Source organism: Lampetra planeri, chromosome 10 (assembly GCF_965212315.1).
Source record: "Lampetra planeri chromosome 10, kcLamPlan1.2.h2, whole genome shotgun sequence".
Taxonomy (NCBI): domain Eukaryota; kingdom Metazoa; phylum Chordata; class Hyperoartia; order Petromyzontiformes; family Petromyzontidae; genus Lampetra; species Lampetra planeri.
In genome coordinates this window covers 15,316,260-15,431,154 of record NC_136116.1, presented here as the reverse complement: position 1 = coordinate 15,431,154, position 114,895 = coordinate 15,316,260, and the positions used below count along the sequence as shown (strand labels likewise).

At 49.5% G+C, this 114,895-nt stretch overlaps 7 protein-coding genes and 1 long non-coding RNA gene across 12 annotated transcripts in view; 4 read left to right on the top strand and 4 right to left on the bottom strand.

Moving 5' to 3' along the window:
* The first annotated feature begins 1,121 nt into the window (after positions 1 to 1,121).
* Positions 1,122 to 6,096, top strand: GATAD1 (GATA zinc finger domain containing 1). 2 transcript variants are annotated; one of them, XM_078598451.1, is made up of 5 exons: positions 1,122 to 1,409; positions 2,711 to 2,788; positions 3,532 to 3,591; positions 4,053 to 4,233; positions 4,455 to 6,096. In XM_078598451.1, the coding sequence occupies exons 1-5, from the start codon at positions 1,206 to 1,208 to the stop codon at positions 4,631 to 4,633; spliced, it is 702 nt and encodes a 233-aa protein (XP_078454577.1). In that variant the 5' UTR covers positions 1,122 to 1,205; the 3' UTR covers positions 4,634 to 6,096. The 2 variants fall into 2 exon arrangements, with proteins under 2 accessions (XP_078454577.1, XP_078454576.1); XM_078598450.1 differs by having other exon boundaries at positions 1,124 to 1,409; positions 2,711 to 2,836.
* Positions 6,097 to 6,661: 565 nt separating this feature from the next.
* LOC144721092 (protein lifeguard 2-like) lies at positions 6,662 to 19,887 on the bottom strand. 3 transcript variants are annotated; one of them, XM_078598447.1, is made up of 11 exons: positions 19,620 to 19,887; positions 18,945 to 19,019; positions 16,027 to 16,738; positions 15,214 to 15,292; positions 14,910 to 14,963; positions 14,187 to 14,277; positions 12,046 to 12,083; positions 9,215 to 9,302; positions 8,427 to 8,516; positions 8,225 to 8,272; positions 6,662 to 7,476 (listed from the first exon to the last, which is right to left on the bottom strand). In XM_078598447.1, exons 1-11 carry the CDS (start codon positions 19,641 to 19,643, stop codon positions 7,333 to 7,335), a joined length of 1,443 nt encoding a protein of 480 aa, XP_078454573.1. In that variant the 5' UTR covers positions 19,644 to 19,887; the 3' UTR covers positions 6,662 to 7,332. The 3 variants fall into 3 exon arrangements, with proteins under 3 accessions (XP_078454573.1, XP_078454574.1, XP_078454575.1); XM_078598448.1 differs by lacking the exons at positions 18,945 to 19,019; positions 19,620 to 19,887 and adding an exon at positions 17,740 to 18,892; XM_078598449.1 differs by lacking the exons at positions 18,945 to 19,019; positions 19,620 to 19,887 and adding an exon at positions 17,584 to 17,662.
* An 11,416-nt stretch (positions 19,888 to 31,303) lies between these two features.
* LOC144721091 (vasoactive intestinal polypeptide receptor 2-like) lies at positions 31,304 to 55,737 on the top strand. Its single transcript, XM_078598446.1, has 13 exons — positions 31,304 to 31,608; positions 33,578 to 33,683; positions 35,785 to 35,892; positions 37,424 to 37,527; positions 38,644 to 38,741; positions 41,048 to 41,180; positions 43,524 to 43,677; positions 43,815 to 43,875; positions 44,914 to 44,983; positions 45,561 to 45,655; positions 50,542 to 50,680; positions 52,285 to 52,326; positions 52,680 to 55,737. The coding sequence occupies exons 2-13, from the start codon at positions 33,578 to 33,580 to the stop codon at positions 52,893 to 52,895; spliced, it is 1,326 nt and encodes a 441-aa protein (XP_078454572.1). The 5' UTR covers positions 31,304 to 31,608; the 3' UTR covers positions 52,896 to 55,737.
* Positions 55,738 to 57,492: 1,755 nt separating this feature from the next.
* LOC144721090 (zinc transporter ZIP12-like) lies at positions 57,493 to 77,946 on the top strand. Of its 2 annotated transcripts, XM_078598445.1 has the most exons (11): positions 57,493 to 57,790; positions 59,530 to 59,802; positions 65,184 to 65,373; positions 66,943 to 67,245; positions 68,963 to 69,135; positions 70,862 to 71,023; positions 72,867 to 72,995; positions 73,299 to 73,368; positions 73,951 to 74,103; positions 74,535 to 74,722; positions 76,589 to 77,946. In XM_078598445.1, exons 1-11 carry the CDS (start codon positions 57,578 to 57,580, stop codon positions 76,715 to 76,717), a joined length of 1,983 nt encoding a protein of 660 aa, XP_078454571.1. In that variant the 5' UTR covers positions 57,493 to 57,577; the 3' UTR covers positions 76,718 to 77,946. The 2 variants fall into 2 exon arrangements, with proteins under 2 accessions (XP_078454571.1, XP_078454570.1); XM_078598444.1 differs by lacking the exon at positions 57,493 to 57,790 and having other exon boundaries at positions 59,668 to 59,802; positions 72,870 to 72,995.
* Positions 77,947 to 78,705: 759 nt separating this feature from the next.
* On the bottom strand, positions 78,706 to 81,127 carry LOC144721089 (uncharacterized). The gene is made up of 3 exons (XR_013585835.1): positions 80,903 to 81,127; positions 80,684 to 80,773; positions 78,706 to 79,913 (listed from the first exon to the last, which is right to left on the bottom strand). It is a non-coding gene; the product is annotated as an uncharacterized LOC144721089 (long non-coding RNA).
* Positions 81,128 to 84,062: 2,935 nt separating this feature from the next.
* LOC144721081 (uncharacterized) lies at positions 84,063 to 102,505 on the bottom strand. The gene is made up of 17 exons (XM_078598426.1): positions 102,129 to 102,505; positions 99,968 to 100,021; positions 93,958 to 94,026; positions 92,736 to 92,875; positions 92,111 to 92,233; positions 91,224 to 91,305; positions 90,681 to 90,728; positions 90,050 to 90,189; positions 88,935 to 89,057; positions 87,832 to 87,922; positions 86,837 to 86,917; positions 86,590 to 86,695; positions 86,133 to 86,196; positions 85,933 to 86,001; positions 85,504 to 85,611; positions 85,070 to 85,115; positions 84,063 to 84,910 (listed from the first exon to the last, which is right to left on the bottom strand). The coding sequence occupies exons 1-17, from the start codon at positions 102,427 to 102,429 to the stop codon at positions 84,732 to 84,734; spliced, it is 1,824 nt and encodes a 607-aa protein (XP_078454552.1). The 5' UTR covers positions 102,430 to 102,505; the 3' UTR covers positions 84,063 to 84,731.
* A 1,517-nt stretch (positions 102,506 to 104,022) lies between these two features.
* On the top strand, positions 104,023 to 108,151 carry TMED6 (transmembrane p24 trafficking protein 6). Its single transcript, XM_078598441.1, has 4 exons — positions 104,023 to 104,301; positions 105,143 to 105,272; positions 106,011 to 106,156; positions 107,617 to 108,151. Exons 1-4 carry the CDS (start codon positions 104,083 to 104,085, stop codon positions 107,836 to 107,838), a joined length of 717 nt encoding a protein of 238 aa, XP_078454567.1. The 5' UTR covers positions 104,023 to 104,082; the 3' UTR covers positions 107,839 to 108,151.
* A 2,616-nt stretch (positions 108,152 to 110,767) lies between these two features.
* The window catches only part of LOC144721085 (uncharacterized), a 13,028-nt gene continuing 8,900 nt past the window's right edge, over positions 110,768 to 114,895 (bottom strand). Inside the window, exon 2 of the mRNA XM_078598436.1 lies at positions 110,768 to 112,378. Coding sequence (XP_078454562.1) covers positions 111,040 to 112,378 — 1,339 coding nt within the window. The 3' untranslated portion in view covers positions 110,768 to 111,039. The remainder of the gene's footprint in view (positions 112,379 to 114,895) is intronic.

The following is a 114,895-nucleotide window of genomic DNA, read 5'->3' as shown; positions in this document are numbered from 1 at the left end:
GCTTCGCGGGTCTGACTGGAGGATATTTCTCACAGCTGTGGCCGTGCCTGGCTACAGAATCCGAACTCTTTAAGTTTTTTTCGGTAAAGTCACGTAGGTAAAAAATAAAAGAATAATATAAATAACATAATTATAATAATAAATACATTAAATCACCTTTTTATTTAAAATTTTTAACCTACGTGACTTTACCGAAAAAACCTAAGAGTATGAATCCTTGCAGTCACGAAAGCTTCAAATCTAGAATGACAGAATCCGTGTCGGATTCACCCTCTCCACGATTCAATGAGTAACGATTCCTCGTCACGATTTAAAAAATAAACTCCAATCTGTTTGGCTCCATGTGCGTGCTGTGGTGGGAATGATTGACTCAGATTAAATAGATTTCGACCGTTATGGTTCTATTCTATTGACAAGGAGGCATAATCCACGCTGGTGGCCACAAACAGGAGGCTTATTAACCGATGAAACAACACCGCATGTACACGCGGAATCGCCATAAGGTTCAATTATCGATTCGGAAATGTGCGATCCCAATCTACTCTCTGACGGTAATAAAATTGGTTACGCAGACTCTGCACGCTTCTTTCGCATAGATCTGTCCCTCCACATAAATGCAGTTATGCTTTACACATCCCATCAGCAACAAGGCCTTCTTAAGAGCATTATTTCACCAGCTTTGGATCCGGGTCGAGGATGGATGGGATCGATCTGTTCGATGGCTTTGAGCACGGGATTGAGCTGGGGGTTGATCACGGAATCGAAATCGCTCTTTCTAAAACAGATTCCTGTTCCGCCGCTCCGCGTGGGGGGGGGGCGCACGCAGCGTGTCGGGGTCGGAGACGCCAGTCGATTTCTATAAACACGCACACAGCGACACAGCAACAATAACAATCACAACAGCAGCAGCGCCAAGACAGCAACACGACAGAGATACAGGCGGTAGCAGCAGCAGCGTCAGGCGAGTCCGAGGCGGTGCAGGGAGAGAGGCGGAGAGCGCGCGTCTCGCGGGACCGGCGGGACGCGGCGAGTCGCGCCCGGGACCCTTCAGTGGAGGGCCTCTGGCTCAGTGGGGGGAGGAGCCTCTGGCTCAGTGAGGGGAGGGGCCTCTGGCTCAGTGGGTGGAGGGGGCTCAGTGAGGGGAGGGGCTCTGGCTCAGTGGGTTGGTGGAGGGCCTCTGGCACCAGTGAGTGAGTGTAGGGGCCATGCCGCTGGGCCTGAAGCCGAGCTGCAGTGCGTGCGGGGTGTGCGCCTCCCCGATGTGGCGCCGCGGCCTCCAGGGCGAGGTTCTGTGCCAGGGCTGCACCAGCCGCCCCGCGCCGGGGCCCCCCGCGTCTCCAGGGCCCCCCAGAACCAACGGGGGCGGTGGTGGAGGAGGCGGCGGCGGCGGCGGTGGAGGAGGGCGCCAGGTGAGTCGCAGCGCAGCGGCGTGCAGGACGTGCCCCCCCCCCGTGCCCGCCCCCCCTGCCCCCCCCCTGCCCCCCCCCTGCCCCCCCCGTGCCCGCCCCCCCTGCCCCCCCCCCCCCGTGCCCGCCCCCCGTGCCCGCCCCCTTCTGCCCCCCCCCCGTGCCCGCCCCCTTCTGCCCCCCCCCGTGCCCGCCCCCCTCTGCCCCCCCCCGTGCCCGCCCCCCTCTGCCCCCCCCCGTGCCCGCCCCCCTCTGCCCCCCCCGTGCCCGCCCCCCTCTGCCCCCCCCGTGCCCGCCCCCCTCTGCCCCCCCCCCCGTGCCCGCCCCCCTCTGCCCCCCCCCGTGCCCGCCCCCCTCTGCCCCCCCCCGTGCCCGCCCCCCTCTGCCCCCCCCCCGTGCCCGCCCCCCTCTGCCCCCCCCCCGTGCCCGCCCCCCGTGCCCGCCCCCCTCTGCCCCCCACGGTCTCTCTTCGTAGCCCGAAGCCCAAACCCCCTCCCCCCCAGTTGCCTCGCCTCGACTGCAGGGTGTCTGTACAGTGCCTTGTCTGTACAGTGTCTGTACAGTGTCTCGTCTCGTCTGTACAGTGTCACGTCTGTACAGTGTACAGTGCCTCGTCTCGTCTGTACAGTGTCTGTACAGTCCCTGTGCAGTGTCTCGTCTCGACTGCATGGTGTCTGTACAGTGTTTGTACAGTGTCTGTACAGTGCCTTGTCTTGACTGCTTTCACCAGGACCCCTCTCGTGCATTGCGTCTCCCGTCATTTACGTTGCCTCAAAACATCAACATACACAGTATACACAATGTACATACACAAGAGATACACGATATACACGATATACACACTATACACGATATACACTATACACAAGGTCAACGTTGCAGGCAATGGCACGGCCTCTGGAAGTCCCTTTGATTATATCTGACTCAGCCACAGAGATGGCAGATGCAAAAGACAAAGATGCCCCGTGTAGCCTGTAACGGACTGTAGGGGCAAGTGCTGTTAGCGAGCACCTATGAAGGCCGGCACGACACACGAGGGGGTGGGTGGCCAACACCACGCCCGGCCGCCTTTGTCTCCCTAGTGGTGATGTTTACACACCGCACCAGGTACTCATTTGAGGCTGAGTCGACCTAGGGCAGGCCCATAACCGGTTCAGATAATCGTTACTGGTGTTGGCCGTGAGCGGGAATCGAACTGGGGTTGCCGGGTTCATAGCGCAGAGCGCTAACTGCTGCACCACTGCTCCCCACTAATGGCAGATGCACACACACTGTGTTGTTGTTGTTGGTTGATGTGTCTGCAGGGAAGAGCGGAGACTCATCGGCGCTCGGCCCGTCTCAGGAACACGAAGGCCAAGTCGCAGCCAGTGGCCGAGAAAAAGGTGTTTGCCAAGGGCAAGGGCAGACGCCACATCTTCAAACTCAAGCATGTACGCGCCCTTGCCGTGTCTGCTCCATCCCCCGTGCTCTGGAGACAACGCCGTGCATCCATGCGGTGTTGTGTACAGACTCCATCATCCTGAGTAAAATAGATACTTGAGTTTGTCATTTTGAAAACTGGCGCAAATGTGTTTAACGGGTTGCGATTAAAGCCCATCGTCCGGAAAGCAGTCGCATTTTAAAATCAAACACGGATGGTCTGACTACCACGTTCTTTCACCTATCCTTGCACATCATTGTAACATAACGTTTGTGATATTTACGTCACTGGTAATGCACTTTTATTAAACACAGGTGAGGTGGCATTGAGAAAGAATCTGGTATGACAATTGTTCTGCTCTGACCTTGTGAAATCATATGATCAACTGTGTGATCAACCAATGACACCTTTACATTTTTCACTAGGAACTCTCATTGATATTCTATGCAGAATGATCTTACTTCTCAAGTCATTGTACATCAAGCTAAAGTTTTGAGAAATGTATATTCATATGTTTTTAGTGTATTTTTATAATCAAGTTTTCCCTTGAAAATACTAAGCTCAATGGACCGCGTTTCCCGAACTGCCGTGGAGTGGAGGAGTGATTACTCCTCCGCCACGTGTTCACTGCAGAGAGCGCGAGCAACAACTTGAAAAGATGAGAGTGATGCAGAGTATTTGACATGTGACTTCACTTTGTTTCAGCCTCTGCGTGCATCGGAAGCCGTGTCCACCGTTGTCACAAGTGATTCTATTTTCCATGAGGTGAGATTAAACACCGAGAGATTGTGGTTGAATATTTTCATGCTCTTGGGTTTTCCAGGCGCTTGGGGATGTACAATCAAACACTTAAAGATCCTCTTGTATTGATTGGTGGGTGCGGGGAGTGGTTTTCAAACCAACGTTTAACATTTTCTCTGAGTGAGAAACTTATCCAACATGAAAGTGAGTAAGTGCTGGAATCAAGAGTACTAATAAATACACGTAAATGGCGATTTCTAGACATTAAAAGGTGCCATCTTTTGCTGTTTAGAATAATAACATGGCCCCAATATTTACGATATTGAGTAATTGGTCTAAAACATGACCATGTGCGTTATCTAGCATAGCCTAAGGCCTTGAACAGTAGTTGGTCGCAACCTGCCCAGAGGAGATTTGTAGCAGACAAGTGACTTGAACCGCCGTGGCAGAGCAATCCCTTCCTCGCCCTCCGTGCCGTGCCGCAGGGAGTTTACTACCAAGTTGGAGACGTGGTCTCTGTGCTGGATGAAGACGGAAGCCTCTACTACGCTCAACTTCGCGGCTTCCTGCAGGACCAGTACTGCGAGAAGAGCGCCGTCATCACGTGGTTGCTGCCCACGCAGGAAAGCCCGCGGGGCTGCTTCGACCCTGCAACCTACATCCTGGGTGAGGGCGCCACACGTGCGTACTTGCACCTGTCAAGTACGCACGGTGGCCACCCATCCTTGCACTATCCAGGCTCAATTCTGCTTCAGAGATCCGTGGGGACTGGTGGTCTTCCATATGATTTGATCACAGGGTATCGCAGCATAGTCGTACACAATTTGTGCATTTTTTAAATGATCGTCGTGTGAATTACAACTCGTGCACTCGCCATCTCCCATCAGGACCGGAGGAGGAGCTGCCGAGGAAGATGGAGTACTTTGAGTTTGTGTGCCACGCGCCCTCCGAGTACTTCAAGTGCATGTCGTCTCCATTCCCCACGGTGCCCATCCGCCCGGAGAGGGGCTTCGTGTGGACCAACCTGGGTGTGGTGCCCAGCAACGCTGCCGGCTCGGCCAAGTGACTGCCTGCCTGCAGAGTCAACGTGAACTCTCCTCCAGCCTGGCCACTGGACATTTTCGCTGATTTCGAATGATTGGCAGGACTGTATTGGCAGTGGTGCACACACCTTTGTAAAAAAGAAAAACCTCCGTTATTCACACTGGTTTTATGAGAGAAATGTATGTTTGTATGTATGTATGTATGTTTCACTTCTTTTACACCGTACATAGCCAACCGTGCTAATCGGAGGTGCGAAATGTATACCGTGCTACTGCCTGGATTTTCGCAGTTGTGCCATGTGGGTCTCCAATGCGTTTTTGGGTTGTACCGCATGCCGTTGGGAACGATATCTGATGGTTCGCTGCACATGCTGGGAGCTCCTTCAGGAACTGAAGAAACGAACATTCTGCAAACTTGGTACAACCAAAAAACACGTCAAAGAGCTGTACTTATTGTGGGCTACGATATTGGGAAGTGACTGCTTCAAATACTTGTGCCCTCTGCTCTGGAAAAGGGCCTTTGTTTGGAGTGACAGCACTGATTCATGTTCTTATTTTGTACAGTAGTGTTATTGATGAGTTACATATATATGATGCACATATACTGGTCATTGGATTATTAATATTGTACAGGTAATGAGAATAGTAATTTGTTTAATAGAGTGCCCTTTCCCTCGGGCATCTCGGAGCGTTTAATACGTGATGAGTGTATTTACATCACGTTTCATCTCAAGCATTTGAAAGGGCATCCCCAGTAGCAGCTGTCCCAGTCGGTTCAAGGTGACTCAGCACCTGGCCTAAATTAATATATACTCTGAAGATTGTTGTAATCCCAATTAAGTAATTCGCAGGTAATATTCCGAATTTTGTAAATTTCCGCCATGATGTCAATGACCTGCTCATATCGAATAACGTCCACTGTGAATAAGACGGCACGCATTGTATGCTTGATAAACCATAGTAATAACTAGGGCTGCTGCTGGGTTCTTATTGCGAACCTCTGGAACAAGTGGCAAAATGCACAAACTCTGGGCCACCATACTCCACCCTGCATACCTTGATCAAAACAGATGTGCTCTTGTAATCTGAAAACTTTTTACGTACATCAGCCTCTTGGCTTTCCAGCCCAATATTATGAAGCAGAATTTGTTGAAGCAAGAAACCTCTGGGCCGGCTTCAACTTGGGTGTCATCAGCAGGGTCGATCTTGTTGTAAACGCATGCTGCTGGATTACCAGATGTTATGGGTGAGAGCACTCTGGCTTGAGCAAGGGAGTGGTGCAGATGACTCGCTGAGTGCACCGCAGTGTTTATAGAGAATATGGGGTGAAGATAAGGCACAGCTGTGGTTTGTTCTGTGTTTATAAAGAATTGCATAATAAAGTGATATTTGCGGAAACGAATCATGTTTAACCGATGTACAATGCAGTGCAACTGATATATTTTACACTGCAATAGTATTATGGATTAAAACAAGTTTTGGTATGCCTTGTGTGCTTGCAGTGAAGTGATACTTGAGGTTTTATTTGGTGCTCGTATTGCAGAGTCATCTTAGCAGCGGTGCTGTGTATCCGGCAACGAGAGCTCTGACAATGAGAGCTGCCCTCCGCTCGCTTTGACTGAACTGGGCAGCACGTGCAGTGCTGGTGGCGAGCGGCGGAGTGGACTAAAGGACGGAGGTTGTGGAGGTGGTGGTTTATGCAATGCGGCAGTTTGGTTCCATCCCAGCTGACTGGAGAAGGCCCTTGTGGTCTTATAATAACATGGAGAATGGGAACGAGCGTGACTGAGACACGGGGCCAAGCGCGGCAACACTTAAAAGCCAGGCGGTCGAGGTTGGGGCTTTAAGTGTCTCTTTAAAGTTGGTGTATATTGAATGCTGCTGTGAATGTATGGCGGGATGACATTCCAGACGGAGGGGGCCTGCCACAGAGGATCGACGCCTGGCGATGAGGGGCCTCGTCTGTGGCACAGCGAGGTGTTCTGCCGTGTGCTGTCGTGCAAGGGGGTGGGAGCGGTGATCTCACACAAAATAAAGTTCGCAATACAATGTTGGTAGTGAAAGCATACGTATTAACCCAGACAATATTTCATAATCTCGTGACAGTTGAAATCAATATTTGCAGTTCATTCGTAAATATATTGGTAGAATTGCTTCAGCACGAGGTTAAGAAACCCTGATTAGTACTGCCCACAGTAAACAATGTTCCATAATAATGTTCGACACAAGTATCAATGTCAAACGCCTAAATAGATCATTATGAGACTATAACCACTCGTTGCAGTAGCGCATCACGACAACTTATTTACATTACCACAGATAATGTGTAAAAGTAGGTTTTATGTCTTGACTTAAAGCTTTCGTGACTGCAGGAATGCATATTATTTGGGTCTTTCGGTAAAGTCACGTAGATAGGTTCAAAGAAAATTACAAAAATAAAAAAACTACGACTTTTCGATCGCGACACAAGCGGTCGTCATCAGGCTGGAACGTAGTTTTTGCATTTTCTTTGAACCTATATACGTGGCTTTACCGAAATACCCCAAAAATATAGGTTTTATGCTCTAAACTTGCAATTATGGAATGTCTAAACATAATTTTTGTAACAATGGAAATAAGACAAATTTAGAGATATTGACAGATTTGTTGATTTCCTTCGAGGACAATCGCGAACGGTGGACGTCGTCAGGGCGCCGCGCCTCTCGTTCGGGCTGTGCCGACTTCACCGCTGGAAGATGGAGAGGATGAAGAGGAAGATGCTGACGATGTCGATGTAGAGGTTGAGTGCCGCGAAGATGTACTCCTCGGGACTCAGGCTGTAGCGGTGATTCCCTCCCATCATGAGCTGCGTGTCGATCACGAGGTACTGCGACACACGCAGAAGAGCGTCACTCACCACGGTCGTCTTGCTAGTGAGTAGCAGCACACGAGGGGGTGGGTGGCCAGCCCCACGCCTGGCCGCCTTTGTCTCACGAGTGGTGATGTTTACACATCGCACTGGGTACTCATTTGAGGACAAGGGAAGGCCCAGGACAGCAGCTTCAGACAATCGTCACTGGTGATGGCCGTGAACGGGAATCGGATTCTCGTGGCTGGGCTGCCGTGCCATCCACGTCGCATGGACACAGACAGAGGCTGTACACGTTTGGTACAGAGGGATGCCTCTTAGCGATATCAGGAACATGGCTCGTCTTGTCTTTGGCTTATTAACCACGAGAAGCGCAGACAATGCGAAGTGTTTGTGACCGTGAATATTCTCGTCGAATAGAAAATAGATTCCTTCACCAAAACCGCACGGCGCGTTTGCGTAATGCGATGGAACTCCGCAGTTGCGTAATGAAGAAAAACCAACGTGGGTTGATAATTGTTTGTTTACCCTTCTATCTGGCAACAAAACTGACACCTTTTTTTACAAGGAGTCATGTTTGCATTGACCACAATACCTGCGGTCGGAATGCAAACAAAAAACACAACTCTGATAATGTATGCACCGTCCTTGAAATTGATTGGGTTGCACAATTGCGTGGTTTCTTTTGCTCACAACTGTTGGATTTTATGAAAATGTATTCTTTAAAAAAACCTACTTTGCAAATACTCTCAACTACTGTACTTACGACTGCAAAGATGAGAGCGCCAAGTGTGGCATAAGCGATGTTGGCCCACTGAAAGAAAGCACACGAACCATACGGTAATCACTGCGGGAATGTGGAATAGTTAAAGAATGACAACACCGATATCATACGATGGACGTTGCAGCATTGGATACAATTTTATTCAAATCAGCAGCGTGTGAAGTAGTGTAAGGTGACGACTCACGTCGCTGCGTAGAATGGCGCACATCAATCCAAACGACAGCAGCGCCATGAGAAACACGAACATTATCCCGGACTTCATCGTGAAATCAATCTACAAATGACAGCCGCAAAACAGTGACAGAGGTTACATCCTGGGCGCAGAAGTCTGTGGCAGGAGATGTCGGTCGTGGATATCTCTCTTGAGAAAATTGGGGTTCGGTGATTGCGCAAAATCGTGTGTGATAACCAGCAATACGTGGATCAACAGTCCACCAGGACCTGATCCGGGTATCTATCACGTCCATGGAATGTGGACCTCATCGGATAAAGATCTCGATGAGATTACGAGAGAAATCAGTTTGAGCATTTTCACATCCCTGATGATCCTGCAACCACCTTTTAGCAGGTTTTTATAGCAGGTTTAATATAGCAGGTTTAATTTAGCAGGTTTAATTTAGCAGGTTTAATATAGCTGGTTTTAGTAAAAGGGTTTTACCCTTTCAACTGGTACAAAAACGGACACCTTTATACAAGGCATCATGTTTGCAATAACCACAACACAAGCAGCTGGTTTTATTTTGCACGTTTAATTAAGCTGGTTTAATTTAGCATGTTTTATTTAAGAACAAATCCAAGTGAGGTAATGTATTAATATTTACTTTTACTATAATCTGATGGGGGTAATAGATCATTTCTACGAATATGTTTATCCATGCCTATTCTGCATATGCTTACTATGGAGCTTTAATATGACATTGCTAATGTGGTGGTCACACAGAGGGGTGAGTGGTGGTCAGTGTCAGCTCGTGCCTTGGTCTGGAAGCTGAAGATGGTGAGGCCCAGGGAGATGAAAGCGGTGATGCCCGCTGCCCACATCACCGAGGCGGCCGAGTAGTAGCTGCCCCAGGGAGAAACACAGAACCCACCGTGGCGGTCCTTCACCGAGCACAGCAACACCGCTCTCAGGGAGCAGAGCGAGATGAGTCGAAGATCGACATTTGCCCCGTTTGGTATCGCCTTGGAGTAACGCGCCTGACTACTGCGTGGAGTCGCTAGGAAGGGGTGCCGCATGCGTTGTGGTGGGGCAGCAGCTGAGGCCCAACCGAGGCAGTAGAAGATGACGCTCAGTAGCAGTTTCATGATCGAAAGCAGCGTGGTGTCTTGGGGACGATATCCCAATATTATATGATGCTGCTGCTCCTTTAGCAAACCTGTCAACCCCCTTCTCAGTGCCTACCTTATTAGTCCCACTCAGACCCTATTGGTTACCCCGTGCCCTTATAAATCCCCTCACCACAAGGGAGAAACACAAAAAAAAGACGAAAACTCAATTTCCCTGCACAAGAATACGGGTAAACCGTATGGGTTGACAGGTTTGCTGTAGTGACAAGGTCAAGCTCGAGACGTGATCGCGGCCACAGCCGTCGATGCCCCCACAGCTGCTTGCCACGTGGCCCTGGCAGCATCAGCCCCCGGCTGCTCTTCGGTCGGCAGTGCACAACGTGAGCACCAAATGTGGTGAGCGGTAGGCCAAACAGTGCCGGATTAAGCTATTGCGAGGCCTGTAGTATGTTATTAAGAGGCCATAAATAAAACAAATATATTAAAACACATTTTTAACTTGCATAGTAAAGTAATTATATTTTTTCATTTGCTATACAGGCAGATAATACGACAAATCGCTAACCTTAAACACCGAGTCGTTCATAAAAGTTGAAGGCGGTAAAGTACTATAGTAATAGAGCAAGGGGCCGTCCATAAATGACGTCACGCGATTCTGGACGATTTTTGACCCCCCCCCCCCTCAAATATGACGTCACAAAGCTCTACTACACGTGTTGTAGCTACTACACGTGTAGCTACTGCACGTGTAGCTACTGCACGTGCATGTGTGGCTACTGCATGTGTAGCTCCTTGTACTAGTAGGATAATCCGGCACGGAGACCAGCACGGGTTGAGATCACCGTCGTGAGGACGGCGAGCCTCCTTGAGGAAGCCGCCTCTCTGCAACACAGAGTGGCGACGGAGCAGCGCGTGGATGAGGTGGAGACGTGGGGAGACGTTGTTTGTGACTGGGCGAGCGGCTATCCAGGGGGGCAGGGGATACCAAGAGGAGAATGAAGAGTCGTGATGGGGGGCCGGGGTTGGCAGGGTGAAGCTGATGCTCGTTGTTTAATCACCCGCTGTGTGGGTGTTGTATAGTTTCTGTGTCATGACCGAAAACGACCCCAAGTCGATGTGCAACCTCACGGCTATTCAATAGAATAAACCAACGTCTCCGCAGGGACTGCTCAGGGGGCGGGGATGCTGGAGTGATTGGCGGTAAAGTTTTGATGGAGAATTGGCGGGAAAGTGTTGAGGGGGAATTGGTGGAATAGTTTCGAGGGAGATTTGGCGGGAAAGTTTCGAGTGAGAATTTGACGGAAAAGTTTAAATGGAGAAGTGGTGGGAAAGTATTAAGGGAGATTTGGCGGGAATTTTTTTGGGAGAATTGGTGTGCAAGTTTTAATGTGGATTTGGCGGGAAAGTTTAGAGGGAGCATTAGCGGGAAAGTTTTGAGGGGGGGAATTGTTGGGATAGTTTTGAGGGAGAATTGTCGGGATAGTTTTGAGGGATAATTGTCGGGAAAGTTGTGAGGGAGAATTGACGGGAAAGTTTTGAGGAAGAATTGACAGGAATGGTTTGAGGGAGCATTAGCGGGAACTTTTGAGGGAGAATTGGCGGGAAAGAACGGCGGTGGAACCCAGAGGCGACGATTTGGGACGGTTCGATTTAAAGGACAGGGGGAGGTTGGCTGAGGGAAGTCGGGCGAGGGGACATTCTAGAGAGGGGGGCTGAGGGGTATAGAAGGGGGAGAGTATGAGGAGTGGAGAGGAAGATACAAGCTGGAAGACGGTCACCAAGCCAAGGGTCCCGTATTGTGTAATCCATAGAAGTGTTCCTTATGGTGTAACTAATTCAAAGTGGCTCTTCTTATATTCTTGTCCGGCTGTCGGTTTGATTTTCCTCTTACGACCTCGGCCTCAAAATCGCGAATCTGTGAGGCTCCTCAGATCCCAAAATTAACGCCGCTGGCGTCTCCACAGCCACGCGGATCTGACGAGGCGCTCCTTCTCTTCACATTGAACATGCGATTATGTGTTTGAGTAATGGTTATAGAATTAAAATAATCAAATTATTTGGTTGTACCGCGTTGGCAGTGGTGCACAAGCACAAATAACAAAAAGCACTGAACACGTTCGTCAATAACACTGTGGCCTTAGAAGGAAAGTGATTAATTGGTGACGTTTCAGGCAATGGCGCTTCTTCATAGCACGTCGAGAGACGGTGGACAGCAGTTGGAGACTGCACCCGTTCACACCATGCGCCTGATGGGAATTGTATTGAAAAAGTTTCCAGATGACCAGTGTTTTAAATTGGCATATGAATAGTTACCTAATAGGAGCTCGTGAGTAACAGCCACATACCCTTCAATATTGCAAGAGGATGGCATGAACTAATGTATATACAAATGGTGAGATGTTGCTGGAACATTGCATTCTGGGATTTTCTTTACTGAGGTAAATGCGTAATCCACTTGGTGATGCAAGAATCCAAACGACGACTGATTCCAGTCAAGGAGGGTAGGAACGGACACTTACCAAGACACAGATCCCAGCAATACCCCTTCCAGCAGGGTCTGCGGATACACGGAATGTGGAGTTGGTCGACAGACGTTTGAAATGTCCACAAGTGGCAATCACATCGCGGTTGACAGAGCCGCCCGTGGGTTCCCTCCAGACAACCAAATATTGGGGCCCCACCTGACCGATTACCGCACCCCCTGAGCTTATAATTTAGTCACTACTAATGTCGTTACTACACCACTGATAATGTAGTTACTACACCACTAATAATGTAGTTACTACGCCACTGATAATGTTGTTACTACGCCACTGATAATGTAGTTACTACACCACTGATAATGTAGTCACTACACCACTGATTATGTAGTCACTACGCCACTGATAATGTAGTTACTACGCCACTGATAATGTAGTTATTATACCACTGATAATGTAGTTACTACGCCACTGATAATGTAGTTACTACGCCACTGATTATGTAGTTACTACGCCACTGATAATGTCGTTACTATGCCACTGATAATTTAGTTACTACGCCACTGATAATGTAGTTACTACGCCACTGATTATGTAGTTACTACGCCACTGATAATGTCGTTACTACACCACTGATAATGTAGTTACTACGCCACTGATAATGTAGTTACTACGCCACTGATAATGTAGTTACTACGCCACTGATTATGTAGTTACTACACTACTGATAATGTAGTTACTACGCCACTGATAATGTAGTCACTACGCCACTGATAATGTAGTTACTACACCACTGATACTGTAGCTACTACGCCACTGATAATGTAGTTACTACACCACTGATAATGTAGTTACTACGCCACTGATAATGTCGTTACTACACCACTGATAATGTAGTTACTCCACTACTGATAATGTCGTTACTACACTACTGATAATGTAGTCACTACGCCACTGATAATGTAGTCACTACGCCACTGATAATGTAGTTACTACACTACTGATAATGTAGTCACTACGCCACTGATAATGTAGTCACTACGCCACTGATAATGTAGTTACTACGCCACTGATAATGTAGTTACTACGCCACTAATAATGTAGTTACTACGCCACTGATAATGTAGTTACTACGCCACTGATAATGTTGTTACTATGTCACTGCCCTGCAGGCTTCCTGCTTCTCAAGACTCCGTTCTCTATGGCTGCGTTTTGCAGGATGGGGTGACGCTGCTGCTGCTGTGTAATCCCAACCGAGTAATTGGTCATTTGATCCTCATGGCGGTACCTCGGGGTATCAAACAATACAAAATGGCCGAGGCAATTCAATGTTTTTTCTGGGACACTATTTTTTCCAGGGGTGTATTTAACTCCGCGACTGGGTACCAACCAATCCGATATCAGTGCCACTCCGCGATGTCGAAATGCAGCGAGGACTATTGCGCTGAAACCCTGAACGCTCGCGGTACGCACCGAAGTGGTGCATCATAGTGTACAGCTCGTCGAGATGAGTCGATTGCCGCATCGCCGACCATCAACAGGCTAAAAATTACTGCATGACGGACATTGTGCGAGAGCCGGGGTACTGTGGTACTTTGGTACCCCGGGGTACCGCCATGAGGTTCATTTGATGCGTAACCTCCTGCACCGCCTCCCCAATCCCAGTCACCTCCTGTCACGCGAGACCACGACGGCGACTTCGCTCCCTACAGGGTACCGACCAACGTGCACGAGCACTGCCCAATTGGTCACGGGGCAGTTATCTATCCTCTGCTGGATAAGGGCCGCACCATGTGGATCGTCGTGGTTATTTAATTTTACTTTAACAAGTCGGTCAGTGCGGGTTGTTCAAGGTGGGTTTTTTTTGTTCATAATTTATTTTTGTGTGAGGCCAACGCCATGATCTGGCCAAATGTGTGTCAGGAAGAACCCTTCACCACCCGACGTGGCCACACAAGTAAACTTGTCACGTGGCGCACGAGCGTCTGATGTACCAATTGTCGTTGTGACCCGAAGAACAATTCTCACAACCGAGTTTAGCAACTAGACCTGACGTTTCGTTTGAAACTGCGTCAAGCATCTTCAAGTCATGATGCAGGAAGTGAAAACGACAATTCATGGGGTTCGACCCACGGGACAAGTTTTGGACCGGGTTATAGGACCCATCGTAAATGTCTTACGAAGAGCAGCAGGAAGATGAAGTTACAGGGAGCTTTACGGCGAATCCCGCTGCAGCAGGACAAGCACATGAGCAGGATGAACGTAGCCGGTCTGGGGAAACAGTCACACCAGAAGAGACCCTATTAATATCAATGCAATAACAATAATAACAACGTGTTGAATTCATATATAAGCATCATTAAAGTAAATTACATCTCAAATCTCTGGAGAATTGCAATGCGCACAGTTCTGACACGGACGCACAGGAACCCACACTCGAGTGTGAAGGCGGCCAGAACAGGTGGCAATAATTTCCCAACCTCTGCGATGATATGTTGGGGTGTTTGGGCAACTCGGTGAGTGAGTCTTTATACCGCAGTAGCCGGAGAGAAACCCTTGCTGGGCTGGAGCTGGGGTGGCTGTAACTCCGAATCCCCGTACAGATGGAAATTAATCCGCTTGCTGTACTGCCGTAGCCTGACAGGCCATGGGTAGGAAGTTTCATGCATCTTTGTGATCCATCAACCCTCCTCCATTAAACCGAGATAACTACCGCTTTTGCGACAAAATCCACACTTTGTGTTGCATAATAATGTTGTGAAGTTTAATTGGGGAATTACTTAACAATAATGCATCTACGGACATAACAAGCAATTAATTCATAAATATATATAAAAATGCTCGTGTAGAAATTATTGTAAAGGTTTACGGTTTATAGAAATGCTACGCAATATGAAACTTACATTGAAGCATAAACGAGCCACGGAACGTCCTGGGACCAGTTCCTGAGCGTTTCCCTGGAAATTGTCAACGGGAAAGTGAAGAAAGAGAGCATCTGATGAACAAGAGATCAGTGTCCTTCTGAAGTCTCTAGAAAAGTCTGTTTCGCGGCAATATTGGGTGATTGTAATCAAATGAAAACGAGAATACTGCGGAACACAATTATAGTGTGTTGCATGTGAATGTCATCACTTGAGCATACACTTTAACAGAATGTACAAACATTTACAAAGTTAAAGGTTTATGCATGAAATATAGATTCCTTACCAATAAATAAACGCGCAGATGATACCAATTGTGACAATCAGTTGTGCCATAAGGATGGCGTAAACCTTCCTGATGAATGCTGCCACAGAGACGAAACACACACACATCACAGGCTCTATACGTTTGTAAACAATGCAGATATAGACACATCACACGACTCACAAAGCGGCAACGGTTCGTATCGTAGACAACTTCCCGCGCACGTGATTCCTCTCCCCCAACTCTCCGCATCTCCGATTAGCACGGTTGGCTCCGTACGGTGCGAAAGAAGTTCAACACAGAAGCAAGCAGACGCCACTGCGGCGACGGCGCCATGAGCAGAGCATTGCTGCCACCCCTTCGTGTCGGAGAACGGCACACGGAAGAGGCTGTCACAGAGCTACATCTCGCAAGTGCCCTCTGGTGAACACAGTTCCCACCCGCCCTGCTACACGACTGTCAAAACACTAAAAAAAATATTCTCAGAGTTGGAATGTAGCCCAATTAAATGCACAACCAAAAAACGTAATTGGATGAATGATTTTTTGCGTGTGCCGTCATTGGTGACCGGTTTAATCACAGGCGTCTGAAACGTAGAGTCGAACCCAGCCTCTCAGTAGTGGTGGCTCAGCTCACCAGCTAAGTTTCACATTCCAAGTTTGTCCACATCACCACGCACGTGAAATTCGTGCCTGCAGCGTGCGTGCATGCTACATATACACAGACGTCACAGGGACGCTGCAACCGCTGAAGTCGCAGTACGAACCACTTAACATTGCAATAATTTGCTCTGTCAAAATAGATGAGCGTATATTTTAAATGTTCAAGGCTTACCGTGGCGGATAGACTTCTCCGAGAAATGCATCGCCGTCTCGTTCCCTGCGCTCCCCGACTCACTCACGCGGTCATCCACCACCGACAAATTCTCGTAATTCTGTACGGGGGGTGGTGGTGGTGAGTCGTTGGAGCCGAGTCCACTCGCAGAGCGCTCGTACGGAGGGGGGTAGGCGATTGCGCTTGCCATGGGGTATGGCTGTTGGTTGAAGTTGTATTGAGGATAGTCAGGCTCGACATTTGCATTGGGGTTGTATTGGGCATAGCCAGAGGAGGCATTTGCATTGCGGTTGTGTTTGGGATAGCCAGAGTAGGCATTTGCATTGCGGTTGTTTTCGGGATAGCCAGAGTAGGCACTTGAATTGGGGTTGTGTTCGGGATAGCCAGAGTAGGCACTTGAATTGGAGTTGTGTTCGGGATAGCCAGAGTAGGCACTTGAATTGGAGTTGTGTTCGGGATAGCCAGAGTAGGCACTTGAATTGGGGTTGTATTGGGGATAGCCAGAGTAGGCATTTGAATTGGAGTTGTGTTCGGGATAGCCAGAGTAGGCATTTGAATTGGAGTTGTGTTCGGGATAGCCAGAGTAGGCATTTGAATTGGAGTTGTGTTCGGGATAGCCAGAGTAGGCATTTGAATTGTGGTTGTGCTGGACACTTTGGTGGTATTCCATTGAAGAACCTCCGGTGGCTATGACTCTATTCATCTTGCGTGCCTACAGAACAAGTCAGGCACAACACAACACCAGACTCAGCTGTCGGTTGATAAAGAGAATGTGAAATGTAGCCGCACACAGCTCTCTGCAATCAATTATTATATATTTATTGTTTCCGTAAAATAAAGTTCGATATTGAGTTGTATTTGTCTTGAATGGTATTCATACTCTTTGGTTTTTTCGTTAAAGTCCCGTAGGTAAAAAATAAAATGAATGAAAACAACTAAATTAAATCACGACGTTTCAGGTGCAACACAAGCGTCCTTCTTCAGGTGGGGACAACGTAGCGAAAGCACAACCGCTTAAGTGTGTCTAAGAGATGGCTGTGACGATTAATTATATAGTCGCGGGGGATTGAGGGAGGGGAGGGGCCATGGTGAGTGTGTGGGCGGGCTGTGGACTGGGAGGCAACGTTGTGAAGCAACGGACGCTGTGAGGCAACGCGTGGAGTTCAAACTGAAGCTTTGTGATGCAGGGGGCGGAAGTAGATAAGAAAGCTAAGATTAAGCAGCCTTTTGTTATGCTGCCGGGGGGGTAAATTAGAAATGCGCAAGATGAAAAACGACGTGTGGTAATGGTGATGGTAGTGTGTGAAGCTGGGGGTAACAGACTGGGAATATGGATATGATTATGAAAATAAATCTAAACTGGCTGTCGAACAGTAAACTGCACGGCAGCTAAAGTTTAACTTGTTTAATTACATCCTTCCAATGATTTCTCAATTTGAATCCATCATCTCGGTTGAAGTTATGTCTAGAAAAAATACCATTCAATTCAAATCTAGAATTGAATGGTATTTTTAAAGATAAAATATTTTTTTTAAATGACATGTTTAAAGAACATACTGTCAATAATTATTTCATGAAGTCCACAAGAAATATTCCACTTGACATTCTACTGTGCTTTCCTGAAATCACATAGAGATTCATGAAGTAAATACACACGTTTATAAATAATAACTACTTACAAACTTTAAGAGCGACTGAAATTGCATGAAGTACCACAAACAGACGTGAGCAGGGAAGTCGTGCAGGTAGCCAGGCTTTCGCTAACCTTATTCCCATCAACACGGGAAGATATTTTCAGAAAATTATATTGAGAAACATTCACCATCTCAGATTTTCTGAAGATATATATACGTCGTTACAATCATCATGGGTAAAGAAAAACAGGTGACGTTTGAATAAGCTCGTCACACTAGTGAAATATGAGCAAAACAAAAAACATTTATAACACATCGGGCGTGCCACACCGAGGGCAGTTGTTGCAGGTGGACTGAGATCAAGACGATGAAATAGAGGAAGTTGGGAGCGGCTTTCAGTCCTTTTGTAAAAACACTCAATAATGTTGATGATGATGATGAAAATCAACGTGACAACGTTCCTAAACATGAAAGTGGTGCTCAGCGTGAGCGTTCCCTGCTGCTCAGTGTGTCACGTGGATAACAAAACACGGACAACGACAAAGAAAATGTAACAAACAAAAAAAAAGCATTTCTCTACATCAAGACATCGGCCATGCGGAGCAGGAGAAGATGACTCAAAAGCAGAACATGTTGGAAAGTGAGAAGAGACGCTGGAAGTTGGTGGGAAACGAAAACTAGGAAGAGGTGGATCGGAGTGGCCGCGCAGAGGAGAGCCCCCGCGAGGTCTCTGGGCGCTGGGCGCCGGTGGTGGCGCCTCGCGCCAGAGCGGCAGCCACGGGCGGGGAGCTCCACGCGCAGAGGACGACCACCACGTGGGGCGAGATGGATTGTTGCATAGAGAGACCCTGAGAGATGGTATCATCCAGCAGTGGATGATGAATAGTTTATTTGATTATACATACAGCTTTTTTTAAAATGTCATATTGGATTATACACCTTCGATATTAGGAAGCCACTGGAGCTATGCACTTTTAAATCTAGATTGAAAACTAATTTATCGTTTTTGTTATCCTTCTCCCGCACCTCCGATTAGCACGGTTGGCTACGTACGGTGCGAAAGAAGTTCAACCCGCGTACATATGTTACTCCCCAACCAATATCGTTTGTTGGACAAGCGTTATCGATTAACATACATGAACAAGAACGCGTGACCCATAGCGACGTAACAAAGTCTGGGTAACATCCAACAATCTACCATCAATGTGACATATTCAAGTTACTACTCTTCATCATCATTATTATCATTATTACGATTCGAATGCCGTTGCATGAGACACAAACCTGCTGCTGCTGCTGCTGCGAGGGAGCGCGCCGGGACGGATTGGTACAGCTCCACGCGCAGTTGAACTTTACCTGCTGCCAATGAACGCAGCTGGACTTTACCACCAGCCAATGGACGCGTTCCACTTCGCGGTGTTTACTCGGCAGGCAGGGGCGACCTCAGCTCCGGCGCGTGCAGCTCACCAACGACGACGAGCCCCCCCATATACAGAATCATAACTCACAAGTTGATTTCCCTTTGGGTGAAGCCCCATTGAGATCGGAAGCTCTTTTGTAAAGGGCTACTCCGCCCGGCAGACAACATCAAATAATTCCACAATTACAGATTTAAAAACACAAACTTGAAAAAAAAGAATGTATCTTATAAAATTTCATTCACATTTTAAACGTTGGCGATTTTATGAAATTAAGTTTAAATGAGCACAGAGATGTCAAGAGGCGAAACTGGGTGGTGGTTCCAAAAAGGTTGTGGCAGCAGCTCGGCTAAATGCGTTGTGAGCCAAATTGTGTGCAAAATCTGGGGAACTGTTCATAGACAATGAGATGCGCGTCGCTGATTTCTGGGGGGATTGTCCAACGGTAACAACAACAACAAGAGGTCAGACAAATAAAAGCAGAGCAACGGACAATATCATTGGGATGGAGAATAGCCCTGCAATCAAAATATCTTCTCACCTCCAAGGACACTTGGCCAGCCATGGCATAGACGACACGGTGATGCCTCCTTCACGCAGCACCTCTGTACAGATTGTGTGAGTGTACAGATTGTGTGAGTGTACAGATTGTGTGAGTGTACAGATTGTGTGAGTGTACAGATTGTGTGAGTGTACAGATTGTGTGAGTGTACAGATTGTGTGAGTGTACATATTGTGTGAGTGTAAGTTCAACCGAAGAAACAACCCGATAGGATACATCACAGTCGTCAAATAACGGAATGACTGTAGATTCGATGATGTATCTGCAGGGGTTGCAATTGGAAGACGACGCCTGTTTCTGTACAAGATGCCAGGCTCACGCTTGGCTGTGGCCCGGTGAGCCATGGCTCAAAGCCACGCGCTGAGGAGCCCGAGTCGCCTCTCAACGTGGCCTCCTTCGTCGTCTTTGGAAGCAGCTGAGTGGCCCAGCTTGGGCTGAGCTGCGTGAGCCGCATCTATCGGTCTGCTCGACAGTGGCGATGATCGGAAACAAAACGCCGCAGCATATTTCGAAAGTAAAATGTGCCACCTTTTAAAAACAATCTCTATATTTTTAGTCTTACAAGGAATACATTCCGCGTTGCATCGGGGTGTTTGCGTCTATAAAAATGTAACAAGGCCACTGACATCAGTATTAATTTAACTCGGTCAAATGAAAACGTGGCGTCAAACACCGTTAACATTCAACAATCGCTGCGAGTTCGGCTCCATTAATTTCATTTAGCGATCCTCTACTCCGGGATTGTATTCGCAGCACGTGTTGTCCCTCATCCAGGTTTAGCACCTCCGATTAGCACGGTGGGATACGTACGGTGCGAAAGAAGTTAAACATACACACATTAGATAAAATGTCCGTCAGTGTTAGTTGCGTACTGTTGCATACAAGATGAGGATAATGAGGGGTCGGAGAGCAGGCGGTCACTGAGGGCCTTTGTGGACTCAAGGAAGAGAGCATGCGAATGTTTGACGGTGTCTCCGTTTACTAGCGACATGCGTGCTGATCGTGTCCACGTGGATTCGGTGGTAGCGACATGGTGCTGGCACAGTTATCACACAGACCACAGATGGAGCGTGCCATCGCCACGGTGCATAGCGATACGTAAGGAGAAGTCACACGTCCCTTGTACGTGGACTAAATATCTAGCAGTGGAGAGGCCCCTGGTACGTTGACCTGAACGAATTTGACTACATCAAGATGCCAGGACGGACGTTGTCCATGTGCAGAGTTTATTACCCGACAGCGAAGACACCGCGGTGGACTTGGATCAGAGGTCGAGGAGATAACAGCAATAAAACAACAACAACCTCATCACTCCCCGTCCTGCCCTTTTAAGGGCGTGCAATGCCAACTAGGGCCAGCATTGCCACATTTAGCGTCACGGTGCAGAGTTTATATAATTTATGACTTAACCCTGCCGTTTGTGTACATTTATGTGTATGAGACATGCACAACTACTTTATTGTACCACACAGGAAACTGTGGTGTATGAAAACATTGTATCGTAGCCAATAATATTGACAATTGGGGTCAGGGTGGCGCAGTGCTGACACTCGCACTGCGTCTGTGTGTGTGTAGTGTGTATGTGTCTGTGTGTAGTGTGTATGTGTCTGTGTGTATGTAGTGTATGTGTCTGTGTGTATGTAGTGTATGTGTCTGTGTGTATGTGTGTATGTAGTGTGTATGTGTCTGTGTGTATGTAGTGTAGTGTGTATGTGTCTGTGTGTATGTGTATGTGTGTATGTAGTGTAGTGTGCATGTGTCTGTGTGTAGTGTGTATGTGTCTGTGTGTATGTAGTGTATGTCTCCCCTATCCTGCATGGGTCTCCTTCGAGTTCACACACACAATGTAACTTGTCTAGTGAGTCCAACTGAGTCACAGACGTTGTCTTGGGAGCAACACTATTTATTACACCAACTCAACACAACTCAACACAACACAACCTACACTTGGATGTTGAATGCTCATCTAGCCACGCTACGGCAGAACTAGACACGGTTCGCTATCCCGGCCCGGACCACAATCTGGGTCCCGGGTCGCGTGGCTCGAGGCTTCTTGAACCCGACGTGGATCTTCATCACCAGCAACACGAAGAACCCCTCACCCCTCACGGCCCCCCCCCCCCCCCCGTTATATCGGCCTGGGCTGGGGCTGGCTCCGCCCCTCGCCCCGCCCACCTTCTCGATCTCTCGAACTCTTTCCCGAAGGCTCCCGAGAGCTCTTCTATACCACGTGACCGCCCAGCGGCCCCCGTCCACCGATGGCCCCCCTCCAATATCATCCGGTCACGTGTCGGCAGGTCAACCAGCGTATCATGCCCCAAGGTAACCCTGGCTGGCTGACGCTCCCTCACCGGGAGCCGCACCGCACACTGCACATGGTGCCTCCGCGCTGACCAGCGCTCACCCAAGCCCCGCTTAGGGCTGGTGGTACTACGCCCAGTAAGCGGGCTGCACATAATGCCAACGCTTGTATTGGCCAAACATCACAACGCTGAAAAATGACCCATAACTTCCTTACACACACAGCAACAGCATCGCCCCGACTCGGAAAACCCGACAGGACCCTCCTGGAGAACAGCTTTGAGACTCAGAGAGGCTTCGTGGGTCAACGAGCATAATCTGTCCGATACCCTCCTCTGTTCACAGTTCCTCCATTACAATACCCCGACCATAACCATCGACTGCTCAGCCAGGTGACAATCCCAGTCGTCAAGAGGGGAATACTACGAATTAATACTACGAATGAAAACTACAAATCAATACTACGAATTAATACTACGAATTCTCTCCACAACACGACCATGAGCCCTACTCAGTAGCCACTCACCATGAACCACCACACTGAACTTATTGAGGACGCTTACCAGCACTCACCCTCCCTCACCCTCCCTCACGAGCACTCATCCATTGTCACCTCAGAATCAGATCAGAATGTGTATTCACACTGCAGGAGGAATCCGACGAGCTATACAGCTCTTGTTCACAGATGTCCAGTAGGGGCGGGTAAGAACGTTACAACAACAATACAACAACAACAATACAACAACAATACAACAACAACAATACAACAACAACAACAATACAACAACAATACAACAACAATACAACAACAACAATACAACAACAACAATACAACAACAACAATACAACAACAACAATACAACAACAATACAACAACAATACAACAACAACAATACAACAACAATACAACAACAATACAACAACAACAATACAACAACAATACAACAACAACAATACAACAACAATACAACAACAATACAACAACAATACAACAACAACAATACAACAACAATACAACAACAACAATACAACAACAATACGGTAGTCGTGTCAAGTACAAGAGAGGTAAACAAATCACCCAAACACACAAATTAAACTAAATCATCCCCATCCTACCAGGCAAAGCCCACTGAGGTATTAACTCATTTTTCAGAAGCGCTCTGTGCACAAATGATGGCTCAACAAAGTGGCCCATCATTAGGATACCGACAAACAGCAGCAGCAGTCAAGGGGTCACACCCTTACTCACGAGTAGACAAACACACACTAACGAGCAATCACTCAAACTCAAAAACACGGACACTCGCATCAATCACACAGCTGCCTGGCACTCACCTACAACACTCTGAAATTAACATCACGTGCCGTCATCTCTGGTGTTCACTCTTCGGTACGATCCTGCTCACCAAAACTCGCAAAACACTAAGTATCACTCACACACACGATCACTCACACACACGATCACTCACGCACACGCACACATTATCACCCACACACACTATCACTCACATACACTATCACCCACACCCACTATCACCCACATACACTATCACCCACACCCACTATCACCCACATACACTATCACTCACACACATTCCCACACTAAGGATGACTCACACACGCCAAGTACAGGACATGTGTGTTTAACTCCTTTCGGGCCGTGCGTAGCCACTCGGAGGTGCAGCAGTCAATGCCTTTGATGAAGTGGAAGAGAAGTCCAGTCAAAGTAAGGGCAGATCGGAGTTGTGGGAATGGCAGAGTTGAGATAAGCCTGGAGAGGAAGACGGCTCGGCTGGTTAGTGAGAGTTCTTTGTGGACAGAGTGACGAGTCGTAGACACGCTCCCCATTGATAATTTGATAATTGGTTTTTCACCCTTTTATCTGGCAACAAAAATGACACCTTTTTTTACAAGGAGTCATGTTTGCATAGACCACAATACCTGCAGTCATAATGCAAACAAAAAACACAACTCTAGTAATGTATGCACTGTCCTTGAAAGTGCGCCTTTTGGCGTCATCTGGTCCAACACCATGTGAGACTAGGCTCTAAGGAAAGCTGTCTCGGGTGTGGACCAATCAACTTCAAGGACTTCAAGGACAGTGCATATATTATCAGAGTTATGTTTTTTGTTTGCATTATGACTGCAGGTATTGTGGTCTATGCAAACATGACTCCTTGTAAAAAATAGGTGTCAGTTTTGTTGCCAGATAAAAGGGTAAAAAAACCAATTATCATATTTCTTCTTCTGGCAAATGAGGTTCCAATGACGCTCCCCATTGTTACAATTGTGGAGCACTATATTTGATTAAATCGCCGTTCGCACGTGGGTTAAAACGAACACGGTTGTCGGAGTTCTTCTCTTACCCTCTATAGTAAACTAAAGGCGACGTGACAAATGTAAATGTCGTGGCATAGTTAGCCACGATCGCCACTCCTCGTAGCCGGCAGTCCTAGCTCAGGCCAGTAGAGAGCAGAAGGGAGGCCGGACCTGCTCGAGGGTGATGATGATGAGGGGCAGTTGGCCCTCGGCAATCCCTGGAGGAGCATCGGGACCAGCGGTTGGGACCTCAGGCCCTCGGGAGGGAGCTGGGGGATGAGGTCATTCCCCAGGGCCTTCGAGAAGGTTCTGGAAGGGAGGCGTGGGCAGGGGCGCAGTGAGCCGGGACCAGGTATATAAGGCAGGGCCATGAACGGCTCGGCTCAGTGTCGTCCGGCTGAAGACTGAAGATCGACCTGGAGCCCTGACGAGAGAAGAGCTCTGTGGGCAAAGCCGAACCCCTGGCTCGGCTCGGGTGTGGCTTGAGCTGTACCATTGAAGCTCCGAGCTGATAGCCTGAGAAGACTCCAGAGAAGACTCAAGCCCCTGGCAGTGTAGGCGTCGTGATAGCCGGAGAGGCGAGCTAGCCGGCTACGTAGGACATCGGGTGGAAGGGGCCGTTACCCCTTTGTATTGTAGTTTCATAAGTTGTAATAAACGTGTGGCTTCAAAGAAAGTTTCCTCTAGTTTATTACCCACTACATGTACGTAACAATCGCACTACTAAACATTCGTCAACATCTCCGTGCAGCCTTAAAATAAACGACGCTTGGACCAATGCCCGTTTTTATAGCACACAGCTGGAGATGCTGCTCAGATGGTGGCAATAAGAGTTGGAGACCGCACTTTACACCGCGGGACGCGGATACTAACTACAACTTGACTTGCAGCTTTCGTGACTGCAGGAATTCATATTCTTTAGGTCTTTCGGTAAAGTCACGTAGGTAGGTTAATAAAATAAAATAAACTACGACGTTTCGATCGCAACGCAAGCGGTCGTCATCAGGCTGGAACGTAGTTTTTGTCATTTTCTTCAAACCTATCTACGTGACTTTACCGAAAGACCCAAAGAATATACTAACTACAGTTTACACATGTTTCCGGATAAACTGTTTTTAAATCGGCACCTACCTATTGAGGAACGAACAAACCGTTAAAAAACCACAATGATTTGCTGCGGAATAAACTAATTTATAGTAAAAGTTAAATCTTAAATGTTGCAGGCGTATTTGCACGCTGGGTATCACCGTTGGGGTCAAGGCGCCATCCACGTAGTGATGTATTCCGAGGCGGACCCCTCGCCAGAGGTGTGGGGAACATTGTCAACACAACCGCGTTTTGTAATTGACCAGATGACGCCAATTGAGTTGTGTCGCTCTTTGTGAGAAGCGACCTGGCCACGAATGATAGCTCACCGAAGTGGCTTATCAGAATGTGGAAATGTATAGCAGACAAATACTCTAAGCGCGTGTTGATTCTAAATGTGGAGTGGGGGGGGGGGACCGGAGGACCCGGAGAAAAATCCACGCGACCAAGGGGAGAGAGACACGCAAACTCCAAATATACAGCAGCAGCAGACGTCAGGGTCGGGATCGAACCCACGACCTCCCGTCTACTGGGTGATGTAGTCAACATCTCCTAGCCACCGTGGCGCCTATTCCTGAGCCCTGTGAGAGGGGCAGGTGAATGTACTTCGGAAATTTCAAACAATGAGCTTTGTTTGAGGGTGTTTGTTGCCTTTACTATCGAACTTGACTGAGAAATGGAACGTGTCTTGTAAACAAACAGTAGGAGGTGCACCACAGACGCTGCACCTGAACATGGTACGTATGTTGGACTTCTTTCGCACCGTACGTAGCCCACCGTGCTGATCGGAGGTGCCAGGTGGTTATCCAACGCAGCGTGGTCTAGGACGCACTCGGGCCTTGATCGCCAGCTCGTACGGGACACCGACTCATCATTGATTTAGGGTGAGGCCACGTGACGATCTTACCGAGTGTGTGTCGCTCAGAGCTTACACGACCCGGCACAGAGAAATCACTTGAATGGCCACGCGGTGCACACCGACTGCGACCCCCGGCGAGGAGTGCGGCGCCACCTGCTGCACTGTGCAGGACGCCGCTGGGCAGTGACCGCGGCCAGAGGTTTGCGGTCCCACTGGTATCGCGATGTTCTGTTTCAGAAGCGACATTGGCCATCACTAATGACGGCTCAACGAGGTTGGTTGTCATCATGTGGAAATACATTGCAGGCAAATACTCTGAACGCGGCGATGTCGAGTCCAAATGTGGAGGGGAATCAAAACAAAAAACGGAGGACGCGGAGACAAATCCACGCGACCACGGGGAGAGAGACACGCAAACTGCAAATATGCAGCCGGCGTCAGGGTCAGGACCGAAGAAGCCACGAGACCTCCTGCATACCGGGCGAGGGAGCGAGCGTCTCGCCACCGCGGTGGCCACGTGTTGTGGGTTAGAACACGTGGGTGTCGCGCCAGTCGGAGGTGGGCACCCTCCACCACGCCACGCAACCCAACACGTAGAGTCACCACGCGTGAACAACACGTGCCACTTGAGTTTGTTTGTGCAGAGGTGACGACTCAATGTGGTTGGCTGTGCTGGGTGGTGGAGGGCACACAGCTGTAATTGGCGTGTTCCCACCCAAAACACGAACTATGAATCGTACCATTGGTCTTTAAAGCCTTCCTATGGAAATATCTATCGTGTTGTTTGCTGTGGCTGTGCTGCGTAGGACCGATAGGGCTGTGACCTTCAGGAAATGACCTTTACCTTGTACATACCAAACATCCATCATTTCTTACCTCCCACGAACCCCACATACTTGCTCTGTCACGGTGTTCTTTTCGTTAAAATCTAAACGCACTGTAAAAGATCGTCTTCTATATTTCTAAATACATTTGTTTTAATACACGCCTCAGTTTTTGAGACCTTGTGTGACCACTAAATGACTATAATGGTCGGACACGGCTTGTATTTTAATTGCGCGTGTTGGTGTTTGTTTCCCTTTCATTGCCGTCATCACGACAGCCATAAATGACAAGGTGCCACTGGGAGCTGCCTCCTATGGCGGATCGCCAATTAGTCTCGTGCCATTGTAACTGGCGCGTCCCGACTGCACGTGCACACACAAAGACAAAGGTCGCCCCATCGTAGTCACAGACTGTGGGGGCAAGTGCTGTTAGCGAGCACCTATGAAGGCCGGCAAGGAACACGAGGGGGTGGGTGGCCAGCACCACGCCCGACCGCTTTTGTCTCCCTCGTGGCGATGTGTACACACCGCACCAGATACTACTCATTGTGAGGCTGAGTCGACCTAAGGGCGGCCTAGGACCGGTTCAAGTAATCGTCACTGGTGTTGGCTGTGAGCGGGAATCGAATCGCGCTAACCCGGCACACACTCACACACTCATGCACACAAACTTGCTGGCACACGTTCCTCCGCTATGCACACCGATCAACAAACACTCCAAGGGTATCAAAGCTGCATGCCGTGGCTATCATTCCGTGTGTATCATTCCGTGTGTATCATTCCGTGGGTCTCATTCCGTGTGTATCATTCCGTGTGTATAATTCCGTGTGTATCATTCCGTGGGTATCATTCCGTGGGTCTCATTCCGTGTGTATCATTCCGTGTGTATAATTCCGTGTGTATCATTCCGTGGGTATCATTCCGTGTGTATCATTCCGTGTGTATCATTCCGTGGGTCTCATTCCGTGTGTATCATTCCGTGTGTATAATTCCGTGTGTATCATTCCGTGTGTATAATTCCGTGTGTATCATTCCGTGGGTCTCATTCCGTGTGTATCATTCCGTGTGTATAATTCCGTGTGTATCATTCCGTGTGTATCATTCCGTGTGTATCATTCCGTGGGTCTCATTCCCTGTGTATCATTCCGTGTGTATCATTCCGTGTGTATCATTCCGTGGGTCTCATTCCGTGTGTATCATTCCGTGTGTATAATTCCGTGTGTATCATTCCGTGGGTCTCATTCCCTGTGTATCATTCCGTGTGTATCATTCCGTGTGTATCATTCCGTGGGTCTCATTCCGTGTGTATCATTCCGTGTGTATCATTCCGTGTGTATCATTCCGTGGGTCTCATTCCGTGTGTATCATTCCGTGTGTATCATTCCGTGTGTATCATTCCGTGGGTCTCATTCCGTGTGTATCATTCCGTGTGTATCATTCCGTGTGTATCATTCCGTGTGTATCATTCCGTGGGTCTCTCCGCCACGCTTCACTCATGGAGGCGCCATGGCGACGCGTCTCGCACGATCCCGTGTTCGAGTCGACTCTGGAATGCCGTGGCCCTCACCTCCCATCCTCTGCCTGGGTCGACATTGCCAGTCCAGGCATGAGCGCTTAATCTGGGGCAGCGATAACGAGCTGAGTGAAATGGTGATAACAAAAATAAATTCAATAAATTACTGTTCCGACCAGCATTGCAGCGGTGTCATGAAATGTCACTGCGAGATATTGCATTGGATTCGCATTTGGCGATTGATTTTTTTAAATAATTTCAGATGTTTATTTTGCATTCCAAATGCACCGCGATACCATGTGGAAAATGCCATAATTGCACGGTTAACTTAATAACAGAGCACAAATTGTACACAGCCTGCTGTTTGCACATGACATAACCCGTAAAAATATGAGCAAAACAGACGATCCGTTATAGTTTAACAAAACAAAGCTTGTCCGTGTATCAATAACATCGTATTCGCGTGCTTTGAGATATACAATTACACAGAAACAAATCAATGAGCATATGAAATTCTTGAAAACGTAAAAAAAAACTGCTTTTATCTTTTTTTGTATGATAATTACGAAAGTACATGTCACGTTTAAACAACAATACAACATCGGAAGTAGAAATACCTCGGCTACAATCACGACAGCGCTGCCACGCCTCGTGCTCACCGCCTCCAGGTCGGCCCGGGAACGGCTCGGGAACGGCTCGGGAACGGCTCGGGAACGGCTCGGGAACGGATTGGGAACGGATTGGGAACGGCGCGGGAACGGATTGGGAACGGATTGGGAACGGCGCGGGAACGGTTCGAGAACGGCCCCACACCGAATGCACAAGTGAGGCCAGGGGTTGATGGTCAGATAGTGATGAAAAACAACAACAACACATCAACTCCGTGTCCGATCATGTTTAGCATAGGTGACGTACGGATAATTTGTCACCACCAAGAACCTAACGTGACATTGTCAAAGCAGTGCAGCAGTTGTGAACTGCCATCGTGAATCTGAATCGATTCTCACCGGCAGATCGCGCTCGTGCAGCTTCAGATATCAATCGCCACTGATGACAGCAGGGAATGGAACTCGATGAGACTCGGGCAGCTGGGTTCGTAGCTAGCGCAGTGCGATAGCCACTTCACCACCACTCCACATCTCGCTGCGTTACTGCATTACTGCCCAACGCAATAATGCGAGTTCATATTTGCAAAGTCACACAGCTAAACACGCATGACACCTGGTGTTAGAATGTCGTTCAATTTTGCTCATACATGGAAATCAACGCGATTCCGACGCAGGCTCGATCATCTCGCAAAAATCTGAAACATTTTAAGAGCATATTGTACAAAAAACACGTGTCCACATCGCAACGACGACACGGGAGACAGAACACACACGGCAGCCCGAGTGGTGTAGAGGTGTCCACGTTGTCCAGGCATGTTTCACATCAGTTAAGAGCGTTCGAATACCACTCTGAACATGTCATTGTGGTACCTTCACTCACAGGTAAAATGAGCGGTTGTGCAGCGATTCGTGGCGAGTGGTACCAGTGGCGAGTGTGACCAGTGACGAGTGGTATCCCAACCAGCCCTGTCCCCGCCCCAGTTAGGGTGACCGACAAGATATGGGGAGGTTTTCATCCAGCAGTAGATTATAAAAGGGCACCTGACCGAAACTTTAAAATAAACATGAATTAGTTAACTTAAAAATTGTTGAGTTAACACGTCGTATTAATTTTACAAAAACTTGTTTTCGAATAAACGGAAATTAATCGTCGGCGTTGTGGTGCAGTGGTTGTGCGTGTGCCTAACAGCAACACTGTCCTGGGGTCGATTTCCGACTCACGTGTCTTTCTGTGTGGAGTTTGTTTCTGCTTTGCCGTGTTCTGCAGAGTGTGAGAGGTGGTATGTGACCCCGTGTGGAAGCTACCTGTCCTACCGCTCCATACGAAGCTCCAGGTCTTCTCGGCCACAGATATTCCCTCCCTTCTCTGTGCTTGTGAAACGTGGACCCCATTAAAGGAACACCCGCGCCTTTTTTAAACATTCAGACTGGCCTGCCTACGATCCATCCTGGCTTTAACCAGACTGGATTGTGTGAGGAGCTCGCAGATCCTTGAAAGATCTGGACACAGTCTCATCAGTGAGCTCCTCTGGCAGGCGAGGCTGCGTTGGTTGTGTGAAAAGCCCTGATGCCCAGCCACCACATGCCCAGCCACCGCATGCACAGCCACCGCATGCCCAGCCACCGCATGCCCAGCCACCGCATGCCCAGCCACCGCATGCCCAGCCACCGCATGCCCAGCCACCGCATGCCCAAGCAGCTTCTGTTTGGCCGGATAAAGGGGGCTAAACAGGCATGGAATGAATAATAATAATAATTAGAGTGAGATAGCCAGGTGAAGTGGAAGCCCGGTAGCTGACCCCTTCCCCCAGCGCCTGGTGCTGCTCAGGTTATTTTTGTCCTGCATGACCCCGCTACCCGCTCAGTCAGAGTGCACACACACAAGACAAAGATCCCCCGTATAGCTTTCACAGACCCTCGGGGCAAGTGCTGTTAGCGAGTACCACCTATGAAGGCCATCACGGCACACACATACGCGCTCATACACACGCGTGTTCATACACATGCTCATACACACACACAAGTGCCCCTACATACAAACGTGCCCTTACACACACACACACGTGCCCTTACACACACACACGTGCCCTTACACACACACACACACACGGCATAATTGCGCTCTCCGCTGCACGCGCACTCAGCACCGCGTGCGCGACTCGAGCGGCCACGCGCAGCGCTGCCGCCGCTATCGCCGCTGCTGCTGCTGCCGATGACGGCTCCGCGGGGTGTGCAGGCAGCACCCGAGTCCCTGGACTCCAGACGGGAGTGGTGACTGCAGACTGTGGAGTGAGTGACAGGGGACCTCTTCCGAGGGGGTGGTGGAAAACCGCTGGGGTCTTCACTGTGGCGCACGCGAGCTCCGTTGCTTCGAGATTTCCCACGAACCTTGTCGCCTCTCAGGGCTGACCCAATCTCAGCACCGGGGCATCGCCACCATCGTCATCATCTCAGCCAGGTGGGTGCATCACCGGGATGCCGTGCTCGTGTAGATTCTACGACTCACGCGCTCAGGGTAGAGGCGCTGGTGTGGGCTCTCTCAATGCACGTGTCGAAGAAGAGAAATGGCGAGATGCGGGGCCATCAACGACTTTGTCCACGGTGACCTCTTGAGCTTGAATCTCGCGTGTCCGCCCAGCCACCCCGATTGGGGGGCACACGGCGGCAGGGAGCACTGCTGCTTAATGGCGGACCCCCCCCCTCCACCCGAGACGCTCGACCGGCGCGCGGCGGCCACCGCGGCGCCGCACGTGGCACGTGGCACGGCCCCGTCGCGCCATCACGGGGTCGGTCACTTCACTTTCACTACCAATGGATTTACTTTTTTTTTTATCCCAGCCAACTTATATCATTGGAAACGTATTATGTTTGATGTTGATTATGTTTTGTTGGACAGTTTTTGTTGGGCTGTTTCATCTGTAACTCGGCTGATTTTTGTGCACATTTCTATGGGCGCTCATTGTTGTACGGTACTTGCTCTATGTTCTTACTTTTGCATTTTGTTGACCGCGGGGTCAACTCTTGAGAATGAGACTCCTCCGATCGTGGCCTCGCTACACGAAGCACGACTGTAGACACTTGATGCCGATGCCCACGATCGTCTCCACTCGACTCACGCTGCTGCATCTCGCCTCGGGGGGCTCCTCGCGGACTCCGTGTCTGCCTCCCGTGTCTGTCTCCCGTGTCTGTCTCCCCGTCTCTGCCTCCCGTGTCTGTCTCCCCGTCTCTGCCTCCCGTGTTTGCCTCCCCGTGTCTGTCTCCCCGTCTCTGCCTCCCGTGTCTGTCTCCTCGTGTCTGTCTCCCCGTCTCTGCCTCCCGTGTCTGTCTCCCCGTCTCTGCCTCCCCGTGTCTGTCTCCCCGTCTCTGCCTCCCCGTGTCTGTCTCCCCGTCTCTGCCTCCCGTGTCTGTCTCCCCGTCTCTGCCTCCCCGTGTCTGTCTCCCCGTCTCTGCCTCCCGTCTCTGCCTTCCCGTATCTGCCTCCCCGTGTCTGTCTCCCCGTCTCTGCCTCCCCGTGTCTGTCTCCCCGTCTCTGCCTCCCGTGTCTGCCTCCCCGTCTCTGCCTCCCCGTGTCTGTCTCCCCGTCTCTGCCTCCCCGTGTCTGTCTCCCCGTCTCTGCCTCCCCGTGTCTGTCTCCCCGTCTCTGCCTCCCCGTGTCTGTCTCCCCGTCTCTGCCTCCCCGTGTCTGTCTCCCCGTCTCTGCCTCCCGTCTCTGCCTTCCCGTGTCTGCCTCTTCGTGTCTTGTTGACCGCCCACGTAGAGGGGCGGCAGAGGTCAGCGCAGCAACACACATTGTTGTACCGTACTTCTATTATCCCCGCCTTTAACCCACACTGTCCAGCGAGGTGAAGTATAGTCATATAATCCCCAGGTGGGCAGGCCAGCACCGAGTTGTGGATTGCCACATGGGGCGAGCATCGTGCGCGTGGTCGCTTTTGGACGATTCAGCGATGTGCCGGTTCAGCCTGGGGCGGAGCGTGGTGCCCGCGTCCTCGGGGCTGGCGAGACGGGGACACGGGGCGAGAGACGGGGACACGGGGATAGAGACGGGGACACGGGGCGAGAGACGGGGACACGGGGATAGAGACGGAGACACGGGGCGAGAGACGGGGACACGGGGTTCGAGAGCGAGACGGGGACATGGGGCTAGGGACGGGGACACGGGGATAGAGACGGTGATGTGCAGCTGCACCCGCGTCCCAGGCTGCACGTGAGCTGCACATACAGAGCGCCGGGATGTGCTTCACGGATATCTGTGGGCTGCACAGGGGTGGTGTCGATTTGGTTGCGCGTGTGATCACGGCGCGGCGCGGCCACGCGTGTGCGAATTAAACGCGCTTTTAAAATGCTGCGATGATATATTCCGATGCAGAGGTGGCTTCATCAGTAGGCGCGCGTGTGTCTGTGTCTGTGACCGTGCATTGTGGCAGATGGACGTCATGCACCGCGAGTGCAGGTTCATGCTGGCGTTGAGACACGCAGAGGAGCGCTGCACAGAGGGGCTCTTGGCCACGCGCAATGACAGCCACGAGCCGGGTGGGTGCACACCGCACCCCCTCGGCAGCACTGACAGGGGCAGCCCTACACAGTCGTCCTCACCGTCGACATCGTCATGATCAGCCATGGCCAATACACTGCGGGATGACAATCCACCCGGCATCTGCGCACGAACTGATTTCATTGGTCCATCTCCTCGGGAGACGAGTTCCATTCCTTGGGAGCCAGCACCATGAATATTCTTGACCGTGTGCCAACAATGCTTCTGGTGAGGTTTCCTGCCCACGGCCGCTTATTTTTCTTAAACGTTTGAATCACTTCATTAACCTGCGTTTGTCCTCAAAGCCACGCGCTGCTGTGCCTGCCTCTCAATGTGATTGCAATCATGCGTCCCCGATAGGAATCCCTCTTCTTTCAGAAGATCGATTTGTTACTTTGCATTCTCAAGCTCAGTTTTCCAAAAAGCGCCGTCATTTGCGACGCTTCATTGCACCTGGATTCCACTTCACCTGGATCCCACTTCACCTGCATTCCACTTCACCTGGATCCCACTTCACCTGGATTCCACTTTCACCTGCATTACACGTCACCTTGAGCAGCTGCTCTCGGCCCACCCTCTCGCCTGCTCTTGCTCTTGCCCAGCGAACTTGATCGCGACTTGCCCTTTGTCTTTGTCGTGCATTCCGAGGTTGTTTTGTCGACCTGGCAAACCCGCTCTTTCGCTTACTTTGTCACTGTGGGGGTCCCTTGCAGGGCGGACCTCACTGAGTGTGCTGATGGCCTCAGCAAGGAACAGATTCCACGTAGTAGTCTCTATCGGCCTGCACACAATCATTTCCACTGGATGGAGATTCTGGGTGAATAATTTGGATGTCGCCTTCATCATAATTCTACAGTCAACATTTTGTAGATACACACACACACGGCCCACGATTAGTCCTTGAGCATGGACGTTATTCATACTTAACATCATATTAATATCATATTAGCTTGCTGAGGCTATTTTGTGATTATGTAAGATTCGCCGGTTTATTGCATGCATAATTTACGGTCTAGGTTAATTTAATGCATAATTTTACATCATTATATAGGCGTTAAATAAGATGGAATATCACATTTGCATTACACAGTTTTATTACAAATGATTGAACGCCAATCCTTAATTGAGTTAATGACTAGCAATTATTTCCCGCAGATAATGTGTTTTTAAAATAGTATGAATGCGTTCTCACGCATAAACTACCAGCCCATTTCAAAGACTGATACTTAATTCTAGATTTGAAGGTTTCGTGACTGCTAGGATACATACTCTTTGGTTCTTTCGGTAAAGTCACGTGAAAAAATAAATAAAATGAGTTTAGTTATTTTCATTTTATTTATTTATTATTATTACCGAGTGCTAATTGCCACGCGTGGAGGTTTCAAAGCGCTGAACACACGGAGCCCGCTGCTCCACTGTGATGTATCAACATTGACGGGCAGTGACGGAGCACAGCGGGAACGAATTTGCCACTTGTTGTAGAGGCTCACGGTTCGAATCCAGCGTCCGCCCTGGTTAATACCGCGGTTGTAATAGCAACCATACTACTACTACTACTACACACCGTCTGCTTCACAGGCCACCGCGTGCCCCGCAGATTGCTCCACTGGGACGATGCACAGCGATCATCGCTCGTGCCCCACGTCACCCACGTGCCCCACGTGACACTCGTGCCCCACGTGACACTCATGTCCACGTCACCCACGTGCCCCACGTCACCCACGTGCCCCACGTCACACTCGTTCATTATCTCTTTGCTGCTACTGTGACAGCACGTTCTACGTTACTTCGATAGAGCCGCATGTGGTGGATTAAAGAGCCGCATGCCACTCGGGAGACGCCACGCGGCCACCGCTGGGTTCGGGGAACAGGGAGTGGAATTCGAGGTCTCTGCTGGAGGTGTGCGTCTGTGTGCGTGTGTGTGTGTCTGTGTGCGTGTGTGCGTGTCTGTGTGCGTGTGTGCGTGTCTGTGTGCGTTTGTGCGTGTGCGTCTGTGTGCGTGTGTGCGTCTGTGTGCGTGCGTGTGTGCGTGTGTGTCTGTTGCTGGCCGGGTGCAAACGAATCGCTCGTCACACTCGCTTCGCTCCCTTCTGCCCGTAGGCTGCGAAGGCACGTGGGACAGAGTTTCCTGCTGGCCACACACCGCCCTGGGCCAAAACGTCACCCTAGCGTGCCCTGACTTCATCTTCTTTTTCATCAACAAACAAGGTGTGCGCACGCTGGACACAGCCCCGGCTCCACTGCGGATGTCTGCGCGCGACGCAGCGTCGTGTCAACGTCGCATTGGCCGCTTGTGCTCCGTCTGCCGGGTCGATGAAAAGGTGCAGAGCTCCCACGCGCCAGGGGATGGCCGGCGTGCCTGCACAAGGACCCACTTGGAACAGCGAAGTGGGTTTTGATCCCGCAATGAAAATAGACGACCCGGCACCAGGCGAAGTGAGCCGAACAAAGAGCGTCCAGAGGCCGTGGCCTCCTCCTCCACCCCCACTGCTGCCAACGCGGCCGCGGAGTGGCGCAGGGCGCAGTGTGCAGGGTACAGGGCGCAAGGGCACGCAGTGACGGAGTGGTTATGGGTTGGGGTCACCATTTTATTCAAGAGTCAATTTTTATTTTGTCTCCTTTTTCACCGTTCCCAATTGCATCGTTTGTTTCTGGATCTCTTGCACCGTTCTGTTTGTATGTGTGTAATGTTGAACTTTATTTGCACCGTACGTAGCCAACCGCGCAAATCGGAGTTGCCCCGTTAGCCTAAACGTAACTTTAGCGTACCATTGATATTTCTATTTTACTTGCGCGGGATAATCGATCGCTGCACGCCTCATTGTTGCTTTCTAATGAGGTGTTGCAGCAGCTCCCACAGTGCCTCGGGTAAGTGACCCATCCCGCCTGTGCCTCGCCCTCACGGGGAGCACCGAAGAGGGCTTCATGCAGCTAGGCACTGATCCGAAGTCCACGCCACAGTCTGGTGTCACCCCAGGGGGTTGCTCCACAGGTATCGCGGGAGGGCATCAGTGTGTGTGTGCCAGTGTGTGTGTGCCAGTGTGTGTGTGCCAGTGTGTGTGTGCTAGTGTGTGTGTGCCAGTGTGTGTGTGCCAGTGTGTGTGTGCCAGTGTGTGTGTGCACACATCTAGCTGGGAGGCTGTCTCCGCCAAGCACGCTGTTTATTCTGAGCAAAAAAAATGCAGCGCACATTTTTTCGTAAAATGATCCCAGTGGTAGTGCTGTATCTAGTTTGTTAACGTCACGTTTCGCTTCTCGCGCATGTTGCTCGCGTTCAAGGAGGCCCATTCGGCCCTCATGTACCCAGAAGAATCGGGCACAACAGAAGCATCGAATTAATGGAATTGTTTCCCTGGCCTAAAATCAAAACCCCAAAGCCGCTGGTCACCTGGAGGCTTTGGAACCAAGACGGCGGAAAATCTGTCCACGGCTAACGTTAGTGACGAGTTAAATCTGAATCGGTCCTGGGTCATATTTCCCCTTCACCAACTTGCACTGACCAACCAGCATGGCGAAGCATGGCCGATAAACCCCCATGACTGAAAACTACAATGGGGAAGACATTATCCAGCAGTGGATTTGGCAAAGAGTCGTAAATCATTTCTCTGTAATGAAAAAAACCATCACCCTCATTGTGCTCGGGAGTGTGCTTCGTTACACGCGGCGTGTTTACACGCAGCAGCAGCGGTGGCAGTAGCGGCGTGTCCGTGACGCGAGCGCGCTGTCTCTGTGCCGCAAGGCGCCGTGACGCAGAGCTGCACGGCGCAGGGGTGGACGGAGCCGGAGCCGCCCTACGGAGTGGCGTGCGGCTACGACAACTCGAGCCTGACGGACGTGGACAAGGTGAGCGGCGTTTCTCGCACGCGGCGCGGAGCCCTCGCAGCGTGGGTCGGTGAGTGAGTGGGTGAGCTAGTGAGTGAGTGAGTGGGTGAGTGAGTGAGTGGGTGGGTGGGTGGGTGAGTGAGTGAGTGGGTGAGTGAGTGAGTGAGTAAGCGAGTGAGTGAGTGAGCTGGTGAGTGAGTGGGTGAGCAAGTGAGCGAGCTGGTGAGTGAGTGATTGTGTTGTTGTGACCTGCAGTGTGGAGGTTGGACACAGTGGGGGTGAGACGACGCGGTCTCGTGGCTGGTAGACACGAGACCCCCAGGTCAGCTGTGGTTTCTGTTATCCAGATCATCTCTCTCCCTCATCACCTCGGGTGATCTCAAGTTTGCTGGACTGTGTTCAGTCGAGAACGTGCAGGTTCACCTTGCACTGACGTGTATTGCTCTGTGCATTGTAAAGTGTGGTGCGGTGTCGTCTTCTTCTTCTTTCGTACGGCGTTAGAAATCAGCAGCAGCAGCAGCAGGGCTACGATTGTAAGTTTGCTGTTGGGAGACATTCCACTGCAGCATCCGGGGTGGTAGCTGAGTGGAGACCGCTTGTCCTACTACACACACCAGGGCTGTTGTATCGGACACTCATCAGTCGTCATATGACACCTGACGATTTGCGCCCCAACGCATTCACAGTTTGGTGGAGTTCCTGATCATTCTATGTATTAATCAATATCCCCACTCTCACTCATTCCTCCGCCTGTTGTTGTTCATTCGGTTGAGAGCGGTGCCCACTGCCATCGCGGCAGCAGAGAGAGTCCAGAACTGAAGACCTCACGAAGCGTCTTCAGCGCTGAAGACCTCACGAAGCGTCTTCAGCGCTGAAGACCTCACGAAGCGTCTTCAGCGCTGAAGACCTCACGAAGCGTCTTCAGCGCGGTCCTTGTTTGGGACGCGGCTCTTTTCCCGCGGCTCGCGCCGTCGGCAGGCTCGGGGCATCCTGTCCAGGCTGACAGAAGAGTCGAGGCCGGTGTCCAGCACGGACGTCTGCATTTCGGATGGGAGGTTGTTGTGGATGTGGTGTCGGCGTGAGCTGCAGGCGCTGCTAACAGTGCCACGCGATCCCTGTCTGCCGTGCGCGCCACAGAGGCTGTACTACCTGGCCGTGAAGGAGGTGTACACGGTCGGCTACAGCCTCTCCTTCGCCCTGCTGTCTGCTGCCATGCTTGTGCTATGCCTTTTCAGGTGGGTAGCGGGCATCGTGTGCGCCTTGCTGTTTGTATGTATGTTGAACTTCTTTCGCACCATACGTAGCCAAAAAACACACGAAAACATCGTGGCACAAAGTGGGGATGACCCTGCTGAGGCTGCGGTGCCTCAAATATTGGAAGAAGTCACCCCCTGTGAGTGGCTGGCTGAGGTGCCATCTGGTGAGGAAGTACTGAAGGCGGTCCAAAGTCTGAGACCAGGAAAGGCACCGGGCAGAGATGATCTCCCAAGCGAAATGCTGATGGAGGGTGGCGTTTGTGCATAGACTGCCATATATGCCATCATAACAACAGTCTGGACCACTGGACGGGTTCCGCAGGATTGGAAGGATGCCCTGGTGGTCCCCCTCTTTAAGAAGGGGGACCGCACAGACTGTAACAACTACAGGGGCATCTCACTCCTCAGTGTGCCGGGAAAGGTCCTGGCAAGGATTATTCAACATCGCCTTGCCAGGCACGCTGAGGAGAGGCTTGCGGAGCCCGAATGCGGTTTCAGGAAAGGGCGGTCCTGCACAGATGCCATATTTTCTGTCCGTCTGCTACAGCAGAGGTGTAGGAAATTCCAACAAGACCTACATCTCTGCTTTATTGACCTGGTCAAGGCCTATGATACCATCAGTAGGCCTGGGCTCTGGGTTGTTCTTCGTGCTTTCGGAGTCCCTGACCCTCTACTCACGATCATTAAGGACCTTCATCATGGTGAGCGGGCCCGGGTAAAACTACGTGGCCGGGAGTCAGAGCCATTCCCTGTAAACCTTGTGGTGCGACAGGGATGTCCTCTGACTCCCACATTATTTAACATCTATTTTGACCACGTAGTTCGTGAAGCCTTCAATAGCTGTACCGGGGGAATTTCCATTTGGTACAGATATAATGGGAGGCTGATCGATGCCCGGGTGCGGTCAAGGGATGGCTCCCTATTGGTCAACCACATTATGTATGCCGATGATTTGGTAATAGCTGCTCATTCAGAGGACGAGTTGGAGACGCTGCTGCTGAGACTGGAGCGTGCCACTAAGAGGTGGAGCCTTACCATCAGCCCCACCAAAACTAAGCACCTGCCTGGGTATTTTATACCATCGGACACTCCACCTCCACAACTCCCAATCGGTGATTTTCATCAGTTGCGTAACACTGTGTGGGAGCTACCTGGTCTGTTGCTCCGCACGAAGTTTCAGGTATTTTCGGCCACAGTCATTCCCTCCCTTCTCTATGCTTGCGAAACGTGAACCCCCCTAATGGAGCATCTTCGCCGGTTAGAAACATTTAGGCTGGCCTGCCTACGATCCATCCTGGGTTTAACCAGGTTGGATTGTGCGAGGAGCTCACAAATCCTTGAAAGATCTGGGCAAAGTCCAATCGGTGAGCTCCTCCGGCAGGCAAGGCTGCGTTGGCTGGATCATGTAGCCCGCATGCCCAGCCACCGCATGCCTAAACAGCTTTTGTTCGGCCGGATCGAGGGGGCTAAACGGGCGCGGCACGGGCTAGAGAAGAGATGGAGTGATGTGGTATAGGAGGACGTGGATCCGAGTGGACTTCCCGATGACTGGTATCAGCGGTGTCAAGATCGGCCTCTGTGGAGGAGGCTCGTGAAGGACGCTACTGGGCAGTTGGAGGCAGTCGCCCTCCAACAACAACGGAGGGCGGAGGAGCGACGCTCACAACAACGAGCGGAGCGCCGGGTGGCTAAAGCACAGCAAGTTGGCACAGTAGGGGGCACAGGTGGTGCATCAGCCAGTCATCTCGGTCATCTCAGTCAGTCGACCCGTGGCACCTGGGTCTGCCCCGTGACCTCCTGCCAGCGGGCGTTCGACACTTCACGTGGCCTCAAGGTGCACATGGCTTGGCACAAGCGTCGTGGCCCCGACCAGGGCACTGACTGGCCAGGGGAGCGAGGCTGCGAGGCGTCCCGTGGTGTTCCCAGCGAAGTCGTTCTGCTCCTGCCACCGCACGCTCTGTGGGGCTCTTTTAAATAAAGAGCGGCGCTCTGTGAGCAAACACTACGCCTTGTTTACTCAGAGCTACCTTCACCTCTCGCGGGGCACGATGGTGATGCTCTCTGTGTGTGTGTCTGTGTCTCTGTGTGTGTGTGTCTCTGTGTGTGTGTGTCTCTGTGTGTGTGTCTATGTGTGTGTGTCTCTGTGTGTGTGTCTCTGTGTGTGTCTGTGTGTGTCTCTGTGTGTGTGTCTGAGTGTGTGTCTCTCTGTGTGTGTGTGTCTGTGTGTGTCTGTGTGTGTGTGTGTCTGTGTGTGTCTGTGTGTGTCTCTGTATGTGCACCTGCAGAAAGTTACGCTGCACGAGGAACTACATCCACGTGCAGCTCTTCGCGTCCTACATGCTGCGGGCCTGCTCCGTGCTGGTGAAAGACGTCGTGCTCTTCTCCAACGAGGACTCCGACAACTGCGGATCGCCCACGGTAACAGCGGCGCCCTGCACCGAGTCGAACCTCCCCGCACCCGGAGCACGGCGCAGCGCCCAGGGCAGGCCGGCCCCACGTGGCCACTCCACGCGGCGCACTGGAGACACGCCTGTCAGCCCCTTGTCATGTGCCCTAACTTAGTAGAGATCATGCAGACCTTGCTGGTCACGCCGTGCCACTTATACATCTCAACGTTCATCCTACAGAGTCCCTCACAAGGGAGAAACACAAACAAATAGACACAAACTGATGTTGCCCGTGTCGACACGGCTGCACGCCGTCTGGACCTGAAAACTCAATTTCCCTGTTCAAGAATGCGGAGTGGACCGTGCGGGTGGACCGTGTGGGTAGACCGCGGCGTCAATGTGACATTAGCCCGGGGCAGGGGGCTGTGGGCAGGGGGCTGTGGGCAGGGGGCTGCTGCTCGCCAGCTCTGCCCGCCGCCAAGGAGGGTGACCTGCACCGTCGGCATGAATACGATGAGTGCAGGACACACTATGAGTACAGGACATGATGGTGGTGATAATGGTGATAATGATGGTGATTATGATGGTGACGATGGTGATGATGGCGGTGATAGCGATGGTGGCGATGGTGGTAATGATGGTGATGGTGGTGATGATGGCGATGATGGTGATGATGGCGAAGATAGTGATGATGATGATGGTGGTGATGATGGTGATGATGGTGATGATGGTGATTTTGATAGTGATAATGGTGATGATGGTGATGATGATGGTGATGATGGCGATTATGGTGATGATGATGGTGATGATGATGGTGATTATGGTGATGATGGTGATGATGATGGTGATGATGATGGTGGTGGTGATGATGGATATTTCGAGTGACTGATTTGCAGAGTTTAAACGCGCTGTGTGACTGCGTGAACAGGCGGAGTGGATTGGGCAACACCGCAACTGTTGCGTTGCTGACGGTCGCGAGCGATCTTCTGCAATGTTCCATGCAACGTGGCTCTGACTACAGCAACCTGCCATCGTCTGTCGCAGTCGCATCTCGATTTCACCGCGAGAGAGGAGAGATTCGAGTGTCGTATTGATCGATGCGGACATGGCCATTACTTGTGGATGTAACCGCACGATGGAGCTGTAATGTCCCCCCCATCACCCCCCATCACCACCCCCATCACCCCCCCCCATCACCACCCCCATCACCCCCCCATCACCCCCCCATAACCCCTCCCATCACCCCCCCCATCACCACCCCCATCACCCCCCCATCACCCCCCCCCATCACCACTCCCATCACCCCCCCATAACCCCTCCCATCACCCCCCCAATCACCACCCCATCACCCCCCCCCCATCACCCCTCCCATCACCCCCCCATCACCCCCCCATCACCCCCCCCCCCATCACCACCCCCATCACCCCCCATCACCCCCATCCCATCACCCCCCCCATCACCCCCCATCACCCCCCACCGCCCCGCCCCCGTCGCTCGTTCGAGACTCCTCGAGACCCGGGAGCTGCGCCTGGCGCGCGTGAGCGGGGCCCTCTCCGCGCTGGGAGGCGTCCACGTGGCCACGTGGTCACGTGGCCCACTTCACATCAAGCGTGGCATTGACGTGACTCATGCCGTGTTTTTATTTCGTTATCTTCGACAGTGTCCGTGTAATACCTTTAAACAAAAAAATACCGTCGTTCATTTCGCTAACGGCTGGTGGCGTCGTCACACCATGAGCAACATAAGCGGTGGATGATGGAGATGAAATCGATTATCCATTAAGGCGCGCGTGCTTTTACAATCACGCGCGCGGGAAGTCTTTCATAGCTGCTGTAACATAGCACGAACCTTTGGTGATTCTAGGACAAGAGTGAAGTACAATATTCTTCGTAGCGTCACGCTTTGATGTTGAGGGCACTGCTGTATACAGCAGTTTGTAGTGCATAGAAATAAAGAGTTCGTGCTTATAATATGGTTTAAAATGATTCAGAGATGCTGAAACACCACAGGCAAGTGGTAAGGCAGCCAGAATTGGTGCCAACAGTTGTCCAAGCTTTACGGTCCTACATGGCGATGTTTTCACCAACTCCGTCCACGAGTCTTCTCACACGTGGCCTGCCCCGAGGCGCCGCGTGCCAAGGGGGTCACGCGCGGTGCCCCCACCGATGGAAGTTTGCCCACGCGCTGCGCTGCCGACGTTCCCTGGCAGGCCACGAGGTGGTGACATCGGTGCCCACAGCTGTCACGACCTTGGCGTGATCCACCAACCCTCGCCTCCACGGTGCCGGGTGACGCCGTGCACGCCGCCTTCGCGCCACTTCCGTTTCAGCTTCTCCCCCCCCCCGCCCGCTTGTGCCGCCCCCCGTTGCCCCAGCCGTGGTGCAAGCTGGCCATGGTGTTCTTCCAGTACTGCATCGTGGTCAACTTCAGCTGGCTGCTGGTCGAGGGCCTCTACCTGCACACGCTGCTGCTCGTCGCCTTCTTCCCCGAGCGGACTTACTTCTACTGCTACATCGCCTTCGGCTGGGGTGAGCGCAGCACGCGTGCGCGGTGACAAGTCGTGCGTGCGTGCGTGTGTGCGTGCGCACTCACAGCCAAACTACGGCGCGAGGCGGCGGCGGCGATGCCGGGCGAGGTCAAGTTGAGTTGTCCCGCGTGTGCGCAGGAGCCCCCGCGCTGTGCGCCCTGGCCTGGGTGGCCTCGCGCCTTCTGCTGGAGGACACGGGGTGAGCGCCGCACGCGCGGGCTCTTCACGCCGAACACGGGCAGCCCACGGTGCCGGTCAGGCATCCGAAACGTGCTCGACGCGCTTTGCATTGAATTGCCTCAACTGGTCAATAGTTTACACCATTGGAACCTCATTTGCCAGTAGCAAAATATGATAATTGGTTTTTTACCCTTTTATCTGGCAACAAAACTGACACCTTTTTTTAACAAGGAGTCATGTTTGCATTGACCACAATACCTGCAGTCGGAATGCAAAAAAAAACATAACTCTGATAATGTATGCACTGTCCTTGAAATTGATTGGTCCACGGTGCATACATTATCATAGTTGTGTTTTTTTTGTTTGCATTCCGACTGCAGGTATTGTGGTCAATGCAAACATGACTCCTTGTTAAAAAAAGGTGTCAGTTTTGTTGCCAGATTAAAGGGTAAAAAACCAATTATCATGGTTAATAGTTTACCAGTTAGACAATGTGAGTATGTTGAACTTGTTTCGCGCCGTGCGATGTAGCCAACCGTGCGAATCGGAGGTGCGGGAGTAGGAGAGCAGACTCAACACAACAGCCCCGAGGAATGAAGGGGCGTGTGGCGGGGTGAAGGTGCAGAAGGACCTCCACTCGGGGGAGCTCTTGGGAGCACACCTCAATATTGTACTTTGGCCTACTTCTCCTCCACACTGGCCATAACCCACCACGTGTGCCTTGCCGCTCGACTAGCTGCGGTGTAGCCACCTACACTGATCAGCATTGTTGGCTACGTACGGTGCGAAAGAAGTTCTACATACATACGTATGACCTGTCTCTGGGTTGCATGCGTGTGTGTGAGTAGGTCGATTCAGACTCAATTGAGTACCTGGTGCGGTGTGTAAAAATCACCGCCACTGGGGAAACAAAGGCGGTCGGGTGCGGTGCTGGCCACCCATCCCCTCGTGTGCCGTGCCGACCTTCATAGGTTGCTACTCGCTAACTGCACTTGCCCCGAGTGTGTTCAGTCTATACGGGGCGGTCTTTGTTTGTGTGCGTGCGTGTGCGTGGCAGCTGCTGGGACACGAATGGCAGCACGCTGCCCTGGTGGATCATCAAGGGCCCCATTCTGCTCTCCATCCTGGTGGGCAGCAGTCGCGGTCGCGCGCTGCCCCCACGGACGTCGGAGATGCTCGTCGCCGTCCGTGTCGCCCGTGGAGGAGGCGTCGGTGGCGTGGGGGTTGTTTTGTTGGAATTGAGCGCCAGGCTGTGAGCACGGCCTTCGGTGACTTAACAGTCCTTAACTGTTCAGAACTATCGCAGTGAGCCGTAGAAATACACGCAAGGCGCGTTTATAACACGGCCGGCAATGAACCGCGATCTCGTCACAGTTTGGGTCAAAGCAGAGCTCCAGGCTTTAATGTAGCCTGGCAATGCCCTCTGCAGTATACAAACATTCCGTGTGGAAAGTGGCTTTTTCCGAACATTTTTCGTGTATTGTTCCTCCTGGCGCTGCGTTTCGTTCTCGTGTCCTGAACAAACATTCGTGCAAAGACCTCGGCTGTGCGCGCCCGATGCGAGCTGGGAAGGGCCCTGGTGCGAGTCGCGGTCGACACGGCGGCACCCCCGAGGTTCTGACGAGCTGGCGAGCCGTCAGAACCTCGCCGTGGCCAGGTTCTGCAGCGCGCGCCTAACGATCGTCTGGTCGCGTGTGCTGCCAGATCAACTTCTCCCTCTTCGTGAGCATCATCCACATGCTGCTCAAGAAGCTGCGCTCGCCGCTCGTCCGAGGAGCACGCAGCAACCACCACTACAAGTCAGTGGCACCCCCCGCGATGAATCGTGGACGCGATACTCTTAGGTTTTTGCGGTAAAGTCACGTAGGTAAAAAATTAAATTAAAGTCACGTAGGTAAAAAATAAAATAAACATTAATACATTTTATTTTTATTTTTTTCCTACGTGACTTTACCGAAAAATCCTTGCAGTCACGAAAGCTTCAAATCTAGAATTAATACGTGGACGCGATGTCGGCCTCTCGCGTGCGGCATCGGTCGTCAACGGCGTTCCTGGACAATGAGGGCCCGGTCCACGTGGCGTTTGTTTTCATGCGATGTTGACAATTATGATGATGATGATAATTGTGGCGGTGATGATGATTACGACGATGATAGTTCTAATGATGACAAAGGAAGATGGTGATGTTGAAAATAATAATTTCACTTTATCCAGCGCCATTCATGCAATTGCATCCCACAACGCTGCACATCAATTAGCGAGTTCCTTACACAGATGATACAAAACAAAACCCCACTACTTAGCAAATAAAACACTAAAAGATAAATACATAAATAACGAGAAAAAAGTACTTCAAATACTGATGACCTATCAACCCCTAATCCCACCTAACCTTTACATAGAGAGCATACAATTGATTATGGAATGGAGGAGCCAAACGTGAACATGAATCAATTCGAAATCTATTTCCTGCTTAGGCTACGTAATGATCCGGCCACATTTGTGTCATTAAGACCCTCCACCACCTAACACAGCCAAACGATTGTCACGTGTGCAAGCGTTTAACGCGCTGATTGTTCTCATTTGGGCTCACTCAGCGGTGCGCTGAAGAACGATTCTCACAGCTCAATTTAGGTACGACATTTAATTTGACAATGGGTCAAGCATCTTCAGGAATGATCAATAATGAGAACGTCAGACATTGCAAATAAACCAACTTAAGACCATGGGCCTGTCTTGGGTTCAGGCGGAGAAAGCTGCTAAAGGCCGTCCGCCACGGCGTGGGCTTTGTCGCGGCCGTGTGCCCCACAGGGAGCGAAGAGGAGCGATGAGCTCAGCTCAGACATCGCACATGCGCGTGAATGTGTGCGGGTGGCATCGCCACTGCCTCTCGCACGCCGCCTGGCGGCGACTGGGACCGCGCTGCGTCTGAGACGCGTTCTGGCCCCGCGAGGCTCTGCGCGATGCCGTGGCTCCCCGTGGCCAGAATCGAGCTCTGGTCACTGAGTTCCTCCTGCAGTGCACCGGACAATTGTGCCGCTGCTCTGCTCAAGAATCTGGACCAAACTAGACGCAGTTAATTGTGAAGTAATACTAATGGCGCGCAAAAAAAACTGTGTGAAAAAGATGCTTGAATCGAATGACCATACCCTTTCGTGGCAATCGAATTACTTCAATGTATTTGTCACGTGGTGACGAGGAGACGTCATCCCGGTCGCCTGTAACGCGGGAGGTGGTGGGTGACATCCCGAGCCGTGACTCGTGTAAGTCTGGAGTTCGCGTGTCTCTCTCTCTCTTCCCGTGGTGGTCACGTGGTCCTACGCGTCTGCCCTCCACATTGAGAAACGTGCGTTGAGATGAATTGGCTGCTCGATATTCCCACTTTGATGAGTAAACATGCGTGGCCAGGTTCCCTCTGAATTGAGCTAAAAAGCTCGGCGGGCTTTACCTTTTACCTAGTAAATAAATGAGTTTAGTATCAATTAATGCAACCATGTGCATGCGTGCGCGTAACAACGGTTCACTCCCTTCCCCATTCCCATGGCTCAAATCCCACCCCATGACCTCGATCCCACCACTTGGCTCACGTCCCATCACTTGAGCTCAATTCGCTTCCCATCGAGTCACAGTTTATGTTTTATTTTCATTCCCGTTGCCGCGGGGGTCACGTAGTTCGCCACGGGAGTGCTGTCGTGATCTCCCTCGAGACTCCCCACGCTGCCCTCACGACTCTAAGGGGAGTCCCCACGCTGCCCTCACGACTCTAAGGGGAGTCTCCACGCTGCCCTCACGACTCTAAGGGGAGTCCCCATGCTGCCCTCGCGACTCTAAGGGGAGTCCCCACGCTGCCCTCACGACTCTAAGGGGAGTCCCCACGCTGCCCTCACGACTCTAAGGAGACTCCCCACGCTGCCCTCACGACTGTGAGGCAGTAGCTCTGTGTTCCCCAGGATTCGCTGCCCTCTGTGGCAAAAACAAGGGCTCTGTATCTCAAGAGGGCTTCTTCCATGGACAAGAACACAACAATAGGCACACATTCTCCCATTGAAACGTGAATTGAGCTCAATTGTATTTTCAAGGTTGCTTGGCCACTCAATTGCATAGTTAATGATTGTGCTACTGTTTTTGCAATGAACCATTTTCAGAGTTGTGGAGGGGTTACGATTACACAATACGCTTTCCCAGAATCATTAATGTATACGTTCGCGAGCGCTAAAAATTGTATTTGCGTGCGGGAAAACCCCATTATTTACATATTGAGAGAATGTTTTGTCATGGAAAGACGTGCACTGTGGTTAGTCATGCGTCAACGCCTCGATGGGGGGAGCGAGCCCCCGCCACGGGGCGCCTCCGTGTCCGAGATGTGCGCTCCAGCCCTGCACGGTGCTGCGAGGTCGATGGTGCCGATCGTGTGACTTGGATGGCGCGTGGCTTGAATGTTGTTTTCCTCGACGCGAGCTCGAAGTGCTCTGATACTGGCATTGTCTCTGTGCTGCTCGCCTTCTGGCGAGCTCTGCTCGAACACTGGGAGGCAAGGCCATGAAGAAGACTGTCTCTGGTACAGGTCAATCAGTTGCAAAGACAATGCCCCATGTCGTATCAGAGCATGTTTGAAGCTTTCGTGACTACAGGAATCCATACTCTTTGGTTCTTTCGGTAAAGTCACGTAGGTAGAAAATAAAATAAATCACGACATCACCTGATGACGGACGTTTGTGTTGCGCCCGAAACGTCGTGATTCATTTTATTTTATACCTACGTGACTTTGCCGAAAGAACCAAAGAGTATAGAGCATGTTTGTTTGAACGTTTTGCCACAAGTATGTGTGGGTAATGCAGGCATGATGCCTTGCACATGGTATCTCTTTGGTGTTTTTGAACATCTTAACACGTGTTTTTTGCCAGAAAGGGTAAAACTTCTTCTTATTTTTCCTCAACTGTGTTCGCTCCTCAGTGTCTGCGACGTGCTGATGTTGTTGCTGGGACGTTCAATCGTTGACCAATGTCCTCCGGTCATTTAAAAAAAAACAGCTGATGGCTGAATGCTTGTTACCGCATAAACCAACACAATTAATCAATGCACATTGATTAGCCATTACATTTATCAGTTTTGTAGCGTGACTATATATTATTATGTTAACACAGTTGCTGATCGCAGGCCCATAATGTCAAGTGCCGAGCAGAGTAAAGAATAACACAATAAAAGTCGTAATAGATAAGAGCGAACATCTATAGAATTGAGCAAGGTGATTCATAAGAGATTGGGAGTAGGGATGATGGGAGTAGGAATGATGGGAGTAGGGATGATGGATGATGGGACGGGATTCCAAAGCTGAGACGTTGCGAAGGCCAAAGCAGAAAGGGTGAGTCGGTGAGTGTGTGAGTGAGTGAGTGAGTGGGTGAGTCGGTGAGTGTGTGAGTGTGTGAGTGTGTGAATGGATAAATGTGTGAGTGAGTGGGTGAGTCGGTGAGTGAGTGTGTGAGTGGATGAATGTGTGAGTGGATTAGTGTGTGAGTGAGTGAGTGGGTGAGTGAGTGGGTGAGTGTGTGAGTGTGTGAGTGGGTGGGTGAGTGGGTGAGTGTGTGAGTCGGTGAGTGTGTGAGTGTGTGAATGAGTGAGTGAGTGGGTGAGTGTGTGAGTGGGTGAGTGAGTGAGTGTGTGAGTGTGTGAGTCGGTGAGTAAGTGAGTGGATGAATGTGTGAGTGGGTGGGTGAGTGTGTGAGTGTGTGAGTGGGTGAGTGTGTGAGTCGGTGAGTGTGTGAGTGGATGAGTGTGTGAGTGGGTGGGTGAGTGGGTGAGTGTGTGGGGCATATTTGAATCGGTCATGGGCCTCCCCTAGGTCTATTCAGCCTCAAATAAATACCTAGTGCGATATGTAAACATTGCCACCCACTCCCTCGTGTGCTGTGCCAGCCTTCATAGGGACTCGCTAGCAGCACTTGCCACAACAGTCTGTTAAGGCTATACGGGGGTCTTTGTCTTTGTTTTCTCGTGTGTGAACTGCGGCTGTGGTGTTGAATGCCTGTGCATGAGTCAGTCTGATAACATTTACAAAGCAAACTTTAAATTAACAACACTATAACCAGTGACGTTATCCGGTACTGTATATGCGCAATTACAACGGTTGATTATGCACTTCCAATAAGCGCGGTTGGCTACATACGGTGCGAAAGAAGTTCAACATGTGTATAATTAAAATTAACAGAGCACTTCAGCTGGATACCAGGAAGCCCAGTTGGTGTTCCTTGTGTTAGGAAGGGATATATCTGTTATGTTATATTATTATAAAATAGCTACAACAATGAATGTCTATGCTAGTCCTTCCCACAGCTGTGCCACCTCTAAATGTTCACTTGGCGCGACTCACGAGCGCGCGGCCCCATCTACCGGGCTGCTGCCGCCGAGACGCTGCCGCCGCTGCTGCTGCTGCTGCTCCAGCGCTCGCCCAACACCACTCAGCCCCAAGCGCGCTCGTACCCTGCACGGGGAATGGGGGGGGGGGTCTTTGTTCCTGTGCGTTCACGGGGTGCCGTGCGCGCGTTCACGGGGTGCCGTGCGCGCGTTCACGGGGTGCCGTGCGCGCGTTCACGGGGTGCCGTGCGCGCGTTCACGGGGTGCCGTGCGCGCGTTCACGGGGTGCCGTGCGCGCGTTCACGGGGTGCCGTGCGCGCGCTCGGGGGTGCAGGCGCCTCGCCAAGTCGACGCTGCTGCTCATCCCGCTGTTCGGCGTCCACTACGCGGTGTTCGCCTTCTTCCCCGACGAGGCGGGCGAGCTGGCGACGCGCACGCGCCTCTACCTGGAGCTCGCGCTCGGGTCGTTCCAGGTGACTCGGGAGCGTGGGGGCAGCAGCAGCAGCAGGAGCAGCAGGAGCAGGAGGATGGACTGTGGGGGGTTGCCGGCAGTGCGGGTCGGGTTACATATTAATAACGCCAGCTACTATGTATGGTGTCCCAGTCACTGACACCGTTGATGTGCATTTGGCCGCTGATCAATGCGTGGAGGCGTTGTGCGGCATGCAGTCACGTGGCGTCGCAGGCGGATTTGCAAAACGCTTCTTTGTTTAGAGCGTACCATTTATAGTCGCCAACGATTATGTTGTATTACCTTTGGGAATGGAAGCCCGCGGTAATTATCCGCTCTCATTAAAAACACGACAATGTAGTAGACATCGCTGTTTAAATGCAAAGCAATAACACGCGATTTTTGGCAACACTGCAAGGTACGTTGTGAATAAATAGACGCTTATAAAATGTGATTTAAATGCATAGAATTTGAACGCCTTCACGGCGGCAGTCATGTGCGAACACGAACATTCACACATCTCCTCTCCCAAGGTCAAATACAATTTCCCGTCTTAGTTATTTCTTGAGATCAAGAAGATATCTCTGGCCTAGGATGGGGATACCCGCGGGGGGATTTGTCTCGACTTCGCCTGAGCGTTATGGAGAACGCACAACGCCTCCAAAGCTAAACCACCGTTCATTTATCTCGAGAACGCACATCCTCTACTCGTCATCGTCTCATCCACAAGGCCTGTGGTTGGTGTCGGCGAGGGATGTAGAATTATAATTCATAATTTTTAATGGTCAAGAATTCACACTTAAATCAGATGTAGCCGGAGAAGAGCGAGCTGAGGTTCATTATCTCGCCAACCGTAATCTCATGGGGAATACAAAACTATTATTAATTATTTTAATAGATTATTTAATTATGTTTTGCATAAAAGGGATTATTACTGGCCAGGACTCACTGGTGAGGTGGTTGCAGACAGGAAGCAGGAAGACTTCTTCGCGATTCCGGCAATCGCCTGATGATGCTGATTTGTTGCAATCACCAGCGAAACGTCGTTCCCTCGAATTGTAAATGTTTCGCTGGGTTTGCTCTCCACACACAGCCGGTGTAGTGAAGTAGTCACTAACTCATTGGCACGTGTTGTGACAAACCTCACTCATTGGCTGTGTCGGGTGGAAGTGGGTTTACGACACATTTACGAACCCAGACAACTTTATTGTGGATAATATTGCTCACGAAATTGTGACATTAACAAAACAATAAAATCTCCACTGCTTGGGGTCATGGCCTGGACACCACGAGGCTCCGCATCGCCACCAAACCTGTGCTGCATCTCTCCCAGAGACGCAGAGAGGCCCTGAGCGCCCCACTGTGTTTGTTTTTTATTCTACTTGAGACACGTGCTCACGTTCACCCGCAAGTTTGTAAATTGGAATCGGTAAGCATTCTCTCTGGCTTGCGTGGCCAATATCCCTTACACGACCCATTGGCCCCACGGCCTTCTGGGCAAGCGAATGATTCTATCGGCGTTCATTCGGTGGCAGCACCCGCTGTAACGAGACGCGGCTTGTGGCTGGCAAGCGACCCGGGCCCGAGTGTGATCCGTGCGCTCGCCGCTGTTGCGTGTCCACGCAGGGCTTCGTCGTGGCGCTCCTCTACTGCTTCCTCAACGGCGAGGTGAGGGGGCACCGCACACATTCACACTGCAACTCTCGCGCACGTTATGTCGGTGATCCCGTCTGTGTCACGAACCACGGTGAACCGGTCCTGGGCCTCCCTTAGGTCGACTCGGCCTCGAATGAGTACCTGGTACAGTGTGTGAACGTCGCCACTGGGGAAACAAAGGCGGTCGGGCGTGGTGCTGGCCACCCAGCCCCCGGTGTGCCACAGTGCCGGCCTTCGCAGGTGCTGCTCGCTCACAGTACTTGCCCCAGCAGCCTGTCCAGGCTATAGGGGGAGGGGGGGGGTATTTGTCGTGTTCCACCTGCGGCTTGCTCCGGCGTGAACGCGCCTCGCCGGCTTCTGTGCAGGTGCAGCTGGAGCTGAGGCGGAAGTGGCGCGGCTGGCGATCGGAGCGTCTCCTCGTGCAGAGCTCCAAGCAGCAGCGCCAGCAGCAGCAGCAGCACGCGGCCGGCAGCGGCGGCGGCGGCGGCGGCAGCAACACGCGGGTCTCGCTGCTGCTCCGCGGCAGCAGCGCGGGCACGCAGCTGTCGTGCAGCCAGCAGGAGCAGACCACCGTGATGTAGTCACCCACGGGCCTCGCTCGCGACAGTCCACCGTGCTGTAGTCACCCGCGAGCCTCGCTCTCGACAGTCCACCGTGATGTAGTCACCCGCGAGCCTCGCTCTCGACAGTCCACCGTGATGTAGTCACCCGCGAGCCTCGCTCTCGACAGTCCACCGTGATGTAGTCACCCGCGAGCCTCGCTCTCGACAGTCCACCGTGCTGTAGTCACCCGCGAGCCTCGCTCTCGACAGTCCACCGTGCTGTAGTCACCCGCGAGCCTCGCTCGCGACAGTCCACCGTGCTGTAGTCACCCGCGAGCCTCGCTCTCGACAGTCCACCGTGCTGTAGTCACCCGCGAGCCTCGCTCTCGACAGTCCACCGTGCTGTAGTCACCCGCGAGCCTCGCTCGCGACAGTCCACCGTGCTGTAGTCACCCGCGAGCCTCGCTCTCGACAGTCCACCGTGCTGTAGTCACCCGCGAGCCTCGCTCTCGACAGTCCACCGTGCTGTAGTCACCCGCGAGCCTCGCTCTCGACAGTCCACCGTGCTGTAGTCACCCGCGAGCCTCGCTCTCGACAGTCCACCGTGCTGTAGTCACCCGCGAGCCTCGCTCGCGACAGTCCACCGTGCTGTAGTCACCCGCGAGCCTCGCTCTCGACAGTCCACCGCTGATCCCCGTGGCAGTGTGGGCAGGAGGAGCATCTCAACCTTTTTGTAACAAAAAAATAGGTCGCCTCTCTTTTGGAACTCGCAGTCTACTTACTGAAGGTGGGAATATATCCGCCTCTGAGATGTAATTCACATCCGTCTCGGCCCTGAGCGCACCGCATAGCCGTATACCTGCTTGAGGCGTATTGCGAAACGTCGTGTAACTGTGTCGTGCTACTGACGTGTATGTGGATACGTAACAATAGGTTTTTTTTCTTTATGGCAATAAAACAGGATGTTCAAACGCCAAATAGAAACCTTTTGCAAGGCACCAAGTCTGCATTGAGCACACTTAGTATTGGTGGTGAACATGCAGACAAACCTGCTCTAATAATGATATGATGCATCGTCTTTGAAACTGATTTAGAGACAGCTTTCGTCAGGGCCCAGTCTCACCAGTGTCAGGCCAGAGAACGCCAAAAGTCGAACAGCGAACCTGTTCTTATTTTATCAGACTTTGATGCTGGTAGAACAAAAATGGTCCCACTTGTGTGTATAGTTGGCACCGCATCTTCTAACTTGGGAGCAATTAAAAGTCCCCTGGCATACAACTTAATTTCCAACGAATCAGGTTGTATTTTATATGCTCGTGGTTAGGAACACATTGTATAATTTACGAACATTAATGTATTTTTTATCACCAAAAATCACTGATCACTGAAAATCAAGAGTCATTATTGAGAGTCCACATCGCCCTGTATCCCTGTCTGTGTTGTAGTATTTAACTACCTCAAATGGTCACGTGCGTAGCTTAGTCATATTAATGTCATTCCACCCGAAAATAATCATGTCACGAGACTTTGGGGGTGATGGGACTCGGCGAGTAACTGCCTCCCACAGCCGAGCCGAGCCGAGGCCATCGCGCCTCGGCACGGGTCGGGTTGTCTGTCCACTGCGCAAGCCGAGCCGCGCCACCGACGTCACGGCGCGACGTGACGGCGCGTCCTCCTCACGTTCTGTTTACGGACATCGCGTGCAATGAATGCGTCAGTGGCCGCTCCAGGCCCTTCTTGCCCCGAGCCAGATTCAGATGTCTCGTGAGGCCAGCGTATCGCGGATGTGTCGCAGCTCGGCGTGGGCTGAGTCCTGCGCTGGCTCGGATGTGCCAGTGGACATCGAGTATTTGATACCGTCCATGAGTCAGAGGGAGCGACCTGTACTGTGGGACACCAACAATCTCAGCATACTCGTACAACTAAACTCAATTTGTTTTACAAGGTAAGGCCCACTGAGCTTTAGAGCTCTTTTTCAGAAGCGACCTGGCCACAAAGAATAACTCAGCGAAGTGGCTTATCACGTGGAAATGTACAGCAGCCAAACACTTGTAAATGCGGGTTTCTAAATGTGGAGGGAAACACCGGACGACTCAGAGAAAAATCCACACGACCACAGGGAGAGAGACACGCCAACTCCAAATACACAGCAGCAGCAGGCGTCAGGGTCGAGATCGAGCCCACGACCTCCTTCATACCAGGCGAGGTAGTTAACATCTCCTAGCCACGTGAGGAATGCCCAGCTTCATTCCATGCACATGAGACGTCTCGCCGAGGAGTCTGATCAGGAATACACGGAGCGGTAACTGCAGTGGCAGCCGCACACTGCAGAGCCCGGGCCATCACAATGGTCTTGAAAGAAGTCGGGCTTCAATGGAATTGCCAACTCTTGGCTAAAAATAGATCGCTGCTTTTTACATTTATCCTCAAGCCCCTACAATGCCTTCCTGTTCACTCTTCCTGTAAGCATTGTGGCGAGTATTGCTTCGACATCGGTACATGATCGAATCACTATCATCATTGCCATCAGCTGTGATCACTCTGCGTTGCTGCAGTTGGATTCGTAGCCACCTTAACATCCAAGGGCATTCCGGCCCAATTCCCATCTCCATTGCAAAGTCCAACTGATTTGGAACTGAGCCTTTTCGTTGACAGGGCAACAAGTGAAACTGGCAAGAATATTGCGAGTGTGAGAGATTTAGTAACGCGATTTCTTAAATTGTCGAACATTCCATCGTGGGCAACTAGTCACGAGTGTCTGGCCTGCCATCACTGCGACGAAGCAGTTCAACCTCACCGCTCACACGCCCACTCAACGCCGAGCGCTTGTAAATTCGTGGTCAGTGAATTTTTCTTTTAATAAAACACCCGATAAACCAGGTCACCTTGTGCTCATCTGCAATCTTGTCGTGGGGTTTTTTTCGTGCGAGAGTGAAGCCAATTTTCTGCCCTTTCACGGCAGTGTTGCAGAGCCTATGGGTTGTATTGCACGACCACCTTTAAATATGTCATGTCACGGAATTGATAACTGGAAATTCATCATCAGCCATGATCAATATACTGTTGAAAGAAGGCCATCCCAAGCCGCTGTCATCTCCCGCGATCGAAGGTCTTGAACGGTCATCTCAAGAGCTCCACACGAGCTCGTTTCATCGCTCCATCAACTCTGTGCACGGCAGCCTTCTTCATTAAGCTCGTGAAACACTTTGTGGAGTTCATACGCCATTGGGTGCTACAATTAACTTTTCCCCCCAGCAAATATAAGGAGGTGGTTCAAGATGTTTTCTCCATTTCAATTCATGCAACTGTTTCTGCAACCCAACCTTCGCAACACAATCTCCTCCTCCAGTTGCTGGGAACCAATTTGTCTCCAGCGAGCCACGTGGCCTGGCTCCGCTCCCACGACGTCTGCCTGTCTGTGCTATCTTCACGTCATCTCTGTCTGTGCTATCTTCACGTCATCTCTGTGCTATCTTCACGTCATCTTTGTCTGTGCTATCTTCACGTCATCTCTGTGCTATCTTCACGTCATCTCTGTCTGTGCTATCTTCACGTCATCTCTGTCTGTGCTATCTTCACGTCATCTCTGTGCTATCTTCACGTCATCTCTGTGTTGCTCTTACGACGTTGTGAATGGAAGTTATCGTTTTTAAATACTTTATTATTATTATTGCTGACCCGCCTCTATTGGACATCCGTGAAATAGAGCTTCATAGCTCATCGGATTCCTCCATTCTAAGTGGATTGTCCAATTTCCATCGCCTCCGAGGTCAGAGGGCACGACTAGAGCGGCCTCCCTGGGACGCGCTCAGCCTTTGGGCGCCACTCCGCCACCATCTTCATCATCATCTTCATCATCTTCTGGTCGTACGGCAGCCGATGTAGACTGCGATGTCACATTCAGGTGCTCACGCCCAGCTAACCGTGTCAGGAGCAGCGCGGTGGATCGCTGTGACGATGTCTCCTTCGTATTTGCGGATCTGGGCATTGTGTCGTTGTTTGGTGTACGGTCAGTTCTGGGTGACCAGAGTCGCACGCGACTCCTGGAGAGTTTTTTTTTATTTTCCATTTGTGCATCATCAGCAGGTATCCGCATCTACTGCCATGGTTTGTGCAGTGGATGTGGTTTCGGGTGCGGGTACTCTCACATCATTCCAAGACGTCAGCGCGGAAGAGTAAGCCAAATACATCATAGAGGAGCTGCCTGTTTCTCCCTCAAGTGTATGCCCACCAGCCAGAAGTCGCCTGAAGAAGACATTGCAGAGGCTGTGTGTATGTATGTTGAACTTCTTTTGCACCGTACGTATCCACCCGTGCTAATCGGAGGGCGAGTGCTCGCCTTTACGGAGTGCGCTGCCAACGCCGTGCAACCGTGAAGCCATGCTCAGGCATGCCCCCGGGCAGGGACATCTGTGAAAAAGAGCTTTATAGCTCATCGGATTCGTCCTGCAGTGTAAACAAAGACTCTGACTCTGAGGTGGTGCGCGCCGCGGGAGGCTCTGCGCGTCTCGAGCCCGCTTCGCGTTCCTCCTCCTCGCCCCTCTCCTCCTCCTCCCCCCTCATTGTTACGCCTCCTGCCACTACCCTGGCACCTCCTCCAGCCCGGCATTCCGCGGACCCAGCTCCCATTCTCCCACAGCAGCCGCCCTCGCCCTCGCTGCCCCCGCGAGCTCCAAGGAACCTGCGCGCCACGCGCCGCGCGCCGCGCGCTCGGACTCGCGATGCGAACCGCGCCGCTCGCCGTGCTCTGCCTCGCCGCGCTGCTCGGCTCCGTCGTGGAGGCGCAGCCCAGCGGCAGCAGCAGCGGCAGCGGCAACCCCGACTGGGACTCGGGGGGCGACGGGGAGTCGCCCGAGCCCAGCGCCGAGGAGACGCGCGCCCTGGCCGCGCTGCTGGCGCGCTCCCGCTGTGGGGACGAGGCGCTCTGCGTGCCGGTACGAGGGGGGGGGGCAGCGCTGATGGCAGCCGCGTCTCTCACACGGCCCGCGCTCCGTGGGTGCCGGGGTGGGCCCTACACCACCGAATGTCGATTTGAGCCGCCCAAGTTGGACTCCGCTTGCGGTGTGGCCACACAACAGCAGCTCGATTGACCCCGAATCCCAGAGTCGCTGGACTCGGTCCGGTCTCTCACCATCGTGATGGCAGTGATGGTGTCCGTGTCGATGGGTTGATGGCAGTAGATGTGGTGTGACGGCGATCGTGACATGCTGTCGTTGGGGTTCTTAACAAGCACGAGACGATGGGGATGATCTTCATCCTGAACTTAAGGACGACGGTCATAATCATCACGACCACCATTCTCTTTCAGTCATGATGACCGGATTCACCCTGACGCTGGAGTTGATGATGATGGTGATCGTGACGATGCATGTCATGACGCTGGTGACCATCGTTCTGTGCGAGTTGTATTCGTTGCACCACCGCTCCCCAAATAAATGTAGTGCGAGTGTGCTTGAGGGGCCCTGGTCTACAGGCACAACAAAGATTCCCGTGGTGGTTATTGGGCATCGCTAGCACGCTCGGGATGGCTGTTGTCACCATGCAGGCGTTTCGATCAACGAAACTTGTTTTCACGATGGAATAAGCTGCTGACGACGGCGAAGTGGTGAATGGTGCCAGCGGTGTCCACACCGCACACTCGCCAGCCTTTCCCGCCAAGACGGCACGACTTTAGCTGGCGATCTCTCTCAGCTGGCGCGCTCCGGCAGTGTCACGCCTCTGGGTGCCACTCGCTGACTGCCCAATCTGCACACGTGCCCCCCTCCCAGCACCTCCAGCGATGCGTGATCGTGTCCACGGTTTCTTCCTTCCACGTTCTTTTCAAGCTCCAGAGTCATTTCCCCCTCTAGCCTGCCATGAAATTCCCGGCATCCTCTGCATGTCCATAGGGTCAGAGGCAAGGGGCTTATTTTCTAAATGTTTTGCCAGGATCCTATTACTCCTGATTCGTAGCCTAACATCCCCATTGTAAAACAATGTTCTTGTAAACAGCCAGCTTGAGGCCATACATCTCAAGATTCCGCCTTGTAACGCCCTTGAAAAGCTCTTCACTGAGCAGTGCGCACCTGAATACACAAACTTCTTCACAGCTCGGCATTCTCTTCCCGATGACACGTGGGGTAAATATTCAGGAAACTGAGCGCAATTTACGATTTCCTAATACACAAAATTATAGTTTACACGTTGTTCACACGTGGCAGACATTGAGTGTAAAGCCAAATGCTGGGAATGTGCGGTCAATGGTTTGCGTTTTAGAGCGGAGAGAAAACCACGTCCACAGGTGGCTCTTGAACATCCCATGTGACGCAGACGACGTCGCGTAGTTCTGAATTGACCAGGGCGGCCCGCCGCTACCGAACCGTGAACCTCTACAACAAAGCGGCTCGCACGACTCGCGCTCACCGCCCGCGTCTCTTCCCCCGCCCCCCTTATCCACCCACTCACTCACCCACTCACTCACCCACGCACCTACTCACCCACCCACCCACTCACTCACCCACTCACTCACCCACGTACTCACCCACGTACTCACCCACGCACCCACTCACTCACCCACGCACCCACTCACCCACGCACCCACCCACCCACCCACTCGCTCACTCACCCACCCACTCACTCACTCACTCACCCACTCACTCACTCACTCACCCACCCACCCGCTCCTGGCTCGCAGTGCTTCAACGACACGGCGGGCGCGTGGGCGCCGCTCGGCCCCGCGGCGGGCGGCGTGAGTGGCGCTCACGCGGCGCTGCTGCTGCTGCACCTGCTGAGGGAGCCCGGCCGCGGCTGCGGGCCGGGCCAGGGCGCCCCCCTGCCCTTCGCCTTCCTCCTGGACAGCCTCGTGAGGGCCGCCGGCGGCAGCAGCGGCCTCTCCTCATCGCAGACGCTGGTGCTGCTGGACTCTACGCGGAGCGGCTTCCCTCCCGCCACGCGCCTCTTCCAAAAGGTCGCGGGCAGCGCGCAGTGCGGCGCCTCCACGGGGGAGCCGCTTGGGTGGCACGTCCCGTGATGCTGCTGCTGATGATGCTGATGCTGATGATGCTGCTGCTGATGCTGCTGATGATGATGATGCTGCTGATGATGCTGCTGATGATGATGATGCTGCTGATGCTGCTGATGATGCTGCTGATGATGATGCTGCTGATGATGCAAGTTGTTGCTGCTGCTGATGATGCTGATGCTGATGATGCTGCTGCTGATGATGCTGATGCTGATGATGCTGCTGATGATGCTGCTGATGATGATGATGATGCTGCTGATGATGCAAGTTGCTGCTGATGATGCTGCTGCTGATGATGCAAGTTGCTGCTGCTGATGATGCTGCTGATGCAAGTTGCTGCTGCTGATGCTACTGTTGATGCTGATGATGCTGCTGATGCAAGTTGTTGCTGCTGATGATGCTGCTGCTGATGATGCTGCTGATGCTGCTGCTGATGCTGCTGCTGCTGATGATAATGCTGCTGATGCTGCTGCTGCAAGTTGCTGCTGCTGATGCTGCTGCTGCTGATGATAATGCTGCTGATGCTGCTGCTGCAAGTTGCTGCTGCTGATGCTGCTGCTGATGATGATGCTGCTGCTGATGATGCTGCTGATGATGATGCTGATGCTGCTTATGCTGCTGATGCTGCTGTTGATAATGCTGATGCTGCTGCTGATGTTGCTGCTGCTGATGCTGCTCCTGCTGCTGCTGATGATGCTGCTGCTGATGTTGCTGCTGCTGATGCTGCTGCTGCTGATAATGCTGCTGCTGCTGTTGCTGCTGCCTGAGCAGTGGTGTACACAGCACAGAATCTGTCAGTGAGACCGTGGCCTGACAAGTAAACGTGCGTGTATTCTTGGTTCTTTCGGTAAAGTCACGTAGATCGAAAATACAATAAAAATAAAAGAAATTCATAAAAAATACAAATAAAATAAAATTTGGTTTCATTTACATTTAATTTTTTTTTCTATCTACGTGACTTTACCGAAAGAACCAAGAATATGAATTCCTGCAGTCACGAAAGTTTTAAGTCAAAATGTAAACGTGTATATAATAGTAGGTGACGGTTTTGGCAACGTCTCTTTCTCATCGTACGTATTTCTTTATTTCGCACCGTTCGCAGCCAACCATGCTAATGTTGTTAGAGTATGTAACAATGTTCTAAAATCTTGATTTGAAGCTTTCGTGACTGTAGAAATCCATATTCTTTGGTGGGAAAGCACCTGATGAAGGACGCTTGTGTTGCGCCCGAAACGTCGTGCTTTATTTTATTTTATACCCACGTGACTTTACCGAAAGAACCAAAAAGTATCATTTTGTTGTAGTACATAACAGTTTTGTTAGAGTACATAACGTCGTTACCAGTAGTTCCACCAGCCGTAGCCATTCTAGATTTTAAGCTTTCATGACTGCAAGGATTCATACTCTTAGGTTGTTTCGTTAAAGTCACGTAGGTAACAAAATAAATAATAAATAATTGAAATAGAAATAATAGTAAAAACAAAATATTTCTATTATTATTTTTATTATTTCTATTATTATTATTATTATTTTCCCTACGTGACTTTACCGATAAAACCAAACAGCCGGAGCCACTTTTGTCAACAACCGGGTAAGCGGTGGGGGGACAGGGTGTTGGGGGAGCCCCCCACTCCACCGCGTCACCGCTGCCGGGTGGCGGGGCCCTCGTCCCCTGCGAGCAGCTGGGGCGGTGGAGTGGCCCCAGAGCGCCACTCGCCCCCCCTCCACTCGCCCCCTCCACTCGCCCGCCCTTCCACTCGCCCCCCCCTCCACTCGCCCCCCTCCACTCGCCCCCTCCACTCGCCCCCCCCTCCACTCGCCCCCCCCTCCACTCGCCCCCTCCACTCGCCCCCTCCACTCGCCCCCCCTCCACTCGCCCCCCCCCTCCACTCGCCCCCCCCCTCCACTCGCCCCCCCCCTCCACTCGCCCCCTCCACTCGCCCCCTCCACTCGCCCCCCCCCTCCACTCGCTCCCCCTCCACTCGCCCCCTCCACTCGCCCCCCCTCCACTCGCCCCCTCCACTCGCCCCCCCCTCCACTCGCTCCCCCTCCACTCGCCCCCTCCACTCGCCCCCCCTCCACTCGCTCCTCTCTCCCTCTCTCCTCTCTCTTCTCTCCACTCGCTCCTCTGTCTCCTCTCTCTTTTTTTTACGATCAGAGGAAACAAGAAGATGCGCGGTGTAGTCGGCACTTTGCTTCGTTCATCAATTCGTTTTTTAATGCTTTGCTTTACGTAACCCCCCCCCCTCCCCCTTTTTAAATGAAAGATTTCACAAAAGATGTCTTGCTCTGCTCTCCTCCTTCTTACCCCTTCTCTCTCTCTACCCCCTCTCTCTACCCCCTCTCTCTGCCCCCCCTCTCTGTCTACCCCCTCTATTCCTACTCCATGTCGCCCCCCCCTTTCTCTCTACCCCCCCCTCTCTCTCTCTACCCCCTCTCTCTACCCCCCCCTCTCTCTCTCTACCCCCTCTCTCTACCCCCCCTCTCTCTACCCCCCCCTCTCTCTCTCTACCCCCTCTCTCCCTACTCCATGTCCCCCCTCTCTCTCTCCTCTCTCGCCAACCGCTGCCGCCGCTCTCCGTGTGGACGCGCTCCGGCTCAGGTTCCTGGCGGCGAATTCCGACCCACCGCACGTCAGAACCAGACTCTTGATCACTCTCAGAATCTTTATTTATCATTGGGGGAATCCGATGAGCTGTGAAGCTCTTTTTCACAGATTGTCCAGTAGTAGAAAGTGGTTTTCTTTTGGCTCGCGATGCGTGAGCAAAGGCGCCGTGCAGGGAGCGCGTTCAGCAGAGTGTCACAACTCCCCACACCGCGTCACTCTGACACCGTCGCTGTTTAACACGGAGGCTTTCGCGACAAATATCAAAAGATGTAGACCGAAGCTATCAACAGAAGATGCGTACAGGATGAACTGCACGTGTGGTAAATGTGATGCTGGGCAAACAGGACGAATGATCAGCACGAGACTAAACGAACATCAGATACATTTTAAATTCACCCAAATACAACTGTCAGCAGTAGCAGAGCACGAGTGCCAACAAGGACACTCAATTGATTTTGTTGAAGTTTTGTGCAAAACTAGCTACTACTGGCCCAGACTAATTAGAGAATCTATCGAAATTGAAAGAATTAAAAATACCTTTAACCGTTCAGATCGCTACCGCCTCAGTGCTGCGTGGAAGCGAATCATCAAATAATACATTGTTTAAGTGCGTGTCTACAAAGGGCAGCGTACTTCAATAGGGATTATTACACACAATGGACAGGAAGGACAAGATCAAAGGGCTCGCATAATGCACATGCATCATGTACGTCGCCTGATGAAGCTAATTGTAATAACTGGCGAAACGTCGAACTCAGATTGTAAATGTTGTGGCTTGGCTCTCCAACACACCGGCTAGTGCTGTACTAGTGACGAATTGGCACGTTCTGTTTACGTGTCAGCCCTTACTAGTTGCCTGTGTCGGGTGGTGGCGGGTTTTCACGACACATTTATCTTTTTACGCGATCTAGCCCAAAACAAACTTCTCTTACAGTCGGTGCTCTAATTAGTAACGGGAGGTTGAGATGGATCCAGAAGCCGGATCCCAGGTCTAGTTTAGGCACCGCGAGATTCGTGAGCCCAGAGGCGAATCGTCGACCATCGCAACATGGACCACCACCGCCGCTCTGTGTGAACGTGGGGAAGGAAGAGGAATGCGGAGGTCACGGAGCAAGGACACAGCGAGGGGACACAGCGGCAATCACTAACACACACACACATCCACTAACACACACGCACTCACACACACACACACACATTCACTAACACACACACACACACAGTCACACACACAGTCACTCACACACACACACAGTCACTAACACACACACACAGTCACACACACAGTCACTCACACACACACACAGTCACTAACACACACACACAGTCACTCACACACACACGCAATCACTAACACACACACAGCTACTAACACACACAGTCACTAACACACAGTCACTAACACACACACACGAGGCAGAATCACTAACCCACACACACAGTCGCACACACACGAGGGTTTAGCCCTGAGTGTGCCAGTGTATACAAACCACACTCATCCCTACACTCACACACAGGGTACTCAAAACAATAGATCCCCCGTGTATCATTAAGCAACTGTTGGGGCAAGTGCTGTTAGGGAGTACCACCTATGAAGGCCGGCACGAAACACGAGGGGGTGGTTGGCCAGCACCACGGCCGACCGCCTTTGTCTTCCCAGTGGCTCTGACTCTGACAGTGGTGCTTTGCGGTTGTAATTGAGATCCGCTGCACGTTACATGGGTGTCAAGCTATGATGGGATCAATTACATTGCCCACGTTAGGGTTCATTGCTTCGGGCATATCCACACATCAAATTCTATAACCAACGTATCGTTTGTGCATCATCGTTACGGCAATTTGGCGACACGCTTGGAGCCGCGATGTTGATTTATAAAGGATTTATAAAGGATTTATAAAGGATTTATAAAGGATTTATAAAGGATTTATAAAGGATTTATAAAGGAGGCCTTTAGTAAACTCATGGCCATGTGGAACACAGCAGCCACATTGTTTCCATTTGCAAATTGAACCGAGCACAGTTTCACGAACACAATCAGTCTCATATTCTTGGTTCTTTCGGTAAAGTCAGTCTCGCTGCTGACCAGAGTGCAGAGTTTAGCCGGGAGACTTCAACGCAGCCCGTGCAGTCGGCGGCGTGGATTAGGCACCGGTTAAGTGCAGAAGAATCATTGCGACATCGGGCAGCATGGCTCTGTGATGATGCGTCCGTGTGCGAGTTGCCGCAAAGGAGCAGGGGTGCCCTATGAACGGATATTGTAAAGTGAATAGAATCATAAATGCGTGCACAAATACAGAGCCTAATAAGACTGAATCCAGCTGGCACGGGCTTGGAGCCGTCATAAATAATCATGCAACCGAGTGTTGCAATTGAGCGCGCAGAACACCGATTCTCGCTTTTACCGATCAAGAGAGAGAAGGACACCACGGGGGTTTGGAGAAGCCAATCCCTCCCTCACTCTTTTTTTTACGATCAGAGGAAGCAAGAAGATGCTCGGTGTAGTCGGCACTTTGCTTCGTTCATAAGTTCGATTTTTTTTCAACGCTTTGCTTTATGTGCCCCCCCCCCCCCTTTTTTAAATGAAAGATTTCACGAAATATTTCACGCTCTGCCCTGTTCCTTCTTGCCCCTTCCCTATCTTTCTACCCCCCCCCCCTCCCTACCCTATGTCTATGTTCCCCTGTTTTATATGTAATATTTGTTTTAAAAAACGCGCAGTGCATGGACGCTGCCGCGCGGAAAGCGGTGCCGGCCCGGGCGGTGGAGGCAGGGCAGCTCGGGCGCGTGGCCACGCTCTTCCTCGCCGGGGCGCACCGCTGCTTGAGGCACGCGCTCCTCGGCCCAGACTTCTTCCTCGACCACATATTCCGCACGCACAGCAGCGCGCCCGACGCCATGACCGAGCAAGGTATTCTCGGGGGCTGCGCGATTTGTCGCTCCGCCGCCGTCGCCGCACGGCGTCTTTGCTGCGCGGCGTCTTTGCCGCGCGGCGACTCTGCCGCGCGGTTTCGGGGAGCGACGTCCCAGATCCCAGCCCACGAAGCGAAACGTCGGACTTTGTGCCCAACAAAGACACGCGGCGCAATCCATCAACACATCCGAGAGGGGTGGATATCCTGTTATTAATAATTATAAATTAAAGGCGCTGTGTCTAAACGTTCTCAAGCCCTTTAAATGGTTAGGTCTCGTTGGAATTCACGTGACATTCATCCCGCCGATCACAGATAGATAGCGATTGAAACCGGTGTTGGTGATTGTATAAATGTAATATCCCAACACAACGCATACCTTCTGATGCTGCACGGAGCAACACTGACGTAAGAGAGATTGCGAGGTGCGTTCACATCATGTGGGCAAGCGGGGGAGTGAGTGCAGTGTTAGCGGTGTGGGTGACTTCACGACCAACATCCCTCTTGGAGCCATAGACTACGAGACGATGTCGCTGTTCGTACGTTGGCCGGACGACTCGATCCGAAATGAACACCTCTACTCGTGACAACCACAACAATAACTCAGACGTCACTCACTTGTAAGATCACTCTTGGTGATGGGCAACACGCTTGGAGCTGCGATGTTGATTTATAAAGGAGGCCTTTAGTAACTTCATGGCGATGTGGATCATAGCAGCCACATTGTTCCCACTTGCGGATTGAACCGGGCAGAGCTTCACGAACACAATCAGTCTCGCGGCTGAGCAGAGTGCAGAGTTTAGCCGGCAGACTTCAACGCAGCCCGTGCAGTCGGCGGCGTGGATTAGGCACCGGTTAAGTGCAGAAGAACCATTGCGACATTGGGCGGCATGGCTCTGTGATGATACATAGCGCGCTGCCTGCGTCCGTGTGCGAGTTGCTGCAACGGACCCCGATAACCCGATATTATGAAATGAAGAGAATCATAAATGAGTGCAAAAATATAGAGCCTCTAATAAAACTCTGAATCCAGTTGGCACGGGCTTGGAGCGATCATAAATACCAAGGCAAATGAGCGCAAAGAACACCGATTCTCACGAGGTAAGAGGGGGCGGTGAGTGGTGAGGGAGGACAATCCCACAGCCACCGCCAGGTTTTAAAGGTTTGATCATTCAGGACACAAAATGTTAAAACCTGCATTGCGAACCTTTAGATGAGTGTCAGGAAAGCCAAACATTGTACGTTGTGTAACATATCCACATTCTGCTATACACACAACACCATTACCATATTCTCTGGTTTATAAGACGCTCCGGAAAGGAAGACGCACCCCAAACCTGTGCCTGGCATCAATCCAGTTACACAAATCTGTCTCGCTCACAACCTCCGGCATTATATGATGCGCCCCAATATGTTTAGAAATTACGCTCAAACAGATTGCGACTTATAATACGTAGAAGACTGCATCTTTCTCGAGATCGCTTAACCTTGCATCCCACTCGCACACGGAGCCACCGCAGCCGCCTTGGCCACGTCTCGGGGCTGACGAGCGCGCTGTCGTGCGGCAGACCTGGCGGCCTTGCTCGAGCTCCTTCATCTGGGCAAGACGGAGGAAGGGCACGGGGGCCACGAGGAGGAGCAGGCGCACCACCACGACGACGAGGAGGAGGAGAAGCACCGCGGCCCCGAGGAGACGTGCTACAGCGCGCACGAGCTCTGCGACGTCTTCGACTTCAATTCGAGCGGCGTCGTCCGGCGCAACTTCTCCGCGCTCGCCGTGGCCATCGTCCAGCAGCTGCTGAGCGGGGCCTGCCAGGCCCACGGCGACCAGGAGGCGACGGCGCCCGGCGCGGCCCCCACCACTGTGGAGAGTGAGGAGCCTAGCCCATCTTCACCTTCACCGTCACCCCACGCTCACCTCGACTCGCTCGCGCCGTGGTGGCGACACAATGTTGTCCGTGAATTAAGGAGGGACGACGCATGCGTGGCCAATGGGAAGCGATGCCACGCGGTCACCAACCGATGGAAGGCATCAATTGTGTCGTCGCAGAAACGTTTAGACGGAATCGGAATGGCCGCGTGTTCACGTGCGGAGAGATCTGGCACGGGGTTGAGCGTGGGATTGAGCTGTTTACGGAAATGTGGTCAAGCGTGGGTTTGAGGCATCGTGTGTTTGAGCGCGGGTTAGATCTTGGGATCCAGCATGGGCTCGAGCGTGGTGTCAGAATCGCGATTGTTTCTCTAGAATCTTGCTCTGCAACTCCTTCTATGGACAAGCACACACACGCTCAGTTTAACCTTAATTAAGCATGACACACCTACTTCATCTTTTAATAATTTAGGCCTCCATTCTATTCCCAGACTCATTCTATCACTTTACAGCGCCACGCGTCGTCGCCTTGCATGTAATTCACGAATATATACTTTCATGTGCCAGTCAAGCTGGCACGTCAAATGTGCCAATACTTTACGTGGCCCTGATCTTTGTAAATATTGATCTCATTTCTTCTTGATGTACTCAGTTATTTCCATAAGCTTTACCAATTTTCAACACTATTTTGTGAGCATTCACGCTCCAATTGCTTTATTATGACGCGCTCAGTCACGTTGGCATCTGATCTCCCTAAGAAGTTCTATTTCTCGTGTAATTACATAATTAAATTTTGACTTAAAACTTTCGTGACTGCAGGAATTCATATTCTTTGGTTCTTTCGCTAAAGTCACGTAGATCGAAACGTCGTAGTTTTGTTATTTTATTGTTATTTTCTTTGAACCTATCTACGTGACTTTACCGAAAGACCCAAAGAAGATGAATTCCTGCAGTCACGAAAGCTTCAAGTCAAGATTTAAGGTTTGGAAAGTTTCATGAATTTCTCGGTGATCCGCCAACCATTTGCTCCAAGGTGCGCACGCCGACTTCACGGAATGTGTGCCGTGACGTCATCACCTCGGATAAGTCCAAAACCCGTTTTTATTCTCGAATCGGTTGCAATGTCGTGCCTCGGCCCTGTTCAAAGATGAACAAATTAAACATCGGGAACACATCCGTCACGTGCACTCGGAGCACAGTGCTAGAATTGGGAGTTTGCTGTGAGTTCATGAAAGTGTCCATTCTTGGAATTTTGCCCACAGTAAACATTAAAAACCCGTGACATCAGAGACAAGAATAGGCCGCGCGCAGTTAAAAAAACATCTCGGTCACCTTTATTGTCAATCTTAAACCTCTGCTACACATTCACCTCCACCTTTCACACACATATTTTTAAAGCCACCCTTTTTGCCTTTGCCTAAGCACACACGAGATTAGCACGCGCCAATCGTAAACACGTGGCACTCTTCGCGACGTGAACACAAGCTGCGGTGGAGTGGCGCTGCGGCGGCGATGACCCTGCAGTCTGAACCCGGTGGCCCGAGTCGCATTGCCGAGCGCCCATCACCAACTTGCACTGACCAGCATGGTGAAGTATGGTCAAACAACCCCCACGACCGAAACGACACACGAGGAAACCTTCACGTAGCAGTGCGTTGACCAAGGTCTGTGAATCACGACAATGTGTTTCATGAGCAATTTTCTGTTTCCTTCGCCAGAGTATGGGTATGGAACCCTGGCGGTGCTGGTGGTGAGCCTTTCCTCCCTGATGGGAGTCGCTGTCATCCTGTTCACCTCGTGCCAGGAGACGTACCGAGTCATCCTGCAGACGTTCATCGCTCTGGCTGTGGGCACCCTCTCCGGAGATGCCACCTTGCACCTGATTCCCGAGGTGCGTCTGGTTTGAACAACACTTGGCTGATGGGATGTATGCAATCTACTTTTATTTTGGATGTGGAGGTACAGATATGGGGAATGGATCATTCGTCTGCTTATTTTTTGTTGTTGAAATTTATGGAACTCGTTAATTACATTGGAGAAGTGTTGGTTCGAGACAACATATCACCCTAGGTCCACGTTTGAAAAATAAAAATGCACCTGCTCTGACATGATCTCCGAAGCTAATAGTTTTGAGCCTGTATAGTTCTTGCATAGATGTCCACCACGCACACTCTTAGATTGTCATCGGTGACTACAGAACTTATAGACGGTGGGCACGTTGTACCGTACTTCTATGCCCCCACGTCTAAGCGTCTTGCTTCACCCCACATTGCCCAGCGTGGTGAAGTGATGTGCGGGTATGGTCAAACAACCCCCACGACGAACACGGCACGGGGCGCCTTCATCCAGCAGTGGAGTGACAGAAAGGGCCATATATGTACAAATATCAGTCATTGCTAGGGATACACATGATGCTCTTATCGCCCAAGTGCAGGTGCAGTCACACAAGTTTGAGCGAGGCGCCACTCATTAAAAACTGGGTGCCCGTAGTGAATAGTTAAAGAAACAGCCGCATTCCGGATTAACCCATAATCCGGATTAAATATCCCCACTCTCGACAGCCCAACAATGGTGCAGTGTTTGTAACAGCAGTGTTTGTAACAGCAGTGTGTGTAACAGCAGTGTGTGTAACAGCTTTTACAAACTGCGGGGATTCCGTGAGAGTCAATCGCTCGCAATTTGAAAAGTGCTTACTCCAAGGAATTAAAAAATATATAAATAATACTGTAGTCATGACATTTGGGCGATTTGTGCCTAGGCGCAGGGTTGTCAGCAGGCTAGCGGGGCCGTGCTCCGTGAGGATGTTTGCTGTGGCGGAGCCGTGCGGGGCGCGGCCCAGCGGTAGCGCTGGGATCGTCGCTTGCTTGAGAGATTCGCGGTTCGAATTCAGCGGTCGCCCTGATTAATACTGCGGCGGGCCTTATAGATCGCGTGACGTCATTCACAAGAGCGGACCACCGCGTGTGGCGTCGTGATCCAAATTTGAAAAATGTCGCTCCAATTACTCGAAGGGAATCGACATCGCAATTATCGGCCCATCTTGCGAATGTCACGTGATTATCCGGTTAAGCAACACGGATGTGTTCAGGCTAAGTTGTAAATTCAGAGGTAACCCATACACATGGGATCTGCCAACCAATCCCAAGCACGACGAGCATAGTCATCACAATGTGCAGCACAAGTGAGTTTGCTTTGCAGATATTCAATGGGGGAAATCTCCGCCTCTTGACTTACACACTCGATTACAATCACTCGGTTATGTAAAACCGGCCAGGTGGCTCACCGGTCGAGTGAATGACTCACGATAGAAGGTTTCGAGTTCACATCCTGGTTGGGGTTGACTCATCCCGTCATTTCTGCAGGTCGATACAATGAGTACCACTTTATGGAGAAGTCAACAGTGATCGTCCTTTGGATATAATCACACACCCTGCCATGGGAATGGGAATTTACCACCACTGGCTCAGCTCTTTATAGAGGAGATGAGCACCAACGTCTCAATGCTCATAATTTGAGCAGGAATGCATTTTGACCTTTTGACTACGCCTGGCACGTGCTAAAGTGCAGGAACAGATCTCAGAGTGGCTGGTGAGGGTTGCAAACCATTTCCCTTGCAGATGCTGGCCCTGCACGACCACGGTGACGGTCACGACCACGCCGAGGAGGACTTTGTCGAGAAAAACAGTCACGTGTGGAAGCTGATGGCTCTCCTGGGAGGAATCTACATCTTCTTCTTGGTGGAGAAGATCTTCCATTTGCTGATCGCTTCATCTCAAGGGGTACGCGAGCGGCACCTCATTGTGACGATGCAAGCCTTACATGCAGGCGCGGTCTGCGGGCAGGGCCTTGGAGTGAGCTACTTTGTCAGTAGCGTGCGATAGCGACATGCCGCATCGCAGCGAGTTCACGTGCACGGCACTGGCGCATGTCGCGTCTGGGTGTAAGGCCGCATGCACAAGGGCCCTTTGTTTTACTGATTCAAGTTCAGGCATGTAATTTGGAAGAGCAGCCTCTTTACAAAAGCATTTCGTTATTTTGCCAAATCATCCCTGATAAGCACTCGTTGAAAATTCCTTGAACAAGCACCTCATATATACGCTGGGACCCAAACATAGGAACGTGTTTCAGCGCCGAGGAGAGCTGACACGCACAGCACGGGGAGACTTGGCTGATGTCTGATGGATGGTTGACTCTTTCCAGCTGAAGGGCTTCAATCGTGTGACTTTGCCACTTCTGGCGTTACAAGTGTAGAGGAGTTCTAGCCCGGGTGAGACTTGAACATCGCCTTTATCACGTCTTCCGCACAGCGTGTCGTCACACACCAGGGAGTCGCTGCGCTCAGTTGGCGCCCCGAACCCCCCATCTCTCCCTCCTTTCATTCTCTTCTCCGTTCTTTCTGGAACGTTCCACGACTCTCCGCCAATCCGTTCATTTCTCCGAGGACGGTCTCCCAAACGACCCCTTATATCTATTTGGTTGTTTTCCTGACAACCAATTCGACGTCAATGTTCTCCGTCTTCAACTCCGATCAGTTCCGCCCCCACGGTCGCTCCTCGGCAATGAGTGCCGGGCACGCCATTGGAACTCGCGAGGAGCCCTTCGACCCGCGGAGTGTAGATGTTTCTCCTGGCATCCCGTACACAAGGTTTAGGTTGCACCCTATAGGTAGGCGGGGGTCCACTTTGTGTCAAATGCAGAACAGCAGCTGCAGGAAGGAAGATTTGGAAACAAACACTGCAAAGAAAGAGGCAATTGCCAAAACATTTGCAAACTGTAAAATAACAACTGAAGATGTGTGAATGTAAAAAAACTGCACGTTGCGAAATGGGAATGTGATATCCTTCACACGTATAAAACAATTACAGCTGGGATTGCCAGTCAATAATTAATTCGGAGCAGAAGCCTTTTAAGTGAAAACAAGAAACACTTACTACGTGGAACATAAACATCGTACGTTTACAATTGTCTGGCCACAGAGTGTGTTGACGTTTGTTCATGCCGACATCTTCTGTGTCTGGGGTGAATGCTCCAAGTGATTGGTCGACGCTTCATCACGGACAGACCTGCTGGGCGTGTGGAATGTTTTATTGCCGATGCAGCAGACAAAGAGCAAACACACAGACCACACAGGTGGCTGCCTGACTTGGTTTTAACAACAATCACCTGGCAGGACAAAATATGTCGGTGATAAATGCACACTTGCGTGTCTGCATATATATTTTTATAATATGCAAAATCTCTGAGCACAGTATTACACCGTGAGAGTAATTTACACATAAAGGAGCTCGAGATTTAATCTGACATCCCACATACACAATTAAACATTTAAACTAACTTCTCAGCAGATTGTGTCAAGATGTGATTATAATTACGTTGCTTTAGATAATATACGGGCATGTGTGGGAGGTTGCCGAGAAGAGGAGCGCAGTGTTGGGGACGAGCTGATCACTGGATGTTTGAATGTTTGTTGAACTTCGTTCGCACCGTGCGTAGCCAACCGTGCCAATCGGATGTGAGGTTTTGGAGAACAGCAGAGCAGTGTTGGGGAAGAGCCGATCTTGCTGGACGTGCACTGGTAGTGCGTTTGCGGCTAACCGCAGTGCTACTGCTCCTCATCCACAGCAGGACGGCGGCCAGGAACGCGAGCAGCAGCAGCAGCAGAACCACTGCGGACACTCGCACGACCTGGCGCTGCGCGACTCGTTCAGAGCCGGCAAGGCCGGACGCGGCACGGCCTCCACCACACGCCTCGTGAGCACTGCCGCCACCCACGTGGCTACGCTCACACGGAACACCGCACGCTCCATGCTGCTGCCATCCTTGTCGTTCCACATCGGTCCCATAGTATAATCACTGAGCTCGCTTTCCTACAGGATAATACCAAATCTATCTCCGCTAAAGAGTAATAGTATGATAATAATGCAAATAATGACACTTGTTTCAAGTATTATCAGTAGTGTCTGCCACTTGAAAGCTACAGTAAGCGTGTGAGAGACAGGGTTGCTGTGCCGCTGGCACTGGGGGATGCCAATGTGCCGTGCCGCTCCCTCCCAGGACACGGAGGAAGAGGCCGAGGTGACACCGACGTCGGCCGCGCTTCCGAAGCATCGTGGCACGTTCAAAGGTCAGGTCCTCGACAGCCGTGTGCTTCACTTGAGCTTTTATGCCCGATTGTTATCACGTGGGTTAGATTTACCAACCCTCTGAGCTGCAATGATAATAAGAGGTTACCGCCCTTTGTCCATTCACGTTTTGTCTTTAGTTTGTTGTTCTTACCGGCATTTCAGTCATGGGAAGTTTGACCATTCTTCACCACGCCGTGCAATGCAGGTTGGCGAACGTGGAGACCCAGAACTGATTCAGATAATACTCACCGCTGATGTTGGCTGCAAACAGGAATCAAACTCGGGTTGCTGGATTTATAGTGCAGTGCGGTGCTAATCGGTGTGCCCCTGATCCACCCTGCACTGCTTTCCTGCGGTGGTTTCAGTTGGTAACATTCGATGGCTGTGAACGAGTCCACGTGCCCTGGACTGCTCTCCCAGGCTCTTGCTGCAGCAGGCTGTCCGCCTCCTCTGCCTGGCTATTTGAGGGGGCAAATGGACTTGGACGCACATCTGCGGGCATTTAATGCTCCACAATTCCCAACGGTTGCAGCGCTGCTTGACCCGAGCACATCTGTGGTGATGCCTGCGCGACTCCCCAGGAATGAGTTCCCTGGCCATCATGATCCTGGTTGGCGACAGCATCCACAACTTCGCCGACGGGCTCGCCATGGGTGCTGCCTTCTCGGCCTCTAACCGCGCGGGCCTGACCACTTCGCTCGCCATCTTCTTTCACGAGGTTCCTCACGAGATAGGTGACCCGCTTCTGTGCGATTCGCCCACGTCCTCCCTGCTTTTGTGTGTTTGGGCTGCATCTTGAAATGGGGGCGCATTTGGACGCTTTTCAAATCCACGCTGTGTCGTCGGTCAGTCTCTGGATAATTGTGGTGAGAATGCGCTTCAATCTTGATTTGAAGCTTTCTTTTTGGTTCTTTCGGTAAAGTCACGTAGTTAGAAATGAAATAAAATAATGCGCTTCGTTTAAACGTTTTAAATAGGGTCCTTAAAGTTGGCTGATCACAGAAGCGATGAATGTTGAATTGCTATAGTCTGTACGGTACGAAAGAAGTTCAACATACGTTCATACAATGCCACAGAGCTTGTGAATCTCAGAACCGCAGAGCCGCTGGCACGTGTGCTCACACCGCACGCCCCCCCCCCCACCCCTTTCTCCTCGGACGCTCAGGGGACTTTGCAGCGCTGCTGAACTCCGGGATGAGAGTGTGTCCAGCCCTCGTCCTCAACTTCATTAGCTCCCTCACGGCCTTCACGGGGCTCTACGTGGGCCTGTCCCTCTCCAATGACACCATTGTGCAGCAGTGGATATTTTCTGTAACCGCCGGAATGTTCTACTACATCTCTCTCGTCGACTTGGTCAGTGCCCCGCCCACGCCACACCGGCTCGCAGCCACTGACGCACCACGCGTGGTGGCTACACGCTACACCCAGCTCTGATGAGTACCTAGGGAATTAACAACCCGAGACCATGATCAGTTAAGAGTGGCTGCAATGTAGAATGTGAATCCACGTGAACTTTCCACAGTTAAATTTGGACACATGTTGTTCATGGCCTCTAAGGGTGCGATGCACATCTCACCAGGACAGCTCTCCAAAGACGACGCGTCAAAACCATGATTGTTGATCACCAAACTGGGAGGTGAACCCTTGGAGTGGGACGATTCGACGAATTGCCACAATTCAGGGTTGCAGTTCACAGTTTAAAAAAAATAGATTTACAGTGTTCTCAACAATGTTTTCAACATTAAGCACAATGTTGTGCTTAATGTGTGTGATTTCTTAAGGACGCAGTGGTCATGTTAAATACATAGAGCATATATTGGTCAACAAATACGGGGTTTCACATGTGAGTATATGCATCAGGGAGGGATTTGTGAATCTCTGCACCAGGACACCAGAACAGACCCCTCCCCTCCCCCGCCGCTTGGGGCCTGGAGAATTATCCCGATTGCCTCCCCGAATCCGGCTCTAGATGTGTGCATCATGAGCCTAGATAATATAATTATCGATATCACCCAACCCACCTTGCATGTTAGTTTATGGCGACTCGTGCAGTTCGCTGTCTGCCCTCTAGCGCCTGCTGCTGGGGTTGCAGCCCGATGGGATGTCGTGCGATGCCCTGTACCAGTACCTGGGATGCGGTGGTAGCAGCAATTTCTCAGCATTTTCAAATATCGTAGATCATAATGGTTGGCATCATTATCTTCATTATCCATCATTGTTTTAATCATCATCAGAATTATTTTGATTTCATAGCTGATGGAATATTCACTAATATTCTTTATCACGGGATACAACTAAAGCCTTTGAAAGTGAATGTCAACGATTCATAGGGTCGACAATCTCTTCATGGAATTGAATTTGGATCTCATTCTTTGATATTATCTCTGCCATTAAAGAACATGTTCCCCGATTTTCTAATTCATCTGAAGAACCACAGAAACCTAGATTTCAATTTCGGGTGTTCCCAAATTAACATCGTTTTAGAACTGACCTGACACGGAGTGACGTCTGAAATACAACTTAAAATGTTTATATCAGAATGATCGTTTTACAGTTTGAACTTTATTTTAAAACAACTAAAACAAATATTTAACATTTAAAGCTATTAATTCATCTTCTTGGTTCTTTCGGTAAAGTCACGTAGAAGGGAAGTAATAAAATAATAAAAAATATTATTTTATTACTTCCCTTCTACGTGACTTTACCGAAAGAACCAAGAAGATGAATCCCTGCAGTCACGAAAGCTTTAAATCGAAACTATTAATTCATGTTTAACGTTGAAATTGTTGCATTTAGTACTTAAATACAAATTATTCAAATGTTATACTTTTTAATCCGAAGGTATGAAATGAATCTGACGATTTAGGCATAGAAATATGAAAATCTGATTTCGGAAAATCGTAAATTCCCAAGTCATGCATAGTTAGGAGATCTCTAGTGTGTGTTTATGTCAATTGTGTATTATTCTTCAATATGGCAAGATGTATGCTTACACCTGGTGCATGAATGCACTGTGCCCTGTTCACAAACGTAGTCTGTGCGACGAGCATTCCACAACAGCACGCATTTAAATGTACTCCACACTACTGATACGACTTCGTAAAATTGTAAAATTATTTTCACACACGCGTAGAGTTTACGCGTGCACGAAATTGCCTCAAGCGGCACGCTGGGACGCGATATTTAATGGTCACGCTCTCTGTGCGCTCCCCCACACAGATGCCGGAGCTGATGAAAGTCACCGGTAAATTCCCGTGGGTGGTGTTTGCGCTGCAGAACGTGGGCCTGCTGGCAGGGTGGGGCATCATGGTGCTGCTGGCCATCTTTGAGGATCAAATCTCTATTTGAGACATTTGTCACGCGCGCACACGCCGCGACGAGCTGGCGTGAGACACGCGCACACTCTCTGTTGAACACTCTCTGTTGAACACTCTCTGTTGAACACTCTCTGTTGAACACAATCACCTCGTGTATGCTCACTCTTGCTCAGGACACCAGCAGTACGTGTGGATTTGAATGCTTTATATTCATGATTGACGTACAGACACAAATGGCTCAATATTACATTCGTCGTGTTTGTGTGCTGTATCACAACAAAAGGGCTGTGGGAAAATACTTAAAATCTTGAGAATACTGTGAGATACATGAACACTAACTCTTTATATTGCAATGTGGTGGTGGGCAAACTGGTTTTGATTGTTATGTTATTATTCATTCACTTGTTTACTCAGTAAGCCTCGCTGAGTTTCAAGACTCTTTCAGAATGGTCCTGCCAAGGTTTGCAGTAGGGGCCGATTTTTACGTAATCTGCTGGTATTTTTGTCAGTATCGGGATGTTTGACCAACACCGGTTACATTATGGGGGTTGTTTTAAGCTTTGGGAGGAAACCAGAGAACTCGGAAGGAACCTTTGGAGAACATTGGAAGAGCAAACAAACTCCAAAGATAAATGTCCCTTGGGAATCGAATTCAGGAACTAATTGCCGTTAGGCACTAACGTTACACTGTGCCACCCAGCCACTCTTTTGAAATTGCCTCTCACGCACATACATACACGGTATGTGGCAGTGTGGCAAAGAGGGGTAACATTTATCTTGTGCCTGGATTGCCTGTAGAAGAACGATAAATCAGACCTGGAATCTGGACGTAAAAAATAGCACTGGTTTCGTGTCACTAATAAAGCAGCCACTTGGGCCCATGAAGACTTTTTTGGTGAAATAAGGTTTTCCATTTCTGTCATAAAGTTGCGCAGATGAGTCATCTCCCCCTCTCGCTTTATTCCCATGCCCCAATGTATCACAAAAATGTATAAAGTAGCATTTTTTAAAAGTATGATTCAATTTACAACGAATAGTTCCTCTGTTGCATTGTGGGAATCGTCATCCACAGCAGAGAACCCATGCTGACAGAGCCCTGGACCGGAATCTGAATGACTCACTGAAGGACTCAGTTCATTTCCAGTGTGAATGAACGAGGCTATAATCTGTGTAAAGCACTATGTGAATGTGTTTTTTACTCGATATACATTTTGTATCCCTCAGAGCTGGTGGGAAAAATAAAGTGCAAAAATTACAGAACGTGTTTGTGTGTGCAGTTATCGTATCCATGAGAAACAGCAGACGAACTTAGTGCCCACCTCTCTCTGCCACTTGTGCATCTCCACGAGTGAAAGTTGGGTGTCCCTGAGCCCATCTGTGGCATTGTTAGCAGGTTAAATGTCAGTGCACAGCCTCCTTTTTATATGCCAATGCCGGAAACAATCGGCCACTTATATGTAAATAAGCTGAACTTCGTTCACACCGTACATAGCCAACCATGCTAATCGGAGGTGCGGGGGAAGGCCCATCAACACAAGATTCAGTTCTAAAGAAATTCGTTTTCAATCTACATTATTTAAAAGTGCATAGCTCAAGTGGCTTCCGAATATCGGAAGGAAGAGCGTTCCAGACGGCCCCAGAAGCGCATCTGAAAGCGCGCGATGCAGTGATCATCTTTGTTTAACGGTTCGCCAAAAGCCACTGCGAGGATGACCGAAGTTTGCCTGATGGGTTATGCTTCTTGACGCCATCCTCCCTTTTGTTATTAATTGTATAATTGTGGGTAATACGGATACCAGCTCGACCTGACCGCGCAGATAATAGTTGTGGGCAAGGGGTCAACAGATATAAGCAATGGCACCGTAATGCATCCAGTTGTACAGGTGTGTGTCTGCTCGATTGGGTTGAATGGCTGGAATAGTGTTGGCTGCTCCATCACCATCCTCACTGGAGGGATATTGTGTGCTGGAACGCCATCGGTGTACAAAGACCGCTTTAAGCAACAATCATGACAACGAGTACCGATGGTGAATTCACAACTTTATTAATGCTGGCTCCATACATAATTTTTTCATTGTAGAAAGCAGGAAAATGAAATAACTCGAATGTTAGCTTGCTATTTATATTGTAAACGAGTGGGAAAATGTGTCAATACTCGCAGGTAAGGGGTCACTGGGTTCACGGTGCACTGAATACTGCACTGCAGGCAGGCCCATTCGTTGCATGAGTCCTATAAACGCAGCAGTACCTCAAGGCACCGAGAATAAGGTGGTATATCTGCATTGACTGTAACAGTAAAATCCACATTTTAAGTTTTCTGGTTCTAAATGTTTAATTTAATACTTTAATTCGTCTCAGAATGCAATGGTGGCAACTCGTCGCTCCGGGCTGAGCAGGCAAGCGAGTCTACATCCGGGTTTCATCTCGGGTAATGTGTGCAGGTGGGTGGATTGATTGAATATGTGTGCGGTGTGATGGCAGTGGCTGCATCATCATTGCTCTCCATTAAAGAGGCGCTTGCAGTGTATTCGGCTTGAGATGTGGTGGGAGCCCAAGACTGGTGCAGAACAGGGTGCTTCAAGGATGTTTTAACACTTATATGGGACTATCGTTTTAATGGAAAAAGAACGGATAATTCACTGCAATATTATAAGATATGTAAATGTTAATAGCTCGAAAAAGTCAAAGAGTCTCCACGTGTTCGCCATCATTGTCAACGCGTGCCTGGAATCTTCTCTAGGTGGTCTCCAGAGCTCGGAGGAGGCAGCACTTCTCGTGGCATCGTTGCAAATTCTCGCAAGTGTGCACATTGTTTTGAAGCACCCTGTACATTGGTTGCGTTCTCATTCTGGCTACGCTGCCAAGTGATGCTGTCTCTAACTGGAGGCACCCTCCACCACTGGTGTGGGTCATTCAGAATGTGAAATACCCTACACAGGACGGGCCCCGCGGGCTTTGCGATGAAGAGCGCTGGGGTAGACGATCACCCTACCAACTCCCGATACACACACGTTTCCATACGTTACAATTCATATTACGAGTGTTATTATTATTTCTAGTGCAAAAAACGAGATGTGTTATCCACGTGAAAACATGTATTAAATGTAGGTGAGATTACTGCACGAGCACTGCGCGAACGCGCAATTCGTGGATGCCATCCTCAATGCCAGACAGGAGGACGCCGCCGTGGTGACTCGGACTTGTGGTTGCCTGTGGAGGCCGGGCAGCTGCGCACACAGACGAGGGATCCGGCATTGTCAGTGGCCCAGCCACGTGATACGCGCGAGTGTTCGGCAACTTTAATATAAAAATCGCCATTTCGGAGCACAGGCCAAAAGGGACAAAACGATGATGTAAGTGTTTTACTCGTATAATGACGCAATGACTATTACAGTATTATTAATAAGTCTTTATTTAACCGGGATAACACTCTTGAGGTTCACGTCTCATTCCCAAGGGGGTCTTGTGCCAGTTGACAGCAGTTGCAAGAGTTCCCCAGCAAACAAAGCGAATCATTCATACACAGAGCACAAAGCATGCACGTAACATAGAACATGAAATACGATGTGTGTATATAAAAAGGCGTTAGTAACGATGAAATGGTGGCAATTGAAAGTGCTTGCATGAGGGCGCATCGCTGGAAGGGGACTAGAGCAGCTGCATGAGCCGGGAGACACGCGGGAAGCCAGATGAGACGACACAACACCAAGAGGGTGACTACCGCAGAGAGGCAGAGGTGCGCTGAGCTCGTGCGCTCGAATGTAACGGATTGTTGTCGCAGAAGCATGGTGGATGGGGACGACATAGTGGGGATGGGGGGGGGGCTTCATCATCCAGCAGAGGATAGAGCAAAGTTGATGTTGATGATGATTCTGATCGCGTGGGAACACCAAGTGGCTGTGCTGTGGACGACTTGCCCACAGCCACGTGAAGTGGACTGTGAAGCAGCGACCGGGGAAGTGTCTGTGGCGAGCCCCACGTGCCCAGCGCTTCTCACCTGCCGCTCGCCGTGCGAGGCTGAGCGAGCTGCAGGGTGCGCGCCGTGGGGTGCGCGTGGCGCTGCGCTGGGCCGCCACCCCTCGGCTCCCTGCCACGTGGGAGGGCACTCCAGGTCACGCGGAACCACGTGCGTGCCGGTCACAACGACTGTGCATCACGAGCAGTGGTCAGTTAAGCGATTAGCCGCAGTGCCAGTGAGGATCAAAGTGAATCTTACTGCGAGTTCGGCGGCTGCTGCTGCTCCATGAACGCGGTGCCCTCTCGAGATCGCTGCTGCGCCCCGCACACAACAGCGCTGGGGTGTGAAGGGGGTTAAAGGTCCACTCATGAACACAGTTCACTGCCAATGTGTGTCCATCGTAGCACATTATACATCATACCAACTTAGAAACAAGGTACTGTACCGTCTTTGGGCAGCGAGGTGAGTAACTCATCGCCCTGTGGGTTTTCTCTAAACTAACACGGCCGAGCCGTGAGTGTGTCGTGTTGCCACGGGGATACCGCTGCACAACTTCCCTCCGTGGGGGCGGGGGGCACTTCCCCGTGAATGGAGCCAACGCGGCAGTTCCGATTGTGCCTGCCGGTCGCTGAAGCGAGTCGGCTGCAGCGACTCTCAGGACGCGCCGGGCCTCCGCCACGGGAATGTGGAATGACCAGCAGCTCTGAGCAAGAGACGGTGTGGCCTGGCCTACTCTTTTTGAACGATGGCGTCACGAGACCTTTAACGTCCACTGTAAAAACCACACAGCGCAGTCTAGTTACGGTTCATACACTCGACAGTTAATAACCAGGGCGGACTGACGGAATCGAACCGCAACGGAAGCGCTGACGCGACCCCTCGGAGATGCTCGGGACGAATTCCTCTCTTGCCGCCACCGACTAATTTGCTCTCGGCCGCATTCGTATTTGTTACAAATAATAAAGTTGGGTCGAAAGACCGAAGGGCAGCGTCTGTTGTGCTGGACGACGCGAGCCCGGGTCTCCTGTAATCACCGCCGCGTTGTCACGGGTCAGAAGAGAAACCTCTGGCAGAATTATCGCGAATACCAAGACAAGTACAACGTTCTCATTTCGCGATGGCATTCAAAATGCGCACGCGATCAAACAGACAGCAGTGATTTGTGCGCACACCGAATCGCCCCAACAACAATTCACCATCGCCACACAGGCCACGCGAGCATTCGCAAGCTTTACGGCGCACGCGAGGTCGCCCCGCACCTCCGACGAGCACGGTTGGCTACGTACGGTGCGAAAGAAGTTCAACATAGATTTGAAGCTTTCGTGACTGCAAGGATTCATACTCTTAGATTTTTCCGGTAAAGTCACGTAGGTAAGAATACAAATATTAATATCATTTTTATAATTTACTTTTATTCTTACCTACGTGACTTTACCGAAAAAACCTAAGAGTATGACGTTCAACACATTTACTGAAGCTGCACACAGCCGCACGAGCCACCGAGATGCCGAGTGGTCGTGGAGCAGACGCGACGGGCATTGCGGGAAGGAGGGCGACTCGCCTCCAGCCCGGGACGACGTGGACGGACGTGACCGCACGAGCCCACGTGGTGGGAGAAGCGAGATGCGTCTTCTGCGGCAGGTCGACGGCGACTCGACACTGCCTGGAGGCTGGGGAGGGGGGGCGCGTCGCTGCCCTTCGCGGTTGAATGCGACCCCTGCCCCTCGGAGTGCCGAGCCGAGGGCGCCTTGGCAACCAGCAGCGGCTCCCACGGCCAAACAAAGTGGGGTGAATGATGGCGATGGTGCAGCACGGCGGCAGCGAGGAGGAGGTTGTTCTCTCAGCCTTTGTCTGATGCTACCGCCCTTGTTGGACATTTTTTGTTTCAAACCGACCGCCCCCCCCCCCCCTCTTTGCCTGACCCAGCACGGGTTCTGAGAATTAAATGTAAGAATAATGAACATCAATAGCTTAACCAAGTGTATACTTTGTGAAGTATCCCTAACCAGCGAGTAACTTGCGAGCGATTACAAAAACATCCAGCGGGCGCTCTGCACGCGCGAGGCGATTTGTTTGCGCTTGGGCACCGCGTTGTTTACCATCAATGAGTTGAGAAAGGCATTTTATATCGTTTTGGGTTTCCACATGGATCAACATGTTATCCTCTAGCACAAGGAACTCAACACACTGAAACTAAGAGAACTTTAGTGTTGGCTCTTTCAGTTTGACAGATGGAAGTACACCTTGCATCGAGTAATTTGGTAGGAGGTTGGGGTGTTGTCTACCTTTAGTTTGTATAATTAAGCTTTTTATATTAAAGTTGATGTTTGAAAATATGCTTTGCTAAATCTAGAGATGGTTGGCAGTCTGCTGTAGGAGAAATGCTCACCACGCAACACAATACTTGAGGTCACCACTAAATTGTTTCCACAACAAACCTAAGGGCAGTTACACATGAAGAGACAAAAACCGCAAACACCCCACAGCAACCAAACGTCCTTTCAGAATGTTTCTTTTAATACAAAGACAGACGCGCTCCTTGCTCACCGCTGGCCCAGTAGAAGTGCCTCGTGTTCAGATGCCTGACCAGTGAGCGGGCGAGTCGTGTCGCGGCGATGAATCCACGTGTTTAATACACGTCATGTTACAACCTGGACTTATTGTCCATGATCCCATTATCCACTGTACTTAATCAACATTAGCCAAACCAGTCACGAGCACGTTTCTTTCCCCGTGCCAGTGCGGTACAAATTAGAGAGGCTCTGGACAAGAATGAAAAACTGACCGTCAAAAAGTAGTAGCTTTGAAATTGATGGTAATGTTTTAATCTGCTCTATTGTGCAAATAATTAACACGGTGATCAGCCATCATACGCCACAAATCACACGACCTCTTGGCAAATGTACCCGTTTTTTTACCCTTCGTTGTGCTAAATTGTGCTGAATAGTAATGCCGAGGTTTAGTCATCAATAGGAAGACATTCCTCTAGCCGGGTGGTGTTGGTGGCTCACGTCTGCAATACGGCAGTGTTGAGGGGGGTTAGTGGATCGCACAAACATCGCGACACGCCCTTCCCGGAGGCATTGATGTATCATACCCTGGTTTGACAGAGGGGTAAAAAAACTATACGTAATTATTTTTAAACAAAGCAAAATGACTTATTAACGATGCTTTGGAAGTGTGCTTGCTCAGCACTGCCAAAGCCATCTATTGATGTCTATCTTCATTTAAATATTCATAACACTACCATTTGGTTGCTTTGATGCCCACACAACTACACGTATTTTACTGAAAAGCAACCACTTTATTGACGTCTTAAAAACATTACACTCATGGGAAAATGTTAGATACAAAAGGTTATCCTAGATATACTTAAGGACCATCTTTACAACAGGTGAAATACAATTAAACAATATGCTTTTACGTGTAAAAAAAAACTTTATTATTTCCACACCTTTACTCAATGCAACAAATGTGGTACAACATGTGTGTTTACTAGAAAGTGTAACAGTGAAGAATTACAAAACAATCTTGGGGCATGACATTTGAACTCAAGCAGCCCGTTGCTGCTGTTGGATGAGCCGTGGATGTTCTCTGCTTGTGGACGCTCAAGGCTAATGCTGAAACTGTGTTCTTGATCAGTATTTTCAGATCCACAAAATGAACTACATGTCTTTAAGTGCCGAAACATGTTTAACCTATGTTGAGTAAGCACAGTTTTTGGAAGAGTTGCATTAATTTTCACAAGCAGCTCCAGTCCAAAACTTTTTGAAAATTGTAAAATCCTGCGTGTACAATCTTATTTAATTGTCACATTTCTCGAGCAAAATTAACACACATTGCTTTGAAACAATCTACAATGTATTTGTTAAGCATTAGTACATCAATAAAGATTATGGATACTTGGTAGAATGACATTTGGATGAAAATACGGAATTGATAAAAAAAATTTATTCTGAAGACCTATTTAGGGTTTAACCAGGTGAGAACTCAAGAGAAGGGGGTAGTCTCGTTTTTAAAGAGCGACCCCCCCCAGTAACTTGCAATAATAACTGGTGTAGCGTTACAAGGAGAATGGACTAGCGGTTCACATGTAGGAGTCATACTGCGAGTAGGAGTAGTCATTCATTCTGGATGCAGTCCCAGCGGAGGCCATGGCTCTCATGGGCATGGCACCGGGCCGCGGGGGCCCAGGGGGCCGGGGCATGCGGAGCGGAGACATCCCCGAGCTCCTCATGGGAGGCAGATCAGAGGCGTAGCCGTCGTCTGAACACACACACACACACAAGCAAATACACCACTCACTGATTGTACATAGATATTAAATTTAACCGTTACTCATTAAGTTTTGTACATTGGTAAACATTTAGAATTGTTCGAAGATGCAGGAAAAAATGTGCACTACGTGAGATGCAAATCCAATACCGTAACTCCGGGTGCGATTGAAGCCCATTTGTGCTTCCCTTGGTTCCTGTTAAGAAGTTTAATTTGAAAAATGTTACAATTTTATTATCAATTACACAAAAATACGATTGTCATTTTTAAAACTCAGCACTCCCTTCTTGGTGGCTGTGTATTTTTCATATCCAACATGGTTTGAATTAATATAGTACAATTCAAAACTTGTCTGTTACGACTTGGCATTCATCCCCTTAAACGGTCTAAGAAAAGTGTTTTAATGTCTCTGCATAGACCGGTGAATTCAGAACTTGCAGGGAGAAAGCAGCAAATTCTCGGTATCCAACAGTCACGACTCTGGTGATGCCTCAAAATATAAATGTCAAACTATAAAGCTTATTTTGACTACCATTATATAACATTAAAAAGCTTTTGTGGACAAATAAACATGAGCACATTACCGGACGGCCAATGTCTCTCAGACGGTACTGCAGAAGGGCCTGGGTCAGAATGTTGGATGCCTTGAGGGCTGCAGACGCCTCCTCCTCTCCTGCTATTTTAAAGTTGACCTACACATACGCAAACAAAGGTGAAACGTTAATTGGCAACAGTGGACTACGCGAGCCACGAGGGATGGCGATGGCTCAGACTTCATCTAGCAGTGAATAGACCATGGCTGATGATGCTGATGACCTAAGACTGGTTATTGAAAGGCAAAATTCAAACATGTCGACCACAGCCTCCAAGAGTGAAATATGTTACCTCCAGGAAAATATTATTTGGGCCTTTAAAGCTGCTGTATTTACTCAAGGGTTGGATAAAAAAAGCACAGTGTAAACACCTGAGATAATTAACTACATATAAGCACGTGCAGTGCTTGCTCTCCTTACCAGGCTGTCAAGAATTTGATCATTTGTCAGTCTCCCCTGTGGCAGTGGTGGTGGTAGATAATCATCTTCCTGTAAATAATCACAAATAATAGGCACTTCTTAGTCCAATCATTGAGTGGATCAAAAACGTACAAGCAGAAAAAGGCATTAAGTATTCTTACTCGAGCACTACAGACATAATAGCAAATATCATTACACACCTCTTCGTAAAAGCTTGCTTGCGGAGGTTGGTAACGTTGCCTTTGTTCATATCCGTATGGATCTCTGAGACAGAGAGGGGCGGCGGCGATACAGTCAGACGTGTCTTTGGAGAACAGCGCGTTTATACGCCAACATTGAGGGGAAAATTTAATTAAGACTACTTCCCACATATATTGTCGAGTGTCTGATAAATTCTGTGCAATGTTTAATGTGTCGTTTTTATTATGGTCTATTACATGTACTGTAACTTCAGCGCTTGCACAAAAACAAAGGCAGTAAATAAAACTAAAGCAATTAACAGTGCATATTAGCTTAAAACATTTAGCAATGATGGCGAGAAACTCCTGATGGATGTTTCAATTCGATAAACCTATTCTCCACGTCTGTCGCCATCACTCAACAATTGAGACTCTGGTAATGTATGTTTACGGAGCTTGTGCGTGTGCCACATGGTACCTGGGAACCAGGGGGGGTGGTAAAGGTGGCCCCATCGGTCTGGGTGCCCCCCGTCCAAACATGGGATTGCGATCCATGCCGTAGGGCCCACCACGATGTAAGAAGTCTAAACATTACCGATAACAATTACACAATCGCGACAAATTAGCTCACTCACGATTCCCAACGACGTTGATTGAAAAAAAATAACTACATTGCATGAAATAGTAGCTTCATTTCTTAAATAGCAACTCCAAAGGTGGCTTACTTGCTCTACCGAATGGTGGAGGTGGGGGGGGTCCCATGCCAAAGCGAGGCATCTTGTTTGCCATGAACTTTCCGTCTGGAGCTGTGGACGGAGTCGAGCAGTACACACACAGACGGACACACCCAGCTCACACCCCCTGCAGAAACACATCCACCTCAATCACATTCGTCAATTAACTGAAAACTAAAATACCTATTTAATCCTTTAAATGCATGGAAACATAACACTTTAATATACTGTTGTAAATCTTGTTAAAACTGCCTGCTGTGTAATCATGGCATCTGATATCAGACTGTTACAAGGTTTAGAAAGGTATTAAGTAGTTGACTGTTTAAAAAAAAGTCTGTGCCCATTTTTTGCAAAAAATCAATTTACCCATAATACTTTACTGCTCTGCAAGCAAACAGATACTAACAGGCAGACAGTGGCGTGTGCCTTGGCCCCTTCCCACACAACAGAAAGCACAGAGTCCAAGGAGAACAGTGGTGCTAGCAGAGGAATTAAATTGCACTCCCAAAGCTTAGAAATTAAACTGCATGCAAAGCAATGACGACTTGTAATCTGTGTCTTTATATAGGTATCTATGTTGCACTTCTTTCGCGCCGTACGTAGCCAACCGTGCTCATCGGAGGTGAGGGGGAAGGACGACAATCTCCCTTTCCTAAACAAACTATGCAGCTGAGATTGCTGACATTTCCAACAACACAACAAGCAATGCGACTAGAAGCGCTCATCTCCAGGTGCAGCAGACTGTGCCACGCTATTGCCACATTTCGTTTAGTTATGGAACTGCAGTTTCTCACTACTGGGGTCTATTGCTCGAACCTTGTGCAGTTACATATTTTACCATGTTCTAAATAAAAGCCATAAGGTGCTTTAAAGGATTCACAATTAAAATTAAATGTAAGCGTTTGATATGTTACTGTCAATAAGCCACAAGCAAAGACATGAAACACAATCGGTGAAGTCAGGTGTTACAAGTAACAAGACCTTACCGTCTACATATGGTCGTTTAATAACCTTCTTGTCAGTCTGGCGTGCTATAGGCACAGGGGGCTTGAATTCATCGGTTTTCAACATCTTCACCTGAACACAACAATGCAGCACACCACACGTGTGTTAGTTAACGAGAAGTGCCGTGGAGTTGCTAGCCCCGCTCCTCCCATTAGCACGGCTGGCTACGTACGGTGCAGGCCTCCCTGGACCTCAGAGGGCAGCATGACCTACGACCCCTATATCTTCGTCAAGGTGTGTATAACCTCATCTAACTGTTCACGCACAGCGTGGCTTTCCAACAGGTGAGGGCCGGGCCTCGGTCTAGCGTTTTAACTGTGCTCCTAAGATAATTCCGTGTTGATATCTTGTTTAATACACTTTATTTAGCTCTACCGATTATATCTGGATGGAAATGAATGACAGCCATGTTGCCGAGATGACAGTATTAGTTGTATCTTGACTTAAAGCTTTCGTGACTGCAGGAATTCCTATTATTTGGGTCTTTCGGTAAAGTCACGTAGATAGGTTCAAAGAAACCCAAGTGACTTGACCGAAAGACCCAATATTAGTTGTGTTGAAAGTTCCACAAAAACAAGCCACAGGTGGATGGCGAGAAAGACACCGTTCTCCCCCAATGACATTCAGCTCTTGAACATATTACCACATACAATAGACTACACTTCACCTTGTTTTATAAAATGTGAATATAATCACTGCAAACAAGACCACTGTTTGTACAGCAATTAACATGTGCGGCTTTTCAAATTTGCAACAATCTTCACGATTTATTAGCTTACAAGGTAGTAGTCGCATTGCATATTCACACGCATTCCCTTGTTGCTCATGCCCAGGGGGGGGGGGGAGGGGGTCAGCAACCAAATTAACGAGCCATTTTTTTTCAAATTCAGTAAAAAAAACTATATTTTAAGTGCCGCAATGCAATGTGAATACGAGACACGGTGGTCCTTAATAAATATCGTCATGAAGCAGCAGCAGTCCTTAAAGAGCCGCAAGCGTCTCCGGAGCCGCAGGTTGTCAAACCCCTGCTCATGTCTCAATGTAAGTGGCTGGAGGATGAAGCAGGGCTGGGTCACACGCTTACCTTGAAGTTTTTCACTCCCTCCTTCTTGACGATCTCTTTAGCAATATCACGTATACGCATCATGCGCTCAGACCCCTTCAGCTCCTTGGGAATTGTAGCCTCCTCCAGCGGCTGATACGTTTGCTGTGAACGTAAAATGCAAAAGAGCACATTGGTAAATCTACTTAATAAATAAAGTATAACAGCCACTGTTGCAGTATATTTCCAGTTAGGTTTTCTACACTCAGATATAACCTCAATTTTGGTATGCCGTCACTTGTGCTTGGTTAACCCTGCAAATTCTTGCACAATACCATCAAGATGGGTTTGGTTTCACTAGTTTAGATTAAATACATGTATTTGCCTTGTATTTGAAGTTGTACTCCCAGCCAGGCTGTACTTGTGTGGGCTAATGTGCTGTTAAGAGTGCTGGACATTCGAATAAATTCAAGTGAGTTAATTGAAAGTGGTAGAAACGTTCTTTGCTGGGCTCAGAGCGGTTGGTGCCACAGAACCACAGTCGACGCAATCCAAAGAGAGAGCCTGGAGTTGGCACCAATAAACCTCAACTATTTTATTTATTTTACAAGGCAAGGCCCACTGAGCTATACAGCTCTGTTTCAGAAACGACCTGGTCACAAATGGCAGCCCAATGAAGTGGCTTATAAACACACAATATGGTACACAAACACTGTCAACGTGAATGGTGGACATTATGAATAAAACGGGGTTCGAATAGTGACCCCTTGTACAATGAGGCCTATCAAGGCCAAGCAGAATCTCAAACACGCAAGATGTTGCGATCGAAACGTCGTGATATTTTTTTTATTATTTTTCTATCTACGTGGCTTTACCGAAAGACCCATAGAATATGTATATTCAGCGTTAATGCTTACTTTCCGTCTGTGACTTTTAATTATTTATTCCCCTAATCTAAATTATTTTCCCCACTGATTTCTCATACTAATAATTTTTACAAAAAATTGGACTCATACGCTGGTGAGCATTGTGGTGACTGGGTGAGTCACCGTCATAAACAATGAAACTTCAGCAAATCTATCCACATGCAAGTCAGTCCTCCAAAAGAGTGGCCAATGAGGAGGATGAGGGACAATGCAACGTGAATGCACGCTCACCAGGTACTTGGTGCGGTGTTTTCCACTGGCCAGATGACTGAGGATGCTGATCATCGTGGAAGAGACTGAGCACAGGTCACATGTGTAGTACAGTTCTGAAGGCCTCCCTACATGTCGATTCTCGATTATGTGTTCCACACCTGCAAATACAGACATACAACATAAATACGACACACACACAATCGTTGGAGGAATTGTGGGGCCAGTCGTTAGTGTAGCTGGCAAACCGAGTTGATTCCTGGCCACGGTGAACACCGATGGAAAACGAGATCTGAGCTGGTCCTGTCCCCCCTGACTTCACAAGTCAGCACTGACTACCAGCGTGGCGAAGCGTTGTCAAACCCCGAACAGCGACAGCGCAGATGTGGATTGACAAACAACTGTAAATAATAATTATATTAGTGTAATCATTAGCGTGTGAATTAAAATTACATGCATTAACACGTAGGCACAAACCTACACGTGGACAAACATGGCAATCGCCCTGCAAAAAAACCTAATGAGGGAGATCATGTCTGAGGTGCGCTACCATGTTGCCATGTAATGCTGACTCAAGAGTCAGAATATTATATATACTGGAGGAATCAGATGAGCTATGAAGCTCGTTTTCACACATGTCCAGTAGACTCACCAAGCAGGGGCTCACTCTTGGACCAAGCATTAATGTGCTCCTTCAGACCTAACGCAGAGAAATAAAAACCATTCAAATTCGAAACAAGCAACAAAGCCGACTCCAAATTAAACATTCCAAGATATACTGTAGAGGCAGCAATGTGCAAGTACAAAACAACCACAGTAGTAATGTCCAATAATAAAGGGGCAGCCCGCTGCATATGTTGTGTTGTGATGTACACCCCGGTCAGTAATGGTCCATGGCGTCACTGTCGTTTTCTATGGATGTTCACATAATCTAACCTTTTCACATACAGCACAACGCATCCTTACTCTCGAGTACATTCGCTTCCTTTAAAAAGCACCGTAAAGCAGTTTCCCCATTATTAAAGTGGTGTTTGTGCGTTACTTTTATGCAGTAGTCTATTCGTGCGCTGTTCATCTTGTCATGTATCTGACCTTTTTCTAAATTTGGTTCTACCTCAAGTACCCGGCAAGCCAGCTACGTGACATCATCATATTACGCGATACATCACAAAAGCACACAAAAATCACTCCTTACCTTTCCCTTCGATACGCACAATTTTTTTCTCAATATGATCTTCATAAGTAGGTTTTTTAACATACATTTTGGTTTTGCTTATCTACAACAATAAAAAAAATTGCACACACCAGATTAACATATTTATACTTTACAAAATGCATGCACAGAAGACATTAACTGCTTAGATGAAAACCAATATGGCAAATAATTAAAAATAAATATATTTTATTTCAGCGTATATAATTTTGCATGAATGACGCTATATAAAATTACTGTGACGCAATACACCTGCAATCCACCAACAGCGATTAACAAAAGATTATTAATTTAAAAAAAATGTATTCACCGTTGATTAGCATGTGTTGCCTTTACAAGGAAAGGCAACGCATGCAAATCAATTGCAATTAACAATCTATTGTTATAGAATTATAATAACCCTTCCCCTCTGCACATGATTGGCTTAGAGGGATGACGTCATCTTGCTCTATTTAAGACCGAAAACAGGTGGATTGCGGCACTATTCAGGCAAATATGCTGGTGGTGGTGGATGTAATTACCAGCTAAACGTGGTACTCAAATTGTAAATTGTGGATTTATTCTCCGACACACTGCTGGGCTGAAGTAGTAACTAATTGGCACGTATTGTTTATGTGACAAACCTTACTGGCTGTGTCAGATGGTGGAGGGTTGCAACACATTTCTACTTCCGCGATCTAACCCAAAAACTTTTATTATGAATAACAATGGTCGCGAAAGACTACTACGTGTTAAACTAACTCTACAACATTGATGGACAATTTCACGTAGAGGTGCCTATGTATAAACAGAGCTCGACTAAAAGTGTCCAGATAGAATTATTAAAACCTCTCATGGTAAATTCGTGTTTAGTGTGCACGCGCGCATACCTGGTCAGCAGTCCAGCCTTCCAACTGCATTACTTCCAAAGCCATTGGTATAAGCTGCTGCAGCTGCTCAGACTTTGAACATTCTGGCCCAATCGCGCTTAACTTCTCAGGGTAAAACGATTGCTGTATTTCCAGGGAACAGAAGATATGTTGATTAAAAAAACTACTAAATGTAAAATTAAAGCACAACTTCTTACAATTGTAATCGTAACCAGCACCATTGTTAAAAGTTAGGGGGTGCCTTAATTTTTCCCATTTACCAGAAACATTTTGCCATGGATGAGTGCCCTCCCCAATATTGCAAGGCAACATGTAGGTTTTCCACATGACTACTTCAACATTAAAGCATGCTCTTCTGCGTGTGGTGTACTGGCAATTTCCCCCAAAAAAGGTGCAATTAAAACCAATACATTTTTTATTGAATTTCCTCCCGTTTAATGCAATACAAATCGTTATTGAGCGACATCAACATTGCAGAGCTCACGTTATAAAGTACTGCACGATCCATTTGTGCTCATGTGCGTATAGATAAACATTTTATGCTGTTCCCCGTGTGAATCATCCGGAGATGCGGTTGTGTTTGGACACTAAATAAATGGTATTGTAAGACAATATCTGTACGAACCAGATACTTGTGGATGTGCTTATAGCCGCGGATGTGGGCCAAAGCAGCGGCTAGGTGCATGGTGCCCTCCACGTTGCACTGACTGCACGAATACGTGAGTGCCATTCCTTCATTTTGGTGCTCCATAATACACTTCAACCCTACAAACAGCACAAGGCAAAACAAACATTTGATCACGCTTCCATTAATTGCTACCATCTTACAAATCCTGTTTTTAACACGTGTAGAATGATAATGATACGTGCAGTGTGTATTTTTTCTGTCACGAAGCACGCAGGTTTTACGTGAAAGCAAACCGAAGCGTGTTACATCAGACAGTGCCACACAGTCAATGTAAAGACAGTTGTGCAACATTTCCTTGTACATTATATTGCATAATGTACAGCAATAGTTTGAATAAATTTTAATCAACAATCTTACATCAATTCACACCAGCTACAGCAGACACCAAATATTTGAAAGCGTGCGAGTACGCCAAGTCCTCGCTTAACGCGTGGTGTTCACACAACACGTTTTCACAATAACGTGGTTCATCCATTTGGGAATACTTTTAGGACAACACGGAACGTGCACCGTTATAACATGTACCATGATAACACGTAACATGCCCGTTATAACATGTACCATTATAACATGGAGCACGCCCGTTATAACATGTGCCGTTATAACACGTAACATGCCCGTTATAACATGTACCATTATAACACGTGCCGTTATAACATGTACCATTATAACACACACCGTTATAACGTGCTTTCTGAGCGGCAGAGGACAAACTATTTTCTCGACCTGTGCGGCCGTGCGGTGTGATACAATCCGCGGCAGCGACCCTCAGTTATTTCTTCCGCCATCTTACTGAGTGCACCGTCCTCGTAACGCGCCAAACTTAATCATTGCGTTAATGCACGTTTCACTTAACGCGACACTTTTCAGGAACGCATCTACCGTGTTAAACGAGGCCTTACAGTATTGTTATAATATATGCAGGCCTATTGATATTGCAGTCATTGTATCATCGTGGTTGTTGGCTGTTTATCATATTGATCAGCTGCATATTATATAATGCTATTCCTAACGAATGGAAACATCAAATATAAATTCAGGTTAATTTGTGACAGATTTACAAATATGAGCTGAATGTACTGTTGTGAGAGAAAACATGCAACATATCTGGCATTTACGGAATATAAAATGAGGAACCCCATGATGTGTTTGAACGTACCCACAATTGGGAAGTCCGGTGGCTGCTTCTGCAGGTGCGATGCAAGGCTCGGACCGTACTCAGATCCATCTGGACGAAAACACGTTGGCGTAAACATAAATACTCACGCTCAACACAGAGAGGAACGATATGATCGCACGAACATGCATTGTTACCACCACTTCAGCGCAACTGGGGGCATTAGATGGCCAACGCCAGAGTGGATACCGGTCAGGGGAAAAGGGTTCAATTGTGAAATTGACTTTAAAAACGGGCATAAAAAGCAGACATCACGGGACTACAGTTGTTGATCAGTTCATCGCCTATGATAAAAGTATTTGAATATCTTATAAATATAAAAAAGCACACAAATCTATATCCAAATGATAATGAAATGATCTCGTAGTTCTCTAACGAATGGTAGAATCTCCACATGCAAGATGTCGAATACGATGGGGTACTTGTAAAAGCATTTCCGCACACAGAATTAAAGGATGCTAATGTTAAGTGACCTCATCTAATAGAAGCTAAAAGTCACAACATTCTAATACATCCAAAATGCACATTGTACAAGCTTTGTGATGGTCATCTTGAATCACAATGCAAGAGTATAATTAGGCTTAAATGTTGATAATCGATCATGCACTCATGTAATTCCCATCAGCCAGATAGAACTGAGAACAGTTTAGCATGGATAATGATCTATTACTTGCACAGCAGCACATCCTGGATTGCTCAAGAAAAGATGCACTCATTAAGGTGTTATTGTATAAGTTATATACCTAGGATGTATCACAAGATGCCCAACACCTCTTCCAAGTTCAATCATTGAAATAGTTCACGTGAACACAATTTTTAGACTTGGAAATATAGCGCCCTAAAATAACATCAAGTAGACAACTGCAAGGAGATTGGCAGAGCCTTGCATGCAAATGGAAGTGTTTACTGTTAAGGGGGGAAGGATCAGAGCGGTCATCAGATACCAGACTATGAGCCTCCCAACCTAATTGCACACTGTCACTCTGCCATACAGCTACAAAGTGTTGGTGCAGGCTCAACGTTAACCCAGTCATCATCATCACGCCTCCATTCACAATGCGAACCCCATTAGCTCAGTTATATTGACACATTAAATTGTGAGATTGGTCCTTTGGAGGCCAGTGACTTATAGCTGGAAGCGGAGTTGAAATGAGCATCTTTTATGTGTAGTGAGAGCTGTTTAACTATCGCAACGCTGTGTATCAACATCGATAAAAGCACCACGCAAGTTGGATTTAGCAGATTCAGCTAATGCTAAAATTAATGGATGCTGAACAGATGTGGATCCATCATATTTCTATCTTCTATGTAATTAGTATCTACCACAGCTTGTATGTCTATTCTTGAGGATGTATATTGTTGATATGCTTATTAAGAGGCGTGCATTGAATACACACACTTTGGATCCGGATGCAGTTTCCTCCACTACTCTAGAAATTCCACACGTTGCCAGAGTTCGGCCTTTAATTCCTAGTAATTTCCACATAACTCTCAAGAAAATGCATATGCCTTAATGTTGATGCAGTTTTTAGCATTTCCAGACGATTCTAAGTCACAGGTAGTGAAGAAGTGCTCCCACCTCTCCCCAAAGTGGGAAATATAGCGGAACAGTAATTCACGTGGACCACTATAATACAGTGCAGTGCATGATTCAGCCAGAGTTTTTACAACGGCACTCAAACTCTTTTCCCATCTCTAAACTTTTTCTCTGCGAGATTCACGTCGCGGCAAGCACTGCAGATCCGCTAAACCGTAGCCATGCACGGTTCACAGATAAGACGACAGATACGTATTCAACTTTATACCTGGAAGCTGTACTCTTTGCATGTACACGCTAGAATGGAGAGTTTACATTTTCATGAGTTAATGAATAAATTTCTGTGCATGTTAATGGTCGTCTTGCCCCAGAACGTAGAATTTTGTCTAACACCAATCTCACCGTAGAAGACACCAGGAAGGCAAGCGTATGTGTTTTTAATACAACTCCCTAAACTCAAATTGCATTTGTAATTGAGGATTTTTAATAAATGCAAAAACAAATCTATTGCAGCTACAGCTTCAAACACAGATATTATACAATTGATTTCTCTAGGACGATGGTACTTTGCAAACCCACTGGCTATCAACAAAGATTTGTTCCTGAAGACATCCACAAAAACAGACAGACAACTTCAATCGAGAAGATGGGTATAAACTGAGCAATGATTGGAAGGACGTTATCAACCAGTTTAAGTCATAACTGGCTGTTATTTTCGGCTCTCTGATTTTACATTAACAAGTTACATTTCCCACACTAACACAGCCACCTCGCTCGCCGTTGCTGCTCTGCGATCTCCCATTAACTTGCTAATCTCTCACAGTAACATAGCCACCTCCGCGCCCTCGTCATGGAGACCGCTCTCCCATCTAACATTAACATGCTAATTTCTCACATAAACATCACTAGCCCCGCCCAATTCGTGTATGCCCCTTGGGCTACAACAATTCTAAACCTTTACAACAGACTGCCTCAGCAGCTTTCCTCTTTTCTCCTCCTGACGACGATCGCTGGTGTTGTGATTGAAACGTCGTAGTTTTTGTTATTTTCTTTGAACCTATCTACGTGACTTTACCGAAAGACCCAAAGAATACAGATATTATGTTCACAGCTGAATGGCTTGTATTCGCAGAGGTTACCGAGATCTGTAATCAAATATAAAACTGAAAACACAACTGTCTCCAGTAGCTCCACTGCTTGCAGACAATGCGACTCATCCAATAAACCCACCGGCTACATCAAAGAGCCATTTGGCACTCATGGTTACATGTGCTCTTCCAACTGACTGCATTATGCTCATTACTGTTACCATCCCAATGTGCAAGGTTTTCAATACAAAAATGGGGGATGCTTTAAAAAAAAAAAAGCTCAATCAACTTATGACAAACTAAAACGTCACTAATTGGATAAAGTTTAAAAAAGCACAATCAAAACTTAATGGAAGTAACCAGCAAGTTAATGCTGGTCAAAGGTTCCATTGGCTTGGCTAATTAAAGCCAGAAATGTTAAGAAGTTATATTTTTCTCACATACCCCAACACTGCTGCACAGTTTTTGGCCAAACCAAAGCTATTACAAAAGATGGAGGATGAACCAGCTGATGTCTTCACCTCCCATGAGCCAAAAAAGTATCACATCAATTGGGCAAAGAGTGTGGTTTTCAATATAATTCTATACCGTATGTATGCGTAAGCGTGTATGAGGGATTCATTTCGGATTTAAACATTTCGGACTTAAAATGGCAATTTCGGATTCACATTTTCTGATCACGCACACAAACGTAATTATAATTATTTAACGCGTCTTCGTGCTCACAAAAGTGATGTCAATCGATGACACTTGACTGTCACTTATGCTGGGAAAAGCACGGACGTGACATGTGACGTTATACTTTCAGACCAATCCGAAACAAAACGGTTTCCAGATCATCCGAAATGTTGTAGCTCGGCTGGATTTTCGTTTTCCGAAAACCGGCAACGCATCCCTAACGTGTCCGTATATGCACATTTATGTATGCTGTTGATATTGTGGACAGATACATTTCACATACATATTTAAATTAAACACGTTCTGTTAATGCGGCACAGGATTCCTACTAGGCATGTAACGATCCACCCGCCTTACAATTTGGATGAATCGTCATGATATGGCACCATGATTTGATTCAAGAACCAATTCTATTTGTATCAATTCGATAGTTCCTCATCAACCATTTCATTTGTACAATATTCACTCGACCATGTAATTTGCAGATATTTTTAATATTTTCTCACGCAAGCGTAAGAACGGGCTTTTAGCAATGAATCGTTAAACACCTAGTTTTCTACAATGGCAGTCATACAATAAACAGAGATTTAAACTTAATCATTTGGGAATGTTTTTATATGTAGATACCTGCACTGAAGTAGCATAAATAACAAGATAATGTTTCGAATACCAAATATGCATTTGGTTACTTTGGTAATGTTTGGCACCAAGTCCCGACAGTGTCAGGACATGAGTGTCAAACAGCGCAAGCAGTTGGATTGCTGCAAGGCATTCCAGACTCAGCACGTAACTATGTGTGTACACGACTGGAAATGTATCCATACGAATACGTACAGTATATGTTTATGCACACACTGTATATACGTGGTATTTCGGGTGAAATTAAAATGCTATACATTTTTCAATTTCCCCGGAATACAACTGCATGAATCGGCAATACGTGTAAACCATAGTTCTGGAAAATTTTACTCTTTTTTGGCTCCAACATAAGTGCAGATTTTTTTTTTAAAGCCTTTACTCACGAGTGAAAATCTATGCCGACACAGCTGGTGGGAAAATAGGCACCCAAATCTGAGCAATTTGGAGGCGAGACTTCACAGCCGTTATTGGCAATAGATTTTTTTTTGGAGTCGACTGCTTACAATCTCCAATGACACTCAATTGGATTACACTTGTTTATGGACCTAGAAAATATGGGTATGTGAGAAAATAGGTTTGCTTGTCTGATTTACTTACCGTTGGAGGACTGAAAATCTTCGGCCTTCGGCACGTCACCAGCATGGATCAAATTTGTCCGGAAAACCAGCAAGCAGAGGGGAGCGAGTTTAGTAACAATAATATCTAGGCTTGGGCTGGAATACAACACTGGAAAGTGGGTTATAACACAACGCAGCCCAACTGCGTCCGCCCACAAGGGAGAGTGTGAGCGGTTCGCGTGTCCTGGGGCCACACAACACCTGTGTGGCCCCCAGGGCTCTCCTCCGCAAGGTCGCCTCTTCTCCACCCCTCTGCCAGCTGTGCAATGCAGGTGTGTGCCGCATTGTCTCTGCGTCCCTACTTTCACAAGAAGATAATTCCGTTATTCGGCAAAAATGCCCAAAAGCTGCACGCACGAAGGCTCGATGGCTTGGAGCGAAAAAATTTGGCTTGGAAATAAAATGTTTCCGTGTGGTTCAGAGGAAACGTTTTAACCATAGCCTCTTGCCTTGTACACACTAGACACGGCAGCCTTGATTTCTTTATTTCTCGGCAAAGACCGTATTTGGTGACAGACTATTTCATGGCCAACATCTACGAGAAATGGAGCCAGTAAACATGGTTTACTGACAGAAAAAAACTGTTTACCACCAATATTGGTGGTCATTTACAAACACAGCCAAGATACAACTCATTATTTAAACCAGGCTTAGTAAGCGTTTTTGTGCAAATGTTGCGTCATCACAGAAGATAATTTACACTGTATTATCAACAGCTATATATCACCATTCCTGATCCCACAAAGGGGGATTACAAATGGTTGAGGCCACAGGCAGCTATTATAAAATTCTGATTCAATGTTTGAGTGAGTAAAGAAAACACACCTATGACATGTCTATGACTCCCATAGAGTGACATGAAAATAAATCTTGTTCAACAAATGCTCAACTGAATTTCTATAGATTCAAGGGTGAGCCATATTCATGTATTTTACAAAAGAGTATACAGCTGTTATAATAAACCATGTAGTGAATAACAAAACTAATTGTATCTGCTCTAGTGTGTACCAGGCATTTCATTATAAAACTCATGTTGGGAGAGCAACCTTGAAATACTAACATCCATATTGACCATACGTGTTAAACTGATCCATATTGACATAGACAAATCTAATTGTACAGCATTGCTTCTTCCATATAGTCAACACATGTCCACTTGTATGGACTACGAATCTGACCAATGTCAAGGTTAAAACTATTTTAAACATCATACCTTCATCTGAAATAGTACTGCACTGATGAGGGGGGGGCTAGCTATTGATGCAGAACTATAATTTTAATCAGCATTGTTCATAATGAGCATTTATTTGAATCTGGTGTTCAAGGCTCGTTCAAGGCTTGCGACTGTTGGCACAAGGCAAGAGTATCTTGTAAGGCATATCTGATGGCGTTCGTGTTCTCGTTGAACAGTCACCGCTTGTGAAGCGGCTTACCTTCATGTTCGCGTCCATTGCGCGGGGTTTTTAACCGGAGCTCACTCTGCAAACCTAAACGCACACAAAAGGGGAATTTATAAGTACACAAGCCAGTGCATCTCCTGCTCAAATGGTCAATGAAATTGTGACGATGCATTCACAAAAAACTCAATATATTAATTCATTAGTAACACTGCCGATATAGATGCCCTTATAACACAAAATCCATTCTCGACGAAGGGCCACTGGTATTGACGATTGTGTCGAGTTGTTATTTGTATAGAAGGAGGGGTGCCCCAACCCTACATCGGTGAATAAAATCGCAGAAATCCATTGGCAACGTGAGGCCTTTCATGACTACTGGGGGGACTTCCCACCAGCCGTAATTCTATTCTATTCCGGACCTATATAGCGTCCTTTCCAGGGCGATTTAAAATCTAATAAGCCTGTTTGTTTGCATATTATGTATCGCCGTTCCTTTAACCAAGAACTTTCGTTTTTGCTCCGTTAGCATATTTGTGGTTGACACTTAATGCATATTTATCCACGATTCACTTTGGTAATAAATTAAGACTCGCAGTTTAGTGTTCATGAACTTCCACGTGTTATAAAAAAAAACTTTTCACTAATAAATCGACTTGGCGACGAATCCATGGACAAAAGAGTTGCTTTTCAAAGTATACAGAAGTGACGCCTCGTTTAGTCATCATCCCTCAGTCGTCTGCGCATCGTTCCGTGGGAGCCCACTCCTCGCCGTGCAATGCGGCACAGCTGACAGGATGGCTTGGCCTACTGGGAAGTGAAGGTGATTTGTAAAGCAAACGGCTACCGACCGAGCCAAGGTCAAAAGAAGTCCGTCACATATTGGACCGGAAGGACCCTCTCTCTCCTCTCAAAATCCACGTTTATTCATTCAAATGTTAAATCCCACAGCCTCTACGCGGGTTGTGGTTCTCACGAAAGGTCGCGATTCAACAACCCCATCAGCAGCAGCGTGCCGAGAAACTGGGAAGCTGCCAACTGGACACGAGAGGATTTCATCGGCAGTGGTGGCACAAACTAAAGCAGGAAGCACGCTCACGGCTCATCATGAGGCCAACAACACCCACGGATAACGAATGCCGGCTTCCAGCACTGTATGCCGCAAGCGGCGTGTATCCGGAGAAAGTCACACACACGTAACGTGGGTACAGTCTTGACATTGGAAGGATAGAGCCTTTAAAACCGTTTCTCTAAAATGTCTTGCTAATTTGAGTGGGGTTATCCCCAATTGTATCATCCTGTAAGTTCCACAATCAGCAGACGTTTCGCACCACCATCCCATCTCAGTCCCTCCACGTAAACAAATGTATGTTTTTACACATTCCATCAGCCACACGGTATTCTGAGAGCTCATCATCTCAGCAGCACTGGGGCTCAACACTGGACCAGCGGTTTCAACGTTCAGCATCATCAGCAGTCCGGTTCGCGTTTTTTTTTTATAAAAAAAAAACGCTGAACAGGCAATTGTTTATAGGCAATAAATACCCCGATTGGTTGGACATGGGGTTCATAGTTCCAACGCAAAACGACGTAGTTTGTGTTGTTGTTGTAGCGTTATAACCTGCCCCTACTGGACATCTGCGAAAAAATAACTTTCTAGATCTTCACTTAAAGCTTTTGTGACTGCAGGAATTCATATTCTCTGGGTCTTTCGCTAAAGTCACGTAGATAGGTTCAAAGAAAAACTAACAAAACGAATTACGTTTCGATCACAACACAAGCGATCGATTCTTTGAACCTATCTACGTGACTTTACCGAAAGACCCAAAGAATAAAAGCTTTATAGCTCATCGGAGTCCTCCAGCATGAATAATATGATTGTGAACACAAGATAATCGATATGTATTTAGTTCGCTCCCCCCCTAAGCACAATGATAGCGAATCGATTCCTGTGCTGGATCGAGGCGGCGGTGTCACCCCCGCAGGCTCTCGTTTATTTTAGTTTTATGTAGCAGCTAAGGCCCCACTGAGCTACGTGGTTCTTCTTCAGAAGCGACCGAAGCGACCTGCCTATCAAAAATTACAACCTCGACGAAGTGGCTTGTCGTGCGGAGAGTCGGAGCAGCCAAATACTTGTAAACGCGTGATGTCAGTTATACATGTGGAGGGACAAACCGGCGGAGACCCGATAATTTACCCACGCGACAGAGACCCCAAATAGACAGCAGCAGCAGCAGGCGGTCAGGGTCGGGATGGAGCCCTCGGACCTCCTGCACACCGGGCGAGGTAGTCAACATCTCCTGGCCACTGCGGCGCCCTCTATCAAGGCGCTGCCCCAGGGCGGCTGCGACCAGGCGGGGCGAGATGGCCACGCGCGGCGCCCTGCCCCGAAGGGGGCCCCGGAGGCCGCCGCCGCCTTCGCCACCGCGGCGAAGGCTGCGGAGGCCGCAGCGCAGAGGCGCCGCCGCCGCCATTCCCCATTCATCCCCTCCCCGCATGGTGCACGCCGCCAGGCCGCCAGGCCCGCACGGACTGGTGGCGCGTCGCCAGCGGCCACCGCCCGCGTCGTGGCGAGCGCGTTACCCGCCGCGTGCCCAGTGAAGAGCGAGATAATCGACGGCGAGACGCGAGAACCCCCCGCGAGGAACCCCGCGGGGGACGCGCCGCGACCTCACCTCGAACAGCGCCACTCGCTACACCACTCCGAAATGGCGACGTCCCGAGGGTGGGAGAGCGGGAAGTGACGTCACGTGGGACGTCACGTCCGGGTTGTGCCTCCCCCTCCCCCCCCGCCTCCTCCCCCTCCCCCCCCTCCCCCCCCGCCTCCTCCCCCTCCCCCCCGCCTCCTCCCCCTCCCCCCCGCCTCCTCCCCCCCTCCCCCCCGCCTCCTCCCCCCCTCCCCCCCGCCTCCTCCCCCCCTCCCCCCCGCCTCCTCCCCCCCTCCCCCCCGCCTCCTCCCCCCCTCCCCCCCGCCTCCTCCCCCCCTCCCCCCCGCCTCCTCCCCCCCTCCCCCCCGCCTCCTCCCCCCCACCACCCCCTCCGCCTTCCTCCTCTCCACCACCACCTCCCCCCACCACCCACATATATCCATCCTAGTTGTGCAATATCTATGTATGTAGAATTTCTTTCGCACCGTACGTAGCCAACCATACTAATCGGGAATGCGATAATATATTGGCAATAATTAAATATATATAGCCAATACAAATATTACATGGATATGTAAAACATTAATGACTCAAACGAAGATCAAACGATATTATTCCACAGACGTGGGCGACTGCCTCGTGTGTTGGCGGTTACAGCAGCGATGGTGGTGGTGGTGATGATGGTGGTGGTGATGGTGGTGATGATGGTGGTGGTGATGGTGGTGGTGATGGTGGTGGTGGTGATGATGGTGGTGATGGTGGTGATGATGGTGGTGGTGGTGATGGTGGTGGTGGTGATGTTGGTGGTGGTGATGATGGTGGTGGTGATGATGGTGATGGTGGTGGTGATGGTGGTGGTGAGGATGGTGGTGGTGATGGTGGTGATGATGATGGTGGTGGTGATGGTGGTGCTGGTGGTGGTGATGGTGGTGCTGGTGGTGATGGTGGTGGTGATGATGGTGGTGATGATGGTGGTGATGGTGGTGATTGTGGTGGTGGTGGTGATGGTGGTGGTGATGGTGGTGCTGGTGATTGTGGTGCTGGTGGTGGTGATGGTGGTGGTGATGATGGTGGTGATGGTGGTGATGATGGTGGTGATGGTGGTGATGACGGTGGTGGTGGTGGTGATGGTGGTGGTGGTGATGATGGTGGTGGTGGTGATGGTGGTGGTGATGGTGGTGGTGATGGTGGTGGTGATGACGTCCTGGACATCAAACTTCATCACACATTGTCTGCGCCACCTGATTCATCATAACAATTGCCATTAATGCCACCTTATTCATCATAACTATTATCGTGAAACGACATTATTCATCGTCATCACACGTTACTTTCATGGATATGTGACCCCGAATGATAATTATCGATTCACGTGGGGTGTGGATGTCACAAAAAAAAGGCACCTGCTTGTTTTCCCAAACCCAAGGGCATAAAAACGGCGGCGTTTGCTTGCGGTAGCACCCATTCCCTTGCGCTAACACCGAGCCTGACTCGAGACACATCATGGGCAGCGTGAGAGTTTCTCCACTCCTGCCCTGCCTTCTCCTCCTCGGCCTGGCCCTGACGATGCCCCCCCGCTCGCTGGTCCTCTCGCAGTCCCCGTGGAGTGGGGACCACCAGGGCAGCACGCGTTATGACTTCGCAGTGCACGTGGCCGCAGGCAAGCAGGAGTGCTACTTCGTCCCGGCGCGTCCTGGTGGAGATTTCTTCTTTACCTTTGAGGTAAGAGGGGCCACGATATGCCACAAGACAAAGATCCCCCGTGTAGCACCAACAAACTGTTGGGGCAAGTGCTGTTAGCGAGCACATATCAAGGCCAGAACGGCACACGAGGGGATTAGGTGGCCAACACCACGCCCGTCCGCCTTTGTATCCCCAGTGGTGATGTTGACACACCGCACCAGGCACTCATTGGGGTCCAGGACCGTGAGTGGGAATCGAACTCGGGTCGCCGGGTTCGTAGCGCAGCGTAGCGCTAACCGCTCGTAAATATTCACTTCAACCGCAACCCCCGTGGTTCCCTCTTATCCGACGTTGTCTGCAGTTATTTTCCCTGTTCTGCATTGCGGAATAGCTTCAAGCTTGCCCGCATGTTTTTGCAGCTCAGAGTCATGTTGAAAACTCATTCCATTCATTAATGCTCACAAAGCCTCACATGGTTGTGTATAGTTCACGCAGGCTGGTGGGCCCTCACCAGATGGACGAGGAAATATCATGGCCAACGAGCTGTGATAACTACACTACTGTATACACTACTGCCCTTGGTTTCTCGTCAGGAAGTCACGTGTAGGTATTCCGTCTTTCAACATTTAATTCGTCCGGTCGGGTTCTGGTGCTTCAAGGGACATTGTTTTCGGCATTTAGCTGAACTGATTGTTGTTCTTCCCAACGGACCTCCGATTAGCACGCTTGGCTACGTACGGTGCGAAAGAAGTTCTACGTAAATACGGACTGGATTCGAGTTAACGACGTCCGTTTCGCCTGAATGAGGGCGTCAGTCGTGTCGCCAGGTCTCGCACCCCCCACATGGAGTGACGTGCGTCTGTGTGTCCACGTGTCTCAGGTGCAGTGGACGTTGGGCTTCCAGCAGGAGAACGCTGTCAGGGCGTTCGTGCGTAGCCCGTCGGGACGTCTCGAGGCGAACCTGGACGAGAGACAACGTGGAACCATCGAGTTCCAAGTCACGACTGAGGGTACGCACAGCGTGCAGGGGATCTCCACGTGTGTGCGCTAATTGCGGGAGCAAGTCGGTGCTTGCTGGGCATCTCCGTGTGTCTGTGCGAATGGCATTTGGAATCCAACAGAAATTGCGTTTGTCGGCCGCATGCCGAACATTCCCAAGACCTTTCGTACAATGAAGTGTGTGCCACGATTCTGCTTTGGTGAGCTCCAGAGAGCACCCCGGTTTTGAGGATATTTGTCCTGCCCTTTCACGCTCACCAGACGTCGTGGTAGAGGTGAGTGTGCCCACACTTTACCCCATCGCACGGAACCCAATCACGGACAGCGGCAGATGCATGGGAGAGAGGACATTTAAGAAACTAGCCCGTTGTTTAAAACCTCTGTGCCGGGAGATCGAACCAAGAACCTCTGTTTTGCAAGTCCAATGTTAGGAACCATGACAGAATCAGTATTGATACTGGAGGAATCCGATGAGCGAGAAAGCTCTTTTTCACAGATGTCCAGTCGTTTCGGCGTGCAGTGTGAGAGTGTAACACGTGTGTGTGTGTGTGTAACACGTGTGTGTGTGAGAGTGTAACACGTGTGTGTGTGTGTGTAACACGTGTGTGTGTGAGAGTGTAACACGTGTGTGTGAGAGTGTAACATGTGTGTGTGTGTAACACGTGTGTGTGTGTGAGAGTGTAACACGTGTGTGTGTTTAAGTGTTCCAATCGCCCCCCTCTTTCTCGACCTTGTACCGGTGCGGCCAGGCGCCTACGAGGTGTGTGTGGACAACTCGGCGGCCCGCTTCGGCAAGAAGCAGGTCTTCCTGGAGTTGGGGATCTTCTACAAGCTCGAGGCGGCGCAGCGAGAGGCCGAGGCGGCGCAGCGCAACGACTCCCTGGCCGCCATCGAGGTTCGCGACGTGCGACCCACACCGCCACTCGCAGTCACCGTCACCCAGCCCGGCCACGTGGACTGCTGCTCTTCTTCAAGTCGAGTGTTTCACACGTGCTTGGCTTTCGCGACAAACATTAAGCAAAATAGAGATTTTTGGTTCTTTCGGTAAAGTCACGTAGAAAGGAAACAAATTAAATAATAGCATACGACCGAAACGTCGTATGCTATTATTTAATTTGTTTCCTTTCTACGTGACTTTACCGAAAGAACCAAAGAGTAATTCCTGCAGTCACGAAAGCTCCAAATCAAAAGTAGAGGTTGTTTGGGTGAGATCGCGTCAATATAAATGTGTCGTCAAAGCCGCCACAGTCAGTTAGTTAAGTTTTTTAGTTTTACGCGAAGTGTTTACGTGACAACCCTTACTAATTGGCTGCGTCGGGTGGTGGCGGCTTTAACGACACATTTATATTTACGCAATCTTACCCTAAAAACCCCCTCTATTATGGAAGTCGATTGTTCTTCAAGTCGCCATCGGGGAGTGAGTTGGAGCGATCGCAATTGGTTCGTCAAACGCTCGTGCGCGAGGACATTGCACTTGGCTGGCTGTGTCGGGCGGTGGATGCTCTTAACGACACAAATGTGGCCAGACCCACTACAATTTATGCACAAATCGCAGCCAGACTGCACGCGCCCAATAGAGGGCGCACGACCTCTGCAGTTGACCATCTCAGACGCATCGCTCCGGCACGCCACCCCACTCGTCTTGATTGCAAGGCCCGCGGGTCCATCAGTGGCCAAGTCACAGCAGTGCGACTGTGGCTATGCAACTAGAACTATGGACCCACGTGGTCACCACTGTAGCCTGCGCTCCTTCAACGGAGGAGGAATAGCATCGCACGAACTCTCGCCCGCAGATATCTCGTGGTGAGCATCGAGCTCATGGACACATTGCCAAACGCCGGAAATATCGCCGATTATTCACTTTTATTTTCAAGGCCACAGTGGTATTGACAAATATGTTGAGTTTGTTATTCGTGCTTGTACACCACTGCCAAAGCAGCAGCGACATCGCCATATCATTTGTTGAACAGGACTCTGAGTGAAGAGAGAGGCTGCAGTTGATTGTTTTTCCATCCAGTGTGCCAAGTCGGAGAGCAGCACCCACCTTTGTACCCTGTGAGGTGCTGTGTGGTGCTGCCTCGGCCCAATGGTGCAGTCGTTCATACGGACACTTTGCAGAAAAATACATACAAATCTGAGACATTTTATCCAAATTGGCATTCGTTAGGAAAACGTGACTGGAGATCACTCTTATGGGTATAAAATGCCGACGGGAAAGCTCGTGATGCGAGAGAAATGTTGCTACTCACCCTTTACGCAATTCCCGTGTGACTTTCAGAAAACATCCACCAGACCCATAACTGCATTTTTCTTTTCTCTGGACTCGTGCCACGTGCGGTGTGTTCGTGCGTGCAGTTCACATCGCGACACGTGCAGATGAATATGTTTGCCACGTGGCGGCATTACCACATGATGCGCGTGCGTCGAGGCATCGACATCTACATGCTGCACGAGACCGTCGCCCTCGTCGACATGTGGTCCACGCTGCAGAGCGTCGTCGTGATCGGCGCCGGCGTCACGCAGACGCTCTTGCTCCGAGCGCTCTTCCGAACGCCCCAGGGGACGCCTCGCTGCTAACTCACAATTCTCTTGGGACGGGAAGGAGGAACAGGCGGGTACAAAAACATAGCTCCTCGCTGTGCCGCCCGATGGAAGAGTGGGACATTAGGGATCATTGAAGTTGTGCCATGTAATTGATTAATTTACCTGTAGTTGTTGCTTACATTAGTCGGAATTAAAATGTATGTTTTTTTTTTAAATAAAGTAAGCATTTTTAAATATTCCCGTTTATCGTATAATTTCCTCTTTTGTAGCAAATATCCTGCAATGTAGGCATTTATGGTGAATAACGCGGCGATGAATATCAATAAAGACAATGAGACATCTACAACGACGTTGTTGCGATCCTTATCCTATTCCCATCGGCCTTGAGGTTAAGGCTGCTAAAAGCATACGGGAGATTCCCTGAATAGGGAATTGCAAGAGCAATTACAGGGTTATAAGACACTGAGGCAGAACGGGCTCTTTAATGTGGTGCGCCAATTTGCTTGTGTAAGAACATTTGAAAAAAATCGTTAAAATAATAAATAATGGTGGAACCTCTACACCGAAGTGGCGTGAAGAAAGCCACCAAGTAGGAAGATGAACTCTCACCTGGGATAGTCACGGCAACAGGTTGTATTCGAGTAATAAAAACATTCACATTATTGGAGAAAGAATTTACACGTATAAAAAGTTTGAAATTTACACAACTGAAATGTTATAAAATACATGAAGTTGCATGCCCGCTGTTCAAAATATTACATAATGAGCACTTTAGCGATTTCAACTCTACCAATACTAATGTTAAATATACCGTGCATTAGATGAATCCAATTAACTGTACCGATGAAAAAATAGTAGGTTACGTAACGTTTTCATGCATTACCCAAAAACCCAGAGGTATTGCGTTTGATTTAAAAGTGCAATTCCACTTTCGCACCGGGCGTTCAGAATTTCACTTTGAAGTGGACGTAAATGAGCCATTTCCCATCAAGCTGTCACTGCGCACATCTCCTTGATGAATGGGGATTTCAAGACAAGCCGCAGTCGTGCAATTGCGGCCACGCAACCCAGACGATGAGCCGTAGAGTAAACCAGTCGTCTGCGTTCCTTCAAAGGATGAGGAGCACAAACTACACAAACCCCGACATTGGCATTTAGCTCCATTTTCATGGCGCTAATGTTAAATACACGTGTTTCAATCCGGGAGATTTTGCAGTACAGTGTTTCATTTCACACTCCACGTCGAGCATGTTAAAGCTGGCGGCTTTCCCACTGGTGACAGCTCGCTCGAGTTACCTTTGCACTGTGTATCGAACGCCCCACCACGAGGGGCGGTTCTCAGGCAATACCCGCCGCCCAATGCCCCCAGTGAGATGAAGGCAAGGCTGTCGCAAAGGAACAGCGCACCCCGACTGCAAAACACTTGGCAGGACCCTCCTGAAAAATAGTCTTCGAGACTCAGTGAGGCTTATCCTGGGCATGCAAACGTACCAATAACAACAATCGGAACATTTACGTAACAATTAGTCCCACGTCCCGAAATAGCAAGTTTGTGAATTTATCTTTGGTGTTTCCTGCCTCGGGTCGGTTAGCCACGAAGGGCAGGCCCTGCCTGAAACCCTCTGCGATTCCACGCTTCTTAGGATACCCTCTGACACCTACACAGACGTCAAACTTCTCATTGGGCATACTATTAACTTGCTAGTTTAAAACCCGTTCACCAGGTAGGAAACATTTTTTGTTTTAAATCATCAGGTCCCATGGTGTAAAGTAGTATCCACCCACCCCATCCCTCGGGCCTCTGTGTTGGCGTGCTATAAAGGAGCATTTTCCAAAACGTTGCCTATTATACAGTAGTATTTTTCTTTCTGATAAATGTGTTGTTTACTTCCACACACTATTGTGTCCCGAGTGAACACAGGGACGGACACACACACCGATGTTGCAGGGTCAACGTGAGTTTTTCTTGTTATCATAACACAACAAACGCGAATGGTTAAGGACACTGGCCACAGTCATCTACTCCTCAGCTATTCGTGATCTGGGGTCCCCTCGAGTAGGAGCCCATGGGCGCACTTGGTTACTTGACCATCTCATGGAGGCGGCGCACACGCACGTAGCTGAGTGACCACCCAGCTCGACGCGGAGTGCCTTGCTGCCGGGGGTCCGTGGGCGACGGGGGCGAAGAGGGCTGTGATGTTAAACTCTCTCGGGGCATTAATAGCGGTGCAGGGTGGCACAGATGCTTTGCAGGAAGAGCCGGCATCAGACGAGGTGGGGGACGAGGAGGGGGAGCACGTTGCAGGAGCTGTTGCTGCTGCTGCTACTGCGCTCCCAGTCCGGGTGATCGTCAGAGAAGAACTCCAGGACTTCGGTGCTCTGAGCGATGCCCTCACTCGAGATGTCTGTGGTGATGTTTTTCTGAGGTGGAGCCTGAGGCTGTATCCCGGTCTTACGAGTTCTCACCTGGCTAAGAACTCATAACATTGGGGAACAAACAGCATGACACGATTGTTGTTGTTTAATTCAATTGTGACCAAGAATCGTGATAATCAAATCACGGAGGGGGGGGGGGGGTCGCTCTCATTGGTTGAGTGAATGAAGGGGGCGCGTGCGAGATTCCTCGTCCAGCGCTGCCCGGTCTCACTCGTCAGCAAGCGCTTCCTACATTAGGATTCTCTTCGTTTTATGTAATTACAAAACTTACGTTAATAACTAGCTTCAGTAACTTATGCTCACTGAACACAAGCTACTCTATTACTGGCTCGGGGCCGTCGTATGGCTATTAATCAGCAATAGCAAACAGATGCCAAAACTTACACACTGCAGCTACCACTGCCGGATTTAGAGAGTTCATACACATCCGTGACAGCGATGAATGTCTGAAATTGAATGCATTATTGTCCTCCTACAGAAACCTGGATAATGTCAACTTTCATAAAAAAAAATCTCGACAAGTGGAAAATGTGCGATTTATTTATTTATTTTACACCGTATCCTTTTGCAGTCTTCACAATTTCCAAAACGTTATAAAACATAGAAAAAATAATCCACAAATTTCAGGATGTTACTCGCATTATCCGAATGCAGCAGACACGAGAAGGTGTGGAGAAGGGAGATCACATTTTAAAACGCGATGTTTGAACGCGTGCACCTACGTGCCCTGGAGTGATACAAGGCAGCACCAAGAGTTAAACTTTATTGGTTTTATATCACAAAAAAATCACTTAATAATTAACGGAGAAGCCCCACTTTGTGCAACACGGAATTCACGTTGCTCACGAGAGCAGCCTTGTACTTCCACATCACGGGGTCTATGATGAGATCCCGTTTATTGATATTCGGCCTCTCAGGCGATCGATAGTGGTGCAGCTTGGCAAGTGAACTCGAGACCAACGCTCTTTTGCCAAAGGTAGACACCACGTGATGCACCGACGTCTCGACAACCTGCCTCGGATTCAGAATCATCTTGGTCGGGTTGAATACAAAGAACGGGTTTGGTTCACGGCGAACTTGCGTCAGAATGTTACGGCCAGGGATCCCCTTCCATCTGTCAAACACACGGCCAAAGTCGTCCACCACCGTGTAGGGGAAGACGTGGTTGTTAAACCTGTAGACATCGGCGTCGTAGATCCCGTTGAGGTGCATCATGAGGCAAGCCCAACTGGCGCAATCCACTGGAATTATAATCTCGTCGACGTCGTTCATCACGAGGTAGCGTGTGTCGTACATGTGCCGGTAGAGGCAGTCGTTGAGGGCGGCTGTTTGTCCGTAGTAATGCACGTCGCCCGGGTGAGTTGGGTACGTCCACCCCGTGGACGGCGTGAGGTGCCGATCTATTGGCCAGGGGATCACCTCGAGCAGACCAGTGGCCGCGTAGTGGGCCAGCACCCGGCCCAACTCGGCGCCGCAGCTGCTGTTGTAGATGGTGACGCGTCCCGCTCCCAGCAGCCGGTACATCTCCATGGCCTGCGTGAACTGCAGCACGTTGTTGTAGCCTCCGAACAGGGTGGAGATGCAGACGCCAAAGTCGTGGGTGAAGCTGTCCTCTGGTTGTGGTGGGGCTGCGTTTTGAATGTTTGCGACGAAGCACAGCCCATCGGATCGTTCCGTGGGCACAAGTGCCACTTTGTCCGGCTTGGCGCACGGGCTATCGTGCAAGGAGCACAAGATATGAGCTCCGGCCCAAGGAAAGCCGAAGTGATCATGAAACAAATTTACTTCGGCTGGGGAAGCCACCACGAAAAGTCCATTGCGGCATGCAAAGTAGCAGTGGAGCTCAAGGGGGGGAGATCTCTTCACTATGGCCAGGACGCGCACTGATCCCGGTTCCAGGCGCGAGTCTAAATACGCCGACACGACCAGGGCGTTCCCGTTCGGAATCGGTTGCAATATTTCCGTTTGCGAAAGACACCGGGAGGATTCCACTGTGACGTTCAATCTCTGCTTTCTCCGCAGCTCGACAAATATCCGCGAGGTGCTGCGAAGATTGAGCAGTAAACACACGAGCACGAAAAGCGACAAAACCACCAAAACCTTCCATTTCACGTGACCACAAACGGCAGAGTTCAACCTGCAGCGCACACGAGAAATTGATGAATTGGTTAGGTTCACAAATGCAATTCACTATTTTATTACATACAACACCTACATGTGTTATGTTTCAAGACGTGTGTGGCTTACAAAGTTGTGGGTTAACAGACGATGTGAGTGAAAATGACCAAACGTATAATACAACGGAAATAAGTAGACAATGTATCATTCAATGGGCCATGAGATGACTTTAAGGCGCTGAGACGTACCACCATCATCATCACCACCTCTTTGGCGAGGGCTAGCAGGGTTACATCAAGAACAATACAAAACCATGGTATTTCAAAACATTTTAATTCAACAAATATAAACTAAATATGGCAATGAATACGGTACGAATATGGGTGCGTGAAAAGATAAATTCAACTTACATTTGGAAATAAATGGAAAAAAAACCCAGCGCGATGTTCCATGGCAACGCTTAATGGATGTCGCGTTGAACAACAATACCTGGCATCATTTGTTTTGCAAGCTCGACTGCTGATGAGACCCATATCGTGTTTTATCTCCTTCTTTTTTTTAATCTATTATGTTAGGTTAAGCATGCACTTTGCATGAAATTGCAAATTGTCTATTTTAACACAAACAATTGAGCATGTTTAATCGATGTTAGTGAATCAGTGAAGATATTGTCACGTGTCCAGTGCTTAAGCTCCACGTATCGTGGGTGACATCAGCACTCACCACCACACCACACCACCACCACTCACCACCACACCACTCACCACCACACCACCACCACTCACCTCCACACCACCACCACCACTCACCACCACACCACCACCACTCACGACCACACCACCACCACTCACCTCCACACCACCACCACCACTCACCACCACACCACCACCACCACTCACCACCTCACCACACCACCAACACTCACCACACAACCACCACTCACCACCACACCACCACCACTCACCACCACACCACCACCACTCACCTTCACACCACCACCACCACTCACCACACCACACCACCACCACTCGCCACCACACCACCACCACCACCACTCACCACCACACCACCACCACTCACCACCACACCACTACCACTCACCACCACACCACCACCACTCACCACCACACCACCACCACTCACCACCACACCACCACACCACCACCACTCACCTTCACACCACCACCACCACTCACCACTACACCACCACCACCACTCACCACCACACCACCACCACTCACCACCACACCACCACTCACCACCACACAACCACACCACCACTCACCTTCACACCACCACTCACCACCACACCACCACCACCACTCACCACCACACCACCACACCACCACTCACCACCACACCACCACCACACCACTCACCACCACTCACCACCACCCACCACAACCACTCACCTCCACACCACGGAGAGGTTAGTAATTGACTGGTAACTGGCAGGGTTCTCAGTATCTATTTTTGATTTCTTAAGATGTGCTGGTGAAACATGTTCTATTGTAAAGGACAGTGAGAAATATCCAGCTGACAATGAAGCGCTGGCGATGGAGTGTCACCGCAGTAGCGAGTCCAGTGCAGGAGCGTTTGTTTTCAAGGAGGCCCAGGAAGTGATCGATATGGGGTTGGAATGTAAGTTTTGAATCAATTAGTAATCCCAAGTATTTGAAGCACCCCGTTCGTTCAATGGTGTTGTTTCTGACATCTATAATAGGTGAAGAGAAAGAAACTGGGTTTTTGTTTGAGGAAGAGACCATGTTCTCCATATTTTTAGGATTAAGGATCATTTTATTGATCACAGTTAATATTGAATTATATCAAAATCGTGTTGGCAAAGAGATGTAATTATGAGTGATTTAACTTTAGTCCAAGATTGTTTATATATAATGAGAACAGAATTGGAGGAGGGTAAGGGAAGGCAAGGAAGGGTGATGATAGGAAAAGGGAGTGGCGAGGTTTGGAAATGGAAGGAGGAGGATGGTTTAGGTTATAAGGACGAGGTCAGGAACTAGTAGTGGGATACACTCTTGAAAATAGATACGTCTTAAGGGAGGAAAGAAACTGGTTAGTGAAGTCACCTGTTTAAAGTGGCGTGGGAGTTTATTCCAATGGCGGGGAGGCAGAAGAGTCACGGAGCGGAACGTGACTGAGCACAGGGAGGGGGTGGTGAGGGATGATGGAGATTGTGAACGCAGGGGCCGAGTTGGAGCGCAACAATCAATAAGGGAAGCGAGATCGGGCGGCGCAGAGCCATGGAGCGATTTGCGAACGAGGGTGAGGATTTTGAATAAAGAGCGGCAGTTGACGGGCAGCCAATGGAGAGCAGAGGATTGGGGGCCGAAGCTTTTTCAATTTGCTGCAGTGGAGTGAAAGCGTCGGCAGGAAGACCACGAAGAAGAAGAGAACGACAGGAATCGAGACGAGAAGAGACGAGGGGGAGCATGAGGGGAAGGAGGAGGGACATTTTAGCATCGGAAATTGAGATGAGGGGGCATGTTTTCCCAGGAATGTCTATCCTTAACGCTCG

Coding starts and splice junctions, on each gene's coding strand:
- GATAD1 (XM_078598450.1), top strand. CDS start 1,206: ATGCCGCTGGGCCTGAAGCCGAGCTGCAGTGCGTGCGGGGTGTGCGCC. Junction 1,410..2,710: donor GCGGTGGAGGAGGGCGCCAG/GTGAGTCGCAGC, acceptor ATGTGTCTGCAG/GGAAGAGCGGAGACTCATCG. Junction 4,234..4,454: donor CCCTGCAACCTACATCCTGG/GTGAGGGCGCCA, acceptor ATCTCCCATCAG/GACCGGAGGAGGAGCTGCCG.
- LOC144721092 (XM_078598447.1), bottom strand. CDS start 19,643: ATGGCTGGCCAAGTGTCCTTGGAG. Junction 15,293..16,026: donor GGAGAAGTCTATCCGCCACG/GTAAGCCTTGAA, acceptor TCTCTGTGGCAG/CATTCATCAGGAAGGTTTAC. Junction 8,517..9,214: donor TCTTCAGCTTCCAGACCAAG/GCACGAGCTGAC, acceptor TGTCATTTGTAG/ATTGATTTCACGATGAAGTC.
- LOC144721091 (XM_078598446.1), top strand. CDS start 33,578: ATGGACGTCATGCACCGCGAGTGCAGGTTCATGCTGGCGTTGAGACAC. Junction 37,528..38,643: donor GCCTGACGGACGTGGACAAG/GTGAGCGGCGTT, acceptor TGCGCGCCACAG/AGGCTGTACTACCTGGCCGT. Junction 44,984..45,560: donor CCATTCTGCTCTCCATCCTG/GTGGGCAGCAGT, acceptor GTGTGCTGCCAG/ATCAACTTCTCCCTCTTCGT.
- LOC144721090 (XM_078598445.1), top strand. CDS start 57,578: ATGCGAACCGCGCCGCTCGCCGTGCTCTGCCTCGCCGCGCTGCTCGGC. Junction 67,246..68,962: donor GGCCCCCACCACTGTGGAGA/GTGAGGAGCCTA, acceptor TTCCTTCGCCAG/AGTATGGGTATGGAACCCTG. Junction 72,996..73,298: donor CGGCCTCCACCACACGCCTC/GTGAGCACTGCC, acceptor GCTCCCTCCCAG/GACACGGAGGAAGAGGCCGA.
- LOC144721081 (XM_078598426.1), bottom strand. CDS start 102,429: ATGCGGGGAGGGGATGAATGGGGAATGGCGGCGGCGGCGCCTCTGCGC. Junction 90,729..91,223: donor TGTGCGTATCGAAGGGAAAG/GTAAGGAGTGAT, acceptor TCTCTGCGTTAG/GTCTGAAGGAGCACATTAAT. Junction 86,197..86,589: donor CCACCCCCCCTGGTTCCCAG/GTACCATGTGGC, acceptor TCTCTGTCTCAG/AGATCCATACGGATATGAAC.
- TMED6 (XM_078598441.1), top strand. CDS start 104,083: ATGGGCAGCGTGAGAGTTTCTCCACTCCTGCCCTGCCTTCTCCTCCTC. Junction 105,273..106,010: donor GTTCCAAGTCACGACTGAGG/GTACGCACAGCG, acceptor CGGTGCGGCCAG/GCGCCTACGAGGTGTGTGTG. Junction 106,157..107,616: donor ACTCCCTGGCCGCCATCGAG/GTTCGCGACGTG, acceptor TCGTGCGTGCAG/TTCACATCGCGACACGTGCA.